This window comes from Delphinus delphis, chromosome 1 (genome assembly GCF_949987515.2).
Source record: "Delphinus delphis chromosome 1, mDelDel1.2, whole genome shotgun sequence".
Lineage (NCBI taxonomy): Eukaryota > Metazoa > Chordata > Mammalia > Artiodactyla > Delphinidae > Delphinus > Delphinus delphis.
Genome location: NC_082683.1, coordinates 74,173,638 through 74,317,816, shown reverse-complemented (window position 1 = coordinate 74,317,816; position 144,179 = coordinate 74,173,638). Strand labels below are relative to the sequence as shown.

Here is a 144,179-nt window from a genome sequence, read left to right as displayed (position 1 = left end):
TGGGATAAGTGATAAGACCATGAACTCTGAGCACATATCCTGTGCCACACCACTTTTGTATCATGAATTCCTCATGCAGAATCAAAGGTAGGATGGAGAATAAGATGATCTTCTGTAAGTCCATGGATGGTGGTGCTGGCCGAAGTGTTCTAGGAGGCCAAAGGTTGTCACGTCAAGGAGGACATGACAGAAGTTGCTCAACATAGTCGATCTGCCGCCAAAGCACTGGGTCACTCCCGGTAGGAACGTTGCCACACTGAAGACAGTGTGAATGAAGCTGATGGCAGATTAGGCAGCAGTTGGTAATCAGGTCAGTCCTGTTGAGGGGAAAACATCCACTTCATTCTACCAGATCATTTCACTGAAGGAATGAAGGAGGAGCAACAGAAATCGTGTATATCTAGGTAAATATAATAGTCTATTCTTTTCCTCTTAAATTCTTCAAAATATATTTGAAGGTTGAAGTCAAAATTATAAAATTTCTAATATGGGGTTTCAATGTAGGTAGATGTAAGGGATAAGACAAGTATAATACAAAGGGAGAGGGTAAGAGGGCCTATATGTTGGTTGCTTCCACATTCCACTTGAAGTGGCAAAGTATTAATTTTAAGTGGACTGTGAAAAGTTAAGTAGATATATTATATCCTTAGAAAGACCAACTAGAAAACATTACAAATAGAGTCAAAATCACCATGGGGGGGGGGGGAAGTCACCATAGATAAGTTAAAATGGAATACAAGAAAGTGTTAAAAAACCTAAAAGAAGAGAAAAAATGGGAAACAGTGGAAACACACAAAAAATAAGGAATAAAATGGTAGACTAAATCCAAATACATAAATAATTTCATGAAATGTAAATGGAATGAATACTCTAATCAAGTTTCTTTCTGGTATTATTTCTCTTATGTCTGAAGAACTTGAAAAATTCCTTTAGAGCAAGTCTACTGGCAATGTTTTTCTTCATCTAAGAATGTTTTATGTCACCATTCCCTTTAGGAATCTGAAGGATGGCTTATGTCAGTATACAATTCTGAGTTGACAGTTTTCTCGGCATTTGAAAAATGTTGTGCTATTTTCTTCTAATCTCCATGGCTCTGATGAGAAATCTGTAGCCATTGGAACCATTGTTCAAAGATAGGTAATGAGATAACGCATAATTTTTCCTCTGGCTGCTTTTAAGATTTTTTTCTTTGTAGTTTTCAGTAGGTTGATTATGACGTCTGGGCATGGATTTCTTTAGATTTGTTTTTTGGGGGAGTTAGTTGAATTTCTTAAATCTTTATGTTTATGTCTTTCGTCAAACTTGGGAAGTTTTCAGTCATTTCATCCTCAAATATTTTTTCATCATCACATTCTCCTCTCCTTCTGGGGCTCTGATGATGTGATTGTTAGATCTTTTGTTATTAACCCATAGATCTCTGAGCCTCTGTTCATTTTTCTAAAAATCTTTCTTCTATGTTGTTCAGATTGGAAAATTTATATTGATATATCTTTAAGTTCATTGATTCTTTCTCCATCATCTCCATTCTTTTGAGCCTATCCAGTGAAGTTTTAAATTTTGATCGCTGTATTTTTCAGTTATAAAGTTTTCACTTGGTTCTTCTTTATATTTTCTATATATTTTTGCTGAAACCTTCTATTTTTTTTTTACTTCAGAATGTTTCCAATTGTTTGTTGAAGTATTTATGTAATAGCTGTTTTAAAGTCTTTGTCAGATAAAACCAACATCTGTGTCATGCTGGTATTTATATCTATTGATCATCTTTTCCTATGCAAGTTAAGATTTTCTTGGTTATTTGTACGCTGAGTAATTTTGGCTTATAGCCTGCACATACTGAATTTTATGTTCTGAAACTCTGGGTCTTGTTAAAATCCTATAGAGAATGTAGATTTTTTTTTTTTTTAAACAGACAATCAATCTGGCTAGGTTAAGGCTGCAAGTTTCAACCAACCTTCTGTGGGTTCTGCTTCCAATGTAAGGTCAGTTTTTCAAACCTTTGCAGCACTGTTCAGATCTGTCCCACATGTAGGTCATCTGTTAGTTAGTTTGGGGCATGGGTGGTGATGTATCTGTTAGTTCAGTTCTCAAAGTCTTTGATATGCTGATTAGGATCAGATCCACACATGCATAGCTCATGGTGAGCCCAGGAGTTCATGAACAATCTGTCTCAGTCTGTTCAGGCTGCTATGACAAAAACACCAGACTAGGTGACTTAAACAATAAACATTTATTTTCACAGTTTATTTATTACAATTCTGGAGGCTGGGAAGTCCAAGATTAAGGCACCAACAGATTTGGTGTCTGATGAGGGCTCACTTCCTGATTTATAGGTGGCTGTCCTCTCACTGTGTATTCTCACGTGGTGGAAGGGGTGAGGGAACTCTTTAGGGTCACTTTTTTAAGAGCACTAATCCCATTCATGAAGGCTGCACCCTCATGACCTAAGCACCTCCCCAAGAGCCCATTTCTAATACCATCACATTGGGCATTAGGTTTGAACATATGAATTTTGGGGACTCACAGACAACCATTCTATGGCACAATCTCTCAGGTCCTTTTCATTTCCTTCGTGCTCCACTTTTTGGTCTGTGCGCCACCAAGCTGAGGTGTTAGTTACATCTCTCTGCTGTTACTTCTATGACTGTGCTTGCATCCTGGGTAAGCAGCAGAAGGATGGAGAGAGAGAAAAAAGCAATGGGGTTTGTCTCACCTTCTTAGGGGGGGCGGTTACAGCTCCACCATTCAAAGTGAAAGTTTCCCTCCCTTACAGTGTTGGCTTCTTTAGCTGCCATTGTGGCCTCTACCATCACTACCACAGGACTGCTTAGTTTCTGGAGCACGAGAGAACAGAAAGAAGAAAAAAAACCCAGGGATTTCTGTACTTTCTCTGAGCATTTGGGGTTCCTTTCCACCTCCATGAGACAGACTAAAGGGCTTCTCCTGGAGGTCTCCTTTTTTGGGTCCCAGTGCCTACTTCCAGGTGTGAGGTTACATTGCATTCAGGTCAAGGGGTACTGGAATTTAAAAAAAAGGTAAACACACCACCAATTTGGTGTCCTTTGAACTCTGATCTTCCCCAATCCACCTGCTACTATTTACTCTTCAGAGTTTTCAAACAGGTGTTGTATGCATTCTGTTCATGTTTTACAATTAAGAGATAAGAGTGTACATTTTACCCAAGACCCTAGTTTGCCTTTTTGCTTCACAGATATTTTATTGTACTTGTCATGACTGCATTCTAGGGGGATCCATCTGGACCTTTGGGTGTACATTCAGTTTTCATTAATAAATTATATCTGAGAAAGAATTCTATTGTTTCTCCCTGTGTGTAGTATGTGGAGCAAATATAACTGTGATTCATATTTTAAATACGCATTTATTTAATTCACTCCTGGGGTAAACAGAGACATAAAACTTCTCATACCTCCAGGCAGTCTTGACTTATGCATTGAACTTTGTTTCAGAGCTTTGTTCCCTTTTTATTTGAACAATCTTTGGGTATGGAATTAAGAGGTTGCTGACTGGTGTACAGAGGAAAAAAAAAAAAGTTTTCCGATTAGTGAACTTCCACATTTAAAGAAAAACTTTTTTTTTTCAATGTAATTTCATAGAGATCCTGGTAAAAATGACATTCCCTATTGGGTCATTTGAAATTCTTGTTGTAAAGTAAGTTTTTACTTTTTCTTTCCTCAGACATTTTAGATCAAATACACTCGCTAGTACCATGTTGCGGTTATAATAAAACATCACATTCTAAGATAATTGTTTTGTATTACCAGAATAGTATTTCAATACTACTAGTGATGTTGTTGAAACATTGAAAAACATGGTTTCCCAGCAGTAACCATCCTCCATGTGAAGTTAAATTCCACTTTAGCAGTTATGTGTGTGTAGGGGGGATGGTTACATGAGATTTTTTTCACTTATCTTTTCTTTTCTATATTTTCCAAGTGATCTATGATTTTAAAGAAAGAATCATTTTCATCAGATTCAAATATGCTTTTAAAAATGAAGGCATTTGTGTTAGAAGCTTGGAAAACTGGGCTTGGATCCTCTTTGGTCCTGACTAACTATCATTAAATGTCTTCCCCCTGGGTCTCAGGGGTCTCATCTGAATGTGGTTATGACAGTCTCTGTTCTACCTACTCCCAAAGACTTTTGGTGAGAATCAGACTAGGAGGTGAAGTAAAACCACTTACTATCAATAAAATTCATGAAGCCTATGCTGATGCTGAGATTATAATGAGAGAAATAAGGCAGGAGAAGGAAATTTGATCATCAACATAGACACTGGCCCATTGGATACTGGGGTTGACAATAGGTTATTTTTATTTTATTTTATTTTTTACAGTACGTGGGCCTCTCACTGTTGTGGCCTCTTCCGTTGTGGAGCACAGGCTCCGGGCGCGCAGGCTCAGTGGCCATGGCTCACGGGCCCAGCCGCTCCGCGGCATGTGGGATCTTCCCGGACCGGGGCATGAACCCGTGTCCCCTACATCGGCAGGCGGACTCTCAACCACTGCGCCACCAGGGAAGCCCGACAACAGGTTATTTTAAATTATGGCACTGAACTTTCCTTTCTTCTGGAAACAATTTTTGTGTATTCCTTGAAGGCAAGAGGTCAAAAACTGGAAACCAGTACATGTATTTGGATGATCCACTCACAGTTAACCTGTATAGTATTTTTTTAAATTCACCTCCTTAGTCAGTTAAAAAAAGGAAGATGAGGGACTTCCCTGGTGGTTCAGAGGTTAAGACTGCACTTCCACTGCATGGGGCGCGGGTTGGATCCCTGGTGTGGGACCGCATGCCTGTGCAGCGTGGCAAGAAAAAAAAAAAAAAAAGAGGAAGATGAGACAAGGAAGACGGGGTGGTTCTTTGTAGTTCTTCATTCCTTGAGCTGGGAAAGCAGTTGTTCCCTTTTAATAGGCAGGCATGTTCTCTGGTTCTATCCCTGGACTGTAAAATCATTGATAAGACCTGCCAGATCCTGGTGGGCACTGAGCTTGGACTCTGTTGTAGATGTCTGAGATCAAGTTGTCTTTGCATGAAACTCCTCTTTAGCATCTTTCAGCACAATTACCAAGTTTTTGTAGGCGCTGGCCCCTCTGTTGACCATTACACTGTCGATAACTTTGTAGGCTCTTATCTTCTCTTAATAAAGAAGCCATGGGACATCCTAGGTGACGCAGTGTTTAAGAATCCACCTGCCAATGCAGGGGACACTGGTTCGAGCCTTGGTCTGGGAAGATCCCACATGCCGCGGAGCAACTAAGTCTGTGTGCCAACACTACTGAGCCTGCGCTCTGGAGCCCGCGAGTGACAACTACTGAGCCTGCGAGCCGCAACTACTGAAGCCTGCATGCCTAGAGCCCGTGCTCTGCAACAAGAGAAGCCACCGCAATGAGAAGCCTGCACACCACAACAAAGAGTAGCCCCTGCTTGCCACAACTAGAGAAAGCCCACGCGCAGCAACGAAGACCCAAAGCAGCCAAAAATAAAGAAAGAAGCCACTTATATGTATTAGTTGAATATGTAGAATTGAGGGCTCTGTTGAAAAATAGGATACAATGCATATATGCATAAGACTAAATCTTTTACCACTTCAATTTACCACTTCTATAACATGTTACTTTAAGAGACCTCCTATTTAAAAGAACACACTTGTCTTAGTCTGCTCAAGATGCTGTAACAAAAATACGATAGACTGGGTGGCTCAAACAATAGAAATTTATTTTCTGGGATACAATGTGTGAAAGCCTTTCTGACAGTGATTGCCCAGTGAAACAAGCTTTCAAGCTAATTATTTGCATCTCTAGGTGCAACTAGGAAAACTGTTATCATGCTTCATCGTAAATGAGTCAATAGAGATGGTGACTTTGTTTACTATGGTGATAAAAGAGATGGTCCTATTCTTCATCTTGAATTCATTATTCATGTGTGAAAGAACTTCATTAACTCTTGGATGAGTTGTTTAGTAAAAATGATAAGAAGGTGTGTTTTGTGAACAGGCATGTGACTTGAGACTATTGTCTGGATTTCAAAGAATAGGTTAGGATGTGCAATGTTGGGCCCTATGGGTTCAAAGAATAACACATGATCCCAGCCATCAATGAAAGTATAATGCAAGAAAGAATTTCTTTGGAAATTACTTGTCTTGTTGTAATTAATAACTGGAGGCAGAATTTTTCAGAGCAAAGAAATTGTCATAACTTTCTGGTGTGTTCATCAGTATTGTCACAAATATGCATAAAACTAAATCTTTTACCACTTCAATTTACCACTTCTATAACATGTTACTTTAAGAGCCCTCCTATTTAAAAGGACACACTTATCTTAGTCTGCTCAGGATGCTGTAACAAAAATACAATAGACTGGGTGGCTCAAACAATAGACATTTATTTTCTTACAATTCTGGAGGCTGGAAATCCAAGATCAGAGTGCTCACATGGTTGGTTTCTGGTGAGGGTTCTCTCCTTGGCTTGCAGAGGAGCTCACACTAAAGACTGAATGTTTGTGTGCCCCAAACTCATATGTTGAATCTTAATGCCCAGTGTATTTGGGTGGTATTTGGAAGTGGGGCCTTTGGAAGGTGATTACATCATGTGTGTAGAGCCAACATGAATGGGTTTAGTGCCCTTATAAAAGAGATTCTAAAGAGCTTCCTTGCCCCTTTCACTATGTGAGAACACAGAGAAAAGTTGGCCCTATGTGAACCAGGAAGTGGGTTCTCACCAGACACCAAGTCTGTTGCTTCTTGATCTTGGACTTCTCTGCCCATGGACCAGTGAGAAATAAATGTTTGATGTTGATAAGCCACCCAGTCTTTGGTACTTTTGTTATAGCAGCCCAAATGGACTAAGGAAAGCTCACACGGACTTCCCTCGGTCTGTATTTGGAGAAAGGAATCAAGCTGTCGGGTGTCTCTTCTCACAAGGACAGTAATTCCATTAAACCGGGGCCCCACTCTCTTGACCTAATTACCTCCCAAAGGTGCCATCTCCAGATATTATCACATCGGGGCTTCAACATATGAAATTTGGGAAGATGCAACTATTTAGTCCATAGCACCACTTGAAATGTGTTTCTTGGCATCTACCACTTCTACACTAATGGGCATTTCTGATCTTGCATATACTATGTTCCCCTCTCTTGTATGTGTCATAAGTGATTCATTTACCACAATTTAAAACAGCACCTGAAATAAAACTGAGATTTTTCTAAAGTAAAATCATGGAGGTATTAATAGTTATTAATAGTTATTAATTAATAGTTATATGTGCTCTCACAAAAATGAGATTGGGAGGAAAATAACTGGTTTTATACAGTAAAAAGAGCCTAGCATTCTTTCCGGATTACCTGAAATAGTTAATAAATAAGTGCTTACCCGAAGTTCCCTCTTGACATATAACTGAATAATCAGAAGATGATTTTAATCAGGAGAAAAGTTATCAGGCAGTTTTTGGTTTGGTTTTCCCCTCAGCTGGTTCCCTGCTCTTGCAAAAATAAGTAGCTCCTTACCCTGTGCTTTAGACAAAATCCTCCAGTAGAAGAATACAAAAGGCTAAAACTGTGTTTAGTGTTTACTTACTTACCTCTCTCACTGTAATTATGGGTTTCTTTTTTTTTTTTTTTTTTTGTAGTTTCTTGCTTATAAGTGTAAGTAATGCTCTTTGGTTTTGTTTACATGAAAGAACCATGAGTTTCCAAGTAAGAAATGAAAGGAGGTTATTTCTAAATGCCGAAAATGCTTTTGTCTTTGTCTTCTTGGTGGTAGTGAGAGGTTGAGTGGGTCAGAAAAGTCTTCTTGTTTATTTAATTTTGTAAGTCTAGATTTGGTAATTGATATTGATAATTACCAAATATTGACAATATTTCATATTGACAATTTGGTAATTGATACCAAGTCTATTACTTGGTAATTGATAGAGAAAAGTAAGCTGTAAATAAGAAGCCACTGATATTTATTTGTTGAATATGTAGAAACTCTATTGAAAACCTAGGATTTGGTATATGAAAGCATTTCTGACAGATTTTGCCCAGTGAAACAGCGGCCAAGCTGTTCTTATTTGCATCTCCAATCTTCTCTTAAAGGTTCCTTTAAAACATTTTTCTTTCATTGAGATTTTCCATGAATATTAGCTGGGAGTATAAAGATAAAAGGGCAGGAAAATAGAGCCTCTTTTAAAAAAATGAGATGTAATTTGCTTACCATAAAATTCACCATTTTAAAGTCTACAATTTAGTGATTTCTAGTATATTTACAAGGTTGTGCAACCATCACCACAATCTAATTCTAGAGTAGTCTCATCATTTTAAAAAGAAATCCCATGCCCTTTAGCAATCAGTCTTCATCTTCCCCCAGTCCCCGGCAACTACTAATCCATTTTCTGTCTCTATGGATTTGCTTATTCTGAATAGTTCACATAAATGAAATCATAAAATATGTCACCTTTTGTGTCTGACCTCTTTCACTTAGCATAACCCGCCTCCCCAACTCCGCAAAGTGCAGCTCGCAGCATCTTAGTTCCTTCCCTGACCAGGGATTAAACCTCCCAGGGCTCACGGTAGTGAAAGCTCCGAGTCCTAACCACTGGACCACCAGGGAACTGCCGAGCATGATGTTTTTAAGGTTCATCTATACCCTGCTAAACAGTAGCAATCTGATTTTACCAGGGAGGAAATGGAAACATATATTAACTTGCTCTTGGGTGTGAAAGTCACACATTCATTCAACAAATAAGTATGGAGCACTAATCTACCAGGTGAGGTTACAGCATTTGGGGGTGTCGCTGGTGTCATATAAACAAATAAATGGACATCTCATGCAGTATTAAATAGTAATAGGTACAATGGAGAGAAATAAAGCAAAATGAATAGATAGGGGTATTATTCTGGGTAAAGTGGTCAGGGAAGGGCTCTCTGAGGAGGTAACATTGGAGGTGAGACCTGAATGGAAGGAGGGAGCAAGGCTCCCTGAAATGAAATCATTTCAGGCAGAGGGAACAACAAATGCAAAGGCTCTGAGGCAAGAGTGTGTTTGGGGTGTTGGAGGGCGAGGAGAGGAGGGAGGAGAGGAGAGAGGTCAGAAAGTTAGCCTCAGGCAGGTGCAGGGCAGCCCATCTAATGTAAGGGAGTGAGGGAGGTGGAATATCAGGTAATGCCAGCTGGTAGATTTGGTGGTGGAAGAACAAGGAAGTTCTCTCCTGAATGTTTCCATTATCTCAGTGTAACAAAAAGAAAAGTGATAACTGAGAGTGAGGAGGGGGGTGGTGTCAAAATTAAGTTCAGAAAGGGAAGAGAATGAATGCACTGGGTTATTTAGTGGAGTTGTTTGGCAGCATCCAGGAACCACTTGAAGTCTGTGATGTTTTTCTCCAGTCACATTAAGCCATTCAAGTATCAGTGCAAAGTATGTGGGAAAGTTAGTTTTAACCAGGGATTGGGGTTTTGCCAAATGAGTAGGACAATGGGAAAGAGGGACAAAAGAGTTGAGGATGTATGCAAGGGACTGATTATACGAAGCCCATGCAATCTAAACTGGGAAAGCAAGAAGGGGAGTGATAGACTGGAGGGATAGTGGGATCAAAGTATTGTTGCAGGCAGTGCTATAGGGAGTGAGCTGGAAAATAGGAAGTGGTGTCTGAAGAGTTTGCAGTTATTGGTTATGACAAAGTCTAATATATGACTCTAGGACTGGGTGGCTGAAGTGGGTGAAGGACAAGATTATTAGAGAAGTTCAAGAAAACAATAGGCCAGGGTATTGGGTGGATCCTTTCTGTGAATAATGAAATCACCAAGAGTGATGACAAGAAAAATAGTGGAGAGAAGTATTGAGGTAGATGTTAGCAGGAATGAAGGGGAAGTTGGTAGATGACTACAAAAGCAGGGGAAGCAGGTGGTATTTCAAAAGAGCTGTGGAATTTTAGAAGGAAGGGGAAATACTGATCTGGAATTGGCAACGATGAGCAAAAGTTCACCATGATCAGTGGTTTTGGGGTATATGATTGATCAAATTAGGATTTGAACTAGTTCTATCAGATTTCAGATCATTTCCATTATACCACTCAGAGTTTGGAATTATATAGTTCTTGGACCTAGATTTCAACATTCTCTTGACATCCCTGCAGTGTATATTATTTGGCTGTCCTCAAAGTTGTATTGCTTTAAAACAGTTGCCAGGATCTATTTGAAAAGCTGGATTCCAATTAAAATTTTGAAAGTTCATACAGTGCAATTGGTTAATATGTTGAAGAAACTGGATCCTCTGACCTGTAGCTTCCCATAGTCTGGATTTTGTGATCACATTCCCATGGTGCTATCTAACATGTTCCTCTGTTCTCTGTAATTCCTGGAAATTGGTAATCAGATCTTGATCAGACTCAGGTTTCATTTTTGGTAAGAATACATCATAGGTGCAGTTGTGTACTGGATCAGAGGCCGTGTAGTGTCAGGTTGTCTCTTTCTCCCTTTGTGATGTTAGTAGTCATTGGTGACTTTTGCCTAGGTCCATTCGTAGAGCCATTATTTCTTTAAGGTAAAAAATGTTGATATTGCATCAAATCTTGTTATTAGAATGACAACTCTGCAAAAGAGCAAATTCCCTTCAACTATGGGTTATCCTGAGGCACAAGTCATTTAGGAAAGACAGGCTATACCAGTTCACTTTTCAAGGGGCTTATCTGAGGGCTCCTGTGGTTTTAAGGATGCATATATTTTGTCTTTAAAGTATTTAATTGTAGCTTGTCCTACTTTTCAAATTAGATGACATTTACAGGATGCAGTTTCACATTGTGGCTTAATATTTACAGTTAAATGGGAATACATTATAGGATTTAGTTCTAACACCCTTGAAGAGGACTGCACAGAGAAGTATTCCAAATGTTGAACAAGCAGCTTTCCAATGTTCAGCTGCATATCACAAAAGCTCATAAAATATTAAAATCTTTTCTGAAAGGTAACCAACTAAATAATTTATGAAAACAAAGGTTCAAGTCAGTGCAAGTAGAAAATGTCTGTTCTCTTTTTCTATACAAGGAAATATCCCAGGGCTGTAGTGGTTTTGGAATCAGATAGATGGGGTCTGAATTCCCCTTCACTTATTATGGTGACCTTGAGCAAGCTACTCTGCATATCCCAAATATGTAATAAGAGAAGCTGAAATAGTGAATATTCTAAAACATTATAAATTTCTAAATATTAGAAAATACATATGTACTTAGCAAAAGCCTCCTATTTATTACTTTGGTTGGAGGTGTGGGATGAGGTAAAAAATATTACCAATTGCCAGACACTGTTAGTTACGAGAAAACTAACAGAAAAAATTGCTCTGTTGAGGACATGCCTTCTTTGATTCCCAGGGCAGTGGTGATGTGGTCAGCTTTAGGCTGAAGCACTTTTTATTCAATTATTTATGGAACTGCATGGCAGACCATGTAGGTCTACACCAGAGGATCCCCATAAGGCAGTTTAGAGAGAGAGAACTGGGCAAATGCCAAGTTAAACTTGCCTTTGGTTCCACTAAGAACCAAGAATGGAAGACTGAGTAGCAGTGAGAAATGCACCCTACATTGCCTAGAAAATAACCATAAGATACCTAGATATTTCCCTTCTACTGCTGTTAGACTTAGCCCTCTGCCTCAACCTGCCCTGCCTTTCCCGCCTTTTCCTAGATTCAGTATGACCCCATCTCTAGTTTACCTCCCTGCTTACTAGAGCCCTGTTATCCCATAGTTATTTTATCTTTTGTGATAGTGCCGACACATAGTTGTTGATTCATGGGGCATCAGAATGATTTCCAAGTCACTGAGAAGCAAGTACAAACACTGGAAAATATATCCCTACCTCCTAGTTTTCATAGGAATCTGTTGATTAGAAACATATGAAAATTGACGTAACTGTGGGAATAGGGTAGAAATTGTTAAAACACAAAAAGGATTTTACACAATATAGCTTATGTTCATATCTTGTCACTGTCTTAATTATATGCATATGTAAGTTTTGAGGGCACTGTCTTCTTAGAATTACATTTTTATAAACTTATTGAAGTGTTATGCACATACAGAAAAGTGGGATTTGCATTTCTAAAGTCATTAAATAGTGTCACATAGCTATGACTGCCTACATTGCTGTTGTGACCCAAAATACTTCTTAAAAATTGGGAATTTATGCGTTAGAACATTCTCAACTTTAAAGCAACTTTAAGTTCAGTTGTGCCGTACAGCATCAGACTTAGTTCTGAATAATTCTTAGAACATTGCATAATATTTTATACTGGCCAATGTTCTATAGTTCCTGAACTCAACAAGATGACAAGTTGAATTAAGGATGAAGTTCAACCAAGACCTACCACCTTACATTTTTCTATTCATTTTAACATAGATATGCAACTTATGGTATTCTTAACAACTGTGTTAACTACAAAGAATAAAAAGATTTTGCAAACAAGAGTTGGAATGGAAACAATTTCTGAGATAGAGATCAAATTGTGTTTATAGACACCATTGGCAGCTTTATCATCAGCCATTTCCTGTGGGAATATTTCACTGGGACATAATTTTATACCTTGACTATTCATTAAATAGCTTTGGTTCCACAGAATAAAAATAGTGTAGAACTATAAATAGTAATGTATGCAAATTGTAGTGTAACATTTCACTGTATTTTCCTAGATGAGAATTAAGATTATTTAACAAAGTATGTTCTTACACATCACTGAAAGAATTTTAAAACAACACTAATAGAGTATGGTCTAGTGGAGAGTCAGGCAATAGACTGGAAATTAAAGTCATTTGCTTCCTTCAAATTAAAGTTGACATTAGTTTTAAAATATTTATTCGTCATGTACAGTGTATAAGATGTTATACTCTATGAAGAATATAAAAGTCAAGTATAAATAGTCTCTGCCCTCAAGGAGTTTATGAATTTTCTTGTATGGGAGATAGGGTGCACCTTGTAAAAAACAAAAAATAACAAACATACTTTGAGTGGGTATGAATAAAGTACTATTGGAGTTTGGAGGAAGAGAGATTGTGGAAGATCAGAGACGACTTCATGAAGAAGGCAGCTGAATGGAATCTTAGAGGATGGGTAAGATTTCTGCAAATAGAGATGCAGGTAAAATTATTCCAGGATGCAGAGCCTAGGTACTAATAAAGGAAGTATAGGTCAAAGCACATTTAGAGGCTGGAGCCTTTGACGGATAGGGAAAAAAAAAAAAAAAAAAGGAACTTACATAGATATATATCGTTGAAAATAGGGTCAGTTAAATTCACTCATGCAAGCATTTGTTTATTCAACAAATATTTCTTGAGTACTTACTAGGTGCAAGTACTGTGCTAGGAGTTAGTAGTACACTTATGAGGTACTCGGACAAAGGCCCCTTCTAATACGTAAGCGCTAAAAAGTTTAACTCTGAAATCAGATTGATTCTTATCAACCACAAACAGGTCCACTGCTCTGTGGCAACACAAGGTATTTTACAAATGTTACACAGAACATGGAATTTAATGCTTTTGAGAGACAGTTGGTATTTCCAAATAACATTGTTTCTCAATTTCAACCCAATTGTTTTTCAACCCAGTTTTAATTAAAACAAAGTGTTAGGTGATGGGGGAGGCTATATTTGCGCCTCCGTTTTACAAGTTTTGGTTTATGCTACAATTAATTTTGTGTTAGCATGCATTAACAGGAAAGAAGGAAGGGAGGGAGGGAGGGAGGGAGGGAGGAAGGAAGGAAGGAAGGAAGAAAGAAAAATAGACTTTAAAAAGAGACACCAGTGGTGATTTTTTGGGGCAAAAGGGTTCTTCCTAATTGAAAAGGAATCTCTGAAAATTTCCTTTAAATGGGCAGCTCCCTGTACAAATTAAAATGATTCGGAACGTTTCTAGAACACACTTCACTAAGTGAGATACACCTGTACTCATACCTTATCCGTCAAAACAATCTTTGTTTTCTCTCAAGCTAGGACTTGCACTATAGGACACGCCTCGTGCAGTGGTGGCAATGCGGAGGGTGGTGAAGGTGACTGAGTGGCAGCCAGGAGGGCACGTTCCCTTTCTCCGTCTCCCCAACCAGAACTTTGCAGCCTCCAGCGCAGACTCACCTTCCCGCTCCTTCTTTTTCCCGCCTCGACTCTTACTGCAACCCCCCACCCCCCTCGGTACGCCCTCTCTGCATCCCTCGGTCTTCTTTAGCTCTCACCCACCTCCCTTCCCCGCCCTCCGCCTTGCCTCGCCCGACGCCCGCAGAGTAGCAGCCGGCAGCCCGCGCGCCCCGTTGCGGCCCGGGGCTCCGGGGCATGCGCTCTGCGGCGCCGCCGCCCTCCCCCACCCGTCCCGCGGCAGAGTTATGCCAAGAATGTGAGGAGCCCGCGAGGGCCAGTGTCGGTCATGGGGAGCCGCCGCCGCCGCCGCCGCCGCGAGCGCGGCTTCCTCCCGTGCGGGACTCCGAGCTGTCCCCGCACCAGGGGCGAGCCTGGCTGCTGAGGCAGAGGGGGATGACGGACCCTTTGAGGAGGACGCTGTCCAGGCTCCGGGGGAGGCGGGGTCCTCGTGCCGCCGGGGGGCCCGGGCGCCGGGTGGCCACAGCAGCCACCGTGGCGGCCTCTTCGGCTGCCGAGGGAGATGCCGGGGGTGTTCCGGCCGGGCCCCTACGCGAGCGCGCCGGCGGAGCCCGGCCGAGCCTGGAGCGACCGCCGCCGTCGCCTCAGGCGTGGGGTCCTGAGGCGCGGGTCCCGGGAGGGCGGCCGGAGAGGTCGGGGGCGCTCGGGCCTCGGCCGCGCGGCGGGAAGGAGGCCGCACCTTCGGGCCGCGGGCTCACTCGCGCCTCTCTGCACGCTCCGCCGGGCTCCGAGGGCAGCGTAGAGGACGAGGAGGACGACGCCGACTACTACGAGAACCTGCCCGGCGGCTCCCAGCCCGCGCCGGAGCCTGAGGGGGCGGAGGCGGAGCGGTGGCCCCCGCCTCCCCCGGCCGCTGGCTCCTCCCCAGGGGCGGAGGGCGGCCGTCTGGAGACAGGCAGGCTGCAGACCCAGTTGCGAGAGGCCTATTATCTGCTGATCCAGGCCATGCACGACCTGCCCCCTGACTCGGGCAGGCGGCAGGGCGACCGGGGCAGGGCGGATCGCGGCTGCCCTGCGGGAGCCCGGGCTCCGGGCCAGCCGCCTTCCCCCTGCGGCGCGGCGGCCCGCCGAGCCTGCCCCCGAGACTGCGAGCGGGGAGGCGGCGACTGCCCTTGGCAGCAGGTGTCCCCGCCCCGGTCGCCTCCGAGGGAGTCGGGGGGAGGCCGCCCGCGGACTCCTCGGATGCGGCTGCCCTGCAGCAGAAGCCTCGACAGCCTCCGCGTGGGTGCCAAGCCGCCTCCCTTACAGCGGTGGCGGAGCGACAGCTGGATCAGGTGCGGCGCGCGCGGGGAACCGGACGAGCCCCCGCCACGTGGAGGCGGGATGGACGGCTGGAGCGGAGGCAGCTCCCGGGCCGCGGCGCCCTCCGGCCTCCGGCCTCCCAGCTCCGAGGACCCCCGCCGCTCCTCGGGAAGCCGCAGCAAAGAAGACGGCCAGGAGGGGCTCCCCTTCCTCAAACCGCCCGCGGTGACAGTCAAGAAGCTGCAGAAGTGGATGTACAAAGGACGCCTGCTGTCTCTGGGAATGAAGGGTCGCGCTCGTAGGACACCCCCCGAAGTCACCCGAGCGCAGGCAACGTCTCCAAATCTGGGCGCTTTGAAAATGCGGGAAAGCCAAGTCGTCTCGGTGTCGCCAGACCAAAGGATTACGCTGACAGGTAGGATACCTTGCAATCAAAATGTGTTTACAGACCGGGCTTCTGTCTTAAGAGCGAAGAAGAAGGTATGGTTTTGCAGACTACGGTACGTGTCGGTGCCAAGGTGAGGGTCACGTCAGTGGCAGCCTAATGCCATTTCCAGGTTACCTAGTATAATGCCTTATCTCGGGTTTGTTTATTTGTTTGTTTTTTTTAAGACAGTGGCATGAGGAACTTGGGGTTTTTGTTTTTTCTTCTCTAAGAACCAGTGTACCTAGTTCTAAGCGCAACAGTGAGTAAAGGTTAAGTTCACCACACTTTGCTTTCCAGTCTCGGCTTAAGAGTTGGCCGGCGCTGCCTTGACTTTTATTCTTTGTAGCTCTGGGCTAATCTGTAGACTTTTGTGGAGTTTGTGAATTTGAATTTGATCCAAGTTAGACTTTATGGGCTTCATAAACTGTCATTTTACTCATTACACCTCCCGGTCAGAAGCGTTTGTGTACACAGATACACACAACCAAAACCCAAAACCCAACCAAACCGAGAAAACTATCATGGTAATACTTCTTTTTAGTCAGGTAGGATTTCACGTTTCTTCTCTTCACCTTTCCCTCCCCTCCCCCTCCCCCCTAAAAACATAACAATGTAGGTAATCTTATTATTGTGGAAAATGAAGGGCACTTGGATTTTAATCAGAAGAAAAGTATGTCTTATGTACTTTTTAAGAAAGTGTAGGCAGTTAAAGGAATTTGTAAAAAGTATATTTGTCCTAATAATAGGATTTTACTCCCTATTTTATATGTGTGTGATTTTTAGTTTTCACTGAAGGTTTAAGTTATCCATTCTAGAAATCTCTTATGTTGTAAATAGTAAAAGAATTCTCTTGTGAAAGAAGTACCTTTAAACTGAGCCAAAAACAACATGATCTTTCGGACTACACTTTTAAAGACTTTTAGTGAACATAATGACTTACATATCAGTAATACTTTAAAAAATATTAAATGCTGAAATGTAAAAGTATTCACAGTACTTGGCAGTTTCTCTGTTAAGAATTACAAATCCTACAGGACTAGGTTTGTACACATTAACTTTTTAAACCAATAAACACAAAACGGGGAGAAACAAAGTTCACAAAACTTTTTATTACACAATGAGGACAAATCAAATAATTCACTTCAAGTGTATACAAAATGAGAAGTTCTTTTGAATCTATAAATCTCTAACCCACACCTGTCAATTTCCCTCAAATTTATTCCATTCCACCTGAATAAAAAGATAGTAGAATGTAAATTTTTGTGAAGAGAGGTGTACTTTATGCTAAGTTTATATTAAAATATGCATTTCCAGTAGTAAAGTATTTGTAATCATTTATTACGTTTTAGTGCTATTATATCTTTACCTCCACTGATTTTGGTTCAGTTAACTCTTTTTAAGACAGTTAATTTTTAGCCATAACAAAAATCTGTATAAAACTTCAGTAAAATATGTATTACCCTTTTGTTGCAAAGGTTAGACATTACTATCTGATGGCTTTTAACACCCTCAGTTGTTGTGTAAACATTGAAGTGTTTTAAAAGTAATAATAACTGTAGTAACTCTTAGGAATGAATTCATTGAATTTTTCATTGAGAAACTAATTAAATGAAACCAATTTTAAAAGAAATTAAATGACACATTAGAATTATTATGTGATGGTATTTTAGATATTTCACAAGAAATCTAAACAAAAGCTTAGATAATCTCTGATTTTAAAAACTTTCTCAGATGTTATTTCCTTTCAAATCATCAGTTCATCTTTTAGGAAAGATAAAAATAATTTGTGCAATGTTTATATATCTAGTATAGATTTGAAGAGTTAATTTTTTTTAAACTGTTTTTTATGAAGGTTATTTGAACTTATTAAAACCATTCTGAATACTTTGTGGGGTTTTCATATAATCTTTATTACTTCCCTCCCCTCCCCGCTCCATGGAGGTATGACAGCTGTTATTGCACAACAACAGCAAAAGCAAAGAAGGGGTTAAGTAGTTTGCCCAATGTCACTTAAACTAGTATTTGGTTTATGTATACTAGTATATAGATTCAAACTATTATGTGGATTCAAACTCAGGTCTTTATGACTCCAAAACCCCTACTTATATAAGGTCAAAGGGACTCTAAATTTCTTTAGAGGTTTGATCCAGTTAATTCTATTAAATTGCTTGGACTGAGGAGATGGATGGAATTTCAACAAGATTTAGCGGGGTAAGTAACTTCCTCAAAGTTGCAAAGAAGATGGGCGAATCCTAGAATAGGTTTAGAGTCTTTCTTTTAGTCAATTGCTTTATCCATCTTAAACCTTTACCTTTAAATGTTTAGTTCAAATTGTTTACTTGGATTCTACTTTTAATCATGTTTTCTAAAAAGTTAACTGGGCAGTCCCGATGAAGCAGTACATTCTTGGTTGTATAAAGATGTTAAATAGCTCAGAAGGGGACTTCCCTGGTGGCGCAGTGGTTAAGAATCTGCCTGCCAGTGTTGGGGACACAGATTCCAGCCCTGGTCCGGGAAGATCTCACATGCTGCGGAGCAACTAAGCCCGTGCGCCACAACTACTGAGCCTGTGCTCTAGAGCCCGCGAGCCACAACTACTGAGCCTGCCTGCCACAGTTACTGAAGCCCACACGCCTAGAGCCTGTGCTCCGCAACAAGAGAAGCCACCGCAGTGAGAAGCCCGTGCACTGCAACGAAGAGTAGCCGCCTGCTCGCCACAACTAGAAAAAGCCCGCGCCAACAACGAAGACCCAATGCAGCCAAAAATAAATATAAATAAATAAATAAATGTATTAAAAAAAACAGCTTAGAAGGTTTATATCACATTTTTCTGTACAATATTATTTGTGGCGATGTTTTCTTTCAAAATAGTTATAGTTAGAATTTATAACACAGAATAACTATATAAGGAGCTAGAAATACCTAAGCTACTTAGGTGTTTTGGAAATTTTTGAAGCTATATGACAAATGGAAGCCAAAATGATATTCAGTTTTGATTTCTGGCCCCTACTAAGAACCACTAAAACTTTTGATAGTATAATACTGCCAATGATTTGATGCAGTTGGGAATGTAGTGCTCACAGATTGACCAATTTGTTACTAATTGAGATGATTATTTAAGAAATCTAAAGTCATTACACATAGTAAATATTGTAAAGTTTCTTCAAGCCTTAAGGTTACAAAGGAATTTTAATCTATTTGCTGACTATACTTCATTATAACTCTTTATAAATAAGTTTTAATTAGCATATAGTACTCAAAAATAAATCGGAAAGCACTGGGTTGAGCTATTTTGGCCTTTTACTGCTTTAAAAATAATTAGCCTACTTTGACCCTACTCTTCTTGCTCCGTGATCTGTGAAAGAAAAAAAAATTGGGGCATGTAATATTCTGTTCAAAATCTTTAGACAGTTCTTTAAAGGTAGTATTAAATAGCTGGTGTGATCTTGTGCATTATATCTTAAAGTGAAGTTGACACTGTTAATGCAGATTTCTGTCTATTCCCTTCTCAAGTATTTGTAGCTTCAATTTCTTAACTTTATGAGCTACATTATCTGTATGAATTTTTCCAACAAATTCTTTTATGCATTAGCCCTTTCAAGACTAGTAACTATAGGCAAATACTTTTTGAGTGTCTTCTAGCTCTAAATTCTTCTGTTAGAAATTCTGCCATCGTGGCCCCAGAAGCAAGTGAGTCCATTTTTTTGTTTTTGTTTTTTGTTTTGGGAAGAGTGCCATAAAACATTGGAGTTGCTGGTGGCAGGAAAACATTGAGAGTTACAAATTCAGCAGAAAATAGTGTTGTGTTGATTTTTGAAAGTCCTCCATTTCTAAGTGGTGTTTATGTTTTGAGAATCCTAAGGCTGTTTTCCAGACCTTTGCCACTCAACGTGTGGTTCGCAGTTATAGAGCAGAGCTTTTCAAACTTAATGTGTATATGAATTCTCTGAAAGTCTTGTTAAAATGAAGATTTAATATGTATGGGGGTGGGACCTTGAGATTCTGCATTTTAACGAACTCGCAGTGTAGATGCTGCTGTTTGGTACACACTTTGAGTAGTAGGCTCTAGAATTCTCAGTATCTCAATCACCTATCTTGATACATTTTAAAAAGTTTTGAAAAAGCATTCTACTTTATTCTGATACTTGATACTTAAACTAACCCCTCTTAGAGCAAAGCACTTGAGCTCTTTCTGCTTCAGTTTTATGTGTATGAATTTATACTTACTACTTATGTATGACAAGTTTAAGCAGATCCCTCCATGTTAGTCTCATCTTGCACCAACAAAAGTGAGATTTTAGAATCTGCAAGAGAGAATGCCATATAGTGTAATGGCTAATAGAATAGAGATTCTGGGTTTCTGATCAAATCTACCACTTACCAGCCTTATGACCTTGGACAAGTTACTCAGCTCTGCATAGCCTCAGTCCTCAGGTTGCTGTGATGATGAAAAAAGATAATCCATTTGGTACCATGCCTGGCACTTAGCTGTTATCAAGAGAAAGGCAAGCAGGCTTTGTGAAAATATATTAGGATTCTGGATAGAGAGTGAAATGATCTGAAGTTGAGAAGGACTGCTTTAGGGAGCATTGGGAATTGAACTAGAGGACACCACTTTAGGAGCACTTATTTATTCTACTCATCTTTTCTTCTGTGCTTCTTTTCTCTTGTTCCTCCTCATTACTTTCAGGGAACTGAAAAGCGTCTCAAAGTTTCCTTCTCTACTTTCCTGTCCCCAAAGCTAGCACACAGCTTTTTTCTTAAGAGTTTTTATTGCTAGTCACAAGGGAGGAAAAATAAAAGATAGAAAAATACCTTTTTTCTTTTCATTGTACCCCTCTCCTCATTTAGATTTATCTGGGAAAGATAAAGACATACATATAAACACACTCATATGTAAACCTAAGGCTTAAGTTTATTCTAGTAATTTCATTTGGGCTGCCAAGCTTGACTCTATAAGCAGGGCTGCTTTTATTTATTTAAGCTCAAATACATTGTTCATAAGAATGCTTTTATTTAGGATTTTTAAAAGAGAAGTAAGCTAAAACAACAGTTTGTTTTTGCAGTAGAATGTTTTAAATGATGAAAAGATGTTGTAGATACTGTACATTTTCAATGAGGGCTGCAGTACATAATTTCCCAGAAAGTTTGCTGTTGATTTTGATCTGGGGCACTAGTTAAATGTTTAGTAATAGTAACTCATCTAGATTTATTATGAAATACGTAATAGTTGAGAACACAAAATTGGCTTGAGTAGTTCACCACTATGTAAATATTTTTCTGAGTGAAAAACTTTTAATTGCCACTTCCGCATTCTCTTACAGATTTTCAAGGAAAATGACTTTAATTAGAGTCTGATAGTTATACCATAACGTGTATAGTTGCAAGAGAATAAAGACTTTTTTGTCTTGCAACTTTGCACACTTATTTTTATATCTTTTTTACTTTTGTCTTCTTTCAACATATAAATATATAAATGTCAAAATATATATATACACACACACACATATATAAAATTTGAAGCTAAAGGTAACTTTTACATTTATGCCAGTAAGGTTTAACATTAATTTTAGCATAAATGGGGAGTGAAGAGAAGATGGTAAATAGCTTTCCATTTCTGTGTAACTTATATTCATATGCATCCATTTAATTAACTGAGATAAAAATGAAATGCTTTAAGTTATATATAAATAATTGCCCAAGTAAAATTTTCTACCTTGAATAATGTGTCGCTTATATTCAGTTTTAATAACGGAATAAATTTGGTTTTTATCAGAACGTATAATAATGTACCTCTTTATCTCTAAATTTAAACTTCAGCATTATGTGTTTTTAAATATTCAGCAATAGCAAGCAGACTGTTTCATCTCAAGTTTATGTAGTTTGTAGTTTCATGAAAAATAGTTGTATTGTGGCTCACGATGTAATTATTCCTTTTAATATTACATATTCATTACATATCAATAGATGTATCGGTTTAAATATGTGATACTGGTAGCTTAATTTTCTCATTGTAGTTCCTTGGAATATAGTACAAGTAGAAGCATGTTTATTTCATTTACAATGTACATCAAAAAACTCTGAAAGGGGCTTCCCTGGTGGCTCAGTGGTTGAGAGTCCGCCTGCCGATGCAGGGGACACGGGTTCGTGCCCTGCGCTGGGAAGATCCCACATGTCGCGGAGTGGCTGGGCCCGTGAGCCATGGCCGCTGAGCCTGCGCGTCCGGAGCCTGTGCTCCGCGGCGGGAGAGAGGCCCGCGTACAGCAAAAAAAAAAAAAAAAAAAAAAAATTATAGTAGGTCCTTTTTTTTTTTTTTTTTTGCTGTGTGCGGGCCTCTTACTGTTATGGCCTCTCCCGTTGCGGAGCACAGGCTCTGGACGCGCAGGCTCAGTGGCCATGGCTCACTGGCTCACGGGCCCAGCCGCAACGGGGCACGAACCCGTGTCCCCTGCATCGGCAGGTGGACTCTCAACCACTGCGCCACTAGGGAAGCCCGTAGGTCCTTTTTTTTTTTAAAACAAAGGTCTATAATCAGTTTATTTTTTTTTGTTGCTGTAGAAGTAAAGTTGATTTACAATGTTATGTTAGTTTCAGGTATACAGCACAGAGATTCAGTTATATATATATATATATATATATATATATATATATATATATATATATATATATTCTTTTTTCAGATTCTTTTCCCTTATAGGTTATTACAAAATATTAAGTATAGTTCCCTGTGTTATACCGTAGGTCCTTGTTTGCCTATTTTATACATAGTCATGGATGTCTGTTAATTGCAAACTCCTAATTTATCCCCCCCTTTCCTTTTTGGTAATCGTAAGTTTGTTTTCTATGTCTGTGAGTCTGTTTCTGTTTTGGAAATAAGTTCATTTGTATCTTTTTTTATATTCCACATAAAAGTGATGTTGTATGATATTTGTCTTTGTCAGACTTACTTCACTTAGTATAATAATCTAGTCTATAGTCCATCCATGTTGCTGCAAATGACATTATTTCATTCTTTTTTATGGCTAAGTAATATTCCATTGTGTGTATATATATATATATATATATATATATATATATATACACACACACACACAGACACACAGACACACACACCACATCTTCTTTATCCATTCATCTGTCAATGGACACTTAGGTTGCTTCCATATCTTGGCTATTGTAAATAGTGCTGCTATGAACATTGGGGTGCAGGTGTCTTTTTGAATTAGAGGTTTTGCCTTTTCTGGATATATGTCCAGGACAGTTCTTAATTTTAAGTGTAAAGAAGACAGAACCATAGAAAGACTCTTGAATCTTCAGGTTTCATTAGTTAAATTAAATCAAATCAAGATATTTATTGACTATTTGTTACACGTTTGCATGTTAAATCCTGGAGAGTGGAGGTGGGTATCCTTTAGTTAGTAGCCCAGGTGTACTACAAACTTTGGAGTCAGAAGTTTGTTTTGAGTGCTGCCTCTTCCATTTACCAACAGGTGATCTCAGGCAAGTTACTTGACTTTTCTGAGTAGTTTTCTAAGTATTTCAAACATTATTTTACTTAATCCCAGGAGCCACCCTATAAAGTTAACTTGGTGGATATTATCATAATGCTCAAGAGGGACACCTACTTCCCTACTTTTAGTGGGTAGCATGGTGTAGGGGAGACAGGTGAGAGCAAGGATTTTAAGGTTAGACAGGCTTAAATTTGAATTCTATGGCTAGCACCTTGGCCATATTCCACATATGTTTGAGGCTCATGGAAATAATCCTACCTGTCTCAGAATTGTTGTGGAGGTTAAAGGAGGTTAAGGGCTTTCTTACTGCTTTATCTCTTGTTCCTGCCGCATAATAGGCGCTCAATAAATATTTCTTGAGTAAATGAATATCTGGCATAGTAGACATTCATGAGAGGTTCCTTCCCTTCTGATTCTTAGTCTGTTCCTCTATTCCTGCCTCTGGAACTATTGAACTTGAAACCCAGTTTGTGTTTAAGGTTTTGTTTTGTTTTTAAATTAATCTGCTTGATTAGGTATTTAGGGTTATAAAAAGGACAAATTTACTGTTTTTTTTCTTTTTTGCGGTACGCGGGCCTCTCACTGTTGTGGCCTCTCCCGCTGCGGAGCACAGGCGCCGGACGCGCAGGCTCAGCGGCCATGGTTCACGGGCCCAGCCGCTCCGCGGCACGTGGGATCCTCCCGGACCGGGGCACGAACCCGTGTCTCCTGCATCGGCAGGTGGACTCTCAACCACTGCGCCACCAGGGAAGCCCCCAAACTTACATTTTTAAATGATTTTTTTTTCAGTAGAAGGGAGATTCCTGAAAACCTTTAGTATGCATGAACCTAATTTTTTGGTTGTTATTAAGCTCCTCAGAGTTTAATGTGTTTTTATCACTCTGTTACTGGACTATTATATTTTACTTGCTGTAATACTAAAATGAATCAACCAAATACACACTCAAAGTAGCATAGACCATAAATTACAAACCTGACATGATCTTAAATTAGAAATGTGGTTTTGTTTTAATTATCTATGTGTAGTGAGTTAGTTTATGATATATATTTATTTAGCTTATTGACTGTCATTGAAGCCGGGAAGCCGGCTTTATGTAACTCTTTGGAAGTGCAAAAAATTTTCCCCTTTATATGGAATTAATGTTACATATACATTTTTAGAATGTTATCACATTATATTAATACATACACATATCTAAGTATTTGACATCCATTGGGCTATGAATTCCTTAAGAGCAGGGGCTATTTTGTTCATTCTTGTATTCTTGCTGCTCAAGTTTGTGCCTGTCAATAATATAGCTGTGTTGTGCTTGTTGTGAGACAGGATACCTGGTCCTAATCAAGGGCCTCCTTAGGGACTTTTATTTTTAATTTTGCCCTAGATATTTAGAACTTAAACTCTGCATAAGTTGCTACTGCACTATATGGTTAGGAAACAGATGTTATTTTGAAATTTTAATAATCAGTAAGACATTCAGTAATAAGTAAGGCACAATTGTTTTGAAAAATTTATTCAAAGTTAATCTTTGTATGAAAAGGTAGTAATCTTGCTTGTGTTTTCCAAAGTCCTTGTAGCAGTGAGTTTAAAATTACTCAAATATTAATTAAAGGCATACTGTGTATAAAGCATTCTATACAAGCTTTTTATAAAGCATGTTTTGCTTAGGGTAAAGCTTTTTTAGCCCTATGATATTTATAAAGGCAGTCTCAGAGATTGTTTATCCTTTTTCTTAAAATTCTTATGATACCTATACTAGCAGTCTGATATCTAAATAATAGAAATCATGTTTAGGTGGAAAATCCAAAATTTGTCTTGTTCAGTTTTTGTCTCTGAATGTGATTAATATTACTTTTCTTTCTTTTTATCTTTTTAAAAATAGTATATATATATTTTTAAATAATTTTATTTATTTTTATTTTTGGCTACATTGGGTCTTCGTTGCTGCACGCGGGCTTTCTCTAGTTGCGGTGAGGGGGACTACCCTTCGTTGCGGTGTGGGAGCTTCTCATTGTCATGGCTTCTCTTGTTGCAGAGCACGGGCTCTAGGTGTGTGGGCTTCAATAGATGTGGCACGCGGGCTCAGTAGTTGTGGTTCGCGGGCTCTAGAGCGCAGGCTCAGTAGTTGTGGTGCACGGGCTTAGTTGCTCCATGGCATGTGGGATCTTCCCGGACCAGGGCTCGAACCCGCATCCCCTGTGTTGGCAGGTGGACCCTTAACCACTGCGCCACCAGGGAAGCCCCTAAAAATAGTATTTTAATAACTGGTCTTAAGTGACATGCCTTTCTTGGTATGCCAGGCATTATATTCTGCCTTCTTTTTTCTTTGAAACAGACTTATTTGAAAATGTGTATGAGTCTTCAATGAAGAGAAGAGAACTTGAAGATCTGAAGGATAATATTGGCTTCAGGGGTCATAAGCCACTTAATAGCATCACTGTGTCAAAGAAACGCAATTGGCTATATCAGAGTACTCTGAGATCTTTTAATTTGGAAGACGAAAATAAGAAATGCCAAGATATAAGTCATTTATCCATCTCACCCGTTTCTCTACCTAAACTGCAGCTGTCACGACCTTTCCTCAAATCATCTGAAGAATATTGTACGTATATGGTGTGTACTGCTACAAATTCTTCATTATCAAGAGACTGTTCATTAGACTTTAATGAGGAAAATGATGCAGATGATGAAGGAGAAATATGGTACAACCCCATTCCTGAGGATGATGACTTTGGTATTTCAAATGCCTTGAGTTTTGGGGAGGCAGACTCTGCTGTTCTGAAGTTTCCTGATGTCGGTTTGAGAGTATTATCTGGTAGTGACCTAATGAAAGAAGAGCAGCACACTGAAGACTTGCTGTGCTCTTCTGAACACACAGGCGGTGTTCAGACCACACAGTCAAATGAAATAAATCCTATAGATTCCATCTATTCCACAGAGTTTGTGGAGCAGTACAAGCAAAGGCATGGACACAAGACACAAGAAGGTATAATAGTAGAGGAGAGTCCCACGTTGAAATCTCCTTTTGCAGGTAAAGATGATCATATATCTGCCTTTTCTTCTTCCATTTTTCAATTCTTTGGCAGTATCTAAAACTAAATATAGATGTCTATTGTAGCTGTGTACTTTTCCTTACAAAGTGAGTATATTTTCATGAAAATAAAACTGAAAAAGGTTTATAAACATTTTTATATACATGGTGGTTTAATTATTCCTATTACAGACTTGGTTTTGTAAGGGGTGAAGGAGCTGGGGTAGTCCTACACCAACTTTTAGTGTGTATGGTGTGGTTTTAGTATGTCTATCCTTTGAGGCAGTAATTACTTTTCTCTTAGTTGAAAGAATGGAGTCTCAGGGACTGGAAGAGATATATTCTTCATGTATGTCTTGTTTTGCTTCATTCATTTATTTATTCATTCATTCATTCACACCTGGTCTGGCCACAAATGAAAAATTGTATATTCAGTATACTAGCAGTCATTAGTTTTCACTTTTGTGCCTACATTTCCTCAGAAACAAAGGAAAGGAAGAAGAGAAAAAGAAAGGAGAGGTAGAAGTAAAGAACTTGCAAATAGGTGCTACAATAGATATGGAACCCAGAAGGGAAATAATTGAAGTTTGATGTGTATTAGTTTGAACCATATGAAACTGCCAATATTTAAGAGTTTTTGGTCTGAAAACAAAAACAAAAACCTGGCAATTCATATAGTTCAACCTAATGGTGTTATTTTCACTTGATTGCCTTGATTTCTGGTGTGCTTCTTTTTAAATTTAGTCCCAGACACACTACCCAAGAAAACACTACCTAAGTACTTTTAGTTGCAGTTATTAAATGTTGAATAGAAAGCAGTTCTATATAATGAGTCATTTTAATTTATAAAATTTCAAATGATACAGAGTAGTCAAAGATGTGGGGTATAGAAGATGCTGTTAGTACTTGTCCATATCCCTTGGGTTTTATTACTTATTTAAATGGAGGCAGCCTACTTCCAAAAATCAGTATCTGCATCTCTACTTGAGGACTCCTTCCAAAGTGTTAGAGAGTCTCCTGCAGGACATCCTGGGAGTGCCCCTCAACAAGTGACTGACAGGAGTTGGTATAGGCCTACCCCAGCTCCCTCCACACTTGGGTGGGATAATTGTATATTGTTTCCCAGAGTTTTTTCATGAAGTTAAGCTCCAGGTGCCCATAGTGGTAGCAGGCTTGATAATTCACCTTGAATTTTCTCCTGAATTTTCTCACTTTCTTGCTGATCTTTTTGTACTTTACAAGTAATCTACTTGCATTTGGATCCTTTTCTCAGGGGTATGAGGAGAAGGAGTAAATATTATATTGATAAGAAAAAAAGTGAGTTAAAAAACAGTGTGAACTCTATGATGTCAATTTTGAAAGAAACAATGAAAAGCTGTCCTGGAACTGTTAATGCTTGACCCATCCTTACCCCCTGTGTTGGGATTAAAATTGTGTGTGTGCATTTCTAATTGTAGTCTGGTTTTCCAGAGCAAATGTGTGTTTCTTTTGTAATATGGATGGGAAGAGGAATAAATAGTCTATAAAATAATAGTTTGGAACAGAGGTTGTGATCAGGATGGAGTGATAAGGAAGGCTTGCAGGAGTAGGGCAGACAGATAGTGATGGGTCTGGAATGGTGCAGAAAAGGCAAGAGGGCATAAGTATAAGAGCAACATTAGAGAGCCAGTGTCTGTAAAGTGATATACACTTTAAGTACTGTCTTTAAACTTTATTATTTTATGTTTGTGGCAAATTGTGAATCTGTAAAGACTGACAGACATTACCAAAAAAACAAAAAAACCACCCAAATTTGAAAGTACAGTAGGGCTGCCAATTATGTCTCCTTTCTTACTGTTATTCTTCTCTTAAGTATATTATTACAACAAGCACGTTCCTAAGTTGACCAAAGGAAGTATTTGGACAGTTCGTTTATATGTCATCTTTTTGCTTTAGTTTGATCAGAAAGGTCATTTACCTAAAGTGGTATGTTTTCTTTAGCAACATTGGCAGAAATCTGTTGAGAAATAGGCAAAGAGAATGGTTGAATTTCAAAATAATTTTTTGTTTAAGAAATAGGAAAGTTTAAGTATTTTTAATATGAATGACAATTTTATGATCATCCTAACACAGTTGTGACTTGTTTTTCCCTTTTAACTTCTGGTTGTTTATGTATCTTTTACCTAGTTGCTGACATAGTGGACTATTTTTGGTTTTTGCTAATTTCACTTGCTATCTATATTTTGTGTTGTTACATGTAGGTTAATCTTATGATTGTTTCCCTATTTTTAAAGTATTTAATTGAGTTGATGTGCCCTAATCTGTTTGACTGGTTCCTTAATGTTGGGTGTTAATAGACTCTACTACTGTTGCAGTGATCTTTATCATGATCTATTTTGCTTCATTAGGATCCATTACTAGTATCTTTACTTGGTCTTTTTAGCTGGTAACTAGTATAGGTAATTTCTATATTGTATTTCCTGAAAGGTTTACCAATTTATAGACAATTAACAATTGGTTAATTCATTTATTCAATAAACACTGAGTTTCTGGTATGTGCCAGTTACTGCTCTAGATGCTGAAGGAGTGTGCCAGTTTCAATTGATTCAAGCCTGGTTCATAAATTTATATTTAAAGATTTTCATTTTATGTTTTCCCCTTATAAGCTGTAGCTAATCTGTGATTTGGTTAGTATAATTTTGGTTTAATTTTAAGTGATTGTTCAAATTGGTCATATTTCAGCTCTTGGATTTTATAAAAACAAAGCATTTAAAAAAAATAAATTCAGTCTTGTCTGCAGGAGAAATTGCTAACAAATACAGTATTTCATTTTAATAATTAGGTAAGGACTTCAGTAGGAGATATTTAATGCATAATATGTAAAAAAGTCAGTATGTTAGATTAACTCTTTATTGATTTGATAAAACCTAGAGCAATTTCATATACTGAGTAGCTTTTTTAGGCCATGACAAAATATATTGTAGACTACAGTAGGACTCTGACTACTATAGAATGTTTTAGACCAGGAAACCAGTAGAATTGTACTACAATTTACAGTACAAGGGAACGCTTTGTCTAGTTTATCAAACACTCCATTTCTTATTAGTTGCTTACCAGAAAAGCCCAGCAGGCATACTTAAAATAGTCCTTTCTCTACAAAGAAACTACTTTGTCAATAGGACACATTGAAGGGTGGAGGGAGAATACTATATTAATACTTTAAAGAAAGTTCATTTAATCTACTGATTTTTGAAATGAATAAACACATTTTTCTCATTTTACTTGTCAAATGTAGTATTACATAGAGTAACCTCTGATATTAGGGTCATTAAGGATCTTTATAAGGAATTATTAAATAAAGTATGAATAATTAATTTAAATTTTAAATAATTGGGATAATACCAACAGAGTTTTAGAAGTTACTTTCACTTTGTTCTATTAATTTGAAAACTTACTAGGAACAGGTTCAGATTTTGAAATGAAATTGATTAGTCTTTACATTCTTATTTTGGGGGGGGATTGAAAGTTTAAGGTTAAATGGAATACTTTAACTTCTTAATAATAGTTGAGAAAAGGTATCTGAAAATCAGTTTGATGTATATGTATGGAGAGAAAATTATTTAGAAGGATGGAGAGACTGAAAGCGTAGTACTTCAGAGCATAGATTCTGAAAGCCTGTGTTTAGGTTTGAGTCCTGATTCTTCCACTTACCAGCTTTGTGATCTTAGACAAATTAGCTCATGCATGAGGTTCCTTACCTGGAGAATGGGGTGGTAATGGTATCTTACCTCTTAAGGTTATTATGAGAGATAAATGAGGGTGTGCTCATACTAATTATTAAATTAATTTTTCACACTTTGTCTAGCTCAGTAAATGTTGGCTGGTATTATTTTTAATAATAACTAAATATTAATAATTTAATAACAATAGAAACTACTTTTAATATTATTTTCACCACAATATTTACCATGATTAATCTCCCGGTAGTGCGGTTTTATAGTGGTTAATCTCTTGGCAATGTGGGCTATTATTTACTTTATTTGTACTTTTTTGAATTTTTAAAAAATGTTTTATTGTAAACCTGAGTAATTCTGACATTTAGGAAAAAATAAAACTATTTTTGTGTGGAGAAGAATTCGAAAGAATTTTAACACTTTATGAAAATTCAAAATTATAAGAAAACATACTTTATCTCTGTACTGTCATTTAATATATTAAAATTGCAAAGAAACGCCCTAATTTAGCTTTTGAAGTTCTACGCAATTATTGCATAAAGATAATACAAGAAAGAAAATGTCTATACATTTAAAAAATTATTCAGGTAGGTTTATGATATTCATTATTCAGTTATTCTTGATTAACTAGAGTTCATTCTATATAATCTTTGGTGATATGTTCTAATACAATTTTTTTTGCGATACGTGGGTCTTTCACTGTTGTGGCCTCTCCCGTTGCGGAGCACAGGCTCTGGACGCGCAGGCTCAGTGGTCATGGCTCACGGGCCCAGCCGCTCCGCGGGAGGTTTTATCTTCCCGGACCGAGGCACGAACCCATGTTCCCTGCATCGGCAGGCAGACTCTCAACCACTGTGCCACCAGGGAAGCCCGTTCTAATAGAATTTTAGAGCCAATTAAGTTGGCTCTTAGTTGTCAAAATTATACACTTGTTTGGTTTTTAACTTTTTTTTTTAACCAGCAATGCTATGTGATGAAATTTAGTTTTTAGAGTGTTGTAAATATAGAGGAATCATTCTTATATTAGGTAGAATTTATAAATAAACATATTAAAATGGGAAACATGTTGAAATTAATGTTTCAATATGTTAAAATGAACATATTAAAATAGGAAGCTTTCCTAGTTTTCTCTGATATTCACTGTTTACAGTTATAAACACATGCTCACTGAAGTATATTGCAGTGGGAAAGATTTAAAAGGAACCTATATTACCTTTCCTCCAAAGCGTCAGAATAGAAGGGCAGATGGAGAGGGAGATATTTCTTTCTACCGGAAGCCATTTGTAGATCTTGATATTCTGCTTGAACATGGTAATGGAGATTCATCTAAACTTTTGACTAAATCTCACCCTTAAGATGAGACAGGGAAGAATTTGTGTCCATGTGAGAGCTTGTTAAATTGGTGTTTTATAAAGTAAAAATAAAAGTAGGAATCAAAACATTTCACCTTATAATGTCTTTTATTTTCAAGGTCCTGGGATAGTAGCTGCTACAAATAAGCCTGATTTGGGAGTTGCAGGACCATCTTCTCCAAGCCCTAGCCCTGTGAAAAAAGGCAGTTCAATTCATTGGTCTTTCCCGGATAAAATAAAATCTCCACGAACTGTGAGGAAACTTTCCATGAGAATGAAAAGGTTGCCAGAATTTAGCCGGAAACTAAGTGTTAAAGGAAACTTGAATTATGGAAACAGTCCGGATAATACTCCTTCCTTGTCTAAATGTAACTGGCAAGAAATTCATAATGCTGTTATTCTACCTTCTGGGAACACAACCACAGCTGCTAAGAGGAATGTTATAAGCCGGTACCATCTTGATACTAGTGTGTCTTCTCAGCACAGCTACCAGAAGAAAACCTCTGTGAGTTCTAAGTATTCCTGCAAAAGTGGTTACCTCAGTGATGGAGATTCTCCTGAACTTATAGCTAAATCTAGCAAACATGGATGTGAAAACAAATTTGCAAAAGGAAAAGAAATAATTCCAAATAGTTGTAGCAAGAATGAAATAGACATTGATGCTTTTAGACATTATAGCTTTTCTGATCAACCTAAGTGTTCTCAGTACATATCTGGGCTCATGAGTGTGCATTTCTATGGTGCTGAGGATTTAAAACCACCTCGGATAGATTCAAAAGATGTCTTTTGTGCAATTCAGGTAGATTCAGTAAACAAAGCCAGAACAGCTTTGCTCACATGTCGGACAACGTTTTTAGACATGGATCACACTTTCAACATAGAAATTGAAAATGCACAGCATTTGAAATTAGTAGTATTCAGTTGGGAACCCACTCCAAGAAAAAATCGAGTGTGTTGTCATGGAACTGTTGTTCTTCCCACCTTATTCAGAGTGACAAAGACACATCAGTTGGCTGTCAAACTTGAACCTAGAGGTCTTATTTATGTGAAAGTGACTCTTTTGGAACAGTGGGAGAATTCACTTCACGGACTAGATATAAATCGAGAACCAGTAATATTTGGTGTTGATATTCGAAAAGTTGTAGAGAAAGAAAATATAGGCTTGATGGTACCACTCCTGATTCAGAAATGTATTATGGAAATTGAAAAGAGAGGCTGTCAGGTATTATTTTACTGTGTTTCTCTACTGCCCCCTTATCTGTCTATTTGAGTAATAATTAAATTTATTTATAGTAAGTCTTGGGGGAAGGAGTTCAAGGTAAGTTAAAAAAAATCCAATTTAGACTTTTTCTCATTCCGATTCTTTATTTTTATTCCATTGCTGTTTAGGATGTAATTTATGCCTTAACCTATGTTGTCAGTGATTGAAAGTGTGCTAGATGGTTCCATAATTTATGTTATGATGCAGAGCTGCATGGTCTTATACTTAGAGATGAAGATTGCTTTACAATGGCATTCCTAGGAAAAGCCAGAGCTGATAACATAGGCTAAGCCTAATTCATTTAAGGAATGTTTCTGAATGTTTTGACATTCTTTTGGTAGAGAGTTCGACAGTGAATATTATAACCCTGTTTCACTCCTAAAATTAACTCCCTGCCCTTATTCCCTGTTCTCCCTCAGTTCCACTCTTTGGAAAGCATAAGCTTATCCATGTCTTACCTTTGGGATAGCATGGAGGATAAGGAGAGGTCCTACTAATAAAAGCACATCTCATTCTCTTTTCCTTTTAAAGAAGGTAAAAGCAGTTCATTAGAACAAACAAAAAACCTGGTGTTATTTGTAACAAGATATGTACATGTTAACTAGTTAGTAGACCTTATCTTTATTTTCATTTATACATGTAGACTATGACAATGAGAAACAGTGTATGACTGAGGATATTAATGAGGTATAAGTAATTATTTATACTAATTTTTTGCAATACAAAATAAGCCTAAGCATCATTATGTTCTGAAGTATTTTGCTTTAGTGCTATCAGAATTTATAACATACATTAAAAAATATCGAGGATATATACCACAAAATCTGAAATATGATTTCTTTATAAGAATGTAGACGCAAACTTAAAATAATCTACCTTGAATTTAACATGGAAATGATAGAAATTGCATAAGTTAGTGGAGTTTTGTATAAAGGTACAAGAGACTTGGATTCTGGTTTCTCATCCATCATTGGCTGTGTGATGTTGGGCAAGTCACTTAATCTCTGTGGGTCTTTTTTGCTTATATTAAATAAAAATAGATGCAGTAGCTTCCTGAAGCTGAGAGGTAGGACATTTGAATTTTTGAAACCTCTTTTCAGATATGTGATTCCATCAAGTCAAGTTTACGTTGTCTGGGTGGAAGTGAGGCCTTCAGTTTCCAATCCAACTTTTGGTCCAGTTACTTTTTTCTTAAGGTCCTCTGTTTCCTGTATTTTTTTTTTTTCCACGCAGCATGTAGGGAGGCCAGAGATCAGGCAGACTTTAAAGCTAATTATTTAAACAGAAACTTTTACAATTGTATATTAAAATAAGTAACTCAAATAACGCTGTACTTTTACAGTCTATTTTCTGAAAATATTTTATAAAGAGCAAGTATATAAGACTGTAATAACTGATTTTAAATGCCAAGAAAATATTTTTAGCAATGCTTTTTATTTCTATACTTAAAGTTTAGAAAGTTTTATTTTAATAAAGAATTATTTCCTGTGAAATAAAAAGTAAAAAAAAATTTACAGTTGTATGTTTGGAGCTGCACTTTTTCAACACCTTTTCTTGTTTTGTCTCTTTTGTTTCTCCCTGTTGCACCCCAACACACGCACAGAAAGAGGCTGATTGTGCCTGCAGTTTTCAGAGCAGCATACTGCTTAAATTTTGTTTACCTCTCTAGTCAGTACTTATTCTTGTTTTTTTACAATGAACATCAGGTTTTGATAGTCAGACAAAAAATGGTTTGTGATATCTTCGAAATACTTTGAAGGCTACTACCACCTGTCTCCTGCTTCCAATAGGAAAAATTAGTATAGAAATCATCCTCATGGTCCATCCGGTTCAGATTCTGTCCTCAATAGAGGCATCAAGCATGTACTTCAAGTGTTTGATTCAAGAAGTCAGCCTCTGAAGGTAGGGATATATCCTAAAATATCCCTGCCTGACATATCTATATTAGCTCTTCCTTCTTTTATTCACCTTTAAAACTATATTTGTAATTGCAGCTTTTGGGATAACATGTTCCATTAATTTATTACTTGCTATTGAAGTATTGCTTTCTTTAATTTGTTCTAGGTTCATCTCTTTCTCAAGTTTTAAGAGGATACATCCTTATGAAATTTTGTGACACTTAAGTGTGCATACACCAGAAGGGCTGTACTCAAGTTAGTTTCTTCTCATGTGGTAGCATTTCCTTTGATCCTGTTTAATATTTTAGTTTCATTGTCTGGATCATCTACCGTTCTACTTTTCTTTCTTGTGATGATGTGAATGTAACATGAATGTGGATAAGAACAGGAAATTTGAATTTTCTTTCCAGTACCTTCCTCGATTTCCCATATCATGTTGATTCTTTTGAATGCAGCAGCACCTTGAATTACCTTCTCTTAGAAATAGTTGTAGGTTCTTTACTATCTTTCAATTAATACTTAATGCTTGTCATCGCAAGTATTTTGGATAACATTTCCATGTATCCATTACTGACGCTTTCCTATATTGAGACCCACTTTCTGTAGTGTATTCTATCAGTTATTTAAAAACTCAGAAGAGGTTGTCATAAGTAAACTGGGAAATTTCATTTGCATTCTTCCTCTAGATCACTTTTAGCATTTTAAAGTGATTCCTAGTTCAAATCCTTGGGGATTGCACTGTGTGTTTTCACTTTATTTCTGTCTTGAAATAATTTCTTTATCTGTAACTTCTTTCAATTCAAGGTGATTAAACTTCCTAAATAGTCTTTGATGTGGAAGTATAGGTGACAACCGCTTTCCTCAATTTTCTTGAAGGTTTATCCTTTTAAAAAACTCCAATTGCTTAATCAGGCATGTTTTCTCTTTAAGATACCATGTTGATTTCCTCTTAGTGAATTTATACTGAACTAACAGTGTTTAAAAAACAAATCTTTTTAATGTAGGTTGAGGGGAGAGTGAGTGGTGTCTTTGCATCTTATATACATTTTGAACTAGAAGTTTTATTTTACCTTTAATATATTATTTTAATTGAATTTCCTTCATTGCCTTATAATCAATTAATTTGATAAGTTAAAAAATCCTAGATTTATTTTTATTTCTTCCTCAGAAACTTTTTTTTTTTAAAGATAACTTTACACAAATAGTATACTGGAACCTTATTTCAAAAATATACTTTTTTCGAGTTTTAAAGAGATTAAGTAACTTGCTCAGATTCACCAAGCAAGGAGTGATAGTGTGGGGCTTTATGAATCCAAAACCCTAGTTTAACTGCTGTGCTGTATTACTTCAGTCTAGAGCAAAACATGTGAAAGGGCAACATCTTGGGGCATGGAGATATTGTTTGAGCATGTAAAACTAAAGGGTAAGGGGCTTCCCTGGTGGCGCAGTGGTTGAGAGTCCGCCTGCCAATGCAGGGGACACTGGTTCGTGCCCCGGTCCTGGAAGATCCCACATGCCGCGGAGCGGCTGGGCCCGTGAGCCATGGCCGCTGGGCCTGCGTGTCCGGAGCCTGTGCTCCACGGCAGGAGAGGCCACAACAGTGAGAGGCCCACGTACCGCAAAAAAAAAAAAAAAAAACCTAAAGGGTAAGGATTGTATCTTTGCTTAAGATATGATAGGCAGCATTACAGAAGTCACAGTATATTGTTCAAATTTAAAGGAAAGAATATAATTTTTTATGAAACTATATAACTATAACTATAATCCGTATAGTCGATGGTGAGATTTCAAAAGCTATGTTTGAGATGTTTTTAATTAAATGCCATCAGAACATATTAGATTGCCAAGTTCATGTGATTTATACATACTAAACTATAATATCTTCTCTTTATCCAATTTACCATAACGTGGCCATAATTTTATTTCTAGGTAGTAGGCCTGTACCGATTATGTGGCTCGGCAGCAGTCAAGAAAGAACTTCGAGAGGCTTTTGAGAGGGATAGCAAAGCTGTTGGTCTGTGTGAAAGCCAATACCCAGATATAAATGTAATAACAGGTAATAAATAGATGTTATTTTTATGTACACATTGTGGAAAGACTACATCTGCACGAAAGAGAATTGAAATACTATTTTGTAGCCTCAATTTAATTTGGTTTTATTCTGCAGTCTTATTTTCCTTCTTTTACAAACACTGCTGTGTTATTTTCTGTGGGGAGATACCAAGATATGGTCCCTGTCCTCAAACAGCCAACAAGTGTTGGGAGGAAGAGACCTACATTAAATTAACTGTAGTAGCTAACAGAAGGAAAAGGGCACCTTTTCTTCATAGAGAGATAAATAAAATGTCATCAGAGTTCAGTTTGACTGGAGCTGACATAATATAAGGGGCATTGACTATCTGGTTAGAGAATTTAGATTTATTTACTAGGCAGAGGGGATCCATCAACGATTTTTGAGCAGGGGAGTGAAATCTTTAGAGATAGTCTTCAGGAATATTTATCTGGCAAGTCTGTGTGATGGACTGAAATTAGAAGATACAAGAGGAAGGAAAACCAGTTAGGAAGCCTTGGCAATAGTCTCAACAAGGAGGTAATGAGATTGCATGGCATCTGGCAGCAGCAGCAACAGCAGGAAGAAATAGAATTGAAAGTGTTTGAAGAAAGGGAGGGCCCAGACAATCCTGACTTTGACACCTGGTTGATTGGGTTCCATTAGCAGAAATAAGAAAGCTGAGAGGAAAGCTACTGCTTTCGGTGGAGAAATGTAGAAAAAGATTATGAATTGGGTTTCTTTTTCAAACTTATATATTGAATTTGATGTACTAGTAGGAGATCTCAGTGGATATATCAAGGCTATATCTCCTACAGCTAAGGAGAGGATGTAAGTAGAATGTGAGGGGATCTGCTGTTTACCCAGGTGATGAATGCAATCCAATGTATAGCATTGTAAATACACTTCTAATACCCCGACTGGTGGGGGTAGAAAACGGCAATTTGATGGTCATTGGCACTAGTTGTAATTAACGCCTTGCAGTTATCTATAGAGTTTGAAAAGACAAGAACTTTGAGGATCTCCAAACTTTGGAGGCAGGCAAAGAAAGAAGAAACAGCTAAGGAGATTGAGAGGAAAGGAGTCAGAAAGTATGGGAAACAAGAGACTACAGAGTGTTAAGGAAAGGTGTGATGCACTGTCATTCTGAGAGATCATATAAAATGAGAACAGAAAAAAGGCCTTTGAATTTGGCCATTAAGACATTTTTCATAACTAATCGTTATTCAAGGTCTATTGGCTTATAATTCCATGTTTGTTTTTTGTTGTTGTTTTACTTTTTATTAGCAAAGTTTTCAAGCATATACACAAGTAGAGAGAATACTATGATAAACCTTCTTTATCCATCACCTGGCTTCCATAATCAACACATGACCAAACCTGTCTCATTTATACCCCTCATTTGATTCTCCCCAAACTTGGATTATTTTGAACCATATCTCAGCTATCACATCCTTTCACCTACAGATGCTTTGGTATGTATTTCTAGGTCATCTATGTATTTTGATAGTCTTTCTCTTCTCTCTACTGTCAACTACCGTTTTTTTTTTCTTGCTGTAATAGTGTTTGTTTTTCTCTTCTAATTTGCTTTCTTATTTTACACACAATTAATTGTCTAGGTGAGAATTTGAGGAAGGTTCAACTTGCACATATTCAAGAGATTTTTATTAGTTGAAATCCTTAAAGCTAACTGTTAGGATTGAGGCTTTCCAAATAACTGAGCTTCCCAATCTCTGAACTCTGAATGACTGTATTTCATAGAATATTTAATATTATATTCTTGGATAACTAAAACTTTGATCCCAAGCATTTTAATTCTGAGAGGGAGCAAACCAAAGCACTTTTTCTTTCTCTTAAGTTTTAGCAAACCAGAAATAATGGTTACTTTTATTTTATAAAGGAAGAAGGCATATTATTTCTACTAAAAAATGGGTCATTTCTACAAAAAAGTAGACTTTTCCCCTTAATAATGTGTAATTAACAAAATCAGCAAAGGACTCATTTTATGAATCTATTAAAGAAAAATTTTATAAATAGCAATCCTCAGAAAATTACACTCTATAACTAAATAAAAGGAGATTTTGTCTTGGTTGAAGACTTTCTTGGAGATAAAAATTATGTCAAATGTGTATAATTTAAAAAGATGAAGTGATGTGGTTTGAATTGATTATTTGTTATAAGAGAAGGTCCTTAGTTGGAAATTTGCAGCATATGCAGAAGGTATGACAATAGGTCAATGAAACATTCATAGAAGCATTCTTTTCTAAAATTGAGAGTTTACATAATTTATGAATTGGGTATTTCTTGGCTTTATTCTTTGTATATTCCATTTCAGTAAACCTGTTTTTCAGAAGAACCTAGAGCTGTTTTCATTCTTGATAAAAAGCCAATGGGATGACTTAAGGTTTGCCTGAGAAATGTCATTGGAATTGCAATAAAATATACAGAAGGGCTCATCGTGGCTCAAAGTAAAGGGTATTGTTGATTTGGGGAACTGGCCAGTAATAGTGTTGCCTCATGTGTTTGTTCCACGTGAACTCACATTTCAAGTAAACTTTAAAATATAATTAACTGTTAAGTAGGTCTAAAAGAAGAGATATTAATGGAGTGAATGATAGAGTTTACTCACAATTTAATGCATTCTTAGTAGTTGGTTTGTCTGGACTACAGAATGAAGTGCTCCAGACAAACCAGATTTTTTTCAGTCAGGTGCAAAATTTAAGGTATAAAATCTATTCATAGTACAAGAGAAGAAATTGGAAAAGTCAACATTATTTATTTAGTGATTATTAGAGTTTTAGGCAGAGAGAACAGGGTGAATTTTGTGATTAAGAATTAATAAAATATAGGTACTTCAAACCAGCCTCTGAGAAGAAGTAGTTTTAGAGATTAGAATGACTTGTTTTTAGTGTGGTGATACGTGTATCCCACCATGGGGATGAGTAGAATTTCTCTGTGTAGTTGGTCCTGTGCCTGAATGAGAGGCATATGATTTCATAGTATCTAACTATTACAGGGCAGCTTAAGAGATGTAACTAGAACCAGCTCTTTATTTATCAATAATTGTCTGCTTCAAGTACATGATAAAAGATTTACTGTGTTGCATTAAATAAACTTCATCATAAATTCTCCCCAAGTCTTTTTTAAGTAGCTCCTGTAACATTAAAGATTGTCACCACAAATTTATTATCTTACGGTTTTTATGTCCCAAAGTGTTTGAAAGATGTTAAGAAGGCAATATGGCTTTAAGATCCTCCTGCCTATCACTTAAGTTTTTGGGATAAGGCCATATAGCTAATTTCTAGACAGATGAGTAGTCATATCATACATGTTACAACGCACTATGAATACCTTCTCGCTGTTTCATTTTATGAAATCTTTTGATTATTTTTCCTGTGACGTTTGTCTGCTTATAGAAAAGCAACTATAATTTTTACTTCATTGAACATAATGTTCATTGAGCATACTTTAAGTGCTTAATATTTGTTATAATAATTCTCTCTTATTTGCCCTCAAATTATAGTGAAGCAAGTAATCTTGAACTTGGGTTAACTTAAAATTCCATTTATATTAATAGTTGTTTAGCATATTAATCATATAAAGGATAATGATATTTGAAATACATGTTTCACTAAGGTGTAAAGTTATCTTTTCTGGAGATCTTTTAGGTTTTGATTTAATATAATTGCATTACAGGGCAAGTCTCAAGCTACCAGGGCATATTGAGTTTTATAAGAACTAACAAGTCTTGCTTTGTCAAGGAGCAACTATGGAACCTTTAAAAAAGATTATGCCCTAAAGGGTTAGTAGTGTCTTTATTTGGCAGCTACAGAAAATTGCATTTTCACTTTCTAATTGTAACTCAATGCTCTTTACACTGAATGTTGCAATTCATTGTAGGAAACTAATGATGGTAGTAAAGATCACATGATATAAGTTAAGGAATGTGAATAAACAATTGTTGCATGCGTACTGTGTACAAAATGCTTTATCATTATCATCACTGTATGACTAACATGTATTGATTATTATTATATGCCAAGCACTTTATATATGTGTATCTCTTTGTATATATCGAAGAAAAAGTTTGGGGCTTCCCTGGTGGCGCAGTGGTTGAGAATCCATCTGCCAATGCGGGGGACGTGGGTTCGAGCTCTGGTCCAGGAAGATCCCACATGCCGCAGAGCAGCTGGGCCCATGCGCTGCAACTGCTGAGCCTGCGCTCTGGGGCCCGCGAGCCACAGCTGTTGAGCCCACGTGCCTAGAGCCCGTGCTCTGCAACAAGAGAAGCCACCGCAGTGAGAAGCCTGCGCACCGCAACGAGGAGTAGCCCCCGCTCGCCGCAACTAGAGAAAGCCTGTGCACAGCGATGAAGACCCAACGCAGCCAAAAATAAATACAATAAAATAAATAAATTAAAAAAAAAAAGTTTGGTCAATATCCTCTTAGTGCTCCTTAGTGCTATTTCCAGGTTGTTACCTTTTTACTATTGAGTAGGAACTTATGCTCAATGAAGGAATAAGGCTTTTTGGAGGCTCATGGCACACTCTTGCACCACCTCTGCCTTTCGTATTTAACATCACCTACAGAACTCTTGGCCATTCCCATTTATTCAGTGAAGACTTTGATACCTCGCCTATGGTTAGATTTCCAACTGGAGTCTTGCCATCATCCTGAATGATTTTAACATACAAATGACCAATCCAGAACACTCTTCTTATCTAACCTAACTCTTATTGGGTATCAACTGATACCTTAAACTCTTTCTTGAAGCATTCTTTCCTTGACTTCCTTGCAGCATATTTGCCTGTCTCACCCCCACCCCCATCCTGCCTCTTCTTACCACTCATACTCCTTTAGCCATTCTTCCTACTGATGTTCTTCATGGCCTTCTCTTATCACTAGGCCTTCTCATATCATGCTGTATGCTGCCCTGATAATCTCAGTCACTCCCAAGTTTCCAGTTATCATCTTTAAGTTGATCATTCTCAGATCTGTGTCTCCAGCCATCTCTTTCCTGAGCCTCAGATTTTTATATCCAGTAGGCTTGAATGTCCCATAGATACCTTAAGCTTAATACATTCAAAATGAAACTCCTTCCTGTACCCTAAAACATGGTTTTCCTCCTTTTTCTCCTATTTCAAGTAATAGCACTGTTATTCACCTAGATGCTGAAGCCCCAGACCTAGGAAATATCCTCACACCTCCTTTTCCCTCAAAATGACAAATGTAATTTTGACCCAGTGGTCCTGTTTCGGGAATTCGTCCTACCAACATACCTGCATACGTACAAAGTAATGATGTGCAGGTTATTCATTGTAGCATGTTTTGAAATAACAAAAGATTAGAAAGAACCTAAGCAGCTGTCTCTTGTAACTGACTAGATCAAATTATGGGACATCCATACATTGGAATACTGTGATGTGGCTGTAAAAATGTTTGAAGAAAATCTCTGTGTACTGAAAATATGGCAAGGATGTGATGTTAAATGAAAAAGCAAGAAACAGAACAGGACATATATGCTATCTTTTATGTAATAAAGGGGAACAAATAGTAATATATTATTTATATTTGCATAAGCAAATACTGGAAGGATGCATAAGAAACTAATGAACCATGGTCTATCAAATTTAAAAGATTTATTAGATGGGAAACTTCCTTTATGATCATGTTTAAATTCAAATTAAGCTCTCAAACTAAGTTCTCGGCTAAGCTGAGAGCATTTTCTAAATCAATATTGTCTCTTAAGGTTTTTGGTGTCAGAAATGTCTTCTATATTTCCTTGTGATCACATTCTAGCCTTTAGCTAGTATCTTACCTACCTTCCTTATATGTAGCAACCATTAATTACTCTTTCCTGTTTCCTCTACTATAGGTATATCATCTCTTAGTTCATAACTACTTGTGGTGTGTTTGAAATTGACTTAACCTCATTCTTACTATAGTGACAAGTCTGATGTTTTCTGTTCTTGGCTTTTGGTTTCATTTGTTTGGTTTTAGGAATGATTTTTTCCTTCCATAGTATAGCATTAGAGATTATCCAGGCTATCCAGTATGTATGTTTAAGCCATATCTTCTGTATTAAAGAGGAAATATATTTATATAGCTCACTTATTTGCAAGGGCTTATGAAAAGCCTAGAAATTAAAAATTCACATAATTGAAATAATTTAAAATTAATATTAGTATGCCTTATTTTCTTTTACATGCACTTAGAGGAGCTTTTTATAAGGGGTTTACTTTATGAACAAACCTAATATGTATGATAATTGGCTATTATGTGTGTACATTATTAGCATGGTTTCAAAACAAGTCAATTAGTGAAGCAATTTCTAAGGATACAAATTGCTATTGTCTTGTTATAATACTTCTTTTTACATTGTTGCTTTTATTGTTTTCAGAGTGTTAAAAGTTCGCTGTAACAATTCTTTGAAAAAAAATTCACCACAGTTTTTTATTTCCCTCTAAAGACTAATTGCCATCTGTCTCTGGTTTGTTTTCTGAAGGTGTTCTTAAGGATTATTTAAGAGAACTTCCTTCTCCTCTGATAACAAAGCAGCTTTATGAGGCTGTATTAGATGCAATGGCAAAACATCCTTTGAAAATGTCATCAAATGGTTGTGAGAATGATCCAAGTGATTCTAAGTACACTGTTGACCTGCTGGATTGTCTGCCTGACGTCGAGAAGGTAAGCACAGTTGATATGCATTGAAGGTAAGCACAACTGGTATGCATTGAAGGTAAGCACAATTGGTATGCATTCTTTCTGGAAGCCAGCTAATGAATTGTATACTTAGCTCCAGAGCTACAAATAATTTTTTAGATATTTGACATTCGTAGCACTCTTGAGTTTTAGCTCTGCCTTTGCCAAAGGCTACTTAAACAGCATAAATCTAGAAACTGCTTCTTAAACAGAATAAATCTAGAAAATAATTTTATCTTTTCTGTATATGATTTTAGCCTAGGCATGAATACTCCCTATAAGTTTTAAAAGAGTATTGTTATTATTAAAATGATATATGTTTATTATAGAAAATTTAGGAAGATATAGAAAAGAAGAATGGAAATTATAATTATCAATATCTAAAGGCAACGATACTTAACATTTTGGTGTAGTTCCTTTTAGTATTTAAAAAATATGGTACCTGATTGGTGTACATGGCTTAGCCTCAAGACTTAAACAACCCTCACCACCACCATTTCCTTCCTCCTTGTCTCTTTCCATTTGCCCCCTCTCCACAATCTGAATCTTGGGACCAGTATCTTCAGGTATGCCTGCAGGAGAGATAGGATGACTGAGTCTGCAGAACTAGTTTTAGCCTAACTTTAGCTCTTGTTCCTTAGAACAAAAGGGAAAATAAGGGAAAGAAATGTGGCCAGGCTTATCCAGATGAGGCTGGCTTTGCCTATGTTTCTTTCTTTTTAAAAATTATTTATTTATTTATTTGGCTGTGTGGGGTCTTCGTTGCGGCGTGTGGGATCTAGTCCCTTGACCCGGGATCGAACCCGTGACCCTTGCATGGGGAGCACGGAGTCTCAGCCACTGGACCACCGGGGAAGTCCCTATATTTCTTGTCATATGAGAACAGAAAGTCCAAGAGTGAGTGGGTAGAAATGTTTTAAGCCCAATACCTTAATTCACTAGTTGATTGTAGTCATCTGAATGGTCTGTACTCTGTCTGGTTAGATTAGCAATTACTGCTCCTTTGAGTGGGGAAGGGGAGCAGCTACAAAGGTAGACAGAAGCAGAAGGGTGGGGTGTGGGGTAGAAATATCCCTTCACCAATATAAGGTAAAGTTATACGTGTCATTTTACTTATAAGTGAAGATTTGAATGTCAGGGAATGTAAATCACTTGCCCAAGAGTATATAGCTTTTTTGAGTGTTGTAGTCTGTTATATGAATCTAGGTCTTTCTGGCCTTAAAGTTCATGCTGTTAATATTCTTTCTAAAAAGGCTGCATAATATTCCATTGAGTAGATCTGACAATTTATCACCATTCTGTTTTGTGTAATATTTAGGGTTTGAACCTATTTGTATATATTTGTCCACAGATTTCTTTTCAGTTAGAATTACTTATTTGGAATAGAATTTCAGAGTGGAATTGCTGATTTAAATAATGTGAACATTTTGAGGCTCTTAATACATTTTTCATATTACTTTTCAAAAGGGACACAACAAGTACATTTTTTGGCTGATCTTATTTCGTAGACAAAAAAAAAAAGATTTCTTATTTTAGGTTGTGTTTCTTGGCTTGCTCTTGAGATTGAACCTAATGTATTTAACCAGTTGTGTGTGTGTGTGTGTGTTAACTGTGTTAATCAATGTGTGACTGGTTTTGATTTCAAAATATCAGTCTAGTCTACTCTAGATCCATTTTGATTTCAAAATATCAATCTAGTCTACCCTAGATCCAATTTTCCCCTCATTCCTTCCCTTCACAACCAAACATTGAGCAAACGTTTATTCTGGCGGTTATCACTTCTTCACCACTCATTTACTATTGTCATCTGGCTTCCTGCTCCACCTCTGTGGACCTGTTCTTGCTAAGGTTACTAATTACCTTCTAATCATCAAATCCAGTTGTCACTTTGACTCCAGAAATGTCATTTGGATTTTTTTTTCTTTCTTTAATAATTTTTAAAAATTACAAATTATAGTTGGCATTTATTTCTTCAACACAATTATGAAGAAGAAATTACACACTTTATTTGTTAAATGATTGATCATATGCTAGTATATCAAAAAACATCATTCCTTTCCATAACTGCTTAAACCTAAATAACCATGCTAACTTCTTGAACAAACTCCCCTTACTAGTTTTTTCAAGGATTTAAAAAAATATTTTTCAATCAATTTTCTTTTCATTTCTAATTATACTATTCTTCCCTTTTCCATGGTTTGTCTACTTAAAATATTTATTAGCTAAGAAGCGCATTGACCTTTTTCCTAACTGGATCACAATAGAACCTAGCCATGGTTGGCTCCCTAGATTTTAGGATGTTGGTCCCTACTTATGACTACAGGATTTATCTGAACTTAAAAATAAACATTCTCACCCTAATCCCCTTTCCATTGTAGCCTTTGCTGTTATCTTTTTAGAGGAGGGAAGAGAGGAAAAAGTTGATGGTATATTTTCCCAGGGACTCCAGCTGAAATTTGGAATGCATTCATGAGCACTTTATAGAATGCATATTTTAACCATTTAATGAATCAGATTATGTCATTGAAACCTAAGGGCCCTGTGTAACATTTCTGTAAGAAAATATATTTCAAGTTCCAAACATCCAACTTACAATCAAATCTTTGAAACAACCTTTTAAAAAGTGATAGTATGCCCATCTATATTTTCTGCTATAAATTGTGTCCTTGAATTTGCCCCTGTGTGACTGTGTTAAGTGAAATTTAATTTAATTCAATTTAGGCAACCCTAATGATGTTGTTGGATCATTTGAAATTGGTGGCTTCTTATCGTGACGTGAATAAGATGACTTGCCAGAATTTGGCTGTGTGCTTTGGACCCGTATTATTAAGTCAGAGGCAAGAGACTTCCAGCCATAACAACAGAGTCTTTACTGATTCAGAAGAACTTGCAAGTGCTTTGGATTTTAAAAAACATATTGAAGTTCTTCATTACTTACTTCAACTCTGGCCAGGTAAATGATTCTATGGAAATATTTTTCTCTTTCAATGATAGGGTGTTTGAATTAGCTGATCATTAAATATGCCCATGTATGATTGAAGAAAATCTTTTCTAGATTTTGCTTTTTAAAATAGTTATGAATTGATACCTGCCCTTTAGATTTCTCCATTTAAATTTTCTGCTTTTGCTGATACTATTGTAGACATAGAGATAGATCAATGTATACATTCTGGATTTGGTCAGCTCTGGATTTGAATCCTGGTTGTGTCACTTATTAGCAGTCTGACCTTGGACAAGTTCTTTAACATCATAGAGCCTCAGTATCATCTTTTGTCATGTGGATTAGTAATATGTTTATAGAATTTATAGGAGGATTAAATAAAGAATTATGTGTGTAAGGTGCTCAGCACAGCTCTTAGCACATAATAGGTACTCAGTAAAATATTAATTTCTTTACCCTTCTCGTTTTTATTTCAACTGATATAAAGCAGAATTCATTTTTCTCCTTAAATCAGTTCTTCCTCCTGATGTCTATACTGTATTCATGGTCATTCTTCAAGTTATCCAGCCTTGAGCTGACAATTACCTGCAATCTTTCCATCTTTCTTATCCATCCCCATTCTACTCGATAACGAAAGGCTGACAGTTATTTTTCTAATACATCTCTTATGTAGTTTCAGAGCTAAAAGGAATATGTATTTAGTTAGATGTTTTATAAAGGATCCTGTATTTAGGTTCCAAAAATTTCTTACATGGTAGTAGCCCCTGCTTCCCTCCCCTACCCTGCATAGTACCAAGTGTGAAAGTACTTAGATGCTTAGTGTAGTGCACAGTGGTAGAGGTGCTTGGGCCCTGTAGTCAGGCTTAGATTCAGATCCGACTGTGGCACTCACCAACAGTGTGGACTCAGGCAAACACTAGTTTTCCTAGGCCTCAGTTTGCTTCTCTATAAATAGTGCCTACCTCAGGGTTTTCGTGAAGATTGAGATAAAGCATCTAAGGAAATGAGCAGAGAGTTTAGCATAAAGTTAGCCCTCAGTAAATGTGCTTTGTTACTCTTTTATTAATGTATATGAGAAGAATATACCAAAGTACAAAGGATTGCTTGATTTAGTCTTTTAAAAAATCTAATTAATTTAAAAAAATGAATTAAAAATTAAGCTAATAAAAATTTTCAACTTTTAAATTTGTCGAGTTAACATTTTTGCTTTCTTTTAAACACAGGCTTAAAAAATCATTTCTAATTTATATTTTACCTGAGTTAGTATGTGTTACTTATTATTTAAAAGTCCTGAATGAAGATGCTCTGGTTAATTGGTCTGATTTCTGCACTTGGTGCCCAACATAAGAAATCACTCAGGTTCAAGTTTTAAATGTGTGTTTCTTAGCTTTTCCTAGACCTGCTTTAATTTTAATAAACATGAGGAATTGGGAAAGGAGCCATCTTATTCTAATCACAAATGAAAATTTGTTTGCCTGGAGATACTAAGTTTACTATCAGTACCTGAGTTCTTTATCATTAATTCTGTACCAGTGGTTAGTATCATTTCATTGTTTTGTAATAGTCATCTTAGTCTTGGGTTTAGGAACAAAAACTTAACTTTTATGTTATAGAAAAAAGGCAGGTTCAGATTTGAGATTCACTGTACAGTATTTAAATGACAACCTTAAGCAACTGTCTCCTAATGTACAGTTCCTTATTCCAAAGGTTTGTGTGATTGGATTTAAAAATAACTGCCCCATCGTCTATAACCTGTTACTTTTCTTTAGTTATAATACCTCAAACAAAGGACAGAACAGGGCAGAAAGATAAGAGGAAACAGCAGTTAGTTTTGCCCTCTAACATCACTTGCTTTTGGATTCAAGAGGCAGAAATCAAGTAGATATAGTGCACTTACTGAGCCTGAGAAAATTGATGGTGACGTAGAGACTGGGCCACACCATATTAACTTGGTGAATGCTCATCTCTATGCATTCAGTGGAAGGTTTTAGCTCCCTTGCTATCTGTATCCTACTTATTTTTCTTTTTGGAACTTCCCCTACTCCAGAGGTAAAAAGAATTGGTTCCACCCTTTCCTGCCCACCTGCCTTTTTACTTCCTTAACTTTTTATTTTGTTCTGTGTTATTTTTAAATTTTGGGCAAGAATATAATTTGCTTTGAGCTTTCAACTTGAAAAATCTGTCTTCATTCAAAGTGATCAGTTAGAACCCTGGCATACTGGTACTGGAAGGTAAAAGTCAGCCTGCCAATTGCTTTTCAGATTGTCTTCTGCCAAAGCCCTAAGTTCTCTAGAAGCAGCCTTGAGGCCAGATTGGCAACAGGTGAGGGAGCAAAATGGAAACATATTTCCCTTTTGACCAAAACAGTCTTCTTTTCATCTTTCTTATGTACTGGGTTTTTACAAAGTAGTTGCTTTTTAAAAATAGGGTTGCTGTTTTAAGAGTATTGGAAATTAATGATAGGCTACCCTTTCACTTTATAGATGGGGAAATAGCTTTAGAGAGTGTGTAACTCTTAGACCAGCTGTTTGGTATATCACATATTTTATGATGAATAGATTCGGGGTAGGGCTTTCTTTTTATTTTTCTTTTGGAAAAGCTATCAATTTTCCCTAATTCTTTTTGTGTCATTTTTCTCACTAGACTAAGCTTCATGAGGTCAGGGACTATATTTTGCTTACCTTTATATTTCCAGGTCCTAACAGAATACTTGGCACTAACTAGACACCCAATATATTGTGTTAAATAAGGGAATTATACTATAGATAAAAAGCTAATAAAGTGGTGACTAAAAATATAAATCTACTGGAAGAAAACAAGATAAGAAAATAAAGTTTCTTAGTAATTATCATTATGTTTGGAAAAATTTTCAGCAAATTATAGACTGCATGTTCATTTTATCCTGTTGAAGGTAAGTAGTCCACAGTGCTAGGAAAAGCAGAACTTTTCTTTTGGGGTTAAATTTAGCCATTTTATCTACATATTTAATAGGAAACCATTTCACCATCAGTATTTTAAAAAGCTAGTAAAGTTGATTTTGTAGAAATTGAAGTTTTAGTCTAAAAGGTGTAAAATATTATAATTGTTTCTTAAATATTTTCCAAGAAAATATACAAAAATAATGTTTGGATAGGAACTTGGTTAAACAACTTTAAGCACCTGACAGTAAAATGAATGTGGGTTTTGCAGGTGAATGTCGGAAAATGCAGACAAAATAAGACAAGCTTAACACAGAATCAAAAATGTTTTACTTTGGTTGGATCACAAACCAGTCGACCTCAAGGTTAGCAGAGTACTGTAATGGGTTGGCAAAAACAATAGGCATGACACTTAAGCACTAAGAAGAACAGGAAAAGCACAGAAAATGAAGGGAGGAAAGCAAGGAGATTTAGAGGAGATAAGCAGTTTCAACAGAAGAAGGAATATGAATAATTAAACAGTGGAAAAATTCAGATATCAATTCTGCAATTACATCAGTTAATGGCATAGGACATTCTATATTAATATTGTTATTAAATATCAAGGTAAAGTAACTATCAGACCTTTATTTTCTAGAAAATTTTAGATCAAGAGGTTTTAGCTGTCATAATGATCTGTAATAACCATCATAAAAATGAAGATAAACAAAAATGTTAAAGACATACCTATACAAAGTTATCAAGTATTTTAATAAAATAAGTTAAAAAAATTATGCAATCTCTGAAAATGTTATAAAATCACTGTATGTCTGGAAAACTAGAACCATATACATGTTTGTATTATTCTTCAATTATTTTACACAGTAGGAAACAAGTATTTATTAGATGTTGGAGAGTGTAAAGTTGGTGCGTTATCACTGATTATATGTTCCCTTTACCTTAGTGAAGGGAAGTATTAATGGAGAATAAACAAGCAGACAGGGAAAGGTATTATGGACAGTTTTTAATAGCCGTGCCTCAACATTTAAATTAAGTCCATTTGACAAGTGTTTTGTTCAATACACACAAAAGAATAAGCTGTAAAGCCTTGGTTTGTTGTGAAATAACGTGTCTCCATGGTAATATATTTGGCCAGTGCAATGCATATTAATAGGGGAAATAGTCTTAATATGAGGAATGTTATTTGAGATTGTTAGATTCCTAACCAGAATGGGAAAATAAAATATCTGTACTATTTTCAGGCAATAAATGAAGACTCTTAGTAGCTAATGCTGTATAATCAAGCTCAGGTAACAAGTGGACAAGTCTAGATTTCGTTCATTTTATCAAAGTGAAATTTGGGCTGCTTAAAGTAAATTATGACACTGCTGCTAATAGAATTGCAAAAAAACACAAAGGTTAGAACTTTTAGAGTGAGCACTTTAGATGCCTTGGCCTCATTTAGATGTTTGCAGATGAAGGAACTTTTGTTTCGTTTGTACTCCAACATGCCTTGCCTGCTTTTTGCGTAGCTTTTTATTTAGAAGAAGCTACCAGCTTAGCTACTGTTTGAATTACATCTAGATAATAATTAACTTGCACAGAAAGTTAATCAACATTGGAAATTTATTTTGGGATGTTGTGATATAGCATGAATTAGCACCACTGAACATTCTACTGGCTTCTGTCCCTAATCTTGATTATGTCTGATGATAGAAAAAATAATTATGGAATGCTTTGTTTTGGTAGTGTGCATGTGTTTGTTTTAATGCATGTTTATAGTTGATTATTAAATGGCTTATATTTAGCTCTGTGTTTTTAAATTGGATTCATTTGGATTACTGTCGCTAAAGCAAATTTATTGTTTGTTTCTAGTGCAACGTTTAACTATCAAAGAATCAGCAAACAATTTGTTCCCAGAGCAGAAGTCTTCTCTAAATTATTTGAGGCGGAAGAAAGAACGACCTTACCTGTTAAATTTGAGTGGTACTGATTCATCAAGGGTACTTAGGCCAAGGCAAACCAGATTAGACAGTCCACTAAGTAATCGTTATGCAGGAGACTGGAGCAGCTGTGGAGATAACTACTTTTTAAATATGAAAGAAAATTTAAATGATGTGGATTATGACGATGTGCCTTCAGAAGACAGAGAAAATGGAGAAAACTGTAGCAAAATGTATGAACCAGATATCATGATTGAACAGCCAACTCCCACATCCAAAGAGTGCACATTTCAGACGTATTTGACAATGCAGGCTATTGAGTCTAGGGACCGAAAAGTCAATCTCAAAGACCTACAAGAAAGTATCGATACTTTGATTGGAAATCTGGAGCGTGAACTCAAGAAAAACAAGCTTAATATGAGTGTTTGAGGTTGAGAGTTTTTTTTTTAATAATGTCTTAAGTTTCACATCAATCTTTGTCACTTTCTTCTATCCCTCACAGTGATATTTTAAGTTTTTTACTCTTGAAAGCTTCAGTTACTTTCTAACAGGTTCATGTGATTCAATTAAAAACACCATTCATTAACATAATTTTTACTTATTTCATTAGAAAATTTTTCTTGAGGTAAAAAGATAACCTGGACTTCTTGTGGATATTTGTCTAAATCTTGCCAATTCTATGGATATAACTTTAAAATGCACTTCTAAGATTCACATAAGTTATTAGCCCCTCAAGATTTTTGTACTTTATAGGAACTGCTTTTCTGAAACAGATGTTCCTTCTAGAAGAATGCTGTGGCTGCTTAGTCTGATTTGCAGTATGAGTCCACGCACACTGCAACATCATTCAATCACATTTCATTTGCAATGCAAATGCTGCTATAAGAAAACCTTTTTATAAATAAAAGTAAAATTATACAAATATTAATGTATTCTGTATTAACATTCAGTAATTATTTAAATATAAAATTAAATATTTTTATAATCCCAAAAATATGTATATATTTATAAGTGCGTATATATATAGGTATTAGAATGAGGGGAGGGATTGGCTGCAGAATCACATGTATCTTTAAAATATATGTCATGAGGCCAAAATCATTAGCTTAAAAATGTCCTTTTCAGGGAAATAACATTTAAGTTAAAGGAGGAGTTGCATAGAAACACTTGAACCAAAACACTAGAAACATCTAGAAAAAATAGACTTTCCTTTTTTGATTCACAGAAAGTCACAATATCCCCAGTGAGAAGTCATCCTTTAAATTGAAATCTTCTAATTTTTTAAGGGATTAAGTTTCGAGATTTCTGCACTGGTGACTTAAATTTAAAATTCTTCACCTAATCTATGTGTTTTTATCTTCTGCTTTTTAAAACAAAGTAATTATACTTAGAACATATTTATTTGTAATACATATATAACTTTGACTTTATAATTACCTTCATTTGTTTCTAAAGAAATCTTGCCAGCATACTACATGTTATTGATTTTTAAAAATTAACTTATTTTGGCTAATTATATCTTCAAGATAGTCATTATAGCAATCACAACAGTGTTTGAAAATGTAAATTTAGAAGTTTTTTTATTAAATCGGAATGTATTTTTTTAAACTTTTATACCTACAGAATGTGTAATTTAAAATTATTAATAAAATTTGAGTTATCAACTTAAAGATGTAGCAGCCATTAAAAAAACTGACTCCTTGATGTTTTTCTAAATGTTAAAGTATTTAACTATTTCTATGCAATATACATTGATAAGTGGAACACCTTGTTATTTAATTTGAAAATTTACTTGTTAAAAAACCAGATAAATAACTATTTTTATATGAAATTTTCATTTTTAAAGCTTTGCATAACAATTCAGAAGAATCCCAAAAGAATATGTGACAGATATATATATATTGAGTAAACAGTCAATAGAAATGTACCTAAATATTTTGTAAGAAGACTGTGTCAGTCTTCTTCTTTTTGTTTGCTATATCATGTATATTGTATGAATTACCCAGTTGTTCCAGAAATGTAAAAGCTTTATTAAAATATATAACCTTGGTGTCATGCTATTAATTATTATAATGATTTTTAAGGGTCACTTATTTTGAAGTCATTCTTTTAAAGCGAACATGTTAAAGTATTGGACCATCATATATTATCCATAAATATATGTAATAATTTTTTTTGTCCAAAATTGAGTTTTCCAGAATCTGCAGTACTTTAAGGGCCACACTTATTTTGTTACGTTATTTTGAATGGGAATAGTTTTAAAGTTGATCTCTGCCATCTTAAGTAGAAAATACTAAACATTGTTGTTTAAATCACTGTCATAATAAACCTCTTATTTTTTTTATTTTTTAAATTAATTAATTAATTTATTTATTTTTGGCCGTGTTGGGTCTTCATTGTTGTGTGCGGGCTTCTCATTGTGGCTTCTCTTGTTGCAGAGCACGGGCTCTAGGCACGTGGGCTTCAGTAGTTGTGGCACGTGGGCTCAGTGGCTGTGGCTTGTGGGCTCTAGAGCTCAGGCTCAGTAGTTGTGGCGCACGGGCTTAGTTTCTCCGCAGCATGTGGGATCTTCCCGGGCCAGGGCTGGAACCTGTGTCCCCTGCATTGGCAGGCGGATTCTTAACCACTGCGCCACCAGGGAAGCCCAATAAACCTCTTTTATTGACTCTGCTGTATTCAGAAGTGCTCAATAGGTATATGCCTTTATTTAATATGGCCTTTTACTTCAAATCTATTTTGAGCTTCTATACCTCCTTTTTGTAATCTCGTGGGATCTTCCTGTACTGTTAGACAGTCAACTCTCATTCCCGCCTAAGCCTGCCAGCCCTAATGGTTTTTAGGATTAAAAACAATTTTAGTTTTAGTGCATGTACCTGAACAAAAATTTTAAACAATTCAGGTAGATGGAAAATAAAAACTAAAAGTGTTCCTCTCTGACATCCACATCAATCCCACTTCTCAGAGGAAACAATCACTTTTTATTCTTTAGGTAGCTTCCTCTGTTACTCTAGGTTTACTGCTGCTGTTTCTTGATTTGTCATTTAAGCGATATCTGTTGGTTGTCCATTATGAGTGATAGGCAATTTATCTTACTCCATTCCTCCTCCCCATTTATTCTTTTAGTTTTCCTTTTGGTTTCCTCTATAACTTTGTTATTCCTTGGTCCATCAGTTTTAAACAGTATCTCTTGACTCCATACCATTGTGGAAATGACCAGCCCTGTACTTACTTTCCAAATCATTACTGCCCTTTACCTTCAACTTCCATAAGTTATACTATTAGTTTATATAATCAATCATTAATAGATGTGTATTGTTTTGGGGAACTATACTTGACGTATGTTTTTCCTTTATATATTGATGCTAAAAACTATAAATCAATAACGAGCAGTTGTGCTAGATTGTGCAGAAATATTAATGGGTAAACCAGGTGATTCTACAATATCTCTAATCTTATATTCTTAAGTCTATATACTGATTTAAGCAGAATACAAACTAAAGGTCAAATGGATTATTTTACCTTATAGCCATCAATTTCTCCAAATCATACTGTGTGTTACTTGCTTCATAATTGGGTCATGGCTTTTGAAAATTTAAATTTTTCCTGGAGTAAGAAATTACCTTTTTTTTTTTGGACAGAAGAAAAATACTTCCTTTACTACAATACTTGCTTTATCATTGAATTACCAAATTTGTTCAGAGTGCTTTTAGCTCTCATACTGAAGTGTATTACTGCCTTTATTTTCTTTGACAGAAGAAAAATATTTTCTTTACTATAAACCCTGAGATCATTTTAAGCTGCTTAATCAGCTTTATCACACTTGGGCAAAGTGATTTTTAGCTGTTATCTCGGGATGTATTTTCTTTGCACTCCTATGTGCTACTTTTTTTGTTTCTTATTGTTTCGTGACTTTTTTTTTTCTTTTGGCCTTGCCACGTGGCATGTGGGATCTTAGTTCACTGACCAGGGATCGAACCCGTGCCCCCTGCCATGGAAGTGTGTAGTCTTACCCACTGGACCTCCAGGGAAGTCCCTCCTATTCTTTCTTGTTTTCATTTTTTTTTTGTTTTGTTTGCTGAAGTATATTTATAAGTTACCCCCCCCCCCCGACACACACACACGAACCTCCCAAAACAGGGCGCATGGGATATAAACTTTGAGTCCTTACCTGTCTGACAAGGCCTTTATTTCTTCCCCATACTTCACTTTGATTGGACTTGCAGTTCTAGGTTCAGACTCATTTACCTTTAAAACTTTGAAGACATCTCTCTATTATCTTCTAGCCTCCAGCTTTGCAGTAATCCAGGCAAGAAAGAAGGTGATTCAGACCAGGGAGGAAACAATAGAAGTGATTGTATTTTCAATACTTTTTGAAGTAGGAGCCAAAGAAACCTGCCAGTACACTGTGAGAGAAAAGAGTAAGACCTGAGCAACTGAAGGATGGAGTCGCTATCAAATGGGACTGACATGACTCTACTGTATTTTTTTAAATGAGTTCCTTGTAATGGATGTTGTTATTATTAATACAGTGGTTATGGAAATGCCTTATAAAGTCCTGTTAACTATAAGTACTAATGCTTCTGTACCTGGTGATGATGCCCATAGAGTCACTTCAAGAATAAAAAAGCAAGAAGACTTCATATATATCTAAGCAAAGTCCCACATCAAAACTGTCTTTGGAAGTTTTCAGATTGTGTAGCTTTATATTAGGGATCCTAAAGAAACAGGTTTGGGAGTAATACGGTTCCTGGAAAGAATTTAGTTCCAAACCACAGAATGACTTTGAGGCTTAGGATTTTATAACTTTAAAACATCAATTTTTAGCTACTTGGATAGTGATAAAGTTGTAGTATGTTTAATAATCAACAGCAAGTCCTAATTTGGGTCTTGCTGACCTGAGGAATCTCGTACAAAGAGGAATGCCCTTTTCTCTTTTCCCTGTCCAGTGTGCACTTTGAATCCAGTAAGGCTCATACATGATTAAACACTGAAGTGCTATCATTCCTGATTCAAAGTCTGTGACAGAAACATCAGATTGTGCCCCAGCTTCCAGGAGTCAGACAGCAATTAGTCAGCATCGTTTCTCTGAAACTTACACAAAGGTAAATTCTATGAAAATAAAAAAGAGATTTAGATGCTGAGCAGTGACAAATGCCCACAACAGTTCCCTAGACTTCATCTCGCCCTGTTGCCCCAAACTTGGAGTGTTTCTCTTACCCCTTATACACAACCTGTCAGCAGTTCTGACTACGATATCTCCTGAAACTGTGCACTTAAGATTGTCACTACTAACACCCTAGTCCAAGCCACCGTCATCTCTCAATCGCTTCCTATTTCATCTCTTTGCCATCACTCTCCGCTCTGCACACCCACAATCCATTCCATCCATTGAAGCTAAAGTAATGTTTAAAAAAGATAAACCACATCCTTTCCTGGGCTTTTTCCCTTGCTCTCTGTGCTTCAGCAATACTGCAGACCTCATTTCTGTCTTAGGATCTTTGCACTTGCCATTCCCAGTGTCTGGAAAGCTCCTTATCTAGATCTTACTTGGGTGGCTTTTTTGTCATCTCACATCTCTGCTTAAATGTCAACCCAATCAGTAACTGCTTTGAGAATTGGGGGAGGAAGAAGATGGAGATTTCTGTTTCTTGTAACAAGTACAAAATAGTTATGCTATTAAATGATTAAACTATAGACATTTATAACTTTGGAAAATGTTTCCTGCCTTATTTTTATCAAGACGTGTATCAATATCTGAAATTGCCTTGTTTATTTGATTATTATCTGTGTCCACCCTTCTTGAATGTAATTTCCGTGGCGGTAGGGACCTTGTATATCTAGTTCATTGCCATAGGCCTAGGACTTTTAACATAGAAGATGTTCAGTTAATTATTAATAAATGAATGAACAAAAAGGGATTCTTAGAGAATACTTAGAGAATGCTTATCTTTTTTATAAAATTTATTTATTTAATTTATTTGTTTTTGTCTGTGTTGGGTCTTTGTTGCTGCGCACAGGCTTTCTCTAGTTGTGGCGAGCACAGGCTACTCTTCGTTGCGGTGCAAGGGTTTCTCATTGCAGTGGCTTCTCTTGTTGCGGAGCACAGGCTCTAGGCTCACGGGCTTCAATAGTTGTGGCACATGGGCTTAGTTGCTCCACAGCATGTAGGATCTTCCCAGACCAGGGCTCGAACCCGTGTCTCCTGCATTGGCGGGCAGATTCTTAAACACTGAGCCACCAGGGAAGCCCTGAGAATGCTTATCTTTTGTCAGGAAAAGACGAAGGACTATGTGATGCAATGTCTCTGTAATATTTCAAATATTCACTCCTGAGCAATAAATCATTTGTGGTTAAGAAAGTAATGCCTTCTCTCTCTTTCTTTCTTCCTTTCTCTCTTTCTTTCTTTCTTCCTTTTCTTTCTTTCTTTTTCTTTCTTCTTTCTTTCATCTCTCTCTTTTTAAAATAATTTATGTTTCTTTTGGAACTAGAGTGGCATTGGGAAAATTAGTGACTTAAAACGTTAGTGGATTGATAATTTGGGGTAATTTTTTGTAGTAATTTTTTGCTGCAGAGTTCAGTAGAACCAATTATTTAAATGATGTGTGAAAAAGTACATCTCACCATAAGAAAGGATGGTTTCTAAGAAAGCTTTTGCTAAAATGCATCATTTGTTTCTTTACAGAAATTGTGATGCACAATATCCTCTTAATTTTTGTGCATTTTTTACTAGAACTAGAAAAACCTATTCATTTTATCAAAAAATATTTTCATAAAGTTGAATGAACCCTATAAATATTTAGAGTTCCTTTTTTTTAATTAGAGAGAATAGCAGAGACCACTGTGGGAGCCAGACACTACATTTAATGTTTTTATTTTTCTCAAACAAGTGTTTGTTTTAACTAAGTGAAAAAATGCCTAAATATTGCCCCTGAGTTGGGTTAACCTAATCCTTATTTGTTTGATAAGGCCATTGGCATGCTTTTAAGTCAGTTGAATTAATCTTTCTTTTTTGGCTTAATGGAAGTATTATGTAGTGAAAACTTCGTGTTGGCCTCAATATTCTACATATTTCTTTGACTGGAAATTCTACTCTTCAAAATAAGCTCTTCCAACGAGAGTTTAAGATTCCAGCTTTAGAAAAGTACAATGGATATTAAATCAAGAAAAGGGAAAGTTCTTTGCATTCAAGGTGTTTATGTGAAAATGATGAGCCTGCAGCTCACATTTTTTCACAGCAACAAAATACTGAACAGTGACCCTTTGTTCCTGACCTTTGTTCAAGAAAAGGGATCTCTTTGCATCTCTTCTTGCCTGACTTTCCCCCCTGTCGCCAGTGTAAAGCCCACATTTTAACCCAAGAGCAAGTTTGGATCATTAGGTAAGTGAAAACAGCTTGTCTAAACCAGGTAGATGAGAAATGTCAGAGCATGAAGTACCACCTGTCCTAGGTTATGGATCTGTGTTTGATCTGTACATGATGTCAAAAGTCACCTGCAAAGTCAATCAATCTACACATAAAAGAAGGCACATTAATATCTTTTTCCATCAACATTTTATTATGAACATTTAAAGTATAAAGAAAAGTTAAAAATTATACAGTGAACACTCACATATCTATCATCTAGAGCCTATAATTGTAAGCATTTTGATGTATTTGCTTGATCAAATATCCATGTATCCACCATTATCTCTCTTAATTTTTGGTACATTTTACAGTAAGTCACAGAATTCCTGTACATGTCACAATGTGTCATTTTGGACGCCACAAAAAATTGAATCGGAGATCAACTTTGTGTGATTATAATTAACCTCTAAAAGAGTCATGGAATATGTGAATTCACTGCAAATCCTAGGTTTCATCATCATTAGAAAGATCAATTGCTATGAAAATCCTCTAAAAAGTAAGGCGTACTTTGGATGTCTTGTGTTCCTTTCCACATTACTTTTAGCTATCCCAGACTTCCATCATTCACAGACAACCTCTACAATTTCTGCCATATTCAAGTACCAGGTGTAATATTATTTTCTAATTTTCTCTAAAATTTTTTTCAATTAAATTTATTATTAAAGTAAAACTTCATATTGCTACCATAAACGGAAAACCAGTATCATTTGTCATAAACAAGTTAACTACATATATTTTTTCAATACACTAAAACAAATTCATAATGTACACCTTGGCATGCATACCACACTTAGGGCAATACTGAATTATAGTCCCTGTTCTATCCAATTTTCCTACCACAAATATTGGGACATGCAAAGTCAAAGCTGAATTGGAAGTTGGACACACAGATGACACCAGGCTGTTCTCTTTTTGAGGGACAAAAGCACCACATGCAGATTTGCCCGAATCTCACCTTGAGCTGGCAATGAGAGGGGTGAAGGGTTTCCTAGCAGGGCTAGGAAGGATCTGTCTGCAGCCTGTCTGACATACGTCCCAAGCAGGATCCATTCTTCATGAGCCCTATGCTGTCAACCCCAGTGGTCCGACAGTACCTGCACCAGCAGGAACAGAGCTAAAGTCCAATTCTTGCAGCCTGAGTTCCTACTCTGGGGACTTCTCAGCGCTGTGGCCCTGACCACATTTTCCATTTTGTTTCCTCTTACACGTTTAGCCCTCTCCTGCCAGCACACCTTCCTCTCGACTACCTCTGCTAACATAGGTGAGGTAGGAGACCGTCAACACGCCTATCTTTTCCTCCTGAAATTAGAGCCCATCAGATTCACTACTGATAAAGGCAAACTGGACAATGTGACTTGGGTCTATGGTGAACTGGGCTTCTTTCTACATCCCTGTGATCTGATTGTCCCCACCAGTCACTGGCAGCATTGGTTAAAATCAAGCCTCCCCTGGCAGAGGTAGAGCCTGTCAGAGATATAAAAACAAGTGCATATTACCGACAGGCTGGCTCTGAGCATGAAGGAACAGGGAAGCACCCAGCCAAGGAGGCTCGTGTCTTGCTCCACTCCCCACTCGGATAAGTCCATCTTCTTGTGACTTGGGGAACAGTAAATGAGGGGCAGAGAGAAGCTGAAGAGTTCCTCCCGTACTCTTTCCCCTTGAGAGGTGGGGAAGTTCCCTCCCTTTTATGGAAACAGGAGAAGAACAGGATGTTATCGCCCAACAATTACCTCCTATTGCTTCCTCCTCCAGTGACCAAATGTCACAGGATGAACTTGGGGACCCTTGGTCAAATGGAGCAGGAAATAGAAACGCCGAACTGCATGTTGGCAGCCAAAAACAACATGTAAAGATTTTCCGGGTAATGGCTAGGAAGTTGCTGCCATTCAGCACCCTGGTTAATCTGCACGGTGGCCGAAATTCAGCTTATTCTTGCCTCTCTTGATCAGTCCTTTTCTCCTCAAGGTCCTGAGGCCGTGTGCCAGCTCTGGAGCCTCGAGCCCCAGGGGCCCAAGCAGTCTTGCCCTTCCCCCCTGTGCCCAGAAGAATCTGGTTCCCCCTCCTGCTCTGCCTCCAGGGAAAAGTCACCTTCCATCTGGTTCTACAGGCTCACCTGGAAGTATGCAGTCTCCTCGACTGAGTAAAACACTAGGGTGTTGATGACAGGGTTTAATCTGTACTTTATTTTAAAATGACAGCGGGGGAATTCCCTGGTGGCCCATGGTTAGAACTTGGCACTTTCACTGCTGAGGGTGAGGGTTCAATCCCTGGTCAGGGAACTAAGATCCTGCAAACCACGGGGGGTTGCAAAAAAAAAAAAAAAAAAAGACACTACTGACTGTAAAATGAGCGCTTACTAAGCCCCTTTTTAAACAATATGTATAAGAAAATATCAGAGGAACTCTTTTATTTTCTCTCAGTTCTTTCTGTTGACTGTGGGCTCCCTTGCTGCTGCTGTCACGCTTCCAATGTCACATTCACTTCTGGAAGACTGTCAGCTTTTGTATGAGCCGTCTCCCTTTCCCATATCTACTTACATCCTCAGCCATCACAGAAGAGTACTTAAGCCATTATCAGCTCTATCCTTAATGCATTTATACAGGGCCCAAGTCACAAAGGGCTTGGGTTTCTAGCAAATCACTTAATGGAAATTTTATGAAAGTCAGAATTTCATATGTAAATTAACATATGAAGGTCTAGGCTAGCCAAAACAACATTGAAAAAAAAAAGAACAATGCTGGAGAACCAATACTACCTGATTTTAAGATGACTTATAAAGTGATAGTAATCAAGACAGTTTGGTATTGGCATCAGGATAGATGAATAAATCCATGAAACATAATAGAGAGTTCAGAAACAGACTCATACATATATGGACGACTGATTTTTGGCAAAGGGAATCCAGGGGAGAAAGGATAGGTTTTTTAACAAGTGGTGTTGAAACAACTGGACATTCATATGCAAAAAAAAATCCCACCTTCAATAATATACACAAAAATCAGCTAGAAAAGTATCATATATCTAAATGTAAAGCCTAAAAGTATAAAACTTCTAGAAAAAAATCTTGGGTTATGCAAAAATTTCTCAGGTCACCAAAAACATGATCCATTAAAAAAAACACAAATTGCTCAACTGAAATTCATCAAAATTAAAAACTTCTGCCCTTTGAAAAACACTGTTAGAATGATAAGATAAACCAGAGTGGGAGTAAATGTTTGCATGTATTTGGTAAAGGACTTGTATACAGAAAACTCCCAAACCTGAATAGAAAAAGAAAAGAATGAGCAAACTATGTGAACAAACATTTCATGAAAGAAGATATGTGGATGGAAAATAAACACATGAAAATAAGCTCAGCAGCATTAGTCATTAGGGAAATGCAAATTAAAACTACAGTAAGATACCACTACATCCTAATTAGAATGGCTAATTTTACAAGACTGACCACGCTGGTGAGAACGTACAGGAACTAGAACTCCCATCACTGCTGGTGGCAGTGTAAAATTGTTTGGAAACATTTGGCAATATCTTAAAAAGTTATATCTATCCACACCATATGATCCAGACATTCTACTCCTGGGTATTTATCTAAGAGAAAAAAAAAAGCATATGTCCATAAAAAGGCTTGGACAGGAATGATTGTAGGAGAATAATTTGTAATGAACCCAAAGAGGAAACAACCAGTCCAAATGTTCATCAAACAAATTGTGGTATATCCATATAATGGAATACAATTCAGCAATGAAAAGTAATGAACTATTGATACACACACATGGATGAATCTCAAAAGTGAAAGAATAAGACAAAATAAGTATATACCATACAATTCAATTTATATAAAATTCTAGAAAAATACAAGTTAACCTATAGTAATAGAAATAGCAGATTAGCAGTTACCTGGGAACTGAGGGGAAGATGCTAGAGGGAGCTATTAAAAAGGAGCATGAGGAAACTTTTGGGTTGATGGATGTTTATTTCTTGATTTTGGTGATAATTTCATGCGTGTATACATACGTCAAAACCTAACCAGTTGTATATTTTAAATATATACAGTGTGTTTCATGTAAATTATGCCTTAGTAACACTGTTAAAGGTGTGTATGTGTGTATATTTGTGTATTGTACATATGAGATTCAAGTAACACAATATTCTGAGATTCATAGCATAATATGGCCTGTGAGAGCAGGAACTCTGGAGCCAGTCTTGGTTTGTGTCTCATATATCTTGGAACAGTAACTTGATTTTTCTGTGTCTCAGTTTTCTTGACTGTAAAATGGGGATGGTACCCACTACTTCACAGAATCGTTGAGGGGATTAAAATATATTAAAGCATTTAGGGGTTTCCCGGGTGACGCAGTGGTTGGGAGTCTGCCTGCCAATGCAGGTGACACGTGTTTGAGCCCTGGTCCAGGGGGATCCCACATGCCGCGGAGCAACTAAGCCTGTTCACCACAGCTGCTGAGGCCTGCGCGCCTGGAGCCCATGCTCTGCAACAAGAGAGGCCATGGTAATGAGGGGCTCACGCGCCGCAGCGAACAGTGGCCCCCACTCGCTGCAACTAGAGGGGGCCCGCACACAGCAGCAAGGACCCAACACAGCCATAAATAAATAAATAATAAAAAATAAAAAAATAAAAATAAAGTGTACAATTCAATGGTGTTTATTAAAAAATAAAACATTTAGGAGCATTTAGTAAGGGTTCATGAGATGTTAGCTATCGTTCTTAGTAGGGTGGCATCAATGAACAGTTTTCAGCAGTAAAGACAACCACTGTCAAATCATAAAGGCCCGTTATAAAATACTCAAGTGATACAGACCTCTTAAAAAATGTCCCTTTGCTTCAAAAAATCTCGAGTGACGGGTATAATGGATTCAAGGAGATGAGCCATGTAGCCATTAATGAAGATTAGCTGTCTTCATTAAAGCGGAATGCTCACCCACTTCTCCTCGTCTCCTGTTCCACCCCTGAGAAAGATTTGGGATGGGGAGATGTCCCTGGATTATCCAGATGCACCCTAAATCTAAACACAAGTGTCCTTATAAAAGGCCAAGGGAGGTCTGACCACAGAAGAGGTGAAGGGCAGTGAAGGTGGAAGCGGAGCTGAGTGACGAGCTGTGAAGGAGGGATGCCAGGAGAAGGAGAAGCAGGGTCTCCACTGCCTCCAGAAGAAAGCCGTCCTGCGAGACCCAGTTCGGACTTCTGGCCTCTAGAACCGTAAAAGAACAAATTTCTATTGCTTTAAGCTGCTAAGTGTGTGGTAATTTGTTAGGAAACTAACACAGAAGTCTACTTCGCAGTCTTTTGCGATTAATTTTTGCTATTTTTAAAATTTGTTACTTGTTAATTGTTTTCGTTAGCTGTTTTTCTCTCAATGAATGTTTTGCAGACTTCAGAGCAAAATTGTATGTTGAAAATGTGATGAAAATATGAGTTTATCATGGCGTTTTATGACATAGGTAGTGGCTCCCTTACCTCCTAAACTCACCTGCTTCTTGCCTTCCCCGTCCCCACTCTCCCTGCACCAAGCTGCTGGGGCGTTGCTTCACTTCGGTCCTACGTCTCTGCAGTGAAGTTCCCGCTCCAGAGAACTCCCTGCTTCCCTTCTAGCCCAGTGGTTCTTGGGATGAGAGGTGCCAGTTTTGCCCGCACTTCCCCCACAGGGACAGTTGCAATAACTGGAGACATTTTTGTTGTCACAACTGAAGAAATGTTATTTGCATCTAGTGAGTAGAGGGATACTGCCAAACCTCCCATAATACAGATGACAGCCCCTCACAGCAAGGAATTATTCAACCCCAGATGACAACAGTGCAAAGGTTGAGAAACCCTGTTCAGCTCCTCCATCCCAGCTCCCCTTCACCTGCCTAACTCTTCAGGCCTAAATTCAGAAGGAGCTTCCTCAGAAGCAGCTAGAATAGATGCCTTCCTGTGATTGCTTGGTTCTCCTATGTCTGCTGCTTTTGACCAGTGATTCTTAACCCTGCCTGAGCATCTGTCCTTTTATAGTCACCGCAGGTCATTTTCACATGCAAGCCAGGCTGAGAACCCCTGCTCTAGGCTGGGGTTCTTCGGGCTAGTTGGTGGCAAAAGTAAAGCAACCTGGGCATGTCCAAGCTTAGAATGCTGTTTTGCAAATGCTTGCAGGTCTTCGTTCCTTTCTAAGGCACATTTTGCTTGAGCAAGAGTTTTGATACTAGAAAATAAAATATTCAAAATAAAATATTCAGAAATATTTCTCTAATATCTTTTATACTTGCATGATATTTGTTTAAAGCCAACAGATTTTTTAAAAGCTGGCTTTGGGCTTCCCTGGTGGCTCAGTGGTTGAGAGTCCGCCTGCCAATTCAGCGGACACGGGTTCTTGCCCCGGTCTGGGAGGATCCCACATGCCGCAGAGTGGCTGGGCCCGTGAGCCATGGCCGCTGAGACTGCGTGTCCGGAGCCTGTGCTCCGCAACGGGAGAGGCCACAACAGTGAGAGGCCTGCGTCCTGCAAAAAAAAAAAAAAAAAAAAAGAAAAAGAAAAAAGCTGGCTTTGTTTCTTTTTAATAAGAACAGTTTGCTTTTAAAAATTCAGACAATATGAAAAGTACAAAGACGAAAGTAAAAATCATCTGAACATCCAAAATATGGATTGGTTACATGTCGGTGACTATACTTTCAGACAACTCAGAGTCCATGTAATAGTTATGTAGTGACATATATGACATCTTACAAAACTGGGACCATATATGTACTGTTCTATACGTATTTTTTAACTCAGTGTCGTATTCTGTGTATCTTTCCTGGTCGATAAATATAGTTATACATCATCTCAACATCGAGAAGAGTGGTTCCTCCACTGTCTTCTTCTTTTACAAAATTGTTTGGGCTAGCTGTTTTAACCCTATTAGCTTGGGTGAGGTACGGTGAGGGCAGACACAGATCAAGAGAGAAAAAGCAGAAAGAGTTTCACCGTTGTTATGCTCACAGTTCCGGGGGGTGAGGGGCGAGGCTGGGGGATGCAGCTACCACGCAAGGCCGTTCAGGGGAAGCACCGGGGTAGGTTGTGAGACCCGTGGGCAAGAGCCTTTATTGTGATTCCTGCTGGAGGAGTGGGTGAGATGGGGTAGGCTGGCTTACGACTTGCTAGGTGCATTTGAAAGTGGCACCCTGCAAAATTTGTGTTCACTGTGACTGTTAGAGCCTATTGTTCGGAGCTATCTCAAATCTCCTGATATTTTGGGGTGGACCAGGGTTTACCTGGGAACAACTGGTAGCCATTCTGTAGATGTCAAAGCATCAATTTACAGAAGTTAAAAGTATAATTAATACACTATCCCAGAGTCTTTCCCTTATGATATAAACTTTAGAATAAGCTTGTCTATGTCTACAAAGAAGCTAGCTGGAATTTTGATAGGAATTGCATTAAATCTGTATATCATTTAGGGGAGAACTGACATCTTTACTATGCAGGGTCTTCCAATTTATAAACGTAAGTCTATTTGTCTTCTTTGATTTATTTAATCAGTACTTTGTAATTTTCAGCATAGAGACCTCCACATTAGAGAGCAATTGTAAATGGAAGTCATTTAAAAATACATCCTGTCAAAATGCTTTCCACTCCTGTGCTGTGCTGCTTTCTCTAAAACTTCACCAATACTGGGAATTATTAATCTTTCTTTCCTAACCAATGTACATGCAAAGAAGTACATTTAAAAACAAATTTTTTACATTTAAAACCAAAATTTAAAAAAAATGTACTTCTTTTATTTGTTTTTTGGCCCTTTGTATTTCTACATTTATAAATTGCCAATTTTCTACTTAGACATTGTTTTCTTATGAATTTATAAGTTATTTGTGTTTTAGAGGTACTGATCCACTGTCTAGTTTGTGTTGCAAAAATTTTTTTTTTTTTTTTTTTTTTTTTTTTTGCGGTACGCGGGCCTCTCACTGCTGTGGCCTCTCCCATTGCGGAGCACAGGCTCCGGACACGCAGGCTCATAGGCCATGGCTCACGGGCCCAGCCGTCCCGTGGCACGTGGGATCTTCCCGGACTGGGGCACGAACCTGTGTCCCCTGCATCGGCAGGCAGACTCTCAACCACTGCACCACCAGGGAAGCCCTAGAGTCTATCTTTTGATGGGGGTGTGGCAAGGGTTTTAAAGAGTTTATGGGACCAGAAATATTGCTGCAGCCATTTTTGAGAATTCTTTCAGCCACAGCAGAAGCTTGTCATGGTTAAATTTCTAAAGCTTGTAAGTAGCTCAGAATTCTCTCTGACTCCAAAGTGCTGATTCTGATCCAGATACTTCTCTTACTTTGTAACTTTGAAAACTATTAACATCACATTGTCAATTCCTTTTTTAGTCTCCAAAACAAGTTCTTGTGAGCACTGTTCATTTTTCCATAGAAGGACTACACATGAATTATTATTTTTAAAAGGCGTGTAGGTACTATTCTGCTGCATTAGATACTAATTCATTTTAGAGCATTTTTGAATTCTTGGTAGCTTTTTATCCATGGAAGGGGAATAGCATTTTCCAGGAAGCTGAGGTAAGAGAGAGCACAGCACTTGTGGAGAACAGCATGGATTGCAATGTCTGGAGGGGAAGTGAGGGAAGCCAAACCTGTAAGATTGAAAAAGCAAGCAGGCTGTGTCATAAGCAGGCAAAGAACTTAGACCCTATCCTGAAGCCAGTGAGGGCCAGCCATTGAAAGGTCTTAAGTGGGCAAGTGATGGGGCTCAGATTTGATTTTTAAGTGACCACTTTGGCTTTAGTGTTGAGTACTTAAAACATGAGATTTGGAGTAATATGTAAATCCCAATTCACCCACTTACAGAATAAGTTGGACTTTGCTTGGAATATAGTGTACTCTTTCAACCCATAGACCCAGGTAATTTCCAATTTAAGAAAGGTTTTTTTCTTTTGATATCTTTAGTATGGCTTTTTAAATTTTCCTAGCGTCTTATTAAATGTGCACAGATTTAAGTCCAGTTCCTGATTTCCAACTAACAGTTATGCACATGTGTTCTAATGAGACTGTCCTCTCATTCATCTGACTTTATCAGGATGGGCTAGGCTATGAAGGGGTAACAAATAAACCCTGATGTCTTGGTGGTTTGATACAATAAAGGTTTATTTCCTGCCTGTGGGAAGTCCGAAACAGGTTGAGAGACTTTTCTCTATTTTATAAATATGGCATCTGAAACACGTAACAGGGGAAGGTACAGTCAGAGGATTTCATGAGATGAGTTAAAGCAAAGCCTGGAAGTGGTTTCTACCATTTCTACCCACATCCTGTTGCTCAGAATTCAGTCATAGCCCCAACCTAACTGCAAAGGAAGCTGGAAAATATAAAGGTGCATGTGGATGTTTGACAAGCACTGGTGGTGTCTGTCACCCGCTTCCCGCCCAGATGACTATGAATCAATTAAAATTAAGATTCTCATAATGAACTGGTGCAGAATCTGTTTGTTTCAAACTCTGTCTACAGTGTGTCATTTCTGGGGACTAGACCCCTCTGGCTGCACAGCCGCATCACCAGGGCTCCCTAGTTAGAGCCCAGGTGTTTTTCTGGGGTTTGCTCACTCCTGAGGCTGGCGAAGGGCAGACAAAGAAAATTCTGATAGTCTCAAAAAATAAAACCCATGCAACTGAGTGATTGGCGACACGGCTCTCTGGTTGATGTGGATGGGGTTGAGAGGCACACACAAAATGTCTTCTGACCTCTTAAACAGGTAGCTCTCTTTCCTAAGATAATGTCTAATTTTCCCCTAAGTTTCAGACTTTAAGACCCATTTAATTTTTAAGCCAAATCAATTGGCTACTAATACAGATAAATTGTTTATATTTGGTGGGGTAAGAGAATGGAACATCTTGGTTAGCTAAATATTAATTAAACACGATCAGGAATTATAATGTAATAAAAATATACTACAGTAAACATAAGTAAACTTGTTTGATGATTCACAAATCACCTTACAATTCTGAAATAGTTCACCATCTATTATTATTATTATTGTACATATTTATGTTTAAAGCAATTAGATTTTACAAGGAACTTTCATGTTTCATCTGACTATAATCTTCATGATAATTCTGTGCAGTGGGAATTATTATCCTCATTTACTAGATGAAGAAATGGAGGATCAGAAAGGTTATTTGCCCAACATTACAAAGGTTGAGAGCGGCTGAGCTTAAACCCTACTTGGCTGTCTCTATACTAATGACCATCAGAAATGATTGTTCGGGCTTCCCTGGTGGCGCAGTGGTTGAGAGTCCGCCTGCCAATGCAGGGGACACGGGTTCGTGCCCCAGTCCGGGCAGATCCCACATGCCGCGGAGCGGCTGGGCCACAACAGTGAGTCCCGCGTACTGAAAAAAAAAAAAATAGTGAAAAATTATTATAAGTTTCAGTGGTTAATTTAGCTTGTTTATTCAGGCTGAAATAAAGCAGACACCTGCCATATATTAGATTCAATTTAGAGTTGTTTTCTTTTTTTAGAGTGGTTTTTTAAAAAGAGAATTATTCTTCTTAAAAATATGGCTTCTAAAAAGGACTGGAAGATGTATCTTTAGTTGACAGGGAAGAATATGAAATCTATTTCATATCTTCTTTCCTTCTCCTCTTTAATAAAAGTATAAAAACAGTCTAGAATATCACATGTACAGGTGACTTAGAGAAACCTTATTTTCTGTCCTTTTAAGTTTAGAATGTTGGCATTATTGCAGAGAAACACAACCTATATTTACCATACTTGCTGCATATATTTTTAGTGTCATATTTGTGAACAAGAAAGCATTTAGAAGCAATTACACAATTTTTTTAAATCATCAATTGCCCAGTAGATTTCCGTGGCTGGTTTCTTTGATGTTTGGGATTCTACTCTGATGGTGCAAAGTTGTTTTACATGAGCCTGTGACCCTCAAACAGTTCACCAGCCATGGAAGGAGTGAATTTATCACACATGGTTTAATTTGCCCTTCACTGAGATATTTAATTTCTGTTGCAGGGGCCTTGCTCAGTCACATAGTATCTGACCTGGCAATGGCAGCCTAGCAACTGGGTACAGAGAAGCTACCCCAAGCAGGCTCTGGGGTGCAGGGCACAGGGAGATGTTAATTATTTACAGTGGTGGATTAGTGAGGCTGTGGAAGTGTGCCGGGGCCAACATGTGCTAGAGTCAATGGCCTTTTCCTCCAAAGCACACACACACAATGTGTTTATCTGAGGGCCTGAAAATGCACAGGTTTAATTATACAACATTTCTTGGTGGGTAAAAAGCAGTTTGTACAGCTGAATGATAATTAAATTTAGGCTAAATAAATCAAGTCTTATTAGAATGATTAATTTTCAGAATAGTCATAAGCATTTTAGTTCTACAAAAAAGAAAGCTACCATTCAGATTTTAAATACTATGTCTAACATGTCTCGTGCTAAAATGATCATAGGCTAATATTAAACGAGGTGTGCAGAGCCCCCACTTAGGTCATATATGGGAGTGAGAGACATTCTCATTATGGTTAATAATAACAAAAATGGGGACTTCCCTGTGGTCCAGGGGTTAAGACTCTGCACTTCCACTGCAGGGGGCAAGGGATTGATCCCTGGTAGGGGAACTAAGATCCCAAATGCTGCGCTGTGCATCCAAAAAGTAAAATAATAATCATAATAATAACAAAAATGTGAAAATGAGAGATTATTAAATAGGACAAAGAGGAAACACTATGGTTTCTCTGGTGTGTGAGTGTGTACACCTGACACCAAGCAAGAAAAAGAGGCACCATTTATTGAGCACCAACTATATGCCAGATGTTTTACATACATTTTTGTTGTAGGAAGTAGGTATGATTATTATCCCCATTTTACAGATAATGTAACCAAGACTTGGGGGACAGAACAGTCCGCTTAGGGTGAAGAAGCTGGGATTAGCACTCAGTTCTGCTAGGATCTCAAGACCCCTTTCTTTTCACTATACTGTACACCAGACCAAAAGACCTTAGCGCAGACAAAGAAGACTGGGTTGACCCACAATGCAGTAGGGGAAACGGCTAGAGCCGTGGGAACTGAAAGGAGACAAAACACCAAACTCTGTTTTCATTCACACCCAATATTCCTACACTTTCAGCCAGAGCTTCCCAGCTTGAGTCTCAACTGTGTTCTCTGCTGGGATTCAGCAGGTCTGACCTTGTCTGCCAAATGGAGGATCCAAGCCAGAGAAAAAGGCATTTGTTGGAGGAGCTGAAGAGCCTTGGAGAGAACTCATCCCAGGGAAGGAGGAGGCAGCACAGTGAGTGTGCCCAAATTCCAAAGCCTCAGTGAGCATGCTAGGTGGTCTGAGACTCACCCTACCCAGTTCTCTTTCCTCCCCTCTCTCCTTCCATGGGTAACAGACCTGCATCGAGGTCTGAAGGCTCTCCCTGGCATCTCCTGCTCAGTCTCCCAATAAATCTCTTGCACATCTAGTCCTGCCTTGGTGTTCGCTTCTTGCTGGAACTTAACTAACACAGAGGCACTGACCCAGAACCTTCTTCCATGTCACAGGCCATTAGCATCTCTAGCACATAGGGAAAAGGGAGTCTTGAGTGCCTGGTGGTTGTGGGCTTGTTTTTAAACATATGACTGTACCTTCATTCCTGGGGCTACAGGACATACCTGGAGGGGCTTTGCAGAAGGATGAGATACCTGTTAAGCAGGTGGGGCAAGATCCCATGAAACGTGGGCTATGGCTACGTGACTCCATTGGGGGCCATAGGCTGGTGAGATGACGAGACCTGGAAAAACTGAGGTTATAAACACACAATAAAAATATCACACTGAACTGATAATAACTGCTATCATAGGCAATGTTTAGTTTCTATAGCAAGAATATTATAATAATATTGTATTTATAAATTAGATAAAATAGTAGCAATACATATTTACTGCTTGCTATATGCCAGACCACGCTAAGTTCTTTACTTGATAACCCTAAGGGAGACGCTTATTCAATATCTTTTATGCTAAGAAAACCTTGCTTTTGTTTGAGACAACAATGCACCAGCCCCAGGTAACTCCTGTTCTCTGTAGTCCCACCTTCTTTTGCACTAAGAGATGGCCACACCTCTGTCCAGGAGACCGAAGCAGAAGTCGGCTGGGGTTGGGAGGTGGGGGGCTGGGTTAGGAAACATGCTTCTCCTAGAAGACGACAGGGCAAAACCCCTCACCTTCTTCAGGTCTTTGCTCCAATGTCACCTTCCCAGTATGACCTACCCTGAACACTCTGTTCAACTATATACTTCAATTTAAAAAAAAATAGGGCTTCCCTGATGGTGCAGTGGTTGGGAGTCCGCCTGCCGATGCAGGGTACACGGGTTTGTGCCCCGGTCCGGGAAGATCCCACATGTCGCGGAGCGGCTGGGCCTGTGAGCCATGGCCGCTGGGCCTGCGCGTCCGGAGCCTGTGCTCCGCAACGGGAGAGGCCACAGCAGTGAGAGGCCCGCGTACCACAAAATAAATAAATAAATAAAAAACTTATAGAGCCTGGTACATATCAGGTACTCAAAACATTTTTTTTCTTTACCTTTGAGGGAACACGTGAAAATAAAACAGGGAAAATTGCTGGAGAAAGCACAGACCAGCAAGCACAAATGCCCTGGGACAGGAACATGCCTGGCATGTTGGGTACATAGGAGTCTGGCATGATGAGGGGAGGAGAAGGGGAGATAAAACCAGGATGACAGAGGGGAGCCTGACCACACGAGGGCTTGCAGGCCCAGGAAAGCATTTGGCTCCTACTCTTACTCCTAGTGAGCTGGGAAGCCCAGGAGGAGCTCTGAGCAGAATGACAGCCTCTGGCTTCCATTTAAAACCACCACCTGGCTGCTGTTGAGAGAGACTGAAGGGAGAACCGTCACGCCACTGTGAAAATCCCAGCTGGCGATGATGGTGGCTTGGACCACGGTGGTAACAGTCAGGAAGGCGAGACATGCTCAGGTTCTGGGTGTATTTTGAAGATGTAGTCAACAGAATTTGCTCACAGATTGGGCGTGGATTGTGAGAGAAAGGGAGAAATGAAGGATGACATCAAGGTTTTTGCCCAAGCAACTAGAAGCAAGGTGACTGGGAGGACTGCAGGAAGCATGGGTTTTGGAGGGAAATTCAGGCACTCAATTTTGAACGTGTTTAAATATGAGATGCATATTATACACCCAAGGAGAGACATTATGGACTCATATGAATATACAGTGCTTGATTTTATGGGAAAAGTCCAGGCCAGGGATAGAGGTAGTATATAAAGCTATGAGACCGGATGGATTCACCTAAGCCATGGGTGTGGATTTAAAAAAAAAAAGGAAAGAAAAAAAAAGTTCACATACAAGGATGAGCCCTGGGACATTCCAGTAATGACAGTGACCTGTGCGGGGCACCACCACCTTACATGCAGGTGCTCATTTGCCCTTATAAAATGTTACGAGGTAAACACTCTCAACCTGACTCCATAGACAGGGAATGTTTCACAGCTATGTGTCATCTGTCCAAAGGCACACAGATGGTTAAGTGCTACTACCTACCTGACTTCTGTGTACATAGCTTTTTTTTTTTTTTTTTTTTTTTAATATTTACTTATTTGGCTGAGCTGGGTCTTAGTTGCGGCACGTGGGATCTTCTTTGCTGCATGCAGGATCTTCAGTTATAGCATGTGAAGTCTTAGTTGCGGCATGGGGGCTCTAGTTCCCTGACCAGGGATCGAACCCGGGCCCCCCGCACTGGGAGCGTGGAGTCTTAGCCACTGGAACACATTTTACCTCCTCTAGCAACTTACAAACCTTGGCATCATCCTTTGTCTTCCCTTCCCCACCCAATCAGCCTTTCATTTTTTATTTTCACATTAAGCTTCAGGACAGGGTGCCCTAATCTTTTACCTTGAACTATTACAACTGTCTCCTAATAGGATTTCCTGCCTTGAGACTCTCCCACTCTAATCCGTTCCTTATCTTCCTGCGTATAAAGCTGATCGTGTGTGTCACCTTCCTGCTTAGCCCTTTCATTAATTCCCCAGCATCTGCAAACTCTAATCCAGCTTCTTTAGCTTGGTTTACGGGAGCCTTCACCATCTGGCTCCAGGCTGCTTCTCCAGTCTCATCTCCTGCCACTCTCCCTGCCACCCACCTCTCACGCTAGTCACTTTCCTGTGACGTTGACTCTGTTACTGAGGTACATCAAGCTCTTTCACAACTCAGTTTCATACGCTCTTTCCTTTTTGTGCCCACACTGGTTAAACCTTCAGTACAATATTGACTAGAAGACACGACAGTGGGCACCATCTCGTTCCACACTTCTGAGGAAAACTTCCAGCTTTTCACCATTAAGTATAACGTTTGTTGTAGGATTGTTTTAGCTACCCTGCATCCGATTAAGGAAGTTTCCTTCTTTTTGTAATTGCAAAGAATTTATTATCGTGAGTGGATGTTGACTTTTAAGGAATGTTTTTCTGCATTTTTTTTGTATCATAAATTCCCTCCTTTAATCAAACATCGATTTATTTTCTACTGTTAAATTTACCTTATATTTCCTGGATAAATCCAACATGATCTTCATGTGTTATCCATTTCTATGCGTATATTTCTGGATTCCATCTGCTAATATTTTGTTGAGCACATGGCCTGACGATCTGTGCAGTGGCCCAGTGGGAGCACGTTTTGGTGAGGTGACCAAAAGCAACCTGATAATTAGGAGCAAAGTTTGAGCTCCACTTCTGTCTGGGATTAGGAGCTCTGAATGGATGTCAGGTGAGGACTGAGGGTGGATGTCTGAAGCTCTGTATTATTACAGGAAAGTGAAAATTTCATTATCAATAGCTTTTATATTCAGTACAAAGTTTAGTACATATTCAGGCCAAAAATGGAAACAGATCTTATTGTTTAATTCAAAAGTTTTAATAGCAGTGAAATAAAAGCTTGATATGCATAAGTAAACCTTTTTCACGTTTAGTTTTGCTAGTTCACCTTACATAAAAAATGATGAGTAAAGAAAAGCCCCACAAAGCCCTCAAAACACCCCTACAGAAAGCTTTTCTATATCATTTCCTTGTTTGACATTGTCTCTTCCACTTTGATTAGACCAAGATTGATGAGGATGTCCTTTTCCAGTTCCAAATAACTCTCGTAGTCCATTTTCAGTTTGGCTTCCAATTGTTCTTTTGACTTCTGATACGTTTCCTAGGGGGGAAAAAAGCAAGTCATTTGTATAAAACTCTGGCAGCTAGAGATACCAAAGGCTGGGAAGGGGCTATTTTTGAAAGTCTGGCCTGCCTGCTGTTCTCTGGAAGGGCTGTGAGGGGCAGAGGGCAGGGGGGCATCTCTTGCACAGTCAGGGAGAGAGGCTGCTGGCTCTGAAGGGGAGGGGCAGAGATGAGCGGAGCGGTGTGTGCGGACTCCAGGCAGCTCCTGGCGGTGGGGCTGACCCAGTCTGCCGATGGACTGGATGTGGGCTCTCGGGGGCAGGGGCAATCCAGGCTGGCCTACGAGCTCCTGCCACTGATGCAGGGAGGAGCACATTGAGAGGGGAGAGAATAACAATGAAGGGCATTTATTCAGCTAATTTACCCAGCACCACTTGCTGAATAATCTGAGTCATCTGTTTTGTTCTTTGATCTGTCAGTGTTCACCTGAGTACTGCTCTGGTTTAATAACTGTGACATTTTAATTTATTGTAATATCTGCTGGGGCAGTCATTACGATTTTTAAGATTTTGTTTTTTCTCATCTGTGTCTTCTTTCAGAGGAACTTTAGGGTCACTTCACACAGGATGGTGTGTCATCCTGTGTTGCTTTTGTTTTTTCTCCTCTTGTCCTGTCCCCATCCTAATGTCTTCCTGTGCCTTCTGATGACTTGTCACAAAGCCCTGTCTTTGTGGATTCCATCAAAGGGACCAGAACTGTATTTTATTCTAGTTTCTTTAGAGAATAATTTGCAAGAGGTATTTTCCTCTTTTGAATATTCACAATGACTGATGTTCTCTTCCCCTGCCTCTGCCACATTCTTTCCGTATGTTTGCTTTTCCCCCTCTCTTAATATCTCTGCTTTCTCAGGTTCTTCATGTCTAATCATTATAACTGCTTCATAGCATGGTGAGGATTAAATGAATTATTAAATAGGACAGGCCCTCAGAATGGTGCATGCGCCCAGTAAGCACTTGTTAGCTACACTAACCAATTCACAAAAAGAGCACGACTTGATAAGGTGAGAGTAGAAAAATGTTATTCTTCTAACCTTTGTCCTTTACAACATATGTGACAGATTCCGTAGCACTTCCTATCATTTTTAGGTATTAGAAATAGTGTCGTTTTCAGGTATTTGAAGACTCAGGCCAGTCCAATATCCAAGTGAAGGCTGCCCCTTGTGGCTCCCAGGGCAATGCCCCCCTGTGCACCTCCAGGCTCTTTCTGTAGATCGCCTCACCCCACTTAGAAAGTCCTTTGGGACACCTGATTTGAGCCTAGCTACTTCCAAGTTTCCACCTGGCCCCAGGAAAACTTACCACCCTCACTCTGCCATCAGTACAAGTTCATTGCCCCTGGTCCTCTCTCCACCCATCTGTCAGAGCAGTTTAAGCTAATCTTTTGCCTGCAGACTTTCCAACCATAGGAGTCAGGTCCCTGTCCCTGTGTTTCCTAAATTCTCCCTGGACATTCTGCTCTGGTCCCTTGGTAACTCCTAGCTCTTGGATTTCTGTGGCTCAGGAAGCCTCCTGCCAGGTGTACGAGGCCAATGGTCCATCCTGGCCAGCAACCTATCTCTAGCAGTGCTTCTCTTGAAGGTTTCCTCCCAGAGTCTGGGTGGTGTTGCAGAAGTGGGAATGGGGGATACACAGCGCTCCAACACCTCTCTCCAAAAAAAAAAATCCCCTTTTCCAACCTTCTTCCCCATAATTCTTGCCTCCCTTGTGTAGCCTGGAGTGTGGGTCATTGACTAGGGGTTGCAGAATTCTTTTGAATTCTTCCGTCTTCTCTGTCCCATAGAGATGACATAATGGATCATATGGAAACTGCTACTTTTCTCAGTTTCGGGTGTCCAGCTGAAATTCCAGTTAGGAAAATTCCCATTTTGTGTGCTGTTAGAGCTGTAATTACTATTATTTTTCAATAAGTGAGCGGTATCCAGATTCAATGTTTGCAAAGAGATGGGTATATGATTTCCCTCACATGTGTGGGTTGAAGTGCACAGCCTAATCCCTGCCATTCGGGGGGCGTTCATGAAAACCAGCCTTGCTGGACGGATGTGTGATCGTCCCCTGCCCTCGGTAATAATATTAATAGTGGACACTTCCTAACTGCCAGTTACTGGCTAAGTGCTGTAAATATTTCAACTCATTTAGTCCCCACTGCAATCCGCTGAGGTTGTTAGTTTGTTCCCATTTCCCCTGTTATCAGCAGTTGCTTGTAAGGAGATACTTCTGACCAACATTAGTTATTTTTCCTTGGTGACCCTTTTCATTTTCTAAATGTAACAGAGGAGCCCTTTTAAATGTATTCACTTATCCACAGTCTAGTTCCAGAGAAAACTTGACAAGTGGTAGCTCTAATTTAAGGAGGGTACTATGTCAAATGGAAATGAAGTTACAAGAAGGTGGAAAAGTCTTGGAAACTCAAAAGCATCATACAATTCCAAGATATGATTATTATAATATTCAAGTTTTTTAAAAGTACTTCACATTGTAAATTATTTTTGGATTATCCACAATTCTATGTGGATAATTAGCTGTCACTATGTTATTGAAACACTCCCAGTAATCGATGATTGCTGGTGTAGGAAAGGGTGGCAGATTTTCACCCAGTGTTTGTGGTTGTGCAAAAGAACAGACCAAGACCAATTTTTTTTTTTTGTAACAAAAGAAAACAAAGAAAAGTTAATTAATTGGTGTTCTTTTATACCTTGTCACCACTAAACAATGCTTTTAAATGATGCTCCCTCTGTTTTTGTTCCACTAATTCGTATATATCAATGTGATAATGTTAATCTATTTGCTAATGCAGTACATTAAAATATTTCCACATGCTTGTGCTTTTAATTGAGACCTAGGGTCTTACATGAGTAATTACATTGGAGGAGGCTATATATTTGGCTATAAGGAAACAACAGGCGGTGATGAAATTGTTGGTGACAAAAGGGCAAGGAAGGGAATGAGCAAGAGACAAGCAGAAATATGGACTGAGATGACCTCAAGTGAGAAAGAAAGAAGAGCTGAATTCACAGAATATTTCAAGGCCCTAAATTCCAGTGGTCAAGGGAAGACCAACAGAGTGATGGAATTCACATCAAACAGAGAGGCTGAGGAAGAGGATGGGGGCTTCAGAGATTTAGGTTCCTTTTTGGTAAATTTTTTTTTTTTTTTGCGGTACGCGGGCCTCTCACTGTTGTGGCCTCTCCCGTTGCAGAGCGCAGGCTCCGGACGCGCAGGCTCAGCGGCCATGGCTCACGGGCCCAGCCTCTCCGCGGCATGTGGGATCTGCCCGGACCGGGGCACGAACCCGTGTCCCCTGCATCGGCAGGCGGACTGTCAACCACTGTGCCACCAGGGAAGCCCTGCACTGTTTTCATGCATTATTCACTAGATGTTAAAATTCTATGAAATGAAAGCATTCGAATTTGAATCTTTGTATCTATAATTGGTATTTAGATACCACTGTATCTAAAGGCCTTTGAAATATAGAAAATTTCAGAAACTTAAATTGGGTAGAATCTCACTAGGTGTGTCCAACTGGTTGTTCTGACTCATAGTAAGCTAGGAAATCAGAGAAATGCCCCCTTGACTCCCATCAGAACAAGAATGAAAAAAGGCATAATTTTTCTATTAAAATTGTGGAATAAGCCAAACAAATATATTCTCAATGGCATTAGAGGGAAGCAATTATTGTTTCTGAAATTTAACTTACAACTTTTTTCTTCTCCATTTCCATTTCTTTCTTTTCTTCTTCCCGAATTTTTTTGCGCTGTTCTACATATTCCAGATGCTTGACTTCTCTTTCAAAGTAGTAGCTTATCCTAGATACCTGTTAGAAGCAGAGGCCCATGAGAGGGGGACCCACATGGAAGCCCCCATGTTCTTCATGAGGCGCTGAAGAATTTCTGCGGCTTGTAAGTTATTAGCTAGATTACCTGCTTTGGGATAATGCCCACAGGCCCACTATCAGAGGAACTAGCTAATTTGGGGGCTACTGGGCTAAGGTTTAGGGGCCTGCGAATTGAGGGATGGCAGGAAAGGAGTGGGATTGGAAGGAGAGAGCTGCAAAAAATTGCAATTTTGTTGGAGAAATATTCAGGGATTGCTCCCACCCTCCCTTCTTTCCTTCTCACTTTTAAGACTAAGGGAAGTTTCACATCATCAAACAAACTTGGAAAACCCAGATGAGGATGTCAATGGAAACCATAAAGGGACTGGAAGCACAGCTGAGTTCCTGGTCCCCTGGAGAGTTTAGCGTGTGGACGTAAGAATAGAAGCAGGGAAGTCAGCAGAGACCTTGGGCAAGGCCACCAAGGGAAGGAAAGTTTTTTGCATACCAGTAACTAGGGTGATGTTGTTGGGACTTGCAACAGATTGCAATCTATATGTTTAATGTTGGTTGCATACATATTTATGTATTTCTACATATTGATCTTCTTTTTATAACCTAATTATTAACACTGCTTGAAACCCTTGGGTGGTGTGCATGGAGTGGCAGAATACTGCCACTTCAGACCTGCTGCCTGCAGCATACCAAGCTGGGGAAGGACGGGTGGAGGCTGGCAATGGATAGATGCATAAAAATGTCAGCTGGGCCCTCTGGGAAGGATATCACTGAAATAAGGGTCCCATGCTTAGGTTACAACGTGAAAATAACATCTTATGATCATGAATCCTCAAATCAATTCCTCTCTGAATCTGGGCTTCATTTACTTGGACTTTCTTTTGCTGCATGCTTGTTTTTTTTTTTTCCCTAGCTTTAAACCATTTATCTCATAAAAGAGAAATACATCCCCTTTTTTAAAATTTTTATTTTATATTGGAGCATAGTTGATTAACAATGTTGTGTTAGTTTCAGGGGTACAGCAAAGTGATTCAGTTATACATATACTTGTATCTATTTTTTTTCAAATTCTTTTCCCATTTAGGTTAACATCCCCTTATTTTTGACTGCATGATTCTTTTGTTCTCTTAAAGAGCAAAAATGCTGTCATTTCCTTTTTTTAACATCTTTATTGGGGTATAATTGCTTTACAATGGTGTGTTAGTTTCTGCTTTATAACAAAGTGAATCAGTTATACATATACATATGTTCCCGTATCTCTTCCCTCTTGCATCTCCCTCCCTCCCACCCTCCCTATCCCAATGCTGTCGTTTCTGAACATACTTCTAAAACATGCCTCAGCAGTATCTGATCACGTAAATCCTCAAAGCCAAAAGTTACTAACCTCATTGGTGGAAGGGCGACTTAGTGTCCAAGGAATTTCCAATATATGCAATGTTCCATAATAATCAGCTATAGCTATAAATTGCTGCTTAGCTGAAAGATTAAAAAAATGTGGGAGAAGAAAAACTCTGCAATCAGAAAGCCACTTTAGAGGTTAAGCATGTGCTGTGTTTTTGTTTTGTGATTTCCCAAAGGACCTGTTGTGGTTACAGTGATCTTGGCTGAGACCCTGAGTCTTCGTCAGCCACCCTGCTCACCCCCAATCATGTTTTCTCAGCCTCTATATAAGGAGTGTGGCTCCTAGCTGAGATTGACCCTCTCTGACTGGATCCACTGGGCAGATTTGAAAAGAAAGCAGGGACAACACATGGAAGATTTTCAAAAAAAAAATCATCATGCCAATTTTCACCAAAGACATAGTAAGGGCCAAAGGATGCCATTATCCAGATGAATTTCAAAGACACAGCCAGAACCAGTTTTCTTATTATAAAAACAAATTGCTTCCTTTGATCATTTAAAATGGATATAAAACACGAATGTGTTTGAAAATTTAGTTTTCTCTCTCATCAACTTTTTTTTTCTCATTTTCAGCAGGTCTGGTTCAAATTGCTAAATCCTAGACTTGTAATCCCTGGAGGTATACAAAAGCAATGTTTTGTAGCAAAGATGGGAAAACACACTTTGGTGACACATACAGCCGAGTAGTATCAGTCAGACTCTGACACTCTTAGAGATTCTGAAGACTGTGTTTCTAAATGTAATGTTTCTTCTGAGAAAGAAATGAATAGAAAGACAATTTTATGCCTGCACATCTTTGGAAACAAAGGGAAAGTTCTTTGAAATGGAGCAAATATACATTGAATTTGGGTAGAAAGTATTACTTGGGTGAAACAGAGAAATTGGGACAAAGGATATAAATTACTTTTCCATCGACACATTCTTAAATTTCTGCTTGCTCTGTTACATATTACCTTTTTCCTCTTTATAGTTTAAAAGTTATAGTTTAAAGAGATATATGACCCCGCAGAGTCATTTGATCTCAAGAAGGAAACTGCTTGATATTGTCCAGTGGAGGGCCATAAAGTGATAAAATATTGAAAATTTGTGACATAATGAAAAATTAAAGGTACAGAACTTATTCTATTTGGAAAAGAAGCAGCAAAATGTAGCAAAGATTTAGGGTTCACCCTGTGATTTAGGGACCCGGAGAGGGTGAGAAGGATGCTTTTTTTTTTTTTTTTTTTGCGGTATGTGGGCCTCTCGCTGTTGTGGCCTCTCCCGTTGTGGGGCACAGGCTCCGGACGCGCAGGCTCAACGGCCATGGCTCACGGGCCCAGCCGCTCCGCGGCATGTGGGATCTTCCCGGACCGGGGCACGAACCCGTGTCCCCTGCATCGGCAGGCGGACTCTCAACCACTGCACCACCAGGGAAGCCCAAGAAGGATACTTTTTACTGTGTGGTTTAAAATCAGCCTCTGCTTGACATACTAAAATGTGTCTCAGAAATAACTGTTGATGAAGAAAATAGTGAGAGAAACTCAGGTTGTATCTAGAATTTGAAAAGGGAAAGGAAGGGGAATGATGGGAAGGAAAGAGAAAGGAAGGGAAGAGATGGAACGGGAAGGAAAATCTTGAGAAGAAACATCACAGGCTTTCCAGTTGAATGTCAAAATGTTCCTAAGCTAGCCCCAAAAGGCAAAATGACTTAGCTCATTCAATCAGAATTAACATACCAGAAAAGGTCCAGGGTTTGATGTATGTGATCATAGTTATACAGATGTTTTGTGACTGGACTGGTTCGTGGGTTTTCTCCAGAAGGTCCCAGATATCGATGTATCCATCTTCTCGGCCAATGTAAAAGACTCCAGGCCTTGTCAGGGACCAGTGCCCTGAGGTGTACCTTTTTGGTGCACAGGATGACTGAAGGAGGGGTCCAGTCTAAAAATAAATTAAAAAAAAAAACAAATTAAAAGCTTTTGTTGTTATCTGAGAGATATTCACAATGATTTTTTAAAAGTAAAACTCAGATGGCTATGATCATATAAAAGATCAAACCTTCCAATCGAGCTATTTATGGTTCTAATAATCCAACTGCTGCTAAATCCATTGCTCTTTCTATGGAGACTGATGGACACAGGAGAAGTAAAGATTATAAGCAAATTTTGCCTATATCTTTATTTTCTTGTCAGGTGCCTGCTCACCATGGAAATAGCTCTGGTGGGCAGGAAAAGGGAATGAAAAGTCAATTCTATCTGTGAGCTGCACCCAATGGCTTATTAATATTATTTGGAAGAGATTCTGGACCACCAAAGCAACATAAGATCATCTTATCTTTTCTCTATTTTGGGGTAATTTGCCTTCTTTGGGAGGTTTTCATAGAGACTGAAGATCAGAATGTGCTCTCTTCCCACCGTCATGCTCCGCCTGGGCTCATTCACCAACTTACATCTGCGGGACTAAACTAAGTCATGAGCTGCTGGACTGAGTTTAGAGCTAAGGTATGGGAAGGTGGAGCTGCTTTCCACCTTCCCATACATGCAAACAAAACCTTCCTACAGGGAACAACGAAGGTCACCAATTCACGGACTCCTTAGAGGCAACAGGCCAAACTTGTTGCTCGGCTCCTTCAGTTTTGGTGGATAACCAGGTTCCTGACCCCTGCATGGTCTTTGGACAATCTTGCCTACATTTCTTTTGTCTTCCTCTTTAACCGCAAAACTCATGCTTGCTTGTTGTAAAAAAAAAAAAAAAAAAATGAGCATACAAAAGTACATTGTTATAAAGTAGAAGTCCTTTTGTGATGGACACTTAAGGAGTTTTCAACTTTTTTCAATGACAAACTTGTACATCTATTCACACACATTATTTTTTTGAGTATTCCTGTAAGTTAGAGTCCCAGAAATAAAAGGGAAAAAAAAAGTGTTAGGTCAAAGAATACATATATTACAGCTCTGATATATATATATATATATATATATATATATATATATATATATATATATATATATACACACACACACACACACATATATATGTATATACATACTTTTTTACAGATTTTGATAATTTTCTTAAGTAGCTCATGAGAGGGACACATCCTACTGATTTTCCCATGCCCTTGCTTCACTAGATTTTACCAGTCTTTCTAGTTTGGGGCAGTTTAGCTTCTGTCTGCCTGGACCCAGGCCCTGTCCTAATCAGGAGCACTGGATTCTTGGCACGGCCTCACCTTGACCCATGCACGTCTCTGCCTGCCTGGTGACGGACCCCTTAGCTTTCCTAGTCCCACTTTCTGAGCCTCCCGACAAATTGCCCAGTGCAAGAGCAGTGACAGACCCATTGCTTCTCCTTAGAGTTCGTGCCATAATCAGCATTCCATCTTGTATTTTAAGCAGAGGGAAAAACATAAATCAAGGGAACTGCCCATGATATACACAGTATTTCGAAGAAAAGACTGTTTGGTTTCAGAGAACAAAAGACTTGTACATGTTTCCTTCCCTCAGGAAAGAAAAGCAAATGGTTGTGTTTTCCAAAGGCTTGCAGTGGTTCTGCTGACAGGCTGGGGCCCAGGCCATCTGTTCCAATTTCTCTAAAAAGTGTCCCAAAGGCATTGCTATGTCAGAACAGTCTGTTTTTCCTATTGTTTTTCTCAATAACAAAGGACCACACACCCACTCCTCCATTTTGCAGGCAACTTACCATAATACCTTCTTTCCAGATGGCCACGTTCCAACCCCCAACAGTGAGGATAATGTCCTTGTAAAAAGGTGATCTCTGAATGGTGTGAACACCTCCATCATGGACTGTGTAGAGGCTCAAGGGCTTCTTTGCTGTTGGAGTGGAAAAGGCCATTTCACCTTTTATAACACTGTTTACATTCCTGCAATGAAGAATGGGCAGACCTCCGATGGACAGACAGGTCCCGATTAATGAGGTCCAAGAGTGGAGAACCAGAGGTCAGTTGGGGTGAATGAATCTGTCAAGGGACAGCTCCTCCTCTTTTTTAAGGCAAGTCCAGGGAAATTCCCATCAAGGCTACTTTTCAGGCTCAAAGGAACACTTCCTGTTCTTATTCATTCACTCACTTATTAGTCTATCAGTCAATAGTATATATTGTTAGTCAATAAATAACTGTGGATTGTTTGTATGTACCAGGTACTGTAGATGGATGGGTAAACAATGGTTAATAAACAAACATGATCTGTCCTCTTGGACCTTACAGTCCAGTGGAAAGACAGATACTCAACAAACAAATCCCAAGGTATATAATAAAAAAAAAATGTGAAAAGTATTTTGAAGTAAAAAATATCACAAGAAAGAATAACAAGGGACATTCGTAATTTAGGCTGAATGGTCAGAACAGGCTTCTCTGAAGATGAGTCACTTAGGCTTGAGTTCATCACGGGAAGATTTTGGTGTGGAGTAGCATTCCAGACAGAAGGAAAAATACACACCAAAGTCCTGAGAAGTGTTTAGTGCATTTATTATTTTGAGGAAGGCAATAGGACTGGAGTCTGATAATCCCAGGGTGAGACATAGGAAACAAATGGAGACCAGGAGAGTCCAGACCTTGCAAATCCTTGTTAGGAAAAACATTTAGATTACATTCTAAGTGTCATGTTTTTTAATGAGCCCTTTAGGCCTAGAAGACTATCTGATTGACATACGAAAGGATTCTCTGGTTGCTGTGGCGAGAATGGATCAGAGGCAGGTAAAAGCAAAGAGGGGACACCATGGGAGATTGTTGCTGTAGTTCTAGTGAGAGAGGATGGTGACTTGGATGAAGGTGCAATGGAGGAGTGGATAATCAGAAACGTTTGCGTGCTAGAGTTGACAGGAGGGGTGAGAGAGATGAGTGCTGAGAATGGCAGCCAGGTTTCTGGTAAGAGCAACAGGCACTCTGTACTTTCCATTTATTGCAACTGGGAAGACTAGAGGACAAGCAGATTTGGATATTAAGATGAAGGCTTCCCCGCTGTCTCTGCCCCAGGCACCAGGGTCCTTCTGCTCCCCTGGTCTGCCTCTTCCGCCATGGCTTGGGCTTCCTCTCCCCGGTCCTGGCTTTGGAGCTGGCTGCTCCTTACTCCTTGCTGCCCATACCCACAAGCCCCAGGGATGGCCCTAAAAATATGTGCCTGTCCAGGCCAAAGCACAATGTGTGGCTATTTTATACTAAAACCACGAATTTACTCTGAAACTTATCATATTAACAGCTATGTGAAGGTTGGATTTTTTTTTTCTCAGAACAACAATGTAACGTTAAGCAGAAAAAAAAAGCTACCATAATCTTGTAAAAAGCTGATACAGTGTCAAAGAGATACTTGTCCACCCATGTTCATAGCAGCATTCTTTGCAATACCCAAAAGACAGAAGCAACCCAAGTGTCCATCAATGGATGAATGGATAAACAAAATGTGGTATATCCATACAATGGAATATTATTCATCCTTCAAAAGGAAGGGAATTCTGACATATGCTACAACAGAAATGAAAACTGAGTATATCATTTTAAGGGAAATAAGCCAGTCTCAAAAAGGCAAATACAGGGACTTCCCCGGCAGTCCAGAGGTTAAGACTCTACCTGCCAATGCAGGAGGCACGGGTTTGATCCCTGGTTGGGGAACTAAGATCCCACATGCCGTGTGGTGTGGCCAAAAACTTAAGAAAAAAGGCAAATACTGTATGACTCCACTTACATGAGGTACTTACAACAGGTACATTCATAGAGATAGAAAGTAGACTGGTGGTGGCCAGGAGCTGAGGGGAAAGAGGAGTGGGGAGCTAGTGTTTAACAGGTACAGAGTCTCAGTTTCACAAGATGAAAAGAGTTCTGGAGATTGGTTGCACAACAATGTGAATGTACTTAACTCCCCTGAACTGTACTTAAAAATGGTTAAGATGTTAAATTTCTTGTTTATGTATATTTTTATCTCAATGTGAAAATTATTTGAAAAAAGTGTATACAGTAAAAATAAATAAGTTTAAACATAGCTCTTCTAGGTTAAAAAAGACCAATTTTCCTCTAACCAGAGCTCCATCTTGAAGACAGCACAGAAGCCTAATTTCTAAGAGCACCTTGAAGTGATCTGGAGGATTTCTGGGAAGGCAGGAGACCCTTGGAAGCCAACAGCTTTCTTCTTGCTGTTACTTGTGTCCCTCAGATCCTGGTTTTGTCCTTGGTGAGCCGGGCTTCCCTACACCACCTCACTCTGGTGAGCAGGGCTATGCAGGAGTCTAGAAGCCCTCTGCAAAATGTAATGACCACCAGTGATAGGAATATAGATAGCCATCAAGATTTGTACTTTTAACATGTTAGAGGTTCTCAGCCCATATAACTTTTTCTTCCTTTTGTCCTTTGGAAGACCTTAGAGCCATTCAGCAGTAAATGGAGCTGTCCTTAAGTTATTAAATGAAATGCCAGAGCCCCCAGCCAGGTTATTATAAGAAACTTACAATAAACGAAACAGTAGCTTTCCAGAGTCAATATCTAACGAAGGATTTAGTATACTGATGTGGTTAAGAGCACAGACCATCTGGGTTCAAATCCAGTGTTGCTGTGAGGATTAATCCATGGAGAGTACTGAGTGCCTAACACATGACGTGTGCCAATTTGTGAGTTGAGTACATGAGATGATTATGTTAACTGTCATCATCATCAAATACATCAGCCTGTATTTCTTGGCTTGTCACTTAGATCATCTGTTTGATTTGGACTTCTTCATCACACACAGCTCAGTCAGGGTAATCTGTCTTTCAGAAGTTTCTTCTTAGAAAAGGAAATTCTCCTTCCTGCCTTTTTGTATATTTGAGATAAGAACATGGGGCTCCCAGCAGATCAAGAGAAAATGGCCCCCAGTATTTGCCTCATCTTTACCCAGGAAACCTCCATGGTGTTTATGAAAGACATCAGGCTGGTAGCTTCCAAGGAAAACACTGCCAGTTCACAGAATGTTAAGTAGGGCATGCAATTTACAGTTCAGCATGTCTACACATTGATTTTCCCTGAACTTCAACCATTATCCAATGGAAGTAACAGTGTCATTTGGCTTTCCACGTTACAAAATACTTGACTGGTAATTTTAAAGTATTAAGATGACTTAAAAATAGCCTTTAAGTAGGTGGTTAGAGCTATTTCTCATTTTTTTGGAATGAATTAAATGTCAAGAAATTAACAGCAACTTCTCTTTTTCTTTCCCACTCACATCCCACTGGTCACAAAGTCCTGGCATGATGACTCGTATGTCTCTCTCTCCCTCTTGTATTTCCTCTGCTGGATATCCTTGTCACCCTGCCTATACATCAGTCCTCTCCATCTCTCATCTAGGCTATTGCAACTGGCCATCCTACTTCCCACCAATTAATTAACCCCTGATCTTCTGACAGAGTGATTTTCTGATTATACTGGTGGTACTAGGATAAGGTCCACAGGTTAGTAAAGCACTCAAGGCTCTTTGCCATCTGGACTCAAATGTCCTTCCTGGCACCTCTCCTGCTGCTGTTGCCCTCTCTGTTACCATGCTTTGGCCAGAAGATCTCCCTGTTTACTAATTGTGCACTGCTCTTCTGAGCTTCTATGTTTTTGTACTTGTTTGTCTTTCTACCTGGAATGCCTTTCTCCAGCTGGAAACTTGCAAACCATCCACCTGGGCCTGTCCCTCACACCTCTGTTCATCTGCCCAGAGTCTGGGCCCTGGGAGCAGGGGAACATGTGGGCACGACCAGTCCCAGCCCCAAAGGAGGGCCCTAGAGTTAACTTCTCCCATACAGGACTGAGGTCTGCAAGATCATGGTAAATTTAGCTTATAATTTCATGCTGACTCAGAATTTCCACATAGCTGAGCTACTGGGTTGTTGAATTATTGAAACAGCATGGTTATTTTAAAACTGAATTGTCCAAGGGTCTCTGTAATTTAAGTATCAATACATCAGTGCTCCTCAAATTTCAGTGTGAAAACAAATCACCTGGAGAATTTTATTAAAATCTGTATTCAGATTCAGCAGGCCTGGGGTAGGATCCAAGATTTTGTTTTTCTAACAAGCTCCCAGGTGACAACTGTGCTGCTTGTCCGAAGCCCTCACTTTGAGTAAGGTGTAGGGTCAGAACCTCAGGGGCCCTCTCTCCCATTAGCAAGGACAGGGTTACTCGTACTTCGTAAAAAAGAAATAAGTTATTAATAACAGAGCAATCACCAAAACTTACTCATAAATCGGCCAGTTTCAGGGTCTTTCTCCATTTTCCAATCTGTGTATATCACTTCACCTTCCTAAAAATATTACAGGTTCCTGATCAGACAACTTAAAAGACAAGAGTCCTCTTATTCATGTGCTAAGACTGACCACGACCCAAACAAACACAAAGTAACAAGTCAATTTAATCAAACAATAATTTGGTGCAGTGTGGGGAGGGAAGGCTCAAAATGATTAGTTGATTTTATATTAAACAAAAAAATGAATTTGTTGAGTTTTTATCTACACACATCGATGGGGAGAACACAGGCAATTATGAAGCTATTCTAGGTACACAAGTTCCAACTGCTGGGTTCCCAAAGTCGTTGTTAACAAAAAATTGTCCCAATAGACTGAAAGCTCCAGAAGGGGAGGGATCTAGTCTGCCTTATTCAGTGATTTGTTCTCAGCATGTTACAAAGTCAGTACTTAATAAATATTCATGAAATAAGAGAGAAAGAGGGAATATGTATGGTACTCATCATCTTTGAAAGTTGAGAAGAAGAAACAAGAGTTCTAGCCAAATGACATAACAAGTAATATGTATTCCAGTTCTACTTATGGCCATTTTAAGGAGAAGAGAAAGAAGAGGGACCTGGTGTAAACAAGAGGCAGAAATTGCCACACAAAGGGGAAAGACAGACAGAACCAGTGAATGAAGAGGTGGGAGAGGTTCAGAGAAAAAATTTACTCCCAGGCCACCATCTTATAAATGTAAAACCCACATGCAATCTCCTAATCCCAATGTGTTTTTCATTAAATAATAAGAGGAAAACACAGAGAAGGGTATATATTAAGATGAGTTAAGAGGACTCAGAGGAAGGGATGGATTGGGATACATAGGTGAGAGAGAGGAGATGGGAAAACATTTGATTTATGCAAAGTGAAGGACAATCTCATGGGACCAGGGCCACTCATTCATTCACTCATCTGTGCTTTCATTCATCCATGTCAACTCATTTAACAAACAAGGACTGTGTGTGGCGCTGGAAATTCAGAGTCTGAAGACAAGCCCTCCCTCCCCTCTTGGTACACAGTCTAAGGGAGCAGACAGCCTGGGATGCGTCTACTGTACACCTCTAGCCCATCGCCTGTGGCACATCACCCTTGGAGTTACCATTTCCTGAGCACTCAGTGCTGCTGGAGTTGTTTGGAGCTTTATGTACATGACCCCAGCCCTCACCAAAGTCCTGTAAGAGAGTTAATATCTCCTGGCTCTCACAGCTGGTATGTGGAGCTCAGAAACTGAACCGAGTCACGGGAATAATTTGCACCAGGTTAATAAATATGTGTTGAGTGGTGATTACATCACCAGCCACTTGGCTAGAAACCTTAGCATCCCCCTCCATCTGGTTACCTAGTTCCAACAATTTCACTGCCTCCATGCCTGTGTGACATTCTCGGCCCCACTGCTCAGGCCCTCTTCACCACTGGGTAGGCCCACCTGAGATCACTGTCTACCAGGCCTCCCTGCCTACAGGGCTCCACTTCCTCCAGCTTCAGCCCTGAGCCAGCCAACCTAGATCCCAGAGAGGCATCCCTTAAACTCTCTATCCAAAGTACAAGGATCAGTCAGCCACGTCAGGGGTTGGCAGGAGAGCGTCCCACTGGATGGTCAGCCCCGCGAGGGCAGGGAATTTTGGATGTCTGTTCTCTGCTATATTCCCTGGGCCAAGAACAGTGCTTGGTATATATTAAATGTTCAGTAAATATCTGCTGAATAATGAATGATATTCACTCCAAGGAGTGCAAGGACTTGAAAGGCAGGAAAGAGTTTGGTAAGAAGAATGAGAGAAAAAATCAGAGCAGACAGAGAGAGTGAGTAGACTGGTGCAGGTGGGGGTGGAGAGAGAGAAAGGGGCCAAATGATGCAGAATCTTACATCATTTGGTGTAAGGAGTTTGAATTTTTCATGTGTCACTAAGTAGTCACTAAAGAGGAGTTTAAGCAGAGGGTGTCATGCTTTAATTTCTGCTTTAAGATTTTGTGGTTATTTCTCTTTCTAAAGCTATCATTCTTGGCTTACAAAACTTTGGTGTGCACAGAGACAAATATTATATGAATCCACTTACATGAGGTACCTAGAACAGTGAAATTCATTGAGACAGAAAGTAGAATGGTGGTGCCAGGAGTGGGAGGCAGTAGGGAATGGGGAGTTACTGCTTTAATTGCTACAGAAGTTTAATTTGGGAAAATGAAATAGTTCTCAAGATGGATGGTGGTGATAGCTACTCAACGATATGAATGTACTTAATACCATTGAACTGTACACTTAAAAATGGTTAAGGGGGACCTTCAAGATAGCGGAGGAGTAAGACGTGGAGATCACCTTCCCCCCCACAAATACATCAAAAATACTTCTACATGGGGAACAACTCCTACAGAACACCTACTGAACACTGGCAGAAGACCTCAGACTACCCAAAATGGTCTTGGTGCTCCAGCTGGGTGTCAAGCCTGAGCCTCTGAGGTGGGAGAGCTGAGTTTAGGACACTGGACCACCAGAGACCTCCTGGCCCCACATAATATCAAATGGTGAAAGCTCCCCCAGAGATCTCCATCTCAACGTGAAGACCCAGCTCCACTCAATGACCAGCAAGCTCCAGTGCTGGAAATCCTATGCCAAACAACTAGCAAGACAGGAACAGAACCCCACCCATTAGCAGAGAGGCTGCCTAAAATCATACTAAGTTCACAGATACCCCAAAACACACCACCAGATGTGGTACTGCCCACCAGAAAGACAAGATCCAGCCTCACCCACGAGAACATAGGCATCACTCCCCTCCACCAGGAAGCTTACACAACCCACTGAAGCAACCTTACCCACTGGGGTCAGACACCAAAAACAATGGGAAATATGTACCTGCCGCCTGTGAAAAGGAGACACCAAACACAGTCAGCTAAGCAAAATGAGAAGGCAGAAAAATACACAGCAGATGAAGGGGCAAGGTAAAAACCCACCAGACAAAACAAATGAAGAGGAAATAGGCAGTATACCTGAAAAATAATTCAGAAATGATAGTAAAGATGATCCAGAATCTTGGAAATAGAATGGAGAAAATACAAGAATTGTTTAACAAGGACCTAGAAGAACTAAAGAGCAAACAAACAACCATAAACAACACAATAAAAGAAATTAAAAATTCTCTAGAAGGAATCAATAGCAGAATAACTGAGGCAGAACACAAAAGACCCTGAATAGCCAAAGCAATCTTGAGAAAGAAAAACGGATCTGGAGGAATCAGGCTCCTTGACTTCAGACTATACTACAGAGCTACAGTAATCAGGACAGTATGGTACTCGCACAAAAACAGATATATAGGTCAATGGAACAGGATAGAAAACCCAAAGATAAAACCACGTACATATGGTCACATTATCTTTGATAAAGGAGGCAGGAATATACAATGGAGAAAAGCCAGCCTCTTCAATAAGTGGTGCTGGGAAAACTGGACAGCTACATGTAAAAGAATGAAATTAGAACACTCCCTAACACCATACACAAAAATAAACTCAAAATGGATTAAAGACCTAAATGTAAGGCCAGACACTATAAAACTCTTAGAGGAAAACCTAGGCAGAACACTCTATGACATAAATCACAGCAAGATCCTTTTAGACCCACCTCCTAGAGAAATGGAAATAAAAACAAAAATAAACAAATGGGACCTAATGAGACTTAAAAACTTTTGCAGAGCAAAGGAAACCATAAACAAGACAAAAAGACAACTCTCAGAATGGGAGAAAATATTTGCAAATGAAGCAGCTGACAAAGGACTAATCTCTAAAATATACAAGCAGCTCATGCAGCTCAATATCGAATAAACAAACAACCCAATCCAAAAATGGGCAGAAGACCTAAATAGACATTTCTACAAAGATATACAGATTGCCAACAAACAGGTGAAAGGATGCTCAACATCACTGATCATTAGAGAAATGCAAATCAAAACTGCAATAAGGTATCACCTCACACCAGTCAGAATGGCCATCATCAAAAAATCTAGAAACAATAAACGCTGGAGAGAGTGTGGAGGAAAGGGAACCCTCTTGCACTGTTGGTGGGAATGTAAATTGATACAGCCACTATGGAGAACAGTATGGAGGTTCCTTAAAAAACTAAAAATAGAACTACCATACAACTCAGCAATCCCACTACTGGGCATATACCCTGAGAAAACCATAATTCAAAAAGAGACACATACCACAATATTCACTGAAGCTCTATTTGCAATAGCCAGGACATGGAAGCAACTAAGTGTCCATCAACAGATGAATGGATAAAGAAAATGTGGCACATATATACAATGGAATATTACTCAGCCATAAAAAGAAATGAAATTGAGTTATTTTTAGTGAGGTGGATGGACCTAGAGACTGTTATACACAGTGAAGTAAGTAAGAGAAAAACAAATACCGTACGGTAACACATATATATGCAATCTCAAAAAAGATAAAAAGGTTCTGAAGAACCTAGGGGTAGGACAGGAATAAAGATGCAGACGTAGAGAAAGGAGTTGCGGACACGGGGAGGGGGAAGGGTAAGCTGTGACAAAGTGAGAGAGTGGCATGGACAAACATACACTACCAAATGTAAACTAGATAGCTAGTGGGAAGCAGCCGCATAGCACAGGGAGAATAGCTTGGTGCTTTGTGTCCATCTAAAAAGGTGGGATAGGGAGGGTGGGAGGGAGATGCAAGAGGGAGGGGATATATGTATATGTATAGCTGATTCACTTTGTTATACAGCAGCAACTAACACAACCATGTAAAGCAATTATACTCCAATAAAGATGTTAAAAAAAATAAGAAAGAAAACTTATGGATTATGCAGCCAAAAAAAAGGTTAAGATGATAGATTTCATGTTTATGCATATTTTGTCATTATTGTTATTATGTTCAGTTGTTATTTATCTTTTGAATTGAGTGAGTTTTTCACTCTCTTCCCTACTAGATTGTTCTGGCCTAACAAAGCAATATATTTTCTTAGTAAATCTCTAACACTTCACATGGTTTCTTCCATACGGTATAGGTGTTTGATAAATATTTGCAGGCTGATCAAAAAATTATTAGTGAAAAGACTCATACCTAATTTTATAGACTTTTCCACTTTTGTTCAGGAACATCTCAAATATGAAGCTATGAGGCACTGAGGTTAAAACTTTTAAATGCAAGCAAGCGTATAAAAATATGAAAACAGTATAAATATTGTAAGCCAAAGGATAGAAGACTACAAAAAATACTGTAAGTTCTCAAAAGACAAACATACTGTAGAGGTCATAATCACTTATTTCAATGTAATTTAGAAGCAGATAATTCCAACTCACCTCTGTTCCCACAAAGAACTTGGTGCAGAAGTCATCTATTGGCTTGAGATAATTGCCCAACCCACCTTCCAGATTCTGGTATGGGTTCATTTCTCCTGCTTTCATTGCTTTGCTTTGGGCTAACATTTTGTCTTTTGGAGGTGTATGGATAGAAGAAACAGATATTTACACTGAAAGATATTCTAAAATATAGTTAGTCTGTATTCTCTGTCCTTTGTGACACATATCCGCCCCATTTCCTCCCCAGTGTGGTGGGCATAAGTCCAAGCGTTTTTAGATTTCTAATTTAGCAGTAGAATGCCTTTTTCAAACCAAAGTTTGTGTGGACTCCCCTGCCTGTAAAACTGATCAAAGCTGCACTGCTCTGGTTGAAGTGTTTCATGGGTGGGAAAGGGAAGATTCCTCTGCCCACTTTTCAGGGGCTCTAAAAGTTTCCATAGCACAGCTTGAAAACCAATTCTACATCATTTACATCATTTCAGAATTATTTACAGTACATTGGACACAAAATACATCCTCTGGGTTAAATAACACCCTTGATTTTCTTAATAAGTCATTGGTATTTCTCTTGACTTGTTAACACCCTTGATATTCTCTAATGAGAAACTCATGTCATTTTTATTCACTTGGCATCATGTAGCAATTTTTCAAATAATTTAAGGTTAGTCGCTCAAGTCCCCCCAAATTTTTTAACTTCTAAAAAATAAATCCATCTAAAATGTGTTACTTGTTTGTTGTAAACACAGCGTATGGAACACAATTTAATGTTTGCTGATTAGTTCAGGTTTATTATTTACGAACATCAATGATTGTGTTATATTACAGCTATCCATGCAAACAGTAAGAGCACAGTTAACCTGGGGTCTGAAACTCAAATGTTATCTGGAACTTCTTTCTTTTTAAAAGTATCTGGTGTCAGTCAGATACTTTTGTTATCTAAAATTAATAAATGTTATTTGTTGAGATCTGAAATTAATAAATGTTATTTGAAGCTTTGGAAAAGAGAGAAAAGCATGAATAAAATAACAAAAATCCTTCATTATCATATTTCCCAGAGGTAACCACTATTAAAATATTGGTATATTTTTCCCTCTATTACTTTTTGGTGAATATATATAGACTATTTTTTAAGTGAGTATTCTAGCTTTTTATCCTGATTTTCTATTCTCTTAAAGATATGTCTGGGGCATTTTCCCAAATCATTTATTTGTTTTTAAATGTGATATTAAATTTCTGGGAAAGATCATAATGAGATATAAGCTCACAATACTTTACTCAGCACACCTCCTTAATGCATTCTCTGGGTTGTATCAATCATGGGAAAATCAACTAACAAACATATACGTGAAAACTAAGATAGGAGAAGAAAACTTCAGCTATACTAAAAATACACATTGCATTTCAAAAAACTTTTGAAAGTAATTCCAGACAAAAGTAAAAGATAATCATCATGATTTAGTAGGTACAGTCAACCAACACTTCCTTTGGGATCTACACGTTTTGAGCAGTCCCTTTCATATTGGGTAAGACATTAAAAACAAGTACCAAAGTAAGCCAAACATGGAAGCTTTAAATAGCTGTATTATGAAGTATCATCAACATTTTAAGAAATAACTAGGCACATTCAATCGCATTGTTCTTACTAAAAGATATTATTCATAATACATTTAGCAAGAGCAAAAAGGCATTTCGTACCCATTTAATACTTAAAATTAAAATCATTAAAATATTTATTTCAAATTCTTCACTCTGATTTTTGTCTGTTTTTCTCTTTTTAAAATCATGTGCATAAATATGTTAGTAGAGTAGAACATGTGTATAATTTGTAAATAAATACATGTTCACTGGGGATATGTGCTCAAAAACGTTTCCTGAGGGGGTGCAAGATAGAAAGATTTGGAACCCTCTGGCCTAACACGGGGAGCCAAGAGCCCGATCCAGGGGTCACTACTGATAATGAAAAGGAAAAGGCAAATGTTCAATGCATTGTAAACAAAGACTTAATTACCCTGTGTGAGAGACTGGGCATGGCGGCCTTGGGAGAGAGGCAGGGATGACTCACGTTATGGGTTCTGTTCCAGACACACTGACGTTGTAGGATTAGGTTGGGTTCAATCCCAAGAGATGGTGAGAGGCGAGACTTAAGGATTCTCATCAGAGGTGAGAGAATACACTGTGTTACCAAAGGGAGAGTGCGTAAAAAGGAAAGCACACAGCTGAAGTTAGAGTTTGAGGTATATTCATGATGAGAGGGCAGTAAGGTGAAACGGAGGCAGGAAAGAGGAAAGAAACTGAAGGAGGATCAGGAAAATCACAAAAGCCAAGGTGTGAGCTCCAAGAAAAGGGGCTTAGTTGATAGAGTTTAATGTGATGGTCAAAGAGGATGAAGCCAGAGAGAAATGCTATCATCAACTGCATTTACTCAGACTTGACCGGAATAACTTGGATATTTATTCAATTCAATGTCATCCTCATGGGTCATGGATTTTCCATCACCAGGAATAGTAATAATAATAGCAGCTAACATTTACTGAGTGCTTACTACATGCCAGACACTAAACTGTGTGGGCTAAACCATTTCATTCAGTTCTCACAATAACTCCTGAGGTGGTAAAGCATTAATTCTCCTCCCTGGGTGAGTAAACTGAGCCTCAGAGAGATGCAGTAGCTTGCCCAAGGGCTCACGTATGTTAGCTAACATTTATTGTGAGTTGATGATGGGCTGTTCTTAGAGCTTTACATGTATTAACTAATTTTATCTTCACAACACTCTAAGAGGTAGTTACCTTTATTATTTACTCCCCTTGTCTTCATCTCTCCCTTTTCAAACAGGTGGGGAAAAAAAAAGTAAGGCACAGAGAGATAAAGCCATTCGATCTGTTCAAATAATAAATTGTGGCTTTGTGATTTAAACCCAGACTCCAGAATCCACATCCTAAAGTATTCTGACACATTGCTTAGAAGAATATAATGGAGGCTTTGAAGATAATTCCCAAAGAGGCATTCCAGAACCATTTAGAGCAAAGGTTTGTATGGAAACACAAAAGACCCCGAATAGCCAAAGCAATCTTGAGAAAGAAAAGTGGAGCTGGAGGAATCAGGCTCCCGGACAACAAAGCTACAGTAATCAAGACAGTATGGTACTGGCACAAAAACAGAAATATAGATCAGTGTTACAGGATAGAAAGCCCAGTGATAAAACCATGCACATATGGCCACCTTATTTTTGATAAAGGAAGTAAGAATATATAATGGAAAAAAGACAGCCTCTTCAATAAGTGGTGCTGGGAAAACTGGACAGCTACATGTAAAAGAATGAAATTAGAACACTCTCTAACACCATATACAAAAATAAACTCAAAATGGATTAAAGACCTAAATGTAAAGCCAGACACTATAAAACTCTTAGAGGAAAACATAGGCAGAACACTCTATGACATAAATCACTGCAAGATGCTTTTTGGCCCACCTCCTAGAGAAATGGAAATAAAAACAAAAATAAACAAATGAGACCTAATGAAACTTAAAAGTTTTTGCACAGCAAAGGAAAACATAAACTAGACAAGAAGACAACCCTCAGAATGGGAGAAAATATTTGCAAATGAAGCTGCTGACAAAGGACTAATCTCCAAAATATACAAGCAGCTCATGCAGCTCAATATCGAAAAAACAAACAACCCAATCCAAAAATGGGCAGAAGACCTAAATAGACACTTCTACAAAGATATACAGATTGCCAACAAACAGGTGAAAGGATGCTCAACATCACTGATCATTAGAGAAATGCAAATCAAAACTGCAATGAGGTATCACCTCACACCAGTCAGAATGGCCATCATCAAAAAATCTAGAAACAATAAATGCTGGAGAAGGTGTGGAGGAAAGGGAACCCTCTTGCACTGTTGGTGGGAATGTAAATTGATACAGCCACTATGGAGAACAGTATGGAGGTTCCTTAAAAAACTAAAAATAGAACTACCATATGACCCAGCAATCCCACTACTGGGCATATACCCTGAGAAAACCATAATTCAAAAAGAGACATGTACCACAATGTTCATTGAAGCTCTATTTGCAATAGCCAGGACATGGAAGCAACCTAAGTGTCCATCGACAGATGAATGGATAAAGAAGATGTGACACATATACACAATGGAATATTACTCAGCCATAAAAAGAAACGAAACTGAGTTATTTGTAGTGAGGTGGATGTACCTAGATAGAGTCTGTCATACAGAGTGAAGTAAGTCAGAAAGAGAAAAGCAAATACCATGTGGTAACACATATATATGGAATTAAAAAAAAAAAAAGGCACTTCCCTGGTGGCGCAGTGGTTGGGAGTCCGCCTGCCAATGCAGGGGATACGGGTTCATGCCCCGGTCTGGGAAGATCCCACATGCCATGGAGCGACTGGGCCCGTGAGCCATGGCCGCTGAGCCTGTGCGTCCGGAGTGTGTGCTCCGCAACGGGAGAGGCCACAACAGTGAGAGGCCCATGTACCGCAAAAAACAACAACAACAAAAAACATGTGGAATGTTTTAATATTGCTTTGAAAATGTCTATAAAAATTCAGTGATTCCATTTTTTTTAGCATGAGGTCTTGGGTTGTATCTATGAAACACACAGCTTCAAAGTGAATTTTGCCCAAGCTGGGTATTAGTTGTATAATATGTTTTTCTTCAATGTCCTATTATTTAACTGAACATTGAACAATTTATAAATGTAAATCCTTTTGATAAGGCAAATATTTGAAAAATACTTCAGTTGCTAGTGATTCTCATACATTTTCATTATGCATTGCTCTCCAGGTGGGATATTAATCCACAACTTTATTCAAACAGTTTTGACAGCTCACATGCATACCCTTCAATTACTTCAACAAAGGTGTATAGGTTGAGATATATTTAAAAGTCAAGGGGCTTCCCTGGTCGTGCAGTGGCTAAGAATCCACCTGCCAATGAAGGGGACAAGGGTTTGAGCCCTGGTCCGGGAAGATTCCCACATGCCGCGGAGCAGCTAAGCCCGTGTGCCACAACTACTGAGCCTGCGCTTTAGAGCCTGCGAGCCGCAACTACTGAAGCCTCTGCTCTTAGAGCCTGTGCTCCACAACAAGAGAAGCCATGGCAATGAGAAGCCCGTGCACTGCAATGAAGAGTAGCCCCTGCTCGTTGCAACTAGAGAAAGCCCGCGTGCAGCAATGAAGACCCAACACAGCCAAAAAAAAAAAAAAAAAGTCAATTGTTCTTTCTTTTCTCAGTTTTCTCATGGTGTTGTATAAATATTAATTTTTCTATTCTATTCTGATTGAGAATGGTAATTTGTTTCTGAGCACTTCATAACTTAGTCTGCTAGACTTGAGATGCATTCCATTCTGTAGAGTTATTCTTGACCACATACATATTCATTAAGTGAGCTTTGTTAAATTTTTTAGTGTAATGAATTTTCAAAAATATATGAATGTACTCAATAACTGTGAAACTGAATTGAATTGAGTTCTGTCAAGTCTTTTGTTGTGTATAGGCAGTTTTAGTGTGTTGGCTATAGCGATTACAGCCTTTGTAAAGTTCCATATTGGAGGGTTTGCTTTTCTGTATTTTGTTTTTTTTAGACTATCCTAGCAAGTATTCACCTTAGACGTAAGGAACTACTAACACCTGAACTTCATTAGATGCCTTTTTAATAAGAAAAAGCAGTTACCTTGTGCTTTGTAAAGAAGACTGTCTTCACTCAGGCTTAACTTGGTTGGGCAGTGGTCTAAAGCTGTTTCACCTTTAGACAGCCTTATCTTTTGAGAGAACATACAAGAAAGATGATTTCCATATATCCTTAAATTATCCATGGCTGGTTTATTCTTGCTTTTCCCTTCTGCCCCCAGATCTCTATGTCCCTACTTCCCTCTCCTTCTCCCTTCTGCATTCTCCCTCAGATTCTGGTTGCTTTTCCCCAATGGCAGGCACCTAAACCACAGTTTCTAAAACCAGGCTACTGAGGGGAGCTTGTCTGGGGGCTCATTTCCAAATCCCAAAGTCTCATGTGTTGTTAAACTTCTGAAAATGTGTTGTCTTCTATTCCATAAAATCTCATTGTTGGTTTTAATATAAAATAATGGCCTATTCCCCTGTTCCCTAAATCTTTTAGTTAAACAAAGCTCCAAACAGTTGTGCAGGGACCTTGCATTCCCCTGGAGCTGTCAAGTCCCTTCAGGGACACACATGCCCCTGAGTTCAAGGATGGCCCTGAGTCTGCTCCAGAATGGGAAACTGTCACACTTTACATTTTCCCCTCATGTCTCCCTCCTCACTTTTCTCCAACAGGATGTTTGTCCACATGCTATACAATTATTCTCAGGTGAAGTTTTGTTTGCTTGTTTCTTTTAAAAGTATCTACATCTCAGTAAATCCTACCCTAGAAAATTTCTAATCCTATTTAATTTCTAATCCTAGTTACTTCAGGAATATTCTCACCCCTCTGTGCTCTCTCTTCCACTGGGAGCAAATACATGATAATGTAATTCTAGTGATACTTGTAAATCAGAGGAAAAGAAAAATATTAAGTTTGGAATTAGAATTAAACATTCCAAAGAAAAAGAGCCATCAATGTCAGAAGTTCATTCATACTTTTCACATACTTCCCATCCACGGCCTTATCTTTCTTAAATTAAAACTACTTTTCTTCAAGCTCTGCCACTGAAGATAACTACAAATAATTTCTCTTTCAATTACTTTCAGCTTTATTTGGTCATAGGTATTACAATACAATTCTACTATTGATATGCAAAATACGTAGAATTTTGGCTACAGGAGGGGTAAAATTAGCTTTCCCAGGCTAACCTAAGAGCCTACCAATTTTTAAGCAACTGCTATACAAATGAATAATTATTACACAAACCACTGGTAAGTTGTGGCTTGCTTATACATGAACAAATATCAATCTTGAGTTCACAATAACTGTGATTTCTGCCTTGACCTAGGCAGACCTTATAATAACTCTCACTGAAGAACTGATTGGTTGAATGAATATAAGTATTGTAATGTCCTGTGTTAATCTGAGCTGCTCTACTTTTATAGTGTGCATATATGTATGTATGTCTATGCATATAAACCATATAGTGTATATAAGCAAATAAAATGGACTAAATCCCATGTTACTTACCTTAGAAAGAGGTTTCCAGGAGAGATTTAGATGCAAAAAAGTGGATGGTACATCAAAAGGAACTTCAATACTTTCTTCTTTCTTTTTCTCTGGTGGTGGTTGAGGGGTTAAGGCTTTCTGAGGTCTGATATCCCAAAAACATATTGTGCTTTAAAAAAAGTTTACAGTTTATTTTTTAACTAAGTACAAAGAAGAGGTGTAACCTCAGGACTACCATTCTTGCTGCTACACATTACCAATGTGATCATGGCTATATTTGATATCTCTGAATTTAAGATTTTTATGAAATAGGACTGTTTTGCATTGAATATTTTGGGGAATTATACCATTTATAGGGTTATTTAATGACTTTGCTAGTATTGAGACTAATATTATCATACATGAGAGCTGAGTTTTGAGATTGACATAATCTTTTCTTAAAACATAACAGTTTTATTGAAATATAACCCATATATCACAAAATTCACCCATTTAAAGTAGTCAATTCAGTGGTTTTTAATACATTCATTGAGTGGTGCAAGACATTACCACAATCGATTTTAGAAGATTTTCATCACCTTCCAGAAAAAAACGTGTACATATTACCAGTAAGTCCCCATTTCCCTTAATCCCTCCGACTAGCCCTGGGCAACCACTAACCTACTTCCTGTCTCTACAGATTTGTCTATTCTGGACATTTCATATAAATGGAATCATATAGTATGTGGTCTTTTGTGACTGGCATCTTTCATTAAGCATGTTTTCAAAGGTCATTCATGATGTAGTATGTATCAGTACATCATTCCTTTTTATTGTCAAATAATATTCCATTGTATGGACTATACTACACTTTATTTACCCATTCCTCATTTGATGGAGTGATGAATGAATAAATTTGGGTTATTTCCCCTTTTTGCTATTATGATTAATGCTGTTATGAACATTTGTTGGTAAGTTTTTGTGGATGTAGGTTTTCACTTCTCTTGGATCTATATTTAGGAGTGGAATTGCTGGGTTATATGGTAATACCTATATTTAATCTTTTGAGGAACTGCTAGATTGTTTTCCAAAGCAACTGGATCATTTTTGAGGATTCCAATTTCTCTACACCCTCACCAAATGTATTACTTTTTTTTGTCTTGAGGATTCCAATTTCTCTACATTCTCACCAACATTTACTATTTTTTGTCTTTTTTAAACTTTAGCTATCCTAGTGGGTGTGAGGTTGTATCTCATCAAAAGTGATTCTGATTTGCATTTCCTTGTGCTTTTGGGGTAATGTCTAGGAAATCAGTACCTAATCCAAGGTCATAAACACTTACATTTGCCTATGTTTTCTTCTAAGAGTTTTACAGTTTTAGCTCTTATATTTAGGTCTTTATTTCATTTTCAATTAATTTTTGTATAGAGTGCGAGGTAATTATTTTGCAGGTGAATACCCATTTGTCCTAGCACCATTCATTGAAAAGACTATTCTTTCTCCATTAAATTGTCTTGGTACCCTTGTTGAAAATCAGTTGACCACAGATATATGGGTTTATTTCTGGACTTTCAATTCTATTCCATTGATCTATATGTCTATCCTTCAGCCATTCTCAGTACATGTGTCTCTACAACGGTAACTGTGCAGAAAGTTTAGAGATTAAGAAGTGTGAGTCTTCCAACTTTGTTCTTTTCTGTCAAGACTGTTTTGGCTATTTTGTGTCATTGTGGTTTTGATTTGACAGCTAATGATTTTGAGCATCTTTTCTTGTGCGTATTGGACATTTGTCTATCTTTTTTGAAGAAATGTCTATTGATAATCTTTGCTCATTTTTATATTAGATTATTTGTCTTTTTATTGTTGAGTTGTAAGAGTTCTTTATATATTCTTAATAGAAATCTCTTATCAGATATATGATTTGCAAATATTTTCTCCCATTGTATGGGTTGTCTTTTAAATTTCTTGATAGTGCTTCAAAAGCACTATCAACTTGAATTTTGATGAAGTTCAATTTATCTTTTTTTATTTTATTGCTTGTTTTAGTGTTTTTTATATATATGTAACACATACACAGAGTTGGATTTAATGTGCTTTGTACATAGTAGGCATACAGTAAGTGTCATTTCTCCTTTTATTTCTCCTTCCTCACAGGTTGATTATGAAAATCAAATGAGGGCTTCCTGGTGGTGCAGTGGTTGAGAGTCCGCCAGGGGACGCGGGTTCGTGCCGCGCTCCGGGAGGATCCCACATGCCGTGAAGCGGCTGGGTCCGTGAGCCGTGGCCGCTGAGCCTGCATGTCGGGAGCCTGTGCTCCACAACGGGAGAGGCCACAACAGTGAGGGGCCCCGGCATGTGGGATCTTTCCGGACCGGGGCACGAATCCGTGTCCCCTGCATCGGCAGGTAGACTCTCAACCACTGCGCCACCACGGAAGCCCTAGAGTGTTATTTTTTTTTTTTTTTTTTTTTTTTTTTTTTTGCGGTACGCGGGCCTCTCACTGTTGTGGCCTCTCCCGTTGTGGAGCACAGGCTCCGGACGCGCAGGCTCAGCGGCCATGGCTCACGGGCCCAGCCGCTCCGCGGCATGTGGGATCTTCCCGGTCCGGGGCACGAACCCGTGTCCCCTGCATCGGCAGGCGGACTCGAGTGTTATTTTTAACACAATAAACTTGGTAAAAAATTATAATGATACTTGTTCAGTACTTCAGTATATAATGTCTTTGTAGTAATTATGTGAAAACATAATAAGAACAGCAAAGAATATGCCACATTAGCTCCATAATTTCTGTCACTTAGGTTATGAGTAAACAGATTAATAAATTTAAGATATTATTAAAGAATTTAGATGTGTAAGTTAAAGTATTTAGATAAACAGATGGTAACTTGAGACTAACAAAACTTTTATTCATTTATGTGAATTAGTTAATATTATTTATTCATTTAATAATGGATAAATAATTAAAATTAATAAAAATATTAATCATATTAATGGTCAAAACATAAATCATTGGTAGAATACCACAGATGACATAATAAAATGTTTTAAAATATAATTATAGTTGGTTTAAACCTGTTTTTCCAAATTACATAGCTGTTCTTGAATCTCATTTATAGCATTAATTTTCATTATTTGTAAAATGGTTTTGCTAAATACAGATAGCTTCAGCTGAACTTTCTGCATCAATCAATCACACATCCTTAATTAGCAGAACCCTATTTTATCTTATTCTGTATTATAAGACCCTTAGTATGGCTAAAGTATAAAGACTAGAACTGATGAATTTTCTGGATAGCTAAAAATGGGGCTTTCTAAATGCATAAACTTTTTTTTACTTTAACAACTTTTGAAGGAACTATTTCCAGAATATTTCAGAATATTTCCAAATTCAAGGGCCATCATTATAGACAACAATCAAGGACCTGTATCTTCAACATATAACATGTAATATTTTAAGTCTGTTCAGAGCTTCTAAATGTTCTCCAAGGCCACTGAAGAACAGTATAGCTTTCCATTCTGTTGTTTATAATCAACACTATACCATAAGCATCTTTCCATGAAATAATAATACAATCTTAAATGTTGCATAATATTTCATATGACCCTGTAGGTGCTATGTGTTGTTTTTGCCTGGGCAGCAATTCCCCCCTCCTTTTTTAGCAAGAGCCTTCTAATTGGTTCTTTGAGAACTGCCCCTTCCCCGTTGCATGCAGTCAGGTTGGAACTGTCATTCAAGGTGCTCTGCCATTCCTTCCCTGGTCAAAGGTGTGAGTTCATGATGTAACAGAAGCCAGTCAGACTCTCTTCTGTCACTCTGAATCTTGAACGGTGACACAGTGGTTGGAACCGATCCATTCAGATGGTAGGGGCTGACCATTCATTCTGGCCACTCACTAGGTATACAGTGAGCTATAGGTGACAATGTATTTGCCTTCAAAGCCTCATTTCCTCTATCTATATGTATTTTTCAGGGTTGAGAATATAAAAATAGTTAACCTGCTAAAGCACATAGTACAGTATTGGCATAAACTTCCAATAAAATTATTTTATCCCCTTAAGTTAACTATAGTTAATTTCTGTTGCTTGCACTCACAGAACCTTACCTAATATGTGCCCACAGGGTTAATCATGTCTCCCCACCCCGCTGCCCATGGCTGCTGCTAATGTTACTTATGCCTTCACCTGCCACTCCACAGCTGCTTCTGCTGCGATCAGTGTCTAAAACTTACGGTGTCATGATATCTATTGGGGTCAAAGCTACTTGGAGTGGTAAAGTTTTGCCAGTATTTGAATGCTAGATAATAGTATTGTCCTTCTTGCCCTTCTTACCCTTCTTATGTCCTACTTCACTTTGAATTTTCAGTTCTATAAATTGGGGTATACAATTTTTAAAAATAAACATTCTTCAACATAGTTACTGAATTACTTATAAAAACATTTGTAATAAATATACAATAAAAAATGTAAAACTCTTGCACTTTTTAAAAGAAACTTTCCCAATTAAACGTTGTCATCTTCGTAATTGTGAGATAAAATTGAATGTAAACAATACATATTAAAAATTTACAAATATGTGAATATGAAGAAACAGAATAACTATGGATAATGTTATACAACATTACCAACCATGAAACCTAGTTAATTCTTCTTTTTACAACATATTCGTATCCACAAAAAGATTTTTCTAAAACCAGCAACAATCTAACATTCTGTTCTTTAGTTATATTAGGTTTAATTGTTACAACAAAGATTATTTAAGGAACAGAAGAGGACAATGACTTTATAAGCATCTAAAAAAAAGAATATATTGTTTGAAAACATATTAGGTAATGATTAAAATAAGACATACCAGTCTGCTGAACAAGTGACAAGTTGACAGGATATTCCACTTCGATTTTCAAAGACAGATCCCAATCTGTTAATCTATTTTTAAAAATGCTGGAAGTAAGTTCTGTGTACCTAGGACAGTAATGACTTTTTTCTCAAAGATTTTTACGCTAAATTTTTTTTTCTCCTTTGCTTTAGTTTTTATTAAAAGAACAACACAAACAGAATTTGGAAACTGGAAAGTTTCAAAATCAAATATAATTCTGCTATACATATTTTCCAGCCTTTTTCTCACAGAAACATTTTTACATTTTAAAATTAGTTTTAGTTAGTATGCATATAAATTTCCATCTTAAGATCTTTCAGTTAATGTAATTTGAACATTTACCTATGTAGTCATAAATCATTGTTTTTTAATATATAGATGATGTATCATAATTTCATTACCATTATTATTAGAAATGTAGGCACTCTGTTTTCACTATTAATTGTGGAGCTGAACATGGGAGCTTTTATGAGATTGTTAAGCAGGTAAGATCAATAGAAAAGAGACTTGGTGTTAAATTAGATACCTACAGCATGCAGTGAATGCTGGGGTGCCTGCATTCTTTTAGTAATTAGTGGCACAACTCTGCTAGCACACAGAGGAGTCCAAGGAGGGTTAGTGGCTCCTTAGAGTCCTAGAAGGTCCAAGATTCCAACCAGCTAGCTCTCAAGGGAGGTGGAAGGTTTTGTGGCAACCTATGAAGGTGCTACTCTCAAATCAATAGGGAAACATGACTTTCCCCGATACCCTACCTACTTGGTAGGATTGATGAGCAAAAGGTCAAACAAAGGTGGGGGTTCCAGCAGCAGATAAACAGTAAAAGTAGGGGTGGAAGGAAGAACACAGGCGCAGCAGTGGTAAGGCCTGTTGGCAAGGCCTGTTGGCATCACGGGAGCTAGGATCCTAGAAACCTGGCTGACGCTGCTGTGGCATGAGCCCAGTCAGGATCTCTTAACAGCTGCCAGCTTCCACTGTGATTGATAAACAATCCAGAACCCATCTTTCCTCTCCCTCTAGTAAGGCTTCCCTGTTGTAGGAAGTTCAAGACTCCACAGTTGCGCTTGCTCTGGAGTTTTATGTTTTAATGATTTAAAAAAAAAAACAAACCCACATTCATATTATAGAGTTTGGAAAATAGAAGGTTTTAAAATCAAATATAATTCTACCTTACATTCTTTTCCAATCTTTTTCATGGATACACTTTGACATGATTTGTCAAGGTATGCATTGTATGTCTTAGGACACAAATTGGATTATTTCTTTGCATAAATTTCCCAAATTTGAATTACTGGTCAAAAACTTTGAAAATTTGGATGATTTAAGAACCACATTGACTAAATTGTATTCTAAAACTTTTATGTTGGAACCAGTAATGTTGGAGTTTATTGATTTCACCATTTCATCCTTTCTAACATGGGAAATTACTAGAAAATTTCATTTAAAAATTAAATAGGTCCAATGGAAAAGAAAAAAATCAAATAGGTCCAAAATAGTACATTATTGTTCCTTTATTATTAATTTCTTTGATATTAGAAAGTCTGAATAATTTTCCTGTTTATCTACTAATTGTTTTTCAGTATATGTCTTTAGCTTATTTACTGGAAAATTTGTATTTACCATATTTGAGGCAAATATTTTTCTTCATTTTGCTACTTGCTCTTTATTTTGTAATTTAAAACTTTACATGTATATGATTTGAATTTCTTTCAATATTAATTAGCTTAGAAAACTACAGAATCCAGAAATACGATATTCTATTTTGATTTGTTGTATTTATTTTGGTCCATTATAACTTTGAAAAGTAATTGTGCTTTTGCATAATCCATTTAAATATCTTGAAGGGCTAATCACCCTTCATAACTCTAAGTTTTCAGAATATTCTTTGATATTCTGACCTTTTAATTTCCATAGACTCTTAGTTCCTTGAGGGAAACATTTGGGAAGCTTACTAGTTTTCAAATTCACAAACAGCAGCCGTTGTGGGTCAAGTAAAGAACCACAAAGCCATACTGCAGCACAGATGCTAGGCAGTCAGCTGGGCTCACTCACTGCACAAATAGTCTTCACCTACCAGTCTCATGACACACTCAATTCAAGACTGCCTTGCAAAATGACACATTACTACATGTCACAGATCTTCAAGGTTATATGCTCTAAATAGTTGAAATCATAAACTTTAAATCTGCAAAGGCTAAGGGTGTAAAATATTTGCACTCTATTTTTACAACCTTCACTTTCTCCACTTGTATTGGATTATATCAGTGCTAATACCACCTACATTTTTTATTTTTATAAACCACTGAAGTTGACACATTGGCATTATTCTCATCCCTAAGTCTGATCTTGGTCTGTCAACAGTGACACAACTGTGTGATGTGTTGTTTCTGGTTATTTCACAATTAAAATGCAAATGAATTGTTGACTTCAAACATCCTCTTTGAATAAAATCTTCTAAAAACTTACAAGCCAGCAGGAGAAAAGTATGAAGCCATCAAGACTCACCTCAAATGTGTCAGGCAGCCAATGTATATCTGTAATAACTTTCCTATGTCCATTTTCTATTGAGGAGACTGCACAGTGTCTGATATACATTGCTTCTGTATTAGTCTCTGGTTCAAGGAGAAACATAGGCTGTAAAATGTTACAAGAAAGTTATGTGCTAATTTCAGAGAGCTGATGAAGCAACTCATACTTTACTTATCATTCCAATTAAAATCGATAATTTGGAGAAAAACCAGTTCAAGGAAAAACACAAATTAGTGTTTCTATGTATTATATAGTTAGATAATAAGATTATCTTCTTTCTACTTCAGTTTAGTCTAAGATTTTATCTCTAAATTTTAACAAGAATGACTGACCCATTCCCTAAAGAACCAATGAGATCCCATTTTTGAAGGAGTATTTCTGTGAGTGCACAGAAAACCACATCCCATGGTTTCTTGGTCAGAGACCTGTGGGAGCTGAGGAATCTCTAGACCTCTTGGCAGGATCCACAGCTTCACAAATCATAGTGTCTTATTACCCGGAAGACTTTTAACCCCTTCATTTTATACACGAGAAAATTGATGCTTGCTGAGGGGATGGGGGACATATCCAAACTCACAGGACTGTGATCTAAAGCCTGGATGCATGGGTCTTCTATCCAGTGCTCTTTCAACTACATCACTTTAGGCAATCCCTTGGCCCCTCCATTTTATTTAACAACAATAAAAACAAAAAAGAACCCCTGGAATAGACAGTACAACCTGTTTAGTGGTGTTTTAAATCAAGGGCCTACATAAAAGTGATTCAAAACACATCCACAGCAGATGTGAAGACTTAGGAAATAACACTTTTTTTTTTTTTTTTTTTTTTCTAGTGAGTCTCTGTTTAGCTTGGCAACCCTGTTGTGTACCTTTTGATAAACTCCTGAACGGAAAAAATTTGCAAGTGAAAAGTTACAAAAAGCTAACCTTGAGTGTGACGTTTTTACTTCTACTACCACCTGCCTTGATGTTTTCTATTCGATCTGCATGTGCGGTAATATCCCACATGACAATCTAAAACAGACATAAATGTTATTACAACATACTTTCAGGAACTAGCAAATTGCATCTTGAACATTTAAAAAAACCTATTGGTATTGCATGCACTCTGATAAATAAACCACCTTGGGAGGATAATCAAATTTAGCCTACATCTTAAGTAAGTCAGCAACTCTTATTTTTTACCTTTATTTATTTATTTTAACATCTTTATTGGAGTATAACTGCTTTACAATGGTGTGTTAGTTTCTGCTTTATAACAAAGTGAATCAGTTATACATATACATATGTTCCCATATCTCTTTCCTCTTGCCTCTCCCTCCCTCCCACCCTCTCTATCCCACCCCTCTAGGTGGTCACAAAGCACGGAGCTGATCTCCCTGTGAGTCAGCAACTTTTAAAGCTTATATAAAAAATGTTTTCTTCTCTTTATTTATTTATGTTTTTGGCTTTATATATTTTTTATTTATTTTGAGGTACACATACATTTATTAATTTTGTTACTCTTAATTTGTTCCTATTTCTCCATCCTGTTATTCAGGATTTTCCCCTTCTTTTTAATAATGTTTTCTTCTCTTTAAAAGAATTTTCAGCACTTTCATTTTTTGTGCTTGTGGTAATAAATGCTAGTGGTTTTTTTTGTTTGTTTTTTTGTTTTGCTTTGTTTTTTTTAAATCCAAGGTAGGCATAATGCAATTCTCTCTGCTTTGGGAAGAGTTCTTCCTCTGTTTTAGGGAATGTGGGGACAGTTGCTTTAGACACAGGAGAAAGCAGTCTGCTCTCCAGAATTAAGTACAAACACCCAAAATTGTTCAAAAGGCTAGGAAATGATGATTTCTATTTAATTGAATATTATGGCCAACTCTGAATTTGCATATATACAGATGGTCATTCTTTGAAAAATCAGAACAAAGCAGAATATGCAACACTAAATTAGAATAATTGTCAATGACTAAAAGTCATTTCAGTACACTAAAATGTAAACAAAATGTCAGGATCACAGAATTGTGAGTAATTTTATTTTCAGCATTTGCTTTTCTAAAATATTCTAAAACAAAGTTGTGTCACCTTCTCAATGAGTAAAAACAGCAGTATTTGCAGGGCTTGGAGGATGTACTCTTGCTCCTCACTAGATCACCAGTTATTGTTGAATAAAACCGAGGAAAAAAATTAGTTTTCTTAAATGTTTTTGGTTCTGGATAAGTTGGCACGGATGATGCAGACATTTACATTTCAACTACCTAAAAGTTTTCCTAGCCACACGATAAAAAATAATTATACCCTGGTAATGGTCAAACTCACTGTGTCACAATGAATTTAAACTTTGATCATAAAATAGCTGTAAGATTTTTGTTTTGCTCTGTTGGAGAAACAGGCAATTGGAAGATAGAATCTAAATTTTATATAAATTAGATAATTTAAAAGAGAAAAAAGAAAAAAAGCAAATAGGATATCAAATTATACACACATAAATTCAGTGATATAAGTATGTTTTCCAGAGAATTCTGTTTAAATTCTGGATCATTCCCTAACTCCTACCTCTAGGGAAATTTCAGAAGAGGGCTCTTGACCAAGAGGTATTATGCTTATGGTTTTTGTTCTTCCCTGGAATCTTGTACAACGTGTGGTTCTATCCCAGCAACACAAATAGATCTGACCCGGTTTTCTTCCAGTTATCATAACTGGGTTACCCTGTGGACATCTTGAGCCCAGATACCATGTCTAACACATCTTCATACCCCAGTTCCTAGCATGGTGACTGGCATACAATTGACATGCCTTCCCTCTGCTGAGTTGAACCCTTAAGTTAAAAAAACTACCAGGCAAAATGTGTTACAGAATGCTGTCTAAATTAATAAAGAACTGAAAAAAAAAGCCATATGTACCTGCCCGTTTATGCACCCTCCAGCAATGATATTAGGGTCACTTGGACAGAACTGGAAGCAGAAGATGTCATCTGGGCTTTCCAGCATTAACTAAGGCAAACCCCCCAAATTCAAGAGAGAATGAGAAAATCTATTAAGATCATGGCTAGAAATAATATTAATAAAGTCAAAAGTCTAATTTTATAGCTATTTATAAGAAACATGCACATGAATTCCATTCCCAGAATCCTACCTCTGGACTGGAAGCTGCTTTTGCTGAATTTTATTCTGGACATTGATCATGCATATGAGAGCAGGTAGTTTCTCAAGGGGACCCAATCTCCCCTCCCTTCCCCTTTGTGGGTCATTGCTGGGGCATGTTATAATTTTTTATAAATAAAAAGACTATGAAATCAGTGTTTCTGAAAAGTGTGGAGAGCAAGCTCTGGGGGCCAGCATATTTGTATGATTTTTTCCCTGCTGCATATACCTAGTCTGGCACAGAGGTGAGCGCTCAAAAATAAAATGCGTTGAAAAAGAGAAGACGGCGGCTCTGCCAGCGGCAATATTACAAATTTTAAAATAATACGGAACCCATAAGGTAAACAAAATCAAGTGCCTGGAGGGTAGGGAGGAAGTCTTGCAAGGAATACACCAGTGTGAGGAAATAGATATACTAACCATAGTTAGCACCTGAGCTACTGTGTTACCACCAAGCTAAACACTTGCATGGTTGCCATTCTTTAAACATAAAAGCCAAAAATACAGGCCCCAGAGGCCATTGGTTTGCCACCACTGAGCTAAAGATTTCAAATTGGAATTGAGGTGAATTATCTTGGTTTATTTGGTACTTTGTGGATTCTAGAGAAACCTCTACTTTTGAAAATGAAATCTTTTAATACTTTCCTATAGTTTTGATTAGAACAAAGACAAAATTAATCATTTGTATCATATCTTTAAGAAATTATTTACATGTCTTTTTAAAGCTATTCTTCAAAATAGAGGAAAGGTTAAAAATTTTTTTAAATAAAAATAAATAAATAGAATATAATTAACTTTATAAGTATATTTAACAAAACTATAAATTTTATATGGAATTTCTATCTTAATAAACTGATTACTGACTTCCTTAAGAAACTAAAATAAATAAATCACGTTTCTATATTAAAAAAATAGAGGACAGGAGAGTCTTTCTTTCCTCTTCCTATTTGCCTGGAGGTTCAGCCACACTTCCATGGCATGGAGTGAAGAGCAGTTCTACACTGCTGGAAAATGATAGGAAACACCAGTGAGAGAATGGCACCATACCTGTGGTAAGTAGGCTGACAAGGAAGAATGACAGATCTGTCATTTTGATCTCTGTATCTATAAAAAAGCATCTAGACTCTATAACAGTAAAACTGCCTTAATTCAGATGAATTAGGGAAGAAGGAATAAGGGGACACTAGGGTTTATTAGGGAAAGACTTAATTATATAATGCTTTATAAAAACAAAATATTATTATATTTAAGTACATTGAAAAAACTTAATCTAACACTATTAAGCACCCTCCCCCTAAGCAGAACTCATCTTGAGCAGATATCAGAAATTGAACACTGTGGGGGCAAACCCAGCCTTTAGCCTTATTTTATTTGGACTGCTGTGTGTTTTGGTTTGGTTTTAGTTGAGCTGTTTGAAAATTGGGAGATCACACACAAAATTGCTGGATTCTCTTGACAAGTGGGACCACCTGGCAAGGAGAGTAGAAGAGTAGCTGTCCCCATGGATGGGCTGGGTACCCTCTAGGGCCACAGTCCCCACCATTCCCCACTGTCTCCCACACAGTCATCTTTACTCATTACCATCTCCTACTGGCGATCCTTGGAATCAAGGAAATCCACATGAAACTAAAATCTCTTTGCATTTGAACAATTAGTACCTAAATAAAGTCCATAAAAGAGTTTGCTCTTTAAAATCATTTGAACATTCCTCTTACAATGTTTTTTTTTTAAATAACATGTTGATTTGTTCAATATATCTTTTCAATAAACTAAGTGTAAACTTAAATTTTGCTCAAATTGAATGATGACAAATTCTGAATTGAAGAAAGCCTAGCTTTATAGGGGTTTATAACATTAAGTGATTATAAAGTATTTTGCAATTAAAACTGCTAAAGATATGTGAAAGTAGTAGTTAAAATTTTTAGAACATGTGGATGACTCTCCTTCATTACCTGAGGCTGTATGGGATCGGAGAAACTCCAGAAAAGAATCAGTGATGGTTGCAGCAACAGTTTACCAGAAAAGTGGACCCTCTCTTCAAAGGAGAGTCGTACAGCCACTGACACAGCTATTAGCCCTGATAGAAACACAACTAGAAATTAAAATCTGCAGCAACTGTGCATGGAGAAGTGTTTTTAGGTTTTGTTTTCCTACACAGTCACTGTTCATTTCCATTTTGATGAAACGCGTGTAAAAATACTCTACAGGAGACCAAGAGTGTTTTTAGAGCTCTACTGTCTAATACATTGGTTGCCAGTAGCCATGTGTTGCTTATTTAGCACTTGAACTGTGGCTGGACCAAATTGAGATGTTCACAAAATAAACAGTGTACTTTGAAGACTTAGTAAGAAAAAAAGATGTGTTGTGTTTCTTTTTTTGTTTTTGTTTTTTTTGTGTGTGTGAGGAGAGGGCCAATGTTGGGCAGGAAAGGATGAAGAAAGAGGGCACAGATGGCTCTGTCCATGGATCCACCCTCACACATTCCTATCCCCTTGGTTGCTGAGCTCTTTAAAGGAGGTGTATCTCCTATCCCGCCCAGTAAGTTGAGAGTCAGGGGGAATGAAGTTCCAGATTTGGCATTGCACCAGCTGGGTGACCTGAGTCAGTCACTTTACTGAGAGCTCTGGTCCTCTCCTTATAAAGTAGAGACCACAATGTGGTCCCACAAGGTAGCTGGGAGGACACATGATGGAGAGAATGTGCAGAAAGTGCTTCGCAAGTGCCTGCACTCAGGAATGGAAGTTGTCTCATGGAAAGTGAGCTAGTTTGTAATTCTACATATAAAAGCAACAGATTATTTCAATGTCATCCCAGAATGGAATCCCAGTCATGATTCTGCCTCACCATAGATGATCGGATGCCAGGAGACACAGGTGATCATATTCTCTGTTAGGTTATGCATGTAAGTAAAGGACTGGTACTCTTTCAGGTGGGTATCAGTCTTGTCCCCAAAGGTGCCTTCTTCTTCTGCCAGGCTTTTCCAGTCATTAATAAATGTATTCATGATTTCATTTTGCTGCAGGGCTATTTCAACACTATTTTGTAAAAGAAAAAAAAAGGAATCAAGATGTTGGATTTTAGCATTCAGTGATACGTCTTTCAGCAGCTCCTCCTGCTTCATTTATACTGAAAGAAAAAGTATTCTCAATTGTATTTGGTAACTAAAGATTAATCCTGTGTGAAATAAATGACTTAAGAGAAAAAAATTCAAGATAGTGTGCTACTAAGAACTTCTTCTAGTGCCAGGAAGGTGTTAGCTGACAGCCTCTAGCATCATCAAAACTTGCCTCACTTTCCCAGCCAAGGTCATGCTCTCTCCCAGTCAATGACTGAGCATGGTGGGGGGACCTGCAAGATGGCAGAGGAGTAAGTCGTGGAGATCACCTTCCTTGCCACAAATACATCAAAAACACATCTAAATGTGGAACAACTCCTACAGAACACCTACTGAATGCCAGCAGAAGACCTCAGATTTCCCAAGAGACTAGAAGCTCCCCATGACGTACATGGCCGTGTGGCCAACAGCATCTTGGTGCTCTGGCTGGGTGTCAGGCCTGAGCCTCTTGAGGTGGGAGAGCTGAGTTCAGGACATTGATGCACCACAGACCTCCCAGTCCCACATAATATCAATCGGCAAGAGCTGTCCCAGAGATCTCCATCTCAACGCTAAGACCCAGCTCCAATCAACGACCAGCAAGCTGCAGTGCTGGACACCTCAAGTCAACTAGCAAGACAGGAACACATTATCAGAGAGGCTGCCTAAAATCATACTAAGTTCACAGACACCCCAAAACACACCACCAGACGTGGTTCTGCCCACCACAAAGACAAGATCCAGCCTCATCCAGCAGAACACAGGCACCAGTCCCCTCCACCAGGAAGCCTACACAGCCCACTGAAGCAACCTTATCCACTGGGGGCAGACACCAAAAACAATGGGAACTACGAACAAGCAGCCTGTTAAAAGGAGACCCCAAACACAGTAAGTTAAGCAAAATGAGAAGACAGAGAAATATGCAGCAGAGGAAGGGGCAAGGTAAAAACTCACCAGACCAAACAAATGAAGAGGAAATGGGCAGTCTACCTGAAAAAGAATTCAGAGTAATGATAGTAAAGATGATCCAAAACCTTGGAAATTGGGGGCTTCCCTGGTGGCGCAGTGGTTGAGAGTCTGCCTGCCGATGCAGGGGACACGGGTTCCTGCCCCGGTCCAGGAGGATCCCACATGCCGCAGAGTGGCTGGGCCCATGAGCCATGGCCACTGAGCCTGCACGTCCAGAGCCTGTGCTCTGCAACGGTAGAGGCCACAACAGTGAGAGGCCTGCGTACCGCAAAAACACACACACACAAAAAAAAAAACCTTGGAAATCGAATGGAGAAAATACAAGAAACGTTTAACAAAGACCTAGAAGAACTAAAGAGCAAACAAACAATGATGAACAACACAATGAATGAAATTAAAAATTCTCTAGAAGGAATCAATAGCAGAATAATTGACACAGAAGAATGGATACGTGACCTGGAAGATAAAACAGTGGAAATAACTACTGCACAGCAGAATAAAGAAGAAAGAATGAAAAGAATTGAGGACACTCTCAGAGACCTCTGGAACAACATTAAACGCACCAACATTCGAATTATAGAAGTCTCAGAAGAAGAAGAGAAAAAGAAAGGGACTGAGAAAATATTTGAAGAGATTATAGTTGAAAACTTCCCTAATATGGGAAAGGAAATAGTCAATCAAGTCCAGGAAGCACAGAGAGTCCCATACAGGATAAATCCAAGGAGAAACATGCCAAGACACATATTAATCAAACTATCAAAAATTAAATACAAAGAAAAAATATTAAAAGCAGCAAGGGAAAAGTAACAAATAACATAGAAGGGAATCCCCATAAGAAGGGTGTGGCAGGACATATATAAAGTGATGAAAGGGAAAAATCTACAACCAAGATTACTCTACCCAGCAAGAATCTCATTCAGATTCAACTGAGAAATTACAGACAAGCAAAAGTTAAGAGAATTCAGCACCACCAAACCAGCTTTACAATAAATGCTAAAGGAATTTAGGCAGGAAACACAGGAGAAGGAAAAGATATAAAATAACAAACCCAAAACAATTAAGAAAATGGTAATAGGAACAGACATATGGATAATTACCTTAAATGTAAATGGATTAAATGCTCCAACCAAAAGATACAGACTGGCTGAATGGATACAAAAACAAGACCCGTATATATGCTGTCTGCAAGAGACCCACTTCAGTCCTAGGGACACATGCAGACTGAAAGTGAGGGGATGGAAAAAGATATTCCATGCACATGTAAATCAAAAGAAAGCTGGAGTAGCATTCTCATATCAGACAAAATAGACTTTAGAATAAAGACTTTTACAAGAGACAAAGAAGGACACTACATAATGATCAAGGAATCAGTCTAAGAAGAAGGTATAACAGTGGTAAATATTTATGCACCCAACATAGGAGCACCTCAATACATAAGGCAAATGCTAACAGCCATAAAAGGGGAAACTGACAGTAACACAATCATAGTAGGGGACTTTAACACTCTACTTTCACCAATGGACAGATCATCCAAAATGAAAGTAAATAAGGAAATACAAGCTTTAAATGACACATTAAAGAAGATGGACTTAACTGATATTTATAGGACATTCCATCCAAAAACAACAGAATACACTTTCTTCTCAAGTGCTCATGGAACATTCTCCAGGATAGTTCATATCTTGGGCCACAAATCAAGCCTTGGCAAATTTAAGAAAATTTTAGTTGTATCAAGTATCTTTTCCAACCACAACACTATGAGACTAGATATCAATTACAAGAAAAAATCTGTAAAAAATACAAACACATGGAGGCTAAACAATACACTACTAAATAACCAAGAGATCACTGAAGAAATCAAACAGGAAATCAAAACATACCTAGAAACAAATGACAATGAAAACATGACGACCCAAAACCCATGGGATGCCGCAAAAGCAGTTCTAAGAGGGAAGTTTATAGCAATACAATCCTACCTCAAGAAACAAGAATCATCTCAAATGTACAATGTAACCTTACACCTAAAGCAATTAGAGAAAGAAGAACAAAAAAACCTCAAAGCTAGCAGAAGGTAAGAAATCATAAAGATCAGATCAGAAATAAATGAAAAAGAAATGAAGGAAATGATAGCAAAGATCAATAAAATTAAAAGCTGGTTCTTTGAGAAGATAAACAAAATTGATAAAACATTAGCCAGATTCATCAAGAAAAAAGGGAGAAGACTCAATTCAATAGAATTAGAAATGAAAAAGAAGAAGTAACAACTGACACTGAAGAAAAAACAAAGGATCATGAGAGACTACTACAAGCAACTATATGCCAAAAAAATGGACAACCTGGAAGAAATGGACAAATTCTTAGAAAAGCACAACCTTCTGAGACTGAACCAGGAAGAAATAGAAAATATAAACAGACCAATCACAAACAATGAAATTGAAACTGTGATTAAAAATCTTCCAACAAACAAAAGCCCAGGACCAGATGGCTTCACAGGTGAATTCTATCAAACATTTAGAGAAGAGCTAACACCTATCCTTCTCAAACTCTTCCAAAATAAAGCAGAGGGAGGAACACTCCGAAACTCATTCCTTGAGGCTACCATCACCCTGATACCAAAACCAGACAAAGATGTCACAAAAAAAGAAAACTACAGGCCAATATCTTTGATGAACATAGATGCAAAAATCCTCAATAAAATACTAGCAAACAGAATCCAACAGCACACTAAAAGGATCATACACCATGATCAAGTGGGGTTTATCCCAGGAACTCAAGGATTCTTCAATATATGCAAATCAATGTGATAAACCATATTAACAAATGGAAGGAGAAAAACCATATGATCATCTCAATAGATGCAGAGAAAGCTTTCGACAGAATTCAACACCCGTTTATGATAAAAACCCTACAGAAAGTAGGCATTAAGGGAACTTACCTCACCATAATAAAGGCCATATATGACAAACCCACAGCCAACATCATTCTCAATGGTGAAAAACTGAAACCATTTCCACTAAGGTCAGGAACAAGACAAGGTTTCCCACTCTCACCACTCTTATTCAACATAGTTTTGGAAGTTTTAGCCACAGCAATCAGAGAAGGAAAAGAAATTAAAAGAATCCAAATCAGAAAAGAAGTAGGAAAATGGTCACTGTTTGCAGATGACATGATACTATACAAAGAGAATCTTAAAGATGCTACCAGAAAACTACTAGACCTGATCAATGAATTTGGTAAAGTAGCAGGATACAAAAATAATGCACAGAAATCTCTTGCATTCCTATACACTAATGATGAAAAATCTTAAAAAGAAATTAAGGAAACACTCCCATTTACCATTGCAACAAAAAGAATAAACACCTAGGAATAAACCTACCTAAGGAGACAAAAGACCTGTATGCAGAAAACTATAAGACACTGATGAAAGAAATTAAAGGTGATACAAACAGATGGAGAGATATACCACGTTCTTGGATTGGAAGAATCAACATTGTGAAAATGACTATACTACCCAAAGCAATCTACAGATTCAGTGCAATCCATATCAAACTACCAATGGCATTTTTCACAGAACTAGAGCAAAATATTTCACAATTTGTGTAGAAACACAAAAGACCCTGAATAGCCAAAGCAATCTTGAGAACGAAAAATGGAGCTGGAGGAATCAGGCTCCCTGACTTCAGACTATACTACAAAGCTACAGTAATCAAGACAGTATGGTCCTGGCACAAGAAAAGAAATATAGACCAATGGAACAGGATAGAAATCCCAGAGAAAAACCCATGCATCTAGGGTCAACTAATCTATGACAAAGGAGGCAAGGATATACAATGTACAAAAGATAGCCTCTTCAATAAGTGGTGCTGGGAAAACTGGACAGCTACATGTAAAAGAATGAAATTAGAACACTTCCTAACACCATACACAAAAATAAACTCAAAATGGATTAGACACCTAAATGTAAGGCCAGACACTATAAAACTCTTAGAGGAAAACCTAGGCAGAGCACTCTATGACATAAATCACAGCAAGATCCTTTTAGACCCACCTCCTAGAGAAATGGAAATAAAAACAAAAATAAACAAATGGGACCTAATGAAGCTTAAAAGCTTTTGCAGAGCAAAGGAAACCATAAACAAGATGAAAAGACAACCCTCAGAATGGGAGAAAGTATTTGCAAACAAAGCAAATGAAAAAGGATTAATCTCCAAAATATACAAGCAGCTCATGCAGCTCAATATCGAAAAAACAAACAACCCAATCCAAAAATGGGCAGAAGACCTAAATCAACATTTCTCCAAAGAAGATATACAGATTGCCAACAAACACATGAAAGGATGCTCAACATCACTAACCATTGGAGAAATGCAAATCAAAACTACAATGAGGTGTCACCTCACACCAGTCAGAATGGTCATCATCAAAAAATCTACAAATAATAAATTATGGAGAGGGTGTGGAGAAAAGGGAACCCTCTTGCACTGTTGGTGTGAATGTAAATTGATACAGCCCCTATGGAGAACAGTATGGAGGTTCCTTCAAAACCTAAAAATAGAACTACCATATGACCCAGCAATCCTACTACTGGGCATATACCCTGAGAAAGACATAATTCAAAAAGATTCATGTACCACAATGTTCATTGCAGCACTATTTACAATAGCCAGGACTTGGAAACAACCCAAGTGTCCATCAACAGATGAATGGATAAACAAGATGTGGCACATATATACAATGGAGTATTACTCAGCCATAAAAAGAAACAAAATTGAGTTATTTGTAGTGAGGTGTACGGACCTAGAGTTGGTCATACAGAGTGAAGTAGGTCAGAAAGAGAAAAACAAATACTGTATGCTAACACATATATATGGAATCTAAAAAAAAAATAAAAAAGGTTCTGAAGACCCTAATGGCAGGACAGGAATAAAGACTCAGATGTAGAGAATGGACTTCAGGACATGGGGAGGGGGAAGGGTAAGCTGGGACGAAGTGAGAGAGTGGTATTGACATATATACACTACCGAATGTAAAATAGATAGCTAGTGGGAAGCAGCTGCATAGCTCAGGGAGATCAGCTCGGTGCTTTGCGTGCTTTGTGTCCACCTAGAGGGGTGGGATAGGGAGGGTGGGAGTGAGACGCAAGAGGGAGGGGATATGGTGATACATGTATACGTATAGCTGATTCACTTTGTTATAGAGCAGAAATTACCATAACATTGTAGAGCAATTACACTCCAATAAAGATGTTAAAAAAAAGACTGAGCATGGCCGCTGTGGGCACAAGGGCCTGCCAGTTCTGTCCCTGGCAGGACACCTCCAACAGGTCGTCTTCCTCTGCAGCTCCCTGTTGTGTTGGCTGAGAGTTTGTCTGAAGCTCTCCCTGTTCAATCTTGCTTCCCTTCCCTTTATTTTTCACAGTGAACTTCTCAGTAAACTTCCACTTTGAACTTGATCTCATTTGCTTTTTGAAAACTCCAAACTGATAGAAAAGGCAATTTTCTTAGCCATATTCAGTACCAAATGATCATGTATGCTAATTATTGTATTTAAATATATATAATTATTATATTAATATATATAATAATTATACTATATACAATTTAAAACAACAAATAAGAGATTCTTAAGGGGAGATTTGGAACTTAGAAGTGTGTGTGTGTGTGTGTGTGTGTGTGTGTGTGTGTGTGTGTGTGCGGTGGTGGGGGGTGGTGGTGGTTTTAGCTGTCACAGTGTCTGGGAGGTGCTAATGTTTTTAATTCTATTACTAAACCTCCCACAATGCATAAGACAGTCCCTAAAATGAAGAATTATCCTGCTAAAAATACTAACGTTGCTCTTTTAAAAAACAATCTTGGTGCTCTTCTTAGTCTAGGGAACTTGGCTTGACAAGTTCCTGTTTTATAAGTTACTATAATGTTTATTGTCCCTTTATATGTTTAGGCTTGAAAGCTCAGCCCCCTCCCAAGGCCTCTAGGAGCCTTCCCATAATTAGAATGCCACCCAAGGTTTTACCCTAATGACTGAAAGTCTAAGCAACTTGGTTTTTTAATAAATATAGTAAGTTGAAAGTGGTTTTCAATTGTGAATTTCCTAAAATAAGAAAAAAAACCCTTTATTTAGATAATTAAATATAAGCAGTAAGTATCCTAATAGATATTCCTAACATATTAAATAAGGGTACCATTTAATACCTGTGTCATTAATCATTACACTACCATTCACTGCGTAATTGAATACTCTTTGGTCTGAATTCTTCTTGTACTTCATCTTTCAAACTAGATGCATTTCCTTGGACCGGCAGCATCAGCATGACCTGGAGCTATTAGAAATGCAAAGCAGCAGGCTCCACCCCAGACCTACTTAGTCAGAACCTGCATTTTAACAAGATGCCCAGGTGGTTCATATGCACATTAAAGTTTGAACAACCCTGTGTTTGAACAACCCTGAAAAACCCTATGAACAACCCGGAGCTTCAAGGTTTAAGCCCAGTTTCAAGTAGAAGCATTTGTTAGCATTTTCAAAATCACTTCTTTCTGTTTCAGCCTGAACTGTCTTCACAAGGGAGAAGTGAAGACAGCACCTTTTCTCTGGTTTCCTGTTTCTTGATTTTGGTGCACTCTCCCACGTGGTTCCTGAGAGAGATGAACTGGAGGCTGGCAAAGCTTGTTGTCTGAGTGAAAGCCCATGGGTATCACTGTGTTTTTAACCCCCAAATGAACGTTTCTTAGTTGCTTTGAGAATCCTCTTGAAGTTTCTCTCTCTCCTCTCAGATCATTTTCTTCTTTTGCAAATAATCCTTGCCTTAGGTTTGTTCTGGACAAAACTCTATGAGAAGGAAAGAACTCATTTCTAAAAGAGCTCTCTTCCAGAACAAAACAAGGCTTATTCTAATCTTAAAAAATTAAGTAAACCTTAAACAGTTCTAGAGTGGGAAGCATGGCTGTGATGTAAATGTGGTGTCTTATTTATTCTTGGCCAATGCTGTTAAAATTCCTGAACCAATTTTCCTCTTTCTTCTTATAGTTCTGGCTCCTCCTTCCCACATCTCAAGGAGGGAATTATGAAGCTGTTCACCATCCCTCTCCTTATAAGCTTGGCAATTGAAAGGGAAGAATAAAAGCCCACGTCTAAAGATAATACAGGGACTTCCCTGGTGGTCCATTGGCTAAGAGTCCATGCTCCCAATGCAGGAGGTCTGGGTTGGATCCCTGGTCAGGGAACTAGATCCCACATGCATGCTGCAACTAAGGATCCCCCATGCCCGCGTGCTGCAACAAAGATCCGGCTTGCCGCAACTAAGACTCGATGAAGCCAAATAAATAAATATTAAAAAAATAAATAAAGATAATACACAATGTAGATAATTGAGAATTGGCTATAGACCATTTATTCCCTTGAAATTGATTGTACATAGACAGACTTCTCATTTTTAATGTCCTTAGGAAAAATTTTAATAATTACTTAATTTTGATATGAGGAAAAGAAACCTCAGGTTTTCTGGTTTCTTTCTAATTGTCTACATAGGAAAAACTATAGCACACATGCTGTAAGTGAGTGGCAAATAGTTAATAAGCTCTCTTTGAATAATTAGTGAATTTTTGAACCAGATTCTCTCTAGGCATAGGTAACTTTTGAGAGTTGTTGGAATTTCCTTTTCTTTTTTTTTTTTAACATCTTTATTAGATTATAATTGCTTTACAATGTTGTGTTAGTTTCTGCTGTACAACAAAGTGAATCAGCTATATGTATACCTATATCCCCCTCCCTCTTGGGCCTCTCTCCCACCCTCCTCCATCCCACCCCTCTAGGTCGTCACAAGGAATTTTCAAGATATTTAGTCTTAAAATGTTTTCTTAAAAATAAAAATAGAAGAGCTTAACTTGGGCTGTATATGAACTTGTCTACCAAATTTTTAATTTTGGGAAGAAATGGTAACCAATCGTACAACTGGTAGACATGTCCACCATTGGCTCCACTTACCTGAACTCTGATATCAACTTGATGAGACCTTCAAACTCTTTCTCTGGTTTAGAAGTCCCCAGGGTCTGCTTAGGGCCTGAATATGAGTGTAGGGGGCATTTTAAAGACACTTCTCTTTCAGGGCCAGTAAGAGTGGCAGCAACACAGGAATTAGAGATAAGGTGACATATCCAAAAATTACATATGAACTGACCTCAGATTCTTATTTAAAAGGTATTTTTGTAAATTCCTAGCATCATGGTAATGATATCCTCAACATCCACAACATCCTCACCTTTGTCATCCTGTAAAAATCAATGAAGCTAAGAAGGGGACTGAGGAGTGAAGAAAAAGACTTAAATAAGGGAAACCATGGTAAATAAATGTTAATTTTCCGTTAGGAAAACATCCTCACATGTTCAACTATATACACCTTCCAGGCTGACACTGTTTGGTGTGGCCCTAGCTTAGAAGGTCTAGCATGTTGCTTAGCAATAGAAGGGAAAGAAAGACTGAGAATCTATAGAATGTGTCACATGCTCATGCGTATCTGATAACTGTCTTCATACTTTCTATCTGTACACCAGGTACAGAGTTGTTTTTTCAGACCTCTTATTATAAGGAAACATATACATTTTATGTTTTTTAAATTTAATATACAATTTTTACCTTATAGACACATTGTTAAGAAACTCAGTCAAAGTCTTTGATTGTCCCAGTGCGTCTTTTTCTTCTTCCGAAAATTCTCTTGGATAATATTGCGTAGTAGCATTTTTGGGATATGTCCTAATATATTGAAAGAAATCGAACACTAAAAGTTAGATCAAAGACAAGCAAATATAGGTCATAACAGGGCAAAGATTTTTCTCTGTGACAATATTAGGATATTATTTTATACTTAAATTCTATATATTGAATTCTTTCTTTATCCTAGACAATTGATGTTGGCTGCCATTCTAACTATTTGTGAATTTCTCTTTGACATAATCAACAAGCTCTTTATTGTAAAAAAAAATATTTAGGGCTTCCCTGGTGGTGCAGTGGTTGAGAGTCCGCCTGCCGATGCAGGGGACACAGGTTCGTGCCCCGGTCCGGGAAGATCCCACATGCCGCGGAGCGGCTGGGCCCGTGAGCCATGGCCACTGAGCCTGCGCGTCCGGAGCCTGTGCTCCGCGACGGGAGAGGCCACAGCGGTGAGAGGCCCGCGTACCGCAAAAAAAATAAATAAATAAAAACTATTCAGGCTGTATCTTCAAAGGAAGAGCAGCATTAAAAAAATATATATATTTAGCTATCATTTTAAACTTACAGAAAAGTTGTAAGAAGGGTATAAGAAATTCCCATACATTCTTTACCCAGATTCATTAATTATTAACATTTTGTCACATTTGTGTATCATTCTTTCTTCATTTCATTAAATCAGTGTTTCTCAACCAGTGCGATCCTGTTCCATCTTCTCAATCCAGGAATACTTGGTAATGTCTGGAAACAATGTTGGCTGTCACAACTGGGAAGAGCTCCTGGCATCTAGAGGGTAGAGCCCAGGGATGCTAGAGTGCATAAGGCAGCTCTCCCACAACAGAGAATTATCCAGCCGGTAGTGTTGAGGTTGAGAAACTCTGCTCTAAATATACAAAACCTGGAACAAGTTACATTTTGGCAGTAATGGCAGCACCATCTCTGGGAGAAAACATTGCATCCAGTCCACTCTCAGTGTTCACCTCCACCCTTGAACACAACACATTGTATTGTACCTCTGGGCTTTGTGAGTCTCACCCACTAGACTGAGTGAGCTCCTTGATCTTAGGGTGTGGGGCTGTAGAAAGATCATATGGCAAGTCCTTAAGAGAGTGCACTCTGGTGACAGGCTGCCTGGCTTTGAAGCCTGGTTCTATCACTTACTACCTATGTGACCCTGAGCTAATTATTTAACCTCTCTGTGCCTGGCTTTTCATCCCTAAAAGAAATTCTGAAAGTCCCTAGCTCACAGTGTCATTGTAAGGATTGAATGTGTTAATAGATGCAAAGCTTTTAAAACAGTGCCTAGGACATTTTAAGTGCTCAAAAAAAATTAGGTTGTATTTAACCTGTGTTGTTGAACAAATGTCAGGAAAATGTCTCTGAGAGGCAAGTATATTAATGGAGAGTAATCAAACAGAGCGGTAAAGAGAGTTTTGTTTATATTTAATTGAACAATTCATTCTTTTTTTCCCTGCCTAGATCAGTATCCACAGCAGAAGACAGAGTGATGGAAAGAAAGAATGCTGGTGCTGGAACCAGAGACTTGGGTTCAGATCTTAGCGTCACCTTTAATTTTCTGTCCCACACTAGTACCCTCCAGGTAGGATTAAGTAAGAAATTATATGGTGCCTGGTGGTTTCATCAAAGTAGCAATATGACTGAGTCACTCTTATTTTTTAAAATGTGATTTGTTTTGTTGTTTCTCAGCAGATCTATTCATTATTGCTTTAAATTTAAATTATGTTCTAAACATTGAGCTTTCATTTTTAACCTCTTTTTGCCTTAGTTTCCTTATTTGTAAAATGGAATGGTGCCTACCTCAGAGGGCAGTTGTGAGGATTAATTGAGTTGATATGTGCAAAGTATTGATTCTTAGAAGAATGCCTGGTATGTGGTAAGAACACTGTAAACATTTGCTTTCATTGTCATTACTCTTTGAACCTCATCTTTGATTTTGTTTTTTTACTTCTTCCATCACAATCATATATCCCATCTTTTCCACCTAATTTCTGATCTTAGTAAGTGGTACGAGCATTCTCCCAAGTCACCTGGATTTGAACCATTTGAATTCCCTTTGATTTACTCCCCCCCACCACCCCACTTTGTGGGTCAAGACCTGCCGCTAAATCCTCCATCTACATAGAAACAACTGTTCATCATTATCAGTCAACATTCATTGAGAGCCTAATAAATCTAGAGTCCTGTGGTTAGGGTCCCTGTTGTTAGAAGTTCACTCTCCCTTTCTGAGTCTACCTCGTGAGTCTACCTTGGCTGACTCATTCTTTTCACTTTTCTGCAACCTGGTAGAAAAATGGAAATCTCTAGTTGTCTTGACTAAGAAATTTTTCTCAAAATCTAAGTTTCTTTTGTACTAACGAATCACCTCTCTCTTTCCTGTCTTACCCTCACTTCTTGGTGTTTAATGATCTTTGATGTCCTAATTCTCTGCCAAGACTTGACTACCAATCCTTGTCTTTCTCGTCATCTCTTTTGGTTTGGCCTGTCTGTCTATCTGCCTCCCCGGTTTCTGACCCATGTCTTGTCCTGACCGCTGGTATCTAGGTACATGTGCTCTAACTTTAACATTACATTTTAATGGTTCCTGATCCTTTGGTTCACAGAGATCTGAAAATCATGTTTTGTACTGTGGTCCACACTGAGGACCCAAGATTCTCCTGGTCACAGCCTCTCTCACTGTATATTTCATGGCTCTTCTCTAAACATTGAACTCAAGTCAGTGACGCTGCACATTCTTCCTTAACTTGATCATTCTCCTCCCTTCCTTGGTTCCTTTTCCCCCTCCATTTAATAAATATGTGCCAGGAACTGTCCTAGGAGTTGGGGATATAGAAGTAAACAAAATAGACAAAGTTCCAGTCTCATGGAGCTTCAGTTCTAAGTGGTGGTGAGGCGAAGGTGAGAGAAGAGAGACAATGCTTGGTGAATTCAAGGAACAAGGAAGCCAGTGGGGCTGGAATGGATGAACCAGGGGAATTGTGGGAAATGAGGGTAGAGGGGCAGATGGAATTTAGATCACATGAAGCCTTGTAGGTTCCTTCAGGATGGGAAGCCATAGGAGGGTTTTTGTCAGTGACATGATATGACTTGCATTTTAACAGGATTAGTCTGGCTCTTCTATGAAGAACAGAATGTAGGAGGGAAAGGATGGATGGAGAAAGCCCAGTTAGGGTGCATTCCAGTAATCTAGGCAAGAGACGATCATGGCTTGAACCAGGGTGATAGCAGTGAATATGTTTTGAAGATAGACCCAAGAAAATTCAAGGTTTGGGGTCTGAGTAATTACAAGAAGATCAGTGCCATGTACTGAGATGAGGAAGATTCAGGGAGTTTCAGGTACGAAAATAGAAAATCAAAAGTTTGTTGTTGGGCGTGTTAACTTTGAAACACCTATTAGATACTTAAGGAAGCTTATGAATATATGAGTGTAGAGTTCAGGGGAGAGACTGAGCTTGAAGGTATAGATTTGGGAGCCACCAGCAACCAGATAATAGGTAACACCACAGGAATGAATAAATTCACCCAGGGATTAAGCGTAGTTAGAGAAAACATCAAAAGGAGTTAGCTTTGGGGTCCTTTAATATTTAGAAATCGGAAGGAGAAGGATCAAGTAAAAGAGACTGAGAAGCAGCTGCCAGTGAGTTAGGAGGGGTACACTGAGTATTGCCCATAAGCCAAGAAGGAGAAATAGTCAACCATGTTAAATACTGATGAGAAGCGGAGAAAGAGGGTGTCTGAAAATGGGATTAGGCGATCAGACCACTGCAGGTCTTTGGTGACCTTGTTAAGACTAGAGTGGGCCCAAGGCAGAATGGAAGAGAAGGTGCAACTAGAGAATGTGAAAAACTGCTGTGAGGAGTTTTGTTGTTAAAAAGAAAAAGAAAAAAAAAGCAGAGAAAGTAGCTAATAGCCAGAAAGGTTGAAACAGTTTTTTGTTTGTTGGCTTTAATGATGGGAGTTACAGCATTTTGTATTTATACATGTCTCCTCTTCACCGTCTCTTCTTGGTTTGCTGACACCATCTTACTTTACCTGGTTTAGTTACAGTAGATTCCCATTTGGCCAATCTCCTCAACTCCCGGTTTTTTTTTTTTCCCTCTGCACTCCAATACATACTGCCTGGCTCATCTTACTTTAATAGCTTTAATCTTGCCTCTCCCTTGCTTCAGACCTTGCCAAAATTCCCTATTGTCTGCCACAGAGAATCTGCTTGTCTCTGCTGCTCCCTCCACGCTACTCAGGCTGGCCACCTTGTGGTCCCATGCAGACTCTGTTCATCCCACCCCCTAGATGTTCAGGTCATTTAAAAAAATCTGGGATGTTTTCCCTTTATGTCTCCAAATCATATTCAACATTTGTAGCTTATCTTTTATAGATCTAAAATTATTTCAAAATAACATTTTTAATCCTAAAAAATATGCATAGATTACCTAAATACGTCTTCAGATTTATACAACATTCAAAGCCGAGCTCAAGTCCCCAAAACATTCCCTCAGCAATCAATTTTACATCAATTCATTCACTGGATAAATTTTAATTAAATTACAAATTTAATTAATCATTTGTAGTCTCAAAGTGCTCAGGATCTAAGGCAGACAGGTGAGCAGATGAATAAAATATGGGTCATCAGTACTACAGTAAAGATACCTCTAAGCTCTAGTGGGAACCCAGAGGAGAGAGTGATCAGCTCTACCTGGAGTTTCTAGGAAATCATAGAGGAGGGGGTACTGAACTGGAACTTAAAGGGTGAAGAGGGGTGGGTAAGGTAGTGAAGGGCATTTTATGCAGAGGAATAGCAAGGGCAAAGGCAGGAAAACATGGGAGAGCAGGTATTCTGGGAGCTGGAAGTAGCTCATAGGCTAGAGCACAGAGGGCTTGCTTGGGAACAGGGCTGGACAGGCAGACAGTGCCTTGTCATGAAGGAAGGAGGACCTTATATGTCATCCTAACGGCTCTGGATGAGATGGAGAGACATGGAAGAGATTTGGGCAGTAGTGAAGTAAAACAATCTGATTTGGTACGTAAGAATGATCACTTAGGCAGTAGAATAGACAAGTTAGAAGGCAATGGTCATATTTCAGATGAGATGACCAGGTCCCCTTCTCTGAGAGAAGTACTACAGTTATTAACAGCATTGCTCATTTTCCCACTTCATAATCTTTACAGTCTTATATACTTGTATTTCATTTTCCTAGTAAGATTGTTAAAAGGCATTGTTGCCTATAATTAGATCTTGAGCTGAATTACTCTGTGGAGATCTGGCATCACTGTCAATGCATTTCTATTATACAGATCTCTCAAAGTAATCATGGATGTTGCTGGATTTTACCACAATTGCCTTTGAAAATACATATAAATTCATCACATACTTACCATCTTGTCTGAGTACTTGTGTCCTTGATTTTGGGGACGACTTGCATGCCAACATCTCTCTCAAGTTGCTTAAGGGTAAACTTTTTATCTGGGTAGGCTGTACATTCAATATAGGCATCTTTTACGCTGGAAGCATTCTGGTCACTGAACTTAACTGGGGCACCAAATTCACTTCGTTTTCGAGAAATCATATATGTAATCTGCAACACATGTAAGCAGTACAGGAAACAATCGAGTCTCTGGAGAAAAATGATGTGTGGTCGATAACACTGGTGCTCTGCCCACATCCTCTTGGACCCCTTTGTGTACTTTCTGTGCACCTTTCCAGGTCCTTTTGCTCTCTGTTCCCACAGCCACCAGCCACCTACCTCTCTTCTGTGGAGGATGCTCTAGAGCTACCAGGACCACTTTGCCTGAAGGTACAAAGAACGGGAAGTGACTGGAAGTTCATATCCAGACCAGCAATGGACTGGTGGGCGACATATGGAAGCCCATCTCTTTTGCTTCTGTTTGGGACAACTCTGAGGTATAATTTACACTCCAGAGTTCCCTAGAGGTGCAGGCTGAAGCCTTCACTCTGCCAGACTTTTGCCTGAGAGTGTACCCTTGCAGGGCTTCTGTCTCAGTCCTGCTGCTTTCCTATTCTCTTTCATAATAAATCACTTGCACACGATTGCTCCTCTCAGGGGCTGATCTGGGAATGCCACTTGGTTAGTTTCCTAGGGCTGCTGTAACCACATACCACAGACTAGGTAGCTTAAAACAACAGGAATTTATTCTCTCTTGGTTGTGGAGGCTGGAAGTCTGAACTAAGGTGTTGGAGGGTTGGTTCCTTCTGAGGCGGAATCTGTTCCCTGCCTGCTCCCAGCTTCTGATGTGATGGCCAGCAATCCTAGGTGTTGCTTGGCTTGTGATACATCACTCCAATTTCTGCCTCCGTCTTCCATGGCGTCCTCCCTGTGTCTCTATGTTTTCACAGGAGCGTCTTCTTATAATGATGCCTGCCGTATTGGATAAAACTCCCCTCATTTCCTTTCTGAGGTACTGGGGTTTAGGACTTCAACTTATCTTTTGGAGGGAGACACAGTCCAGCCCATAACACCCCCCTAAGACAGTGACCATTCTTCTATCAAAAAAAGCCATATCCCTGCAGCAAACACAGCAAACCACACTGATCCCTCGGGAATACGTGTTGCTCAGCTATAGGGAGGTGACGGCTAGACATCATATTCAAGCTGCTTACCTCTTTTGTGGATTCTTTAACCGATTCTTCCTCAATTTCTTTTTCACTGCCCAGAGAAACCCATGGTTTAGAGATAGGTGGCTTATAAATATATATGTCTTCAGGAATGTGCTCTTTATATTCTTCTTGCTCTTCTGGAACTTCTGGAGGCTGCAATAAAATAAATAGGATTCTAAAATGTATTACCAGGGCTTCCCTGGTGGCGCAGTGGTGAAGAATCCGCCTGCCAACGCAGGGGACACAGGTTCGAGGCCTGGGCTGGGGAGATCCCACGTGTCGCGGAGCAACTAAGCCCGTGCGCCACAACTACTGAGCCTGCACTCTAGAGCCCGTGAGCCACAACTGAAGCCCACACGCCTAGAGCCCACGCTCCGCAACAAGAGAAGCCACCGCAATGAGAAGCTCGCGCACCGCAACGAAGTGTAGGCCCCACTCACCCCAACTAGAGAAAGCCCGCGCGCAGCAACAAAGACCCAACGCAGCCAAAAATAAATAAATAAAATAAATAATAATAAGTTTTAAAAATAATATATTAAAAAATAAAATAAAATATATTACCAGAAAAAAACCTATGGCTGCCAAAGGGAAAGGGGGGAGGAATAAATTAGGAGGTGGGATTAACATATACACACTACTGTATATAAGACAGATAACCAACAAGGACCTACTGTATAGCACAGGGAACTCTACTCAGTATTTTGTAATAACCTATAAGGGAAAAGAATCTGAAAAAGAATATATATATATACATATATACACATATGTATATAAAACTGAATCACATTGCTGTACACCTGAAACTAACACAACATTGTAAATCAACTACACTTCAATTAATAAAAAAGAGACAAGTTCAGCAAATATATATACGTATTACCAAATTTAGGTTATAAACTTTGCTTTTATATAAATTCGTTAAGCTCTTATTATTTTTCTTCTTTGTTGGTTCATGCTTTTCAACTATGAGAGGGAAACTATGTAAAAAAAAAAAGGAAGAATGACAAAAAAGAAAGAGATCAAGGATATATATATATAAAGAAGATGAAAGAATCAAGAGGGGAGAGGAAAAAAAGGAAAAGATGTGTGGTAAGAAAAAAGCATTTACTGTATGCGTTTAAGAATATGGAATGCTAAAACTTGATAAAATATAAAACTAATTTTCTCTGATTTAATGAAATGTTTTTCTGATGAGAGGATTATATGTATGAATAAATATGATATCCATTAAATTATAAAGAGCAAATGTTTTTTAAACCAAGATGTCCACAAGAAGATATACAGACAGATAAAGATATAGATACAGGTACATATATAGATATATCGATGTTCACTGCTACTTTATTCATAATAGTGAAAAAATGGGCAACCAGATGAATATCAATAGGGAAAAGGGTTGATACATTTTGGTATAGTCAGAAGATAAAAATCTCATAAAACAGTTGCAATGAACAAACTCAATCTACATGTATATGATTTTAAACATATCAACATGAATAGATCCTAGAATTTTACAATTTGGTGAAAAACAAAAGTTGCAAAACAAGTTGTATAATACAATTTTATATAAAATTTAAATGAAAGAAACAATAAAATGTATTATTTGTGGAGCATACATGCATGGTAACAGTATGAAACCATGGACAGAAGACTATATAACAACGTTAGAATAATAGTTCCTTATAGAGAGAAGTTAGAAAAATTGAATTAAGGAGGATATAAGAGGCAGTGAAACATTATCTCTTATATTTTCTTTCCTTTCAAAAGAATTTGAAGTAAATATGATAAAATATTAACATTTGTTAATTCTGAGTGGTGACTGTATAGATATTTGTTTCATCATCTGTGCTTTTCTATACACTTGAAATATTTCACCATAATAAAAAAATTAAAACACAGAATAAAGCAATCATAAAAATAAAACTGAAAATGTTAAGGCTAACTGAGAAATTATTTCAAATGTAAAAAGTGTTCGATATTTTAAAATTCTATGGCTTTCCTTATTTTTCTTGCTTATTGGACAACCACACAAACCCCTCTGTCTCCCTCAGTTTGACCAAACCTCCCCATGAGGATGCCAGACCGGAAGGCAAGTGTCAGAAACCTGTTGCCTTTCATGACCACTTTGAACGCAACATCCCAAAGGTGAACTGACTTCCTTTCCTTGGAAACTACCATTCTTTTATAATCTGCTTATCTTTGACACCCTGTTCCCCTCAATTGCCCACTGACCAGGTTGTCCTTTAAAAATTTTGCTTTTAAATAATCATAGCAAAAATTTATGGAGCACTTAGCTTTGTGCCAGGCACTATACAAAGGGCTTTACCTGCATCAGCCCATTTAATCTTCACAACAGCCCTATTGGTGCCACCATTTTGCAGATGAGAGGTTCAGTAGCTTACCCAAAGTCATGGTGATGGCAAGAGAAGAAGCAGGAATATGGGCCAAGGAATGGCCGAGAGCAGTGGTACTCCAGATTTGTTGTTTCCAGTCCCACTGGGTAAATGAAGGGCAAATAAGTAGAGTATCTGCTACCCTGAGTTGTCTGAGTTAGCTCACCCTTAGCCCACCTACTCTAGGCCCCAGGGAATCAGAGCTGAACGAGAATAATCATGACCATGTCTGGAGTTCCCCCAGAGGTACTGCTTCCTTCTGACAATCAACAGATTGCTTAGGGTGTGCTTACATTTAAATAGTTTTCCTTGCCCTCTTCAGTTCCAATAAGATAAAAGTTAAGTCCATATTTGAAGTCTTTGTCGTAAACAAGGAGAAGCTCATCTCCAGGATATTCCTACAAAAATATAATCAAAACAGAAGGTTAATGTTCAGTAGTCATTCAGTTTATTCAGATTTGACACAAAATTAATATTTCTTTAATCAATCAATCATAGAAGATAACCATAGTGCTAACCTATGGTTAATAACCTCAAATTGCAAAGTTATTTTATTAACTTACAAACGCTCTTAAAACACAATGCATCCAGGGAAACTTACCATGCAATTTTATTTCTAACAGGAAAAAAAGGAAGCATTCCTTTTATTTGGTATTGTGCTCTGTAGCATGTTTGTGGACAAATCAGGACTAAAATTATGAATTAAACAATTAAAGCAGTATGGGAAAATAAGGGTAGGTTCCCTTTCTAGCTAAAATTGGGCAAGGATGAGCTTTTCTGGGTGTGGAGTAAGATAAAATGTCACAGATAGGAGTTCGCTTTTCACAAAGGGTCATCAAGAAGGATTCCCAAGGAGGGATGGGCAAGCTAGCATTTGCCCAAAGTAATGGGAAATGCCAGATTTGAACTCAGAAATCTCTCCAACTTTTGTGATTATGTATCAGGAACCTCTTGAGGTAGGACTGAAAAATAAAGAGGGATACTGTACTTACCTGAATAATTTTTTTGACTGGGTAGAAATCAGATACTGCAGCTCTGTTTTCAAAGTCTGCAAAAATATCTTCTTTTCTGATAAGTTTATAAGGTTGTTCATCTGTGACATCTTCATCTATTCTGCAGTTAAATATCTCCTGGGTCTTGCTAGTTAACACTAAAGGATAAATTTCTGGATGACCTGGGAAAGGCAAGGTGGAATTTGGACATTAAATATAACCATTTAAAATATTAACACTAAGAAACATGCAATTGTTTGCTTTAAATAATTGCCTTGGTTAAAATTTTAAAAGACTTTAAAATCATTGTTCATATTTTTAAAGTAAGTTTATCCATTATAAAAAATGTCAACAAATGAACTTATTTACAAAACAGAAACAGACTCACAGACTTAGGAAACAAACGTATCGTTACAAAAGGGGAAATGTGACAGCAGGGAGGGATAAACTGGGAGTTTGGAATTGACATATACACACTACTATACTTAAAATAGATAACCAACAAGGACATACTGTATAGCACAGGGAACTGTACTCAATATTCTATAATAACCTCAATGGGAAAAAAATCTGAAAAAGAATAGATATATGTATAACTGAATCACTTTGCTGTACACCTGAAACTAACACAGCATTGTAAATCAATTATACTCCAATATAAAATAAAAAATTTTTTTAATGTCAAAAAGATAAAAAGATGAAAATAACAATTCCCCATAATTCTATCTCTCAAGAGAGAACCTCTATTAATCGTTTGCTCTATTTCCTTCCAGTCACTCCATATATAGTATCTTAAATGAAATTCTAAATCCTGCCTTTCATACTTACTATTATGTCACTAGAATTTTACTATGACATTATATAATTTTTCTAATGCATCATTTTAAATTAATGTAATTCTATAGCATAATTTTTAACTGTTCTGTTGTTGGTAAGCATTACATTTTTTCTCATTTGTTTCTAGTGATTATAAATAACTCTACAAACAAATATATAGTTTATAAACTTTTATCACATTTCAAATTATTTTCTTAGGTTTTAAAAAAAAATTTTGTGTGTGGTTTAACATTATATTTTAAATCTGAAAGAAGACAAAGGTCAAATTCTCAAAACTAATACTTAAGATCTAATGAATAACAAAAGCGTAAGAACCAAGACAGTTATATATGATGAGAATGTACAGAAATGGCCTGAATGACAGTTGAAAATAGCAGTTCATATTTTTTTTTCAGTTGTACATATACATGTATCTGTTCTTTTTCAAATTATTTTCCCAGGATAGGTTGTAAAAGTGAAATTATTGGTTCAAAGGTATTATCACCATCTTAGGCTCTATCAAACCTGTATTGCTCTCCTAAAACACCTCCTCCCTTACCCCTTCACCTGTTGCTCTCTCTCACCAGGTGACCCTGCTTCCTCTCACAGAGAAAATTCTGTGTCTGTACAGCAAAGAATCCTGTGATGTCCCGCAGCCCTGCCCACCAGCTCATCAGCACAGGCCCCGTCTTTCTGCCCTTCCCCCCAGTTCGAAGACCTGCCTGCCCCTCTCCACCCTTCTCAGCCCATCAACTCTTCCTCTCCCGTCAACCTTTCCTACCTCTGCGCTGTTTGCCCTCAGCATGCTGATTTGCTCAATGGTCTCCCGTTTTAAAGAAACTTCCCTTGACCCTAGATAGGTACCTCTGCTCCCTAGGGCTCTTTTTCAGTCAAACTTGTTATTCAGTTCTTCACACTTTTTTTTTTTTTTTAATTTATTTATTTTTGCCTGCGTTGGGTCTTTGTTGCTGTGCACGGGCTTTCTCTAGTTGTGGTGAGCAGGGGCTACTCTTCATTGCGGTGTGCGGGCTTCTCATTGCCGTGGCTTCTCTTGCTGAGGAGCACGGCCTCTAGGGAGAGCGGGCTTCGGTAGTTGTGGTGCCTGAGCTTAGTGGCTCCGCGGCATGTGGGATCATTCTGGACCAGGTCTCGAACCCGTGTCGCCTGCGTTGCCAGGCGGATTCTTAATCACTACGCCACCAGGGAAGCCCTAGTTCTTCACACTTTAAAGCTACTGACTTTCCAATTAGGTTGTATTAGTAAACCTGGAACTGGGGAGGAAGGTGAGGTAGGGAATCCTTCTTCCCTCCTCTGGTTCCCCAGTCCCAGAATTGCCCTCAAAAGAGGAGGGAGGGGAGGTTCAACAGGCTTCCATTCCTGTTCTTCCTGTCCCTTTGCCCCCCACCCCAGGTCAGTCCTGGGCAGCAGCAAGCCCTGGGACAGCAGATGGAAGAAGACAAGTTATCGTTTTGCATCAATCTTCTCTCTCAACCCTACCTCTCATTTTCTTATCCTTTTTATCACCATCAGCTTCTACCACCCCAGGTTCAGTTCTGCATTTATCCCCAGAACTCCCTCCCCCAACTCTATGCTCCGGGGGCCCCAGAACCCACTCCCATCCTCTCCAGGCCCCCCACACCTGGATGTCCCAACATCCTCCCTCCCACTGCTCAACAGGTGCGTCCTCGAGGCAAAAAGTGCATGCAGCCTCTCAAGTAGGAATTTTGAGCTTATTTTCCCACAGAAACATTGACCCCTCGCCCTGGAAGCTCTATGATATGATTATTCAGGTGATTATTAGTGACTCTATACATAACACTGATTATGTATGGAAATATATTCCAAATTGCAATCAGTTGGCATAATAAACAAACATTTGGAATACAAGCGGTTCATAAATTAGGGACAAATTGCCCATTTTTATCTCCCCTTAAAATACTAACCCTAACACCTGCATGTAGAGGATGCTCAAAGGCAACTGTTTTTTTTTGTTGTTGTTGTTTGTTTGTTTGCTTCAGATCATATTTATTGTGGGGCTCGGGGTGGGGATCTTGGGGTTAGAGTGCAGCAACTGTGGCTGGCGGGATAAGCCGCTCTCGATGTGCCTGCGGGAGCTGTCCAGGTGTCAGGGATGGGATGGTCCAGGGCCAGAGGGCATGCAGGATCCCGGGGGTGCTTATGACAGGAAGCAGTGTGCTGGCGCCTGGGATGAGGGGGTCTCCAGAGCTTCACACACAGCAGGGCCCCCAGCACGCCCTCGGGGGGGACCTCAGGGCCCAGATCCTGGCTGCTGGTGAGGCAGAGGTGACGTTGCAGGGCAGCCACAGCCTCGGGGTCTGCCCCAAAACAGCTGTTGACTTGATTCACATGCAAGTTATCCTTTAAAATCACATTGCCAGCCGTAATTTGTAGAGTGTCCGATGCATAACAGCCCTTGGAGTTTTGTCTTGGAAAACCACTAGGTGGAACTGTGAGACCCACACTGAGCTGAAGCCAAAAAGGAGGTGGCCGCCCTTCATAAACAGAGGTGCTCACAAAGACCAGAAAGCTTCCTACCCTCCACAAAACTGGAAGGACACTGACAAAGATGGTGTTCTATGTCACCTGCTCCCACTAAACATACTTCAAATCCTACTGGCTGGATATTTGTCATAAAAATAATCCTTTTACACTAATTGGGCTTTTTCAAGGCAACTTTAATAGAGGATCTAACATTCCTTTATCTAGAAGTTAGCAGTAGTAGTAGCCTGTTTCTGGCTGGGGTCGGGAATCGGTAATAACTGCAGGCAACTAGTAGCCAATAGACTACACAGAACTCCTAGAGTCTAGTACCTCCGTGCCCTACGTGAACAATGGCCAAACTAAACAGAGCAAGGCCTGACGCTACTGGCCACCCCAAGGGTCTCTGGCTAAATTCAGTGTAAGAACTGTTGTTATTTAGGCTTTGAGGCCTGCACTGAAGATAGCACTGTAGGTATGTAACAATGAGGCTCTGGTGATTAGCGATGAGATGGGCTCTGGGCTCAGTTGTGCCTCCAGCAGAGAGGTCCAGGAGGGTGAGAAGGATGTTGGAGCAGAGGAGAAGGGCTGCAGGGTCTCCTGAAGCTTACAGAGGTCAGGAGTGCCTGCCATGAGGGCAAGACCTACTGGATAGGGGGCCAGGCCAGTGCACTGAGTGAATAACGGTGTGAGTAAATAACAGCATGTTAATTATAGTAGCTTCTGTGAAGCACCTACTGCCAGACGCTATTCTAAGCACATTACATGGATTATTAATTCATTTACTCTTCATAACAACATTCAGACGCCGCTCCTGTAATCGTCTCCTTTTTTTTTTTTTTTTTTGCGGTACGCGGGCCTCTCACTGTTGTGGCCTCTCCCGTTGCGGAGCACAGGCTCCGGACGCGCAGGCTCAGCGGCCATGGCTCACGGGCCCAGCCGCTCCGCGGCATGTGGGATCTTCCCGGACCGGGGCACAAACCTGTGTCCCCTGCATCGGCAGGCGGACTCCCAACCACTGCGCCACCAAGAAGGCCCTGTCTCCATTTTTTAGCTGAGAAAACTGAGGCCCACAGAGTCCAAGTAAGGTATCCAAGGTTGGGGGCTGGGAGTTAGAAATAGGGGAGCTAGGATCCAAACCAAGGTCCCTGCACTGTAACTAGCAGGCCATACTTTCTCTCAAAAGTGTGAACACAGGGTGAACACAGGGCTTCCCTGGTGGCGCAGTGGTTGAGAGTCCCCCTGCCGATGCAGGGGACACGGGTTCGTGCCCCGGTCCGGGAAGATCCCACATGCTGTGGAGCGGCTCGGCCCGTGAGCCATGGCCGCTGAGCTTGCGCGTCCGGAGCCTGTGCTCCGCAACGGGAGAAGCCACAACAGTGAGAGGCCCGCGTACCGCAAAAAAAAAAAAAAAAGCGTGAACACAGCAGAGCACAGGAGATGGTCCTCCTCCACCTTCATAGATAGTCAGGGAGGTAAGAGAGATACACTGTATAGGATGCAGTGAATGACAGTTATTCACTTGGTAGAGCAGGAGCCAAAGACAGACTCAAGCTCCACACAAATAACTAGCTCGGAATCTTGCTGTGCGCGCAAGGAAGAGGCTGGTGCAATATAAATCATAGGTCACACATCAGTTGTCCTGTATATTGAACCAGAGTATGTAAATAAGCCCCGTGCATTTCATCCATATCTTTTTTTTTTAGCATTTTGGTTGTTGTTTACTTTAAAAAAAAGTTTTATTGAGATATAATTGATAAATAATAAACTGTATATATTTAAAGTGTACAATTTGATAAACATATGCATTTACCCATGAAACCATCATCACAATGGAGATAAAGAACAAATCTATAATCCCCAAAAGTTTCCTCCTGCCCCTTCTCCCAGCACCCCTCCTCACTCCCAGGTAACCACTGCTCTGCTTTCTATTGCTATAGATAAGTAGTTTGTTTTTTATGGAATAGTTATAAAACTCACCTCTCTGGGCATCTGCTTCCTCATCTGAGGAATGAGGTAGTGATACCTACCGCATGAGCTTGTTGCAGAAGTTAAATTAGGTAGTCCATGCACATTTCCTTAAAAATTGCACAACACTTTTTGTTTGTTTGTCTTCTTTTGCTCAGCACAATTATTTTGAGATTCACTCATGTTGCTGCACGTAGCAGTAGCTCATTCCTTTATATTTCTGACTAGTATTTCATAAAAGAAAAAATGAATTAGGCAAAGATTTCTTAAGAGTTACAGTTTGGGGTGTTGTATCTCAGAAATCTTTGCTAATCCAAGGTTACAAAGATTTTTCTCCTATGTTTTCTTCTAGAAGTTTTATAATATTTGGTTTTATATTTAGGTCTATGATCCATTTTGAGATAATGTTCGTATATAATGTGCGATATGGATTGAGGTTCACTTTTTTGCATGTAAATATCCAACTGTTCCAGCATCATTTGTTGAAAAGACTATCTCTTCTCCACTGAACTGCCTTTGTACTTACTTTCGTTGAAAATCAATCGACCATATATATGTGAATATAGTTTTGGACTCCTTATTCTCATTCACTGATCTTTCTCTATCTTTTTTTTTGGCCACGCGTGCAGCTTGTGGGATTTTAGTACCCTGACCAGGGAATGAACCCGGGCCCTTGGCCGTGAAAGTGCGGAGTCCTAACCACTGGACCGCAGGGGAATTCCCTATTTCTCTATCTTTATAGTATTTTGTTTTTATACTAACAACAGTAAAATGCAAACCTTCTTTGAGACAGCGCTCTGTAAGGAAATGTGCACGGACTACCTAATTTAACTTCTGCAACAAGCTCATGAGGTAGGTATCACTACCTCATTCTTCAGATGAGGAAGCAGAGGCCCAGAGAGGTGAAGTTGTTTGTGGTCACACAGTCATTAAGTGGCAGAATTATGATTCAAACCACATCTGTTTAATTCCAAAAACTGTGCTATTAATCACTTGTGGTAAACAGAATAATGTCCCCCCAAAGATATCCATGTCCTAATTTCTGAAACCTGTGAATATGTTGCCTTACATGCCAAAAGGGACTTGCAGGTGTGATTAAGTTCAGGATCTTGAGATGGGAAGATTACTGGGCTCCTGAGGTGGGTCCAATGTAATCACAAGGGTCCTTATAAGAGAAAGGCAGGAGGGTCAATGCCAAGGAAGGACATGTGACACGGAGGCAGAGGTCTACGCCAGAGAAAGATTAGAAGATGCTATGCTGCTGGCTTTGAAGACAGAGGAAGGGGCCAAGAGTCAATGGACACAGGGAGCCATTAGGTGAAAAAGGTAAAAAAACAGATTATCCCTTCCGAGCCTCCAGAAGGAACCAGCACTGCCAACACCTTGACTTTACCCCAGTGAAAGTAATTTCAGACTCCTGATTTCTAAAATTGTATAATAAATTTGTGGTAATTTGTTATAGCAGCAATAGACCATTAATACACCACAGATACTCTAACCTGTATTAAAGTGTGACTTATAATTTGGGTAAATTATTTAACTTTTGGGAGTCACAGCACCTCCATCTTGTAATGGCCACAGCAATGTTACTTCCTAGAGCTGAAGGGATGAGGGGTATGCCGGGCACAAAGCTGTTACTCCGTAAATGTTAACTACATGTAAAAATCATACCTCTTCTCTAGAAACCTCCAGACGTTGCCTTAATTAGGAGACAGTTTTTAGCTAGTCTATTGCTCCCTTGGTTCCTTGGTAGGAAAGGGAAACCTAGTCCCCTGCAGCATAACAGCCACAAGTCCTGAGTGACAGCTGACAATGTCAGACCCCACATCAAGGAAGTCAGAGGGTCCTGGTGTTGCCTGAGGGGAGTCTGGGGGCAGAGAGAGAGGCTGTAAAATAAGGGGATGCTAAGTCAAAACCTACCCTCAAGTCTCACTACAAAGTGCTAAGATTTCTTTTTCTTTTTTGTTTTTCTCCTTAAAGAAACATACTCACATCTATTTTTCAGCCCATATACTTTCAGCTGACACCTCTCCACCATGCCCCATTCTCAGGTCCATGGATTTGCTTACCAGTTAATTATTTAGTCAGGAAATATTTACTATGCAGCTACTATGTGAAAAGCATGGTGCTAGTGCCAGGGTATACAATCTAGAGGGGGAGACAGACATTAAATAGATAAATACACTCAGAAATACATAAGGACAAATGGTGACAAGTGCTATCTAGGAGAAAACAGGGTGAGAGGTAGAACATAGGACTAAGGAGGGTGGTAGTGCTGGTGGTCTGTCTAAACAGGAAGAACAGGGAAAGCAATTCATTCATTTATTCAATCAATCAATCAACAAATATTTATTGAGTGCTTATTCTGTATCAAGATAGGCATTGGGGTAGAGGGGTGAACAAGAGTTTCTGTTCCCCTGAAGCTTGTGTGTGTGAAAAAAAGAGAGAGAGAAAGAAAGAGAGAGAGAGAGCACACACAAGGGAGGGCCAGCATGGGTATGTATGTAAACAGCTACGTGTTATAAATGCATAAACAAATAAATATGCTCCATCCTCATTCATAAATTTTATATTTGCAAATTCACTTGCTAAAATGTATTTGTAATCCCAAGATCGATAGTTGTGGCGCTTTCACGTTCATTAGTGGGCATGCTTAAAGTGACAAAAAATGTGAATTGCCTGATGTGCATATTGCCAGGTAAGGTCAGACAAGATGATGCTCTACCATCTTCCATGTGCTCTCATACTGCAAACAGTGTCTTTCCACTGTCTATATAGTACCACATTTTTCACATTTTTGTGCTTTGTATTGGTGATTTGCCTATTTAAAATGGTCCCCAAGCTTACTGCTAAAGTGCTGTCTAGTGTTCCTAAGTGCAAGAAGGCTGTGATATGTTTTACAAGAAAACATGTGTATTAGATAAGCATCAGTCAGGCATGAATTATAGTGCTGTTGGCTGTGAGTTCAATGTTAATGAATCAGCAATATATATTAAATAAGTCGTCTTTAAAGAGAAACACACATAAAACAAGGTTATGTATTAGTTGGTTAATGAAATGTTGTGACCAGAGGCTTGGAGGAACCTAATCCTGTATTTTCCCTAGGAGCAATGGTTCAGTATCTGCTAATTCAGCATTTGCAGCAACTGTATAGAACTTCCATGAATAATGAGAATTGACTGTACTTTAACTTCAGAATTATAAGTGCTATGAAGGCAATAAAATAGGGTACTAGGTGAAAGAAATGCCTTCAAGGAAGGCCTCTTGCAGAGATTAGATTGGAGTCTGGATCTGAATGATGAGAAGGAGGAAGGTGCATGGAAGGCTTATCCAGGCATTGGGAACAGCAAGAGCAAAGGTCCTGAGGCAGGAACAAATTCAGTATGTTTTGTGCTAAGTAAGGCTGATGAGCTGTAGATGGAGGTGAAGGATAGAGAGACAAGTTCAGAGAGGAAGGTGGAGCCAGGACCACTATAAGGACAAAGAAAAGCCATGGGAGAGTTTAAGCAGGAAAAAGCCAAGTCAGAGGGTTTCTGTGTGCAGAATGCATTGAAGGAGGCTGAGTGGAAGCAGGGATACTGGTTAGGGATTAAGGATCTAATCTAAGTGAGGGATGTGGAGGCTAAGGTTGCAGCTGTGGAGATTATGTGAATTGAATGGGTTTGAGATATGTTTTAGGTGTTGAATTGACAGGACTTGGTATGGTTTAGATGCAAGTGAGGAGGTGTTGACGGGAAGAAAGGGGTCAAAGATAACTCCCAAGTTTCTGGGTGGTGCATTCATTAAACATTTGTTGGGCAGCACACCCAGTTCCAATGCTATTTATTGTTTGCTAACATCCTCCCACCACCTCCCTGCCTTCACACACCACACCTGCAACCCCTTTGCTCCCTTGGCCTGGCCACCATCATCTCTTTCCTAGATTGTTGCAATAGCTTCCTAACTAGTCTCTGCCTCTGTCTTTGCCCCTGCAATTCCCAAAAGAGTAGCCAGGGTGGCCCTTTAAAAACATAAGTCAGTTGTTTTTGGATGGAATGTCCTATAAATATCAATTAAGTCCACCTTGTTTAATGTATCATTTAAAGCTTGTGGTTCCTTATTTATTTTCATTTTGGATGATCTGTCCATGGTGAAAGTGGGGTGTTAAAGTCCCCTACTATGATTGTGTTACTGTCGATTTCCCCTTTTATGGCTGTTAGTATTTGCCTTATGTATTGAGGTGCTCCTATGTTGGGTGCATAAATATTTACAATTGTTATATCTTTTTCTTGGATTGATCCCTTGATCATTATGTAGTGTCCTTCTTTGTCTCTTGTAATAGTCCTTGTTTTAAAATCTATTTTGTTTGATATGAGAATTGCTACTCCAGCTTTCTTTTGATTTCCATTTGCATGGAGTATCTTTTTCCATCCCCTCGCTTTCAGTCTGTGTGTGTCCCTAGGTCTGAAGTGGGTCTCTTGTAGACAGCATATATATGGGTCTTGTTTTTGTATCCATTCAGCCAGTCTATGTCTTTTGGTTGGAGCATTTAATCCATTTATATTTAAGGTAATTATTGATATGTATGTTTCTATTACCATTTTCTTAGCTGTTTTGGGTTTGTTATTGTAGGTCTTCTCCTTCTCTTGTGTTTCTTGCCTAGAGAAGTTCCTTTAGCATTTGTTGTAAAGCTGGTTTGGTGGTGCTGAATTCTCTTAGCTTTTGCTTGTCTGTAAAGGTTTTAATTTCTTCGTGAAATCTGAATGAGATCCTTGAAAGAAATTAAAGATGATACAAATAGATGGAGAGATATACCATGTTCTTGGATTGGAAGAATCGACATTGTGAAAATGCCTATACTACTCAAAGCAATCTACAGATTCAATGCAATCCCTATCAAACTACCACTGGCATTTTTCACAGAACTAGAACAAAAAATTTCACAGTTTGTATGTAAATACAAAGGACCCCGAATAGCCAAAGCAAACTTGAGAAAGAAAAACGGAGCTGGAGGAATCAGGCCCCCTGACTTCGGACTAT

At 38.6% G+C, this 144,179-nt stretch overlaps 2 protein-coding genes across 6 annotated transcripts; one reads left to right on the top strand and one right to left on the bottom strand.

Moving 5' to 3' along the window:
* Positions 1–14,406: 14,406 nt before the first annotated feature.
* Positions 14,407–55,534, top strand: SYDE2 (synapse defective Rho GTPase homolog 2). 5 transcript variants are annotated; one of them, XM_060024674.1, is made up of 8 exons: positions 14,415–15,779; positions 25,636–26,331; positions 31,516–32,618; positions 36,485–36,611; positions 43,111–43,292; positions 46,029–46,260; positions 50,408–50,455; positions 51,021–51,131. In XM_060024674.1, the coding sequence occupies exons 1-7, from the start codon at positions 14,498–14,500 to the stop codon at positions 50,416–50,418; spliced, it is 3,633 nt and encodes a 1,210-aa protein (XP_059880657.1). In that variant the 5' UTR covers positions 14,415–14,497; the 3' UTR covers positions 50,419–50,455; positions 51,021–51,131. The 5 variants fall into 5 exon arrangements, with proteins under 5 accessions (XP_059880637.1, XP_059880647.1, XP_059880677.1 ...); XM_060024654.1 differs by lacking the exon at positions 50,408–50,455 and having other exon boundaries at positions 14,407–15,779; positions 51,021–53,749; XM_060024664.1 differs by lacking the exons at positions 50,408–50,455; positions 51,021–51,131 and adding an exon at positions 55,372–55,534 and having other exon boundaries at positions 14,413–15,779.
* Positions 55,535–74,501: 18,967 nt separating this feature from the next.
* On the bottom strand, positions 74,502–141,198 carry DNAI3 (dynein axonemal intermediate chain 3). The gene is made up of 21 exons (XM_060006248.1): positions 141,153–141,198; positions 133,878–134,059; positions 133,179–133,283; positions 130,496–130,645; positions 129,253–129,452; positions 123,790–123,906; positions 113,943–114,133; positions 113,051–113,175; positions 110,859–110,948; positions 108,901–108,987; positions 107,951–108,079; positions 105,425–105,498; positions 100,617–100,764; positions 99,162–99,249; positions 93,465–93,595; positions 88,109–88,172; positions 83,608–83,738; positions 81,642–81,846; positions 79,910–80,001; positions 78,394–78,510; positions 74,502–74,677 (listed from the first exon to the last, which is right to left on the bottom strand). Exons 1-21 carry the CDS (start codon positions 141,196–141,198, stop codon positions 74,534–74,536), a joined length of 2,616 nt encoding a protein of 871 aa, XP_059862231.1. The 3' UTR covers positions 74,502–74,533.
* Positions 141,199–144,179: the final 2,981 nt, after the last annotated feature.

Coding starts and splice junctions, on each gene's coding strand:
- SYDE2 (XM_060024654.1), top strand. CDS start 14,498: ATGACGGACCCTTTGAGGAGGACGCTGTCCAGGCTCCGGGGGAGGCGG. Junction 15,780..25,635: donor CCAAAGGATTACGCTGACAG/GTAGGATACCTT, acceptor TCTTTGAAACAG/ACTTATTTGAAAATGTGTAT. Junction 43,293..46,028: donor GTCTGCCTGACGTCGAGAAG/GTAAGCACAGTT, acceptor AATTCAATTTAG/GCAACCCTAATGATGTTGTT.
- DNAI3 (XM_060006248.1), bottom strand. CDS start 141,198: ATGGTGGAGAGGTGTCAGCTGAAAGTATATGGGCTGAAAAATAGAT. Junction 134,060..141,152: donor ATATGGGCTGAAAAATAGAT/GTGAGTATGTTT, acceptor TGCCTTTCCCAG/GTCATCCAGAAATTTATCCT. Junction 130,646..133,178: donor GCAAGGAAAACTATTTAAAT/GTAAGCACACCC, acceptor ATTTTATTGCAG/CCTCCAGAAGTTCCAGAAGA.